Source organism: Chaetodon trifascialis, chromosome 16, assembly GCF_039877785.1.
Source record: "Chaetodon trifascialis isolate fChaTrf1 chromosome 16, fChaTrf1.hap1, whole genome shotgun sequence".
In the NCBI taxonomy this organism is placed as follows: Eukaryota; Metazoa; Chordata; class Actinopteri; order Chaetodontiformes; family Chaetodontidae; genus Chaetodon; species Chaetodon trifascialis.
In genome coordinates this window covers 3,667,207-3,811,385 of record NC_092071.1, presented here as the reverse complement: position 1 = coordinate 3,811,385, position 144,179 = coordinate 3,667,207, and the positions used below count along the sequence as shown (strand labels likewise).

Below are 144,179 nucleotides of genomic sequence, written 5' to 3'. Positions count from 1 at the left end.
AAAGCAATCAGAGACGGCATGAGAAATGAAGATTAACGTTTGCTTTCAGGTCTTGTGCTTTGGTATGATATTAAATAAACACTCTTTGCTTGAAATGCTCACAGAAATATGGATACTCTGACATGGACATGCAGGTTCACTCTCCTTTGTTTGAAGGGATCAAAAAGGCTGGAAGCTGCTCTACAGCATACAGAGAGGCTGACATCAACGTCATGATAAAGTCACCATTAGGCTCTTGGCTTGCTCTCTTGACAGCACCGTGACACCAGCTTTGAAGGACCAGCGTGACCAAAGATGGAGGGATGCGTCACCTCACAACATGTGAAAGTTGCATTTGAACGCACTCGTCATATTGTCATTATTCAGAAGATTTTGCTTCTCATAGAAACACAAACAATCTTGTGGACAAACAGACAAAGCTGTTGTCCATGTGGTGAGCGCAGTCTCCTGAAAACAGAGGGAATTTGGATCAGACAGACACAAACAAGTGGGACACACATTCAGTTATATCATTTGGGGAGGCCTTATAACAGCCAACCCCTTGAGGATAACAAAAATAAGGTGTTTGTGTGTATTTATTCACATCATTCAGCTGCTAATTGATCACAGCTAATTATTCATTTTTCGTCTCTTTGGTTGGACACCCGCTGGAGCCCAAACACTTCCAGTTCCTCTGGAAATGCTTTTTCTCAGCACATCTTTTGATGTGACAAATCACCACTTTGACAGGCAGGGTAATTTAATGATAAGCATTTCTCTCCAGCAAAATTAATTTTGATATGCATCTGGCAGGCGTAGCCATGCTATCGCAGGGAGGCAGCTGGCCTCGAGCCAAGGAAAGCGCTCATTATTTTCCAATTAAACTCAATGGTATCTAAATCCAATCCATATAGCACAAGTGGTAATGGCAGGCACATGGAACCAAGTTCTGTGCATTCATTGCAGTTTTATTTTGTTAGAATCATGATTTTTGGATTATATATTCCCAAGGTATCAGCCAGCTGCTTGGAGAATACGCCTGCCAGTCAGCAGCCTTGATTTGATTGGAGAAGAGTGAGGATGTGGCTTTCCTTCGTCCTTTCCTTTTGACTTCAGCCATAAACTTGTTGTGGTTATAAGCTGTAGCAGCTACAGTTGCTTCCAGAGCTTCCTCCTCTGCATCCTGTAATTGTGTTCTGGACTTTTATTTTTCCTCCAGGGAAAGGACGGCTCTTATGAATAAAATCAGTAGAGCTTCTGTTTCTGCAGATAACCAGTTTGCTGACAGTGTTAGCAGAAACGAAAGCGTCTTTCAGTGTCATTCTTAGTTATTTTAGAAGACATTGATCAATTTAAAAAGACTAAAATCTTTTTTCAAAATGCTCCATAATATCCTAAAACTGCCGGGCACTGTAGTTCTTAGCAAATGTCAATGTGCCCAAAGATAAAAAGAAATATTACTTAAAATAAGCAAAATTATCTGCCAACAGAGAGGTGAAAAATCCCTTACAAAGGATTTTAAGACAAGTGAACATATCTACAGTAGTGTTGGAGAACCCGGAGTTATCTCAAAAGAAGTGCAGCCAGACAGAAAACAAGTACATTTGTCTGGACACAAAGAAATTCTGACTTTGACAAAGCAGTTTTGTTCTTGCCGACGTCGATCAAACAGCTTCGTAAGCCTGGAAATTTCAGTTTCAAGCATCAAGTTACTCAGAAGCAGCGATAAAATCTCAGAAAGACGGTCTAATACCTCGAGATAATTAAGAACAAAACAACTTGAAACCAGTGAAAAGCTCCAACATGAAAACTGGTGAGGAGATATATTTTGTCAGACTTAAAAAAAACAAGTGTACAATGCCTTGATTTAAGAGATTTCATCTGAGATTTTGCTTCTTGTAGCGTAGAGCAGGACTGTAAGTGGGCGGCAAAATAAAGCACAGTGTGTGTGTGTGTGTGTGTGTGTGTGTGTGTGTGTGTGTGTGTGTGTGTGTGTGTGTGTGTGTGTGTGTGTGTGTGTGTGTCAATGCTAATGAAGGAACATTTCATACAGAGCAACCGTGTGGCTCACTGATGTGTTTTTAATAGCTTTTGCACAACAATGGAGCTCTGTTTCACAGAGCAGGGAAATTTATCAGGCTGTGGATGCGCAGACGGCACTTGTTGATTTTGGTATTTTCATTTGTTGATAATAAGAAAATATGAAATACCAAACCAAACTTATTCCTCGAGCGGTGAAAGCTTTGAGTTGAGTCACAAGAAGACGTGACTTCTCTTTATTTTATCTTTGTTTTCAGTGCAGTAATATTTCAGACTGACTTCACTAATTGAAATGTTTGTCACTTTAAATGAAAATGTCATCATCACCGGATGGAAAATACTGAAGAGTGCTCGGCACACGTGCGTGGATAGATGGTGTTTAGTGTCCTCGGAGGAAACGTGTTGTTCCCGGCCTACACGTGTACATGTCTGCTGTACATGCTGTACACATACTCATACACTCATGCATCTAATTGTATCCCAACACACAGATGTAGACCATACACTGCTTTATCTATGCATACGGTACTGATAGTGTGTCCTGAAGGATGCTTTAGGGCAATATGAAAAAGCAGATAGAGGAATTGTGGAGTGATACTTGAAACATTAAACTTTGGTCCATTTCTTTTTTCCAACGTATATGCAAGCTTCAAAACTCAAGCATTCTGGATCTGTGTAGTATATAGCATCATGACCTTTTCGAAAATATGATGGGAGAAGTGATTGAATTCCCTCGGCAGAATAAAACTGAAATATAGTGCATCTGCTATAAAGTGCTACTGTGAGTGGTTCATGTCGGGCACATAAATAAACCGAAGACAAACTGCACACAGTGATCAGTCGGCACGGCAGCTCGTCTGCTCAGTAACACCCATGTCTGTCAAGAGACTAAAACCTAATTATGACATTTATCTGTCAATCTGACTGTCATATCAGAGCTGCCACTTCTGTTCTGCTGTGAGACGTTTGGGAATTCGGGAAGAGGTTTTCCAGAGAGCCCTAACACACTGCTAAATTCAACGTTTTGTGCAAAGCTGAAGGATTACGTTGTGGTCGTTGGCGGTCAAGAAATGCATGTATACCTGTTGAATTAAAAACAAAACTCAAAGATCTGTTTCTAACATCTGGAGAGAACCGTACAATTTCTCTGGATACCCCGAAGCTCTGAAAACTGCAAGACCATAGAATTTGAATTTGTATGTATGAAAATATTTAAATTCAGCCCTTGAGCTGCTTTTGTCCCTTCTTTTAAATATCTTCAGATATTTTACGGTCCTCATCTGATGGTCTAGATGCTATTTTCTCTGAGTCTTTTTTATATATTCTCCTTTCCTAATAAAGTTTACGTGCTGGTTTGAGTATTCAGTCTGTGTACTGTGTGCTCTTAGCATCCGCTACTGACGCAGCTGCATGCTGTTATATTGTAATGTGACATTTTCATTTTCATGACAGTCAGATATCGACATCACTGACTCCACAGGTACCTTGTTGGAGCACTACCTGTAGGCGCTTTATACTGCTTTATCACAAATATTTTGTGCTTTAGTTAGCTTACCGCTAACCAGGAAGCCAGTGTTCTGAGAGTCTGTCGCTAACGTACTGTTCAATTAATGTTTGAGTAACTTGCTTTCACTCTTGTGGGCTTGCGTGCATGTTCCGCAGGCTAATTACCATGTGTACTTAATGATGAATGAAGCACATTTAGACACTACTTTTGTGAATCCAGTTTCCTTGCTAATTGATTTCTGCAGCACCTTTTGTGTAATTAATGTTTATGGAGTCGTTCCATCTTTCATAGTGTTGCGCTCAAGTGATTTTAAGATATACTGCAGCTGGATTTCCTACAAAGTCACACAAAGGCTCCGAATTCCCTCTGAAAGGAACAAACTGAGGGTGAATGCAGGAGAGCTGAAGATGGTGCAGCTTGAGCGAAAAGATGTGTGATTGGTCCCGAAGCTTGTGTATTCAATCTGAACACACCTGAATAGTTGCACTTGAACTCTCGGTCATCATTGCGGCTCTTCAAACCTTAAATATAATCTATGTTTTATCAGTTCAAACCATAATTTCGCTTTTATGTTGTACAGTCGTCCCCTTCATCCCGCTTTACTGATGCTTTCAGCTACAGAAAACAATTGTGGGCACCTATTGAGTATTATCTCATTAAAGCAATTTCAGCAGAGTGTTTGTGTGTGTGTGTGTGTGTGTGTGTGTGTGTGTGTGTGTGTGTGTGTGTGTGTGTGTGTGTGTGTGTCCCTCTGTCATTAGGGCCAAAGCAGATGAGCTGTCAGGAGCGGACTTATTAGAAAGGCATCTCCATCCTTTTATCATTGATCTCCAGCCTTTAACAAACAGGTCTGACTCAGAGCGCCTCAGAGGAGACAGATGAAACACAGAGCAGAGAACGACAGCGTTTCCTCACCTATCGTTCTCTCGTTCTCGCCGCTTTTTCAAACATGCTTCAGTTTAACGCTGCCGCTTGGTGGAAGACTCATTTATCCGTGTCTAATGTGGTGAAAGCCTTGCTGGTGTTGAGTATATGCTGTATACACCCAAATTCTATCATGTTACTTATGCAGGCATTTCATATTAGACCACCCTGGGCCGAGAGGCTTCAATATATCATTGTTCACCCCCTCTGACATGATGTTGCTTTGCACTCTGGCTGATACTGTAATGACTGCAGCGGTGGAGGTCTGGAGGTAATGAAGTAATTTATTTGAATTATGATGAGAGACAAGGTGAGGCGCTGCTTGCCGTCAGGTGACAGAGGCAGCCTGTCAAATGTACCTCATCTGTCAGTGTGCAGTTTGATTCAGGGGATGGTGAACGGAGAAGCTCAGCTCTGGATCTGCATTCGCCCTGACGTGAAAGAAAACAGCCACGGTTTACGACCGTTTGTCCAAGAGGTGGAACTTTGTTTGGTTCATTCGGAGAGGAGAAGGGTGGAGGTAAGTTAGGGGAGGATCTGGGTGCCTGTCACCACCCAGACTGAATTATTACTGTGCAGTTAGAGATACAAAGCCCGCGCTAACTGCCTCTTCTGTCACAGTCTGCAGATTAGACGTATTCATCAGAGCGAAAACAATTGGTCTTTCATTAATAACGCTGACGGTATAATTCATTAACCTGCGAGCTCTGTCGCACGGCTTTGAAATAACTGCTGATGGATTTGAGGATTCCTCTCTGAAGGTTTACAACAGCAGCATAATCAATTTCCTTCAAAGCACTGACATCCGTGACCATGATTATGGATTGAAAGTCTATAAAAGTTTGGTTTCAAGTCGTAGACCTTCAGCTAAAACCGTAACATATTAACTGCAGGATCTTTGATGCGCAGACTGTCCTCACCAGAAAATGCTTGAAACTACTTGTGTTTATGTTTTTCTGACAAGGATCATGTAATAATTACTGTACTTTCCCATCTAAATATATTTTTCTGCTTATTTTAAATTATTGCTTTAGAAAAGGTTGATGGAAACCACAAAATTAGAAAGAAACTCAATTTTGCTTCCAAGTCTTTACACTCAGTTGTTGGTTTGTCCAAATGGATCCAGCTGCAGTGAATATTCTTTCCATTTTTCTCTTGCAGATGGCGAGGCCTCAACTCCTCTTTCTTCTTCTTCTTCTTCTTCTTCTTCTTCTTCTTCTTCTTCTTCTTCTTCGAGGTTTATTGATAGTTGGCAAACATCTGGATTTGTTTCCGCTTCATGACCTCTACTTCTTCTACTCATGTGCAAAGCAGTCTTTACCATCAAGTCCTAACAAAACTGCGCTCACACCTCATTTATTCACTCCAAACCAGTTGATGGAAGTGCACCTAATTTGCATTTCTTTCTTTTTTTTCGTGACATTTTAAAAGTTCACTTCAAACACAATTTAAGGGGCAAAGATGGAAGTCGAATGGCATTTTCATGTTGCCACAAAACCTCTTGGCAGCAGGCGGGTGGATGGAAGGGCATACAGAGTGTTTGACATTGACACCAGAAGTTAAGATAAGTATTCATTTAAGGTTGGTTTGGGTTAAAACAATTTTGTCATTGTGGAACTTGTACCTACCAGCTATGATTTTTCCTCAATCCAACATCACAGCAAGAAGGTCGCAGGTTCGATTCCCGGGTCGGGCCTTTCTGTGTGAAGTTTGCATGTTCTTCCCGTGCATGCGTGGGTTCTCCGGGTACTCCGGCTTCCTCCCACAGACCAATTGCTCATTAGGTTGATTGGTGACTCTAAATTGCCCCTAGGTGTGAGTGTGAGTGTGAATGGTTGTGTGTTTGTGCCCTGCGATCGGCTGGCGACCGGTCCAGGGTGTACCCCGCCTCTTGCCCATTGACAGCCGAGATAGGCTCCGGCCCCCCCGCGACCCCGAAAGGGATAAGCGGCATAGAAGATGGATGGATGTCTAATGCATCTTTGTCTCAGCCATCTACTGGTCATTAGAGGAACTGCATCTTCAGGCACGTCCACCCTGCTCGAGTTCCAGTGAGCTGGAGTCAAAGTCTGCATGTTCAGAGACTTTGCAGTGATAATTATTAGAGTGATAAATCATAAAATTCATTCATAAAAATTCCAAGATCCATCCATCAAAGATCAGTGGATCACACTGGATCTCCTAAAATGAAATCCAAACAAAATCGCTAATTTCTTGGCCATCGCTGAGTTTCCAAAACTCTTATGCCTCTTGCCAGCAACTTAATTTAATAAGAAAATGGGCTTTTGGTCGGAAAACAAAATGGAAAAGGTCAAATGAAAGTACATTTTTTTAAATGAAGCCCCGGAGCAGCAGCGGCCATCTGGCCACCGAAACAGTCCACAGGCCATTGTCTGGATGAGAACCATGACTCAGCAGGAAGGAGTTGAGCAGAGGTCAGCCGAGCTCCAGGCAAGGTCACCTGCAGGACTGGACGAGCTGGCACGACTTTCAGACCACGCACACACACGCACATACAAACACACACAAATACACACACAAACAGATGGCTAAATGTTCCCCTGAAGCTCCTGTCGATCTATCCGTGGATTATTCTTATCATTTCCAAAAAGGTGATGATATTGATTTTCTGGGGTTTGGCTGAGAGTGTTTGTGTGTTTGAGTGATGCTTATCTCAGTATGCAGCACATCACCTGTCTGTCAGCGTCAGGCTGCAGAACCAGCCACTGCCGAGGAAAATCCTGCACCAGCTCATAAATAAAAGATTTCAGATTTATAATTTAACTCGGTGTACTTTTCTTAAGTGATCCTCGCTTTGTTTTTGCATGCAGACAACAGGCAAAATGAGAGAAAACTTGAATAGAAAATAACATTCACATTAAAAAACACTGCGTCAGTGTGAATGGCAGTTAGCAGCATTTTCCAGTTGTAAAAAAAAAAGCAGTTTGATATGTCAGTTTTCAAAACAGCTGCAGAGAGGTGCCTGTTCTGCAGGTGCACCGGTCAGGAAAATATTAATGTGAAGGCAAACAGCTTGGAAAATCATCACAACATATGCCAAATACAACTAAAAAGCACAGAGCTAAAAGGAGAGGGCCCGCAGCTACAGTTCGAAGCAGCCACCGGGATGAGTGATACCCTGCTGGCAAATACTATTAACCAGCATGAAACCACATATGGCCCACCTTTAAACGATTTCAGTGGGTCAGGTCACTTTCACACTACAGCTCACTGTAAATCTGGGAGTGGTTCACCTAAAAATTTGGCAATATGAACCTGCGTGCTTACCAAGAAACTGCCAACCGAGCGGTCTCACATCAGCTGCAGTTTAACTGTGACACCGTCCACATGCAGTCAGAACATCCTGTCCTCTGAGGTCACACCAGAGGTCATGAAACAGAAGGAAATTTGCACAATCCAGAGAAAACTTTGGTGACCTTTGACACTCTGGCTGAACCACCCACAACCAGTGGTAGCCAGTACGACCTGCCAGAGGTCACCTCCTCACCAGGCTTCCAGCAACACCTGTTTTCTTCTTCTACTGTCCCTTTTAATTGGTGTATTAACAGAAAAAAACAGGTAATAGGGTCATGATTGGGTCTGAATGGGGCATCCTGGAAAGGCTCAGTCGTTCACAATCAAGGATGGAGCGAGGTTCACCACTTTGTGAACACATGATTGGATAAAGGATGTCACTACAGGAATACTTCGATAAACTCTGGTTAGTGAACACTGTTTGCAAATGCTTGACTCTGTTTTTATGTCCCTGTGGCACACCATCCTCCATTTCGCCTGCCTCCTTCACAATGGGTGCAATTTTCATTTCCTGGCAACAGCAACAGTTTGTTTGAGCTCAAAGAAGAAAATCCAGGACGGAATTTATTTCAAGGTTGAAGTATAATTTTGTCTACCCTCCCATTTCCACCATTGTTGCTTGGCATGTTTTACAGACTTAATTACATCTCTGCTGCATGAAGACACATGAGCAGTCTGCACCACAAAGATTTGTTTAGCTTCATTTCCCACTCCTGGAAACTGGCGGCAGGCATCACATCACATCAGAGAGGAGTGTCTTTGAACCCAAACCTCTCCATGTTCCACCCCCAACTGCTGAATTTCTTTTTTAAATTCCAGTTTTTTCATTTTTCTCAGTGTTTCAGTTTTCCTGTACTGATCTGTGTTTTCTTCTTCTGCTGACATTTCCTTCTGCTTCAGGCTGTGTGCTCAGAGCTTCTCTGATCAAAAGATGCTTTATTTTTCCAAACCTTTGTGCATGGACGGAATTAAACTGGGAGTCTGGGGCTCCCATGAATCACCTGTAGTGTCCCACAGGGGTTAGGAGTTACATTCGTGTTATTGTTCGACAACCCACTGCAAAAAATATGAACAGGGTGAAATGTAGTGGAAAGACCTCGAGGGGGTTCGGCATGTTTAATTTTACAGACGTTTTATGAAATTTAAGGTGAATTTTGCCCCAAGACCTGCTCACCCAACAGCTGGTGAACAGTGGGGGACTCAAGCTAACTGGGGGCACCAACTGCACCAGAACACTGAAGCTAAATCTCTGTAATATAAAACACAGGAAACTTATTTCTTTCATCATTTAGAGGTACAAAGAGGCACTGCATCGCATTTTCTCCAGTGGAAGGGCAGCCTAGAACGCTGTGTCCTTGCACACTGGGCCACCATAGAGGGCACTTTATCATGTTTTATCCACCATATGAACATTGTGGGGGTGCTTTTTTGAACATGGGGACACAAGACACAATAAATATCTGGCAGATGTCCGTGAACTTTTCTGGGCCGCTCTCAAGGTTGCAGGTGTTTTATCTAGCACCACCTACAAGTCAAATCTGACTATGTACTTGGTTAAGCTGTAAGAACTGCTAAATTATCAGTATGGTGTTAACGTTCCCTGTTTGGGTTGGAGCACTTCATCATGTTACTTATGACAAATGAATTTAATGTCATTTAAAAGACAGCATGAGTTGTTTAATGTCGTGTTCTGGTGGACAACAAAGGACTTTGTGGTTTGAGTGGCATTGTGGCATCTGCAATGACAAAAATGTGCTTTCCCCTCACGACTGGCTTGACACAAGGCCTGTGAAATATGCAGTCTCATTGCACTTTTTAATGCATATACAGAAAATATGACAATATGATTCTAAAATTAACTTTATTGCTGTATGTTGTTGATGTTGTTGGTTTGTCAATATGTGAACACGTGGATTCGGGGTTTCACTTACACATTTGTCTGCTTAAGTGAATGAAAAACAATGATTTCCCAGTGTTCCTCGTGTCTAAGTAATAAGGCATTATTGCATTTTCAGTGTCAAACTTTCCTGACGGAGTGTAGTTCTACAGAACACCAGGCATCCGCCGAACAAGGCTGTCACACTAAAAGGAGGTATTTCACAGAGGAGGTGCAAGCCTGGAAAAGCGAGATAGCGAGTTACAACTCCCTTGTAATATTAAATATTCAGCATGTCACTTGTTCTGTCTCACATTTTCCTCTCTGTTCTCACGCGGCTTTGTTAATTATTTGCATTTAATTAGGCTCGCCAATTTTCAGTTTAATTTAACGTCAGATGTATTTATGAGCGTTCCAGACTCTTCCTCTGTATTTTGACTTAGGCTCTCGCCCTATAAACAGTCCTGCCAGACAGCCCGGGCTTAAAGCGGCTGTCTGGTTTAGTGGAGAGATGTATTCAGTGCAGCAGTAAAGTATTGAACTGTGTGAGGCTGGTGTCACAGTGAGAAGGGAGATGCTAGTTAACCTGCCATGATGAACTGCTTCAATGCCATTTGTCCAGCAGCAGCCTGTGAGGCTCTGCAGGAGTTCAGTTCGTGGAGGCAGAAAAAAAAAATCTCCTCGAGACAGCACTAAAGAGTGTAGAAGGTCAGATTTATTTCAAACATACATCACTATTACTAGCACCCAACGAGAAAGTGAAGCTCCAACAGCCCTCAGCCTTTCAGTGGTGAAGGATTTTCACAGATTACAGCACATAGTTCATTGTATACCCAGTAAATGAGTCATTTATGGCTAACAGAATTAACATAATGCATTTTGTGTGTGTGTGTGTGTGTGTGTGTGTGTGTGTGTGTGTGTGTGTGTGTGTGTGTGTGTGTGTGTGTGTGTGTGTGTGTGTGTGTGTCTGTGAGTGTGAGTGTTAATGCTGCACCAGACCTTCTTGTTCATTAAGTAACAAAGGAAGGAAACAAGAAGCATTAGAAAAAATCTGATGCAGAAAGCAGTTGGAGGGTAGGTGTGTATATGGAGATGAAGATCAGACAGTCAAAATAATACAAACAAGCTGCCATCTGAACGGTGAGAACATGACAGAACAAGCAATGATAGAATAAAAGATGATTAACACGGGAGTTTGTAAAGGACATTTCTCAAAGCCTCTGGACCTTTGAAGGTCTCATGTCTGACTGTTCAATCACTGATTATTCACAATCCAAGTGACAAGATGGTGTTGCTGCATGTAAAGAGACACTATTTGATTGATAATCCTTTCTTTTTTCTTTATCTCAATTAGTCTGATATGCATTATTTAATGTTCTAGCGTCCATACACAGAAGGCTGCACAATGATAAAATACATCAAATGACGGTGAGTATTACTCTCATTTGAAATGAATGTGCTCGTGTCTGTGGAGGGCACACAGGTTTAATGTGCATATTATGATCTAGGAGTCATCACCTCGTGCTGCTCCTGCACCATCACGTTTCTACCTATGCAGTGAATTCACAGAGATTTCTCTGATGGAGGGAAATGGATCCTGCCGTGCACTTGCTGCAGTTCAGAGACGCTGGCCTGAGGACAAGCCGGTGTGCAGCTTCAGCTAATAAACCATGTTGAAACCAATCTCTTCATTTGCACTACAACTACAGCACAGCTTGTTTCATTTGACCTCCTTCATCAGTGTGATTGATTTGCCCCAAAAAGCTTGTTACTTCGGACAGTGAGGATAACTACTCATCTTCTCCTTCGCTGCGCGCCGCATGCTTTGATCCTTGAAACAGCCCCAAAACGCCTTTATCTACTGACATTCTTGGTTTGGATCCCAGCTGCTTTGACCTGGTATCTTTTAACATACTGACTATCTTTCGTCACAGGTCATTCTCAAACTAAACTGTTTTCTGTTGAATAGCTTTTGTGGATATAGGAATTAATAAAATTAGAATTGGCATCAAAATGCCTTTTTTTGTCATGGTAGGTGTAGATCAATGCTATGCTAACAATTTTAGCTTTGGCAGCCAAATGCTACAGGACACACACTCAGCACGGTGTTGCTGCGACAGTGACTGAAAAATACATTTCAAACTTGCTATGAAAAGGCGTTTATTCTGCATATTTCATGCAGCTCAACCACACATTAGTGACGGATGTTGATGTGATTTAAGGGGATTTCTTTTGTGCCAGCGCTCAGATGAATCTCTGTGTAATTAACGCTTTATACATTATACGCTGCTTTCAAGGTGATGCTGAATCACACGTTTCTCTTGGAACTGGACGACATATTGAGGAAGTTGATTGGAAAATGATGACACAGCCATCCAGATTACAATCCATTACGGTAGCTATAGCGAGCAATCAGTGGTTGTTTCTGTTGATGCTTGTGTATCGTTAAGACATGGTTTCACTAACTTTAATTAAAAAAATATAACAAAACAGCCCTTTTAATTTCCATGTGATCCACATATGTTCAGACACTCATGAGAAGATTGCATTTTTTATCGATAAATGTCAAATATAAATGAGATCGGCCATGGGACCAGCTCCCTGGTTACAGAGGCAACAGCCTCTAATTGGTTTCTGATGCATCTCTTTGATGGCATTTAAATGCATGAGGTGAAATACATCAGCTATGACAAAGGAAAGAAAACAAATCCATGAGGACAAACCCCGGTGTGCACTTCCCCTCCGTGTCTGCATACATAACGCCCACAGACCACAACCCAACAGCAATTTAGAAAAAAAAAGTTTGGCAACTCCAGGGACAAATACACATTTCCTGGGTGACAATTTGTCATTTAATTAGCGAGCACACAATACCAGCAGGATAGTCACCCGCCTTGGCTGTGCCATCCATCATAAAAATATGCCACCGGTATTGTACATCCATAATCATTCTCTGCAGACAGAGAATAGGAAAACAATAAGCCACCTTGAGTCTCTCGCTCTCTCTCACTCTCTCTCTCTGCACATGGAAGACGAGGTAAAGGTTGGCCCGCTGTTTCCTGTTGCCATTTAGAGGACATCTATTATGGATGTGTCACAGCGCTGAGGCTTGGGCTCCCACCAAGAACCTCCAGCAGGCAGACAGAAGTGAACTTTGTTGCAGCGCTCCTTTCCCTCTCTGCTGTCACACTCTGCCTTCTTATCTAATAAAGTAGAACTGACGTGAAAAACAACCTTTAATAACCGGAGTGACCTTTTCGCCGGGAAGTGTGTGGATGTACGGTGGGAGACGGTGGCTGTAAGTTGTCGGGATCATGAGCTCAAGCGACTCTTCCATTTGCCTGCAAAATGCTCTATAGGCTCTGTAGGCAGACAGATATGCTGGAGGTGAAAGCATAAATCTGAAAATGCTGCTTTTTCTCGCCGTTTTGGCCTTTTCTCCACGCTAAGTTGGCATTTTCAACAACCACAGAAGGACTGTTTTGAAAATGTTCAAACTGAATAATGGTGTTAAGTTGTGGCGCGGGCAGTAAATGGACTAATGAGTTTTTCAATAACGCTATTTATCAACCTTTCACCAACATGGCTAATGTCTATCCATTTAGCAACAGCCCTGAGAAACACATTTCTATCTGCTTGCTCTGTGCTGTCTTTCTGTTTCTGCCATCAGACAACTGCATGTGTGTAAAACAGCCAAATCATCCATTAGCATGTTCTGCACAGCAGTAAATCTTTGTGTCTTGAATGCATCATGAATGCACGTCCAATATTCATTCTCCCTTTAGCTCTGTTTGGAGCCACTTCTGGGGAAAATATCTGGCTCATTAGCTGCTAGATGTTCCAGGTAGACTCTAACTTCATCTGTCTGGTGTTTGGGGCAGGGTAAGCAGTGTACAGTGGGCTTATTGGAGCTTGTTTGCTGAAAACAGCTGCCTGCTGCTGGAGGAAGTGAGGCTGATGAGAGCGCTGGGACTGAATCAGACAGTCAATGTGCTAATAAAAAAGAATAAAAAAGAGAGTTAATACAGGCTAAAAGCCTCCATCGAGCTGCAGAGATCATTGCTGCTTTTTCACAATACATTGCCATGTGATTCAGTGTATAGAAAATATTGATTGCTGTTATTGTGCAGGTATTACATTGTGGGCCAGCAGGCAGTACCAGGAAGGGAAAATCAATTCCTTTGTTCCACAACTTCAGTAGCATGCGCTTTCACCTTTTTTGTTTACAGAATAAATCTGATTTTATTATTGCCCTCGCTTCAGGAAGCTGTTACATGCATCTCTGGCTTTGATGGAGCGATTAGCAACATGCTGTTACCTCCAATAACCAGCTTCAAGGAGAGACGGAACAAACATTAGAGAGCGATCCTGCAGGATGGAGACGGAGGAGGATGTAGATGTCTGGAAAATGAAACTGTATAACTTTAATGTGGAAAGTAAATGTGGGAGTAATACTTTTACAGCCAGATCTATGAGTTAATTTTAAGATTTTTTGGTACACTTAATGAAATTGCTGCCTCGATATCTTAATGAGAGACTGTGCTATAGCTGTTAAAACATCCTGTTTTTCTGCCGGCTTTTCAGCACACCAATGAGATATTTTTGCTGCCCTCGCTTCAGGCAGCCATTTAATGCTATTAGGCTTTGATGGAGTGATTAGCAGCATGCTGACTGAAAGACAAAGAGAGTAAACAGGAGATGCAGACTGTGATAAAGAGAGAAGGTCAAACATTCAGGTTTTTCACATCAATATGTACCGCATGCTGTTTGTTTCATGACACTTGTATTCTTTAAATGAATTATTTGTTTGGACATGTTAAGTTTTGTGCTGCGGGACTGATTTTCTTCACTAATGATGACCTGAGGTTACGTAAGCAAAAGAAGGCGTGAAAGCACCAGTATCGATTGAGTCAGGAGTGCAGGATTAACAGTTTGAGCCAAAAATGTGTTGCCTGGCACTGTCCAGAATGAAGATCTGTTCAGGGACCGTGTGGTTTGGAGGCGCCCAAACACGGTTCACGCATTTTGTATGCTTGAGGCATAACAGACATGTTGGATGCATTTCACTCCTCGTAAAACACTTGCAAAGCTGTTTTTTTTTTTTTAATATTTTATCATCTGCATTGTTTTCTGCCATGCTTGGTATCTAATAGTCTCACCTGCTTTTTTGCGGATGCAATGCTATGCACTACCACCAATTTATGACCAATGAAACAGCTGAAACTAAAGGGGAAGTCACAGTGAGCATGCACACATTTGCATTGTTTCCTCATCAGGAAGGTGCATCTCTTGAGCCTGCTCATGAGCACAAAATAGGAACAAATCAGGGTGCCTGATAGATCACTGGCTGCATCCTCATAGCCTCAAACCCAGCGGCCTGGGATCTATCAAATAAAGCTTAAAAATCAGCATTCTCAGACTTTCACTTGAGAAGAATAGAAAAGCCACAGAATTAACCAGCATGCAAACAGCTAATGGAAGCTAATTAGCTGATGAGTTATCAGATTATCTTGCAAGTGTATTTCAGCAATTCAAGTGAAATTCTTTCTAGATTAGTCTAGATTAGCTACAGGAAGGCAGGCCACAATCAATAAGTGAACTTTAGCGATGTGGGCAGCTGTGACCTCGGTGCAGAAGAACTGAAAGTCAACAAGATCACGCTGAACCTTCGCTATCGATCCTTATATATTAGTCTCATTCCACAGTGATATCAGGTGGGATGGATGGCAAATATTCCCCGGAGCGTTCATGTCACCTGACAGCTCAAGTTGGGCTGTTTGTACAGTTGGTTGTATGACAGTCAAATGTACAGCAAATTGACAATATGACACTATATCCTTTAAAATTGGGTGTAATTACTTCACAGTACCATTTGCATCACATTATTAAACTTGTCTTGTCTATCTTTTTTTTACTTGACATGTTGAGTTTCAAGGACAGTTATCTTGAGTTTATGAAGTTTTGAGGCCAGAAGTGGGTTTGCAACGCATGTCTCTGATATTTATTCTAGCTTCAAGAAATGTTGGCAGGTTGTTTATCTATTTTTGTGACAGTGGCAAATCTCTCCAAATTACAGAATTATTTGCTTGTTTTTTCATTGCACACTTTATTACAGAAGCAGACACTCATAATCTTAATTTAAAGGCAGAAAACATGTTTCAGCTTTTCATTAAGACTGATGAAAGAAAGTCTGACAAATGAGAAAGTACATTGAGTTACAGAAGCTAATGGAACAGGCGCTAGCTAGGCGAGGGGGCGGGACCACAGGGGCCCATAAGTGAAGAGTGATGGGCGACTGGGTTAGCCTGTAAAAAAGTTGATTTGTTGAAGGCAGCGTGTGTGTCATCAGAGAGAGTTGGCCTGAGAAATACTTGTGGAGAGGGACTTTAAATCTACGGTAAATCTTCCTTCCTGGCAGCACCTGCCTCTGATGGAGTAAATATTAGACAGTACATGAATCACTGTGGAAGGAGAAACTGTGGGGAGAGTCTTGTTGAATCAGTGTCCTCAGAGAGCCTGTGCAGCCTGCAATCTTCCAGAACAATAGCAAGCGAATGTAAATCACATGAAGAGGTAAACATATGACAGGACAGATAACAGTGAAGGAGCGAGAGGAGGAAAGCTGGTTGGAAATGTCGACCCGGTGAAGGCGATGGTTCAGCTCCCCTGCCTGTTTAAGTGCCATAACTAGAAACGAAAGTGACAGCAGAGGCCTGCCTGCTGGAGGAAAGCAATTGCTCACTCTGCTAGAATCTGCAAACATAATGCTAACGTAATGGCTCGGCTGGTATGTGCTGTTCCCTGCAGCCTAATGGCTCAGCATAATGACTCTGATGTAAAGAAACTGCCTACCACCCACCAAAAGTAATGAGTCAAATGTGCGGCCCTCCCATCAAAGTTCATTCACTTCAAATGAGGGAATCCGTTACTGCTGCATCTTAGCATTGCTAAAGCACTGCATGGAAAATGTAACCGCGTGCAACTGTGCAAGGATTTGTTTAGCTGAATGTTGCTTTGCCTCAGGTTCGACGCTCGGTTTAAAACCTCTCCCGTTTTGACATGATAAAAAGAACAAACACATCTTTCTTTATTTTCCAAGATCAAGCGCTAATTAGTCAGCTTCTGCAGTTTCTCTGTTTCCATTAGCATCCAGGAGTGTGATCTGTTCAGCATCGCCAGTGAAGCTGGTGATTTCATTCTGCAGGGTCAAACATGTCAAAGATAAATTAAACTGGTTATCTTGACAAGATGATGTGTCCACTTAAACAGAAGTATTTTTAAAACTATGCAGATTAGTTTGTATATGTGTGACAGCTGCTGTGGAAACAACATGTCTCAACCACAAAGTAATGCCATTTTGGTAAATGAGCATTTCTGTAATACCCTACGTCTGTGCCAAACACAGATGTGGATGAATAATTTCGTTCTTCACGTTTCGTGGCCATGAACAAAATATCTAGCGGGGAACTAACTGAGAGATCGTGTGTATCATATCTTTTTTTAATGACACATCAACCTGGATTAAATTCTCTCCGAAATGATCTGCAAATGTTTGTGTTTGCAAACGTACCTGCTGGCGTGAAGGCAACGTAATACGATGGTTCAAATGCAAAATGCAAGTCATTCAACATCGGGTGTTGTACTGTATGAAGGGTAATGACGGGAGATGGCAGCCAACAGTCTCATCTGAATCATTCAAATGAGCCAAGCACAGGTTTGCTGTCTGTCTGATCCGTTCAGGAAATGTCATCCACATCTGTTTAATTGAGATAACCTGTCAATGAAAAGACACATGAGTGGAAACAGACTTTTGTTCCACTTGGCTGGAAGACGTAATGATAACAACAGTTGTAACCTCACATATTTTAGCATCAACAGTCCCAAGAACATGTGAGCCATGCAGACAGTCCTGAAGGAGCCAAAAGGCAGCTGTCAAACTGTGTCTCTGCACCGAGCTTTAAGTGCCACATTTCTGCAGCGAAGTCGCCTCAATCAGCTGAAGCATTGGCTGTGGGCCTTCAGAAGTTGGATATGCACCAAAAACATGAGCACTGGCCACCAAATGCAGATGTAGCTTGACATTCTTACACTATATGGCTGCAAAAGGTATCTGAGTGTCGGTTAGGGGGATAGCTGGGTGTGGAGTCTGACGTTTTGATTCATGTCCTGTTTCTTATCAAGAATCAAAAGATTTAAGCAGTCAGCGGTCTGTGTACACTGCCACTGTGTTTGTACCTGTACCGTATATTGTTGGAAAGGCAACCTTTTCAAAATACAATCACAGAAGTAGGTGCAATCAATGGCAACAACAAACAGGCAACTCGCCAAAGAAGTCTCAATAAAAATGCACAGATCAATAACACTCCAACAAAAACGGGCTTGTTGTCCTGACAAAGGTCCAGACGATCCAGTCCGTGACAATATTTAGTCGAAAAACACTACAATGATGCAAAGACGGCTGTTGTATCGCATCAGTTTAGCTGGCAGACATGTTCATTTGCCAAGTTTTCTCCATTATAACTCGAGTAAGCATGTAGACAAAGGTGTCATGTTGACCCTCTGACTGTAAGTTTACAGCCAAATCAAATGGAATGAAAATCATAAATATAGTAATTGGCTGCAATATAAGATATGTAGCCTAAATATGCATATAGATGTACTGCATGCCACCCTATCCAGGAAGTTTTAGTTGCTTAAAATTGACCAGACCTCAAACCTCAAACTTTGGAAGCGACTGACATATTTATTTAGTTGTTTAGGTATGAGGACTCCTGAATGAAGAACAATTACTGTAGGTATGTTTCTAATGTTTATGCATGAGATTTGTATGTGCAACTACTTTTTTAAGACTGAAGAAAAACCTTTTAGATAGACCATCATCCCCTGGGGAATTCATGGGACTGAGACCTCAACTTGAAACAAATGCGTGCAGAGTTTCTCAGCCTTCAGTGGCACATTCAATTCTTCAACTAAATTCAACATGAAAATTAGATCTGTTTTTGTCTTTTTTCGAATAATAATGCTGTGCATGAGTCACACAGTGTTTATCTGTTTGATATCAGCCACGCAAAGCGCAATCATCCCAGCAGTCAATTCACATTTCGACTTGAGAAGACAAAAAAAAAGAAAAGAGAAGGAAAAAGCCGGCAGGAGGGTGATCCGAAAGAGTATTAAGTGCTCGTGCATAACTGCCTGTGCCAACGGGCAGAGATTACCAGATAATGTTTTCATGTATCAGCGGGGAGATGCTCGCTTCCACTCAGTGCAGGGCTCTGCCTCGACAAAGGGCCTCCGCTGTAGCTTTCAGGCAAAGTTTCACGCAGCTCCGCCAAAAACTCCACTGAGCTCAGACAGGTAACCCTCCACTCTCAGTTGCTGAGAAACAGAAACAAACTAAGGAGAGAGGGAACAAAACAAGATGCATACTGACAGTGGAAAACATTCTCCAACAATAATAGTTTTCCGGCGTAACAAGCTCATGTGCAGCTTACCGAAGCGCAGGCCGAGAATATGCAGTTAGAGGCTGAGATCAGTGTGCGAAGCTGAGAAAGGGAAGAAAAAAACACTGCATTTAATTGAAAAAACGAGATGGAGAGACAAGGGAACAGGAGAAAAAGTGACAGGCCGGTCTTGTTGCAGCCTCGCTCTGTGATTTCCCAGTCGTATCGAGGTTTTCACTTACATTAGAAGCTGTTGCTCCCATGAAACCTGAATATTTTTCAAAACTGGCAGTTGGGCTCGGAGCAAGACACGTGAAATGTGAATAAAAAGCAGCCGAGCTGTGCTCCCATAGGCTCAGAGAGGAAGTTTACTCTTGACCAGATAAACAGCAATTGAAAAGATGTCTTTTGCGTCTGTTTTAATACAGTGCTCGCAGTCCCTATGTGGGGAGTGATCTTGCATGTCGGCCTTGAACCAAGATGTTTTTGCTCTGGTTCTTCGTCCACATTAGTTGAGATGGCATAATAACCTTTGCCCTGACATTTTTTTTAACATTGCATTATAAGCACCTCATAAAATAGTAGCGTTACATAAGTATGTCATTAGGAAAACCCATAAGTGACAGCAGTACATTGCGAATCCATTATAATGGTATTATGAGGCTTTTAGACGTAATGTGCGCTGCGGGGAAAATATCGAGAGCTCCATCCTGCTGCTGGGTTGCACTCTGTTGTGCAAAGGTCATGTCTTTACATCTTTATGGGCGAGTGGACTGAAAACCCTCTTTAGGATGTCACCTCTCTTTGAGCTTCACCACCCATTCATCACTGACATCTTCTTATCAGTATTAATTGTCAGCTTTCCTTGTCTGACGCCAAACCAAACGTCCTTTTGTACAAAAGTAAAAGTTACACGTTTTTGACCATAAAGAAACTGAAAATAGCAGCAAAGTGTTAATGTAACCTTAATAACTGACATTTAAATTAAAACCATCCATCCATCCATCCATTATCTATACCGCCTATCCCTTTCGGGGTTGTGGGGGGCTGGAGCCTATCCCAGCTACAATGGGCGAGAGGCGGGGTACACCCTGAGCCGGTCGCCAGCCGATTGCAGGGCCACATGCAAAGACAGACAAACATTCACACTCACACTCAAACCTACGGACAATTTAGAGTCATCAATTAACCTAATGAGCATGTTTTTGGTCTGTGGGAGGAAGCCGGAGTGCCCGGAGAGAACCCACGCATGCACGGGAAGAACATGCAAACTTCACACAGAAAGGCCCCGCCTGACCCGGGGATCGAACTACGAAAAACGAGACACAACGTCATTAATTAGATTAAAATGTATGCGTACTTGGATGAGCTGTTCTCCCATGTGGTCCTGCACATGATGAGCATTTCACAAACTCCTGGAAATGTAATGAAAAACGGGGCCACGAGTTTTCATACTTATAAAATATATTATTATTATGGGAAGTGTTTCTAATCTGACATTACATGCAGATTATAGTGCAGTTATTTCAAATAAACCGGACCAGATAGCAGTGATAAGAATTAACATGCTTCACCTGTTCGCCAGCCGTCACACTCACCATCAGGTCCATCAGCACTTTTTTGTCAGGAGACACCTCAGCTGCACTGTAACCAGGCAGCGAGGCTGCTGAGTGATCACACGTCAGATCTGCTCCCTCAGACTCTCTCCGGTCTCCAGGGATTAACGCTGACAGATCAAAAGGAAGTGGAGTAGATAAAGCAGCGTGATCCGGTCCATACGGTCGATGCAGTCACATACAGGAGCTGCGGGGTAATTAATCATAATCTGGGTTGGTCCATGATTTGTTTTTAGATTTGTCAATATGTTATGCACTAGGATACCTATTAAAGTCGGGTCATAGCAGCATTTAAACTGGCAAAACTTTGTGGCAAAAACAGATTCATTTCAATGGATTTGCATTGACCAAAAACAAGCCGTCTTGTCAGTACTGACCTTTGAGAGAACAGGGCTGGAAAGTTGAAATTCAAATTAAAATTGTAGTTTAGCAGCTCAGTTGCTCAGTCTACCTTTGATATTTTATTCCTTTATGACTCTAAACTGTAACTTTTGCTTATGTTGCTGTGATCCCAGTGACTGTGACAATCTAGATTATTACATCAAGTGTGAGGGCCTTTGTAATAACACTACATGCATTCTTGTTTCATCGATACTGTCAATGAATCATAAATTAGTAAAGGCAACAATTCAGTGTTTTTATGCACATCACATGGGATGGATTTGGAAACAAACATCCACAATATATAGATAAAAACACCACTTTCTTGAGTTTTGTAGGTGCAACAAATATACTTTTGTAACTGTGAACCAATCATTTAAATGACAGAAAGTGGATCAGCGCCCATGATTCAGAATAAATTCATCACTTCCTCTGGGAACGACGTTCGTCTGGGAAAAGTGGCACACGGCCCTGAAAAATCACCCTCAGAGAAAGAGGCCCGTCCTTGCAGAGGAAGGTGTTCGACTTAATTCAAGTTAAGTTGAGAAGTCCCTATTTCTGACAGACCTGCTTTGCGTAGGTAATAAATATGGTAGAGTGTGTGGAGCTTCAATTGGACGAACACTGCCCACCCAACATCACTCACTGTAACCTTGTGTACACTAATGTGTCAGTGTGGACACCCAAATGAGCAATTATGCTGACGATCCGGAGGTCATGAGGTCAAGGAAAACTGTCTTTAACCACCATCAACTGATGAACAAATTGGACAAATAACACTTTAGAAGTCAGCATTTAATGCACTCCCTTTCTTCTTCCACATCAATGGCTCTTTTATCAGTAATCACATCTTTTATCTTCAGCCGAGCCAAAAATACCCCAAAAACTCATCTCTTTTCAATATGGCGTCCCTTACTTTCTGTGTGTTTTCGCTGATAACGCCACTGTGCTGTGTTCACCATGACTTGTGCTTTTAATCAGATGTACCTTCCAGCAAATACAGCTCTCTCATTAGCATTCACTGCGTTCACCTCGGTGCACTGCTGGTCCCTCTCGTTCCCACTCGCTGCGCTGTCTTCTTCACTGTAGGATATGATACATAATGCATGTACTCCAATGACTCCCCTCTCACTCCCTCTTTTTCCTATTCTATCTCTCCATCCTGTGGTCCAGTGAGAATGATGAGGATAAAGGAGGCAATATTAACAGAAAAATAGAGATTCTTCGCTGCAAATCCAGCTTATTGAACCGACCTCAAGCCCTGCATGAGCAGCAGCGTACCAGCAAATGCATGAAAATGTTCTCGTCAACATAATTGTGATGAAGTGCAGAGGATGAGCCGATAAAGCATAACCATGTGCAAGACAGATAAAATCGCATGTTTACTGAGAAACAAACACTTTTGAGCCAAAAACAAAGAGATGGCAGGAAGTGTCATGAGGGGAATAAAAGGATGTTTTGTTGGAAAATCTCACTTTTGGGTATTTTGCTGAGGTTTCTTCATCACTTTTGAATAACTCTTGTCTTAGTTTCATCAGGCAAACTTATCTGGAAGACAAACAAACCAACTTCCTGGTTAAATCTGGAATATGGTATGAATATGGATATTTTCTGTACTCTCGGTTTTGATTTAATCTTCATTGTAGGGATGTTCCTGTGTATTCAGATGTCACCAATGAAGTTGGTGAGTACAACGTCATCATAACTGATAGCTACAATGGTCAAACTACTAAAATACAACCTAACTGGTAAATAACTAGAATTATTCTTGAATGGAAAAGAGTGAAAGTTGTAAAATGGTGGAATAACCTCAACCCTCAACTTGCTAGCTGGCAGAGAAAGTTAACAATTTGACTTCAGCAGTCAAGATATCCTACAGTAAGCAGTGTGCAGTGAACTAAACACAGCTGACTAAAAGTCATCTTCGTGGGCGTCCACTGGCACCGAAATGGCTTCAGTCGAGCTCGCAAAGTTAAATATGCGACATCCAGTTAGAAGCTAACTGAAACATATCTGATGATCGTCGCAGTTTGGTTAGTTTCAGGCACCAGAACAGGAATCAAACTCTGGGCTTGTTCTGATGCGTATGAAGCTTCTCAGTCTTCCAGGTAATCCAGAAAAACTAAATCAAAGGCAGCTGGATTCGCTTGCCATGTGAGTCTCAGCTCCTTTAGGTAACATCGTGTGAACACACCGACAGATTTTACAGCATTTGGGATTCCTCACAAGAGAGAACTGACGAAGCCTCCTGGACGAATGTCTCTGAAAACAAAACAGCAAATCCAGGTTTGCTGGTACGCCTGCATTCACCCTTTCATCACTAATTCAATGAGACTTATTAACTGTGTGCTGCACAGGTGCGTCGTGTTTATCTGTCCGACATTCCTCAGGGTTTTTGATAAACAGCACACAGTCTAAGCACAAAATGGGCACAGCAGCTTATTGATTTGTGGATTTTTGAATGGGCATTGGCCTCGTGTTGGTGAGGCTGGAGAAACCACTAAACATCTTTTTCAGTATCTATTTTCCCGCCCAACTCGTTTCACCAAATAAATAATAGAACATCAGGAAGAACCTGGCTTTGAGTTTTCCATCTGAAACAGTTGCTGACTGTTTGCTTTTAGCTTGTGATTGACAGCAGCTAATGTCATTAGATTAGTTGCTTAGCAACAGCAAAAGGACGCCAGTGCTTTTCAGACCTCAGCATAAAGGCAGAGCGATGCTTATCTGTCTGTCTCACATTCCTCCTTGGTCCTCCCATCCGTCCACACAGGACAGCTTGTATATAACAACAAATTCCCTTCAGATTGGAAAATCCATTAGCGCATTTCTTCTCCCTCGTTCTCGGTCTCAGTGTTTCTCTCTGTGTTTCCCAGCCTTCACAGTGCTTCTCTCTAAATAAACCTCATCAATCTGCTGCAACAACAAAGTCTCCAGCGTCTTCAGAGACCGTCCACATCATGCTCCGCTGAGCCTTGGCTCGGGCCTGGAGGTGAGATTCAGAGGCTGGTTGAGCCTAGCCGAACGTTTCTCTGACAGATGACGGAGAGCATGTTTCAGGCCAAGAAAGCTCAATTCAAAGTCGTAACCTGCACAGTATAAAAGCTAATCTTGTGCCAGAGGATGTTACACAGGATTACATTACAGCTGCTTTGAAACGAGACCAGAAAAATAACAGCATAGGTCCTTGGTATAAAGGCTTAAAGGTCATGACATCCTGTCTCCCAGTGACATACAAAGTGTTTACTTGAGGGAAACACTCATATGAATCGTTTTTGCAGCAGTCATATCAAGACAAAAAATCACCTATTTTGCCATTCAGACATGACTTGAAGCTCAAAGACGTAACTTGTGTGATTTCATATCGATGCAATCATGCGAGTGGATTCAAACAGCTGCAGATTCACCCTACGTGGAGCAAAGTGAGGCGAAGAAGAAACGATTCTACTTCAATTTGCATCATGACTCAACTTCATGAACTTAGAGAAAAAAAGACAAAGAAAATGGGGTGGAAAGTACAAACAATTGGAGTTCTTGAGTCACGGCTGTCAGAGACGGCTCTAAACTCATCCCCAAACGAGAAATTACACAATGAAATGTCAAAAACTTCTTCACCATGTTGACAGCACGTATGCAGCAAATAAAGACACAACCAAATACACATACTTCTACTTGACCTGCAAAAAGCATTCGATACTGTGAACCACGATATTTTGATTTCTAAATTACAGTGCATGGGTTTTAGCAACGCAGCACTCAAATGGTTCTCTTCTTTCCTAACAGGGACCCTCTCTGATCCACCGAGTATAGTATGCGGGGTGCCACAAGGCTCGATCCTGGGGCCACTGTTATTTTTATTGTACATAAATGACATGTCAGCTGTGGTACAGTGCAAATTGTTATTATATGCTGATGATTCTGCTTTATTTGTCCCAGGGTGTAATGTTAAAGACATTGAAAATACTCTTGGTATTGAGCTTGAGTCTGTCAACCAGTGGCTTGTGGACAATAAGCTCTCTATACATCTGGGCGAGACTGAATCAATCTTGTTTGGTACAAAAAGGAAGTTGGCAAAATCAAATACTTTAAAAGTGATGTGTAATGGGTCTGAAATTGTGTCTAAATCAAGTGTCACATATCTGGGTCTAACATTGGATCAATCACTTACTGGTGAATCTGTTGCAGCCAGAGTTTTAGCGAAATGTGCCTGTGAAGTTGAAGACAAAGCTTTTAGATTTTTCTGTAAAGAAATTATTGGTACTAACTAATTCAATGTCATGTGGATTTTGCTTGCTCTGCATGGTTTCCTGGGTTGACTGTTAAAATTAAAAAACAAATTCAAAGTGCTGCAAAACAATGTTATTCAGTACCTGTTAAAAAGGTGTCTGTTTGTTTCTAGTGTGTAACACCAAGGAAAATGCTGGAAATAAGTATCGTACTTTTGCATGTCATCCTTTGGATTGCTGTTTTTTTATTGTCTTGATCCAGAAATAAATCAAATCAAATCGAATCAAATACTGTAACTGAATCAGATAGGGGTGATGGAAAAACAGGGTAGAGCAGCGGACCCTGCATCTACACCCTCACACGGTGGTCTCTGCACTGATGTTCTTGTGCAGCTGAACTCGCAGGTGCTCATCAGCTGGAGGTGGTGCTTGCAGCCACACAGGAGAGATGCTCTGCAATCAGTTAGGATCTTATTCCTGAGCTATGACCCGACACATTACAGATGATCAAGGGTCGTGCTGGACGGCACGTAAAATAAATAACATTAAAAAGCTGTTTGGGGTTTAGCTATTGAGTGATTTAATGAGTCTGTGAACCATCATTTACAGTTGAAAGTACAGCGGGGTGCTCTGACATCCAAACATCTAATTCCTCGGATAACTGAGAAGCAATTATTCTGTAAAATAAAGCTGCCTTGTGTTATTTTTAATGCCACAGTGACTGCGTGGCATTCACTAATGGAAGCGGCACGGCCCACTCGTGGACCCTCACCATTTGAAAATGACTTCTGTAATTTTCATTGCCGTTCATTTCATGCAGGAAGGAAAGGGAGATAAAGAGAGCGAGGGAGAGGAGGAGTACATAAACAAAGGTCGAGCGAATTGGCAAACTGGAGGCAAAATAGTTTAGCAAATGAGCTGACAATGAGAGTTTCACCCATCAAATGAAGCAGGCCTCCCAGGGATCCTGCTGTCTGCGTGAAGCTGTGCCGAAGAAAAGTACACTGTCATAATATTAATGAGCACTGAAACAGAGAAAGAGGATGCTAAAACTATTAATGCGTCTTGTCTGTTGTTTTCTCACATCCCAAAATAGCTTTTATTGAGTCACAGATAACGACGTGCTGTCCACCGTGAATTCTGCTTACAGAGACGTGTTTTTATTTATTACGCATTGTGCTGTGAGACGTGTTTACTGAGGATCTGTGTTTCTTTTGAGCTGCTTCTATTTGTTTATGCAGCCAATGTAAAGGGAAGACACATTATGATGAGGCAGTTTGTATGTACGAGTCTACACTATGGGCCAGATGCTGCTGATAATTTAAAGCATTGTTGCCAGGAGCAAAAAAAAAAAAAAGATAATCACACAGACGCTCCAGATGTAGCATATTTCAGGGCAAAATATTGGACATTTAAGTCCAGACTTCAGCGCTGCCAGAACTCAGTGTGCAGTGTTTTTGAGTTTCTCAATGCTGACATTTTTGTACCATAAACCACAACAAATATAACAGATTGACTCTTAAACTCAGCAAACCTTCTGCAAGACAGTCACAAAAAGTTTGAGGCTGTGATTGGATCATTTATGGCAGATCCAGGATCAGGATGAATCTTTTTTATTGTTACAGACATAAAAAAGAAATATCAATGATGAATAATCAGGTTAGTTTCAAATCCGTTCTGTGACATGTTACTGATTGCACAATTATGATAATAACTGCACACCTGACTCACACACACACCAACAGCAGAGCCATCAGGAGGATTTGGGGTTCAGTATCTTTCCCAAGAACTTTGAACTTTAACCACACCTAACCATACCGTGGCAGCTACGTGCAGGTTTGAGAGGAATAGTTCATGGAGAAGTGGAACTAAACACTAAAAAATATGATCACTGAACATCAGTGGTTTTACAGACTGACACAAAAATGGGAACAGACTGCCCATCCAATTAATATCCTGCACAGGTGAAGCTTTACAGGCCTCTGTACCCTCTATGTACGTGGGCAGTATACCCAGACAGACACACACAGCCCACACAGTCACATCTGTCTTAGATAAGGCTCGAAGGTGGAGGACTGGTCATAATTTCTCTGCAGCCGGTGGAGCATCTTCTGAGGTTAAAATGTCGACTGCTCTGGGTGACTTCAATCTGCCCCGGTGCTGCTGGAGAGCAGGAAGCCTCGCCTCTGCCCAATCTAATCTTCAGTGTAATCCACGGCCCAACTGCTTTCCCAGCACCACCATCTGCACCCGCCGCCTGAGCCGTTTGGCAGCAGAAAAAAGCACAGGAGTGGTGAAAGAGGCTAGATTTTGTCATTTAGTGCCCAGTGGAGCAGTGCTTTTAAATTCAGGCTCCCTGGAACTCCGGTGGATTCTTTTTGCTTATTACCAAACCTCACCGGAGAGGGAAGGTACACACTGGTGCTTAAGGGTGGAGGAGGTTAGCAAACTCAATACTGTGACTGTGATGAAGATAAAGACACAGGTCGTCATCATTTGACTCAGGTTATAAAACACGCTGTGAACTTGCAAAATCTTGAAACGCAGTGAACAGTTTGTTGGTTTTGTTATGTTGCAGCTGTGAGCAGGAACCATTACCTAAAACCATTCTTGGTGGTGCATTTAAGGACACTCCAGCATTTAAAGGATTCTACAGTTTTACAAGGCTACCCTGCATGCAAACCATGCAAACATATTGTTATATGTTTTGAATCTCAGTTATCAGTACACTAAGTACTTCTGCATACTAGTGAAAAGTAATAATGGTGGGAATTGATGGTGGATGGGTGTCAGATTTTTATTATTTATCCTGGGGTTGCTGCAGATGTCCCGTGTTTCCACCCACCATGATTTGGTTGGAGGTCCGGCCAAGTTCCCTCCAAACCTGCTCTGACCTCATAAAATCCAACATGCTTTTCTCTTTTCAGCCACCCGCTGGTTAACTGCTGGTTAACAGGTAGTATTCATCACCAAATCACATGTAAATACATGTAGATGAGGTAAACTATACCACCTGTACAGGTGTCTGTGAAGATTCTCAGTCATCCAGCTTCTGGTTCACCACCTTCCCTGGAGATTGAACAACCGTTCACAGTGACTCTAACGACTGTCGTTAAACAGCCAGGAGCACTAACGACCAAGTGGTATCAAGGTGCCTCTTGGATGGAAGGCAAAACGTTTTCAGGTTTTCAGCTACCCTCCTTGGATCACCACTATCGGTGGTAACAAAGGACAGAAGGAATGTTTAACAGCCTGGATTTTATATCTATTTCAGCTTTCCCTTGTGACATTTTGTATTGATTCCAAATGAATGCTAATGTTCATTCTGTGGCTAACCATATCAAATCATGGTTGAAACACCTAAAGCTTGCAACCTGCTTGCCAGCTGCATTACCTGCTGACAAATATAATGTTGACAAGGTGTTCACGTGAATAGATTATCTACATTGTATATCCAGCAAGTCCCAATAGCATAGTGAACAGAAAGCAATGAATGCCTAGAATTGCATTGCAATGTACGCGTGAAATAACAATAATAAACACCTGTATGCTTCCTAACCTCTACGCTCTGCTGGACCTTCAGGTGGTATTACTTCTATAAACTCAGGCTCAAGTAGACACAGAATATGTATCTGAGGCTAAAACATCACACAGTGATACACAAGGCCGTCTATTATCAGCAAATTCAAACACATAAAGGTGCACATTTCAAAGAGCGCAGACATGAAATTAGATATTTGGTTTAGTGACGGTATCTCTTACTGTAGGCTGAAGAGGTCTGACCTTACACCAGTGGTTTATCAGTGTGTAGAGTGATGTTAAATTGATGAACCTTGAAACTTTAATGAATTAGTCTCACTCATTACGCTGTCTGCATGCGCCGCTCGCCAGGACACATGTTTATCTTTGAAAAACAGAGATGGTTATCGAGCTCAGGGTAAATTATTCTACCTGTTGCTTTATGGTGATACTCAAGGTGAGGGGAAATTGAATTTTTAATGAATTTGTTCTACATGCTGCACTATGGTGGTTTTGTGCACATATACAGGTCAAGCAGGGGTTATTAAGATGATGATGATAAATCACACGGTATGAAGACATTCAAGGTGAGGGCAGAACTGTTGTCCTCTCTGGGTTGAAGTAACAGAGCGAAACTTTGCTTTTAAAAGCTCACACCATCCAATCAGATGCACCAACGCTCAACTGTGAGCACGCTCCGGATGAAATGCGCAGCACCTGCATTCCCAGAGGGAGCCAGAGACACGAAGTGATTGAATAAATGGATGAAACAACGAAGGGGCAGAGACAGCCAGCTTTAGCTTAACTTGTGTGTTTGCTATTGTTTAGGTTGGAGCTCTTCCCTTGTAAACACAAAGCTCTACAAAGCGAGGACAGAGCAACAAATGTAATCTGAGAGAAGATGAGAATGCTTTTAAAAGCCTGACACGTCTCACAATGGAAGAAAACACGGCGCAGCGAGGCAGCTACAGCTCCTCGGGGAGTTATGGACAGGAAGTAAACAGCAGTGAGTTGTAGCTGTCAGGGAACTGAAGGTCAGCTGCAGTTTGCTTTTATGTGTCCATCACCTAAATGCACATTTTTATACATCAGTTAACGTCAGTCGGAAAATAGTGTGCACTCAATTCTCTGATCCACTGACTTAGAGGTTCATTCCATTATAAGGACAAGCGGAAGAGAAATCCTTTAAAACAATGTCTTCAGTGCTTTAGTTGCTGCTGCGGTGAACAGTTTTATGGACTAGATCTGCTAAATGTTGAATGATGAACTTGAAGCTGCTTCAATCAATTTTTGGCCACTTAAGTGCAAAACATAAAAACAGGATTCACGACCACCACAAATCGCTGCCTGAGTGTGCAGTTTAACATGTTAGGAGACGTTTTCTTACTTAAAGTCCTGCACACCGTGACCCTAACATTCATTTCGGGCCCTGTTCGTGTCCACCTTAAATCCAATATTCAGCCTCTTTAACTCTTGGGGAAATTATTTTGCTCTTCAGCTGCTGGATGGAGGTAGTGTACAGTGGCTTAATCAGGGCTTGTTTAAGGAGAGAGATGCCTGCTGCTGCTGGAAAAGGGCGGATGAGAGTGCTGAAGAATACGCTAAATGTCCCCAAAGACCAAAACTTTGACCTGAAGGGGGCTGAAAAGCATCCATAGAGCTGCAGAGTTTGTGATACTTTTAATACATTTTGAGAGAACCATCATGCAGACTGAGAACTGCATTTTTTATTAGCATCATAAGTTTCATTCATGGTATGCTAAGCATTTGTCAGTTACTCTTTGTCAGCACTGTGTTCGCCATTGCTGTTAGCTTCCTCTTGGATTCGTGCTGCTTACGATCCAGCACCTGGTCACCGGCTTTTTATGAAGTCCCGACCTCACCTGCGTGCTGTTATTGGCTGCAACCTTTACTGCCCAACGGTTGCAGTCGAGTGACGTCCCAACCACAGCAAAATAAGAAGGAAATAATAAAATTCCGGCAGAGGGGCAGGATCTCTCTGCAGAGAAATACACAACATCCACTCATCTACAGCATTACTCAGCTCTAGCACTTGGTTAATGTTGGTGGAAAGATTATTGTCTGTTTAAATACCAAAACAGACAGCAGGAACCACCATCTTTGCCTAAAATTAACCAAAGTGATAAACCCAACCACAGTCGGGACATGACCTCGGATCCTGGTGTCCTGCACTTCACATGTCCAGCATCCACTTCGACCGCCTCCCTGCGACCAAAGCAAACAAATTACAAACATGATTTCTAGGAGACAGAGTTGAATGATTCACTAATAAAGTTTCTCACATCTCTGCTCTTTTTATTTATCATTATCTTGTCCTCAGTTTGGAGTTATTGACAAGCTATTTGTTAATTCCCAGGTCATCCCTCACTTGTATATATGTACACTGCACTGTAAAGTGTTACATGCCACATTCAGATGAACTGAAATGAAGTACTTCACTTGGATTTCTACCAATAAATGGCAGCTGTCTGTGCTATAACTGCCTTCTGCAAACGCATAACAGCTGACACTCAGTTTGTCCATTTTCAAGGACACTTTGAAGATGAAACCTGTTCAGATTCTTTGTGATTTCAAGAAAAGGTGTCCTGAAAATAAATGCATGACTGGAGCGTCATCATCATTGCATGCGGTGCTTCTGCATGGAAGCTTGAAACTATGATAGCAACAACAGCTGCTGCTGCGGCATACACCTGAGATTATTGTACTTCAGGAAATTTAACATTAAAGGAAAAGTGAATCAGTCTGTTAAAGGATCTGCATCGGCACAAACCAAACTGACGAGGCTGTGCAGGGATAATATGGATGTGAATCAGGGAAGGTCATAAAAATGTAAAATTGACCAAAGGTAGATGAAGGTTACTGATTTACATCCTTGAATCTCCTCCAAAATACTCAAAGTTTCCTTTAACAGAGTATGTTAAGAGGTTAAAGCGTTGCTCTCGCTGTGCTGTGATCAGTGTGTTTCATCACCCGAACGCCATCGACAGCGAGTCTCTGAAAACATTTTTAATCAGAGGGTGCTCAGTCTTCTCTGGTTTTTTGTTTGGTTTCAATCTATCTTTTTCCCAAATCGTCCTGCTATTGATTTTTAGTTTTTTTTTTAAAGAAAGTGTTTTTCTTCCCCTCAGGTAGCAGAACAATCTTCTCCACAGCCACGCTTCGAGCAAGCTCATATAGGAAATACAGCAGCTAAATGAAGCCGTTTTCACCCAACAATTACAATTACATGGTTTTATATCAGCGCAGGGCTGGAGTGTGTTTTCAATACTCAAGCAAAAACAACTAAATTGCATTTCTTCTCAGTGCTCTGAGACCGTTAATCCCTGGAGATCGGTGCTGTCTCGCCCCTCTCTTTACTTTTTCTCCTTTTTCCTTCCCTTCCTTCTTTCCACTCTCCCCATCTCTGCAGTTACAGTCGGCTGTGATGTGTCTCTCTGCTGTCAAAGCCCCTCTGGCTCCCAGTTATCAGTCATTTATTCTCTAATCTCTCCGTCCAGGAGCAGCCTTGGTCTGGCTCCATGTGGCAGAGAGCTGAGGTGGCAGCTGGCCTTTATCACTGCACAGAAACCGGCCAGGTTACACACCGACACACACATCGTGAAAAATCAACATGCTGGAGGATGAACAAACAGTAAGACACAGTAAATGACACAAACACACACGTTAAGTATAAATTCTGCCAGTTCAGACTCTACCACGAAAGAATCAACAAGGCCTGTGGGGCTGATACACATCAAGTCAGCAGGCAATTTGTAAAATATTTACAGGCAGGAGGGTCGAGCCTGCTGAGGGCATGTGTGAGGTGAGGGAGGGCTGCTTGACTGGGGCTCTTAACGCCGTTCCACAGTCCAATCCACCACCTTGTAAATACAGTTTCAAACTAAAAATCTTTGCTTGTCTAACCCGTCTCTTCCCTGCTGTTTCTGGCTCATCCTGCTGACTCGGGAAATCCTCTCAGATATAACAACCTGAGGCACTCTGAGATGGCTACAGGCTGAAGGGGCAAAAACGCTCTGGCTACAAAACTATACAAAATCTTAAAAAGCTCTATAAAAGGCTTTGTGAAGAGCCAGATTACCCATCATGCTCCATTGTGTAGTCAAATCTCTTCTAGTCAAGAATCAGCGGCCATTGTGTTTGAGTCCGCGAGTGCATTAAATGAGTATTCCAGCAGCGCGAGGACCCTGAGGACCATAACTATTGTTGTTGTAAGGTGATAATGAGGGATGATGGACAGTCCGTCTCGTCTGGACTGCAGTTTTTAGGCCTGACCACAGCGGCTGTGAGGGACAAAGACAGAAAATTGGATCCTGAATAATGCTTGTTCTTCAAAAGGCTGAAAAAATTTGTGAAGAAATAGATGAACACGACAAGATTTTATTTTTTTAAACCGCTGTATGATGGGTCCAACGAATTCCTCTTATTAAACAAAACTTCAATGAATTTGATTTTGTTCTTGAGACATATTTTTCATTCATTCTTGGTCTCGCAAAATGAACTACAATAATTTTTGTTCAAGCGTCAGCACCTCAGCAGAATATTGACGTTGGCAGCGCCCGCATGACCACTGCGCTCCAATACGTCGTAAAGGGGGATTAATGCTATGCATAAAACACAAACAACAGGCAGCAATAACCAATATCAGAGTTCAGCCCAGAAGTTCCTGAGTCATGAAAGGGTCTTAGCAAAGGTGGAGGGAGGTTCAGGTGTAGTTCATGACCAAAGCTGAGTTTCCTTGCAGCTCGTTGTCAGAAAAGTTCCTTGAAAAGTTCCTGCGGTGGAAAAAGTCCAACACAGCGACATGAACACAAACAAACTGGTCATCATTGTTTTCTGTCTCCCTCTCGAACGAGCATCACACCATTCTACACCTGTAAAGATGATAAGAGCACGCAAATAACCACGGTTATGAATAAGTGAAGGGTTTCACCGCCAAACGCTTCACTTCAATTTAGGTGGAAACGCGCTGCTCAACCCTCAATAGTTCAGCACAGCAGAGGATTGCATCTTTGAAAACGTTACTACTTTGTGACTAAAGCGTCCCACTTTGCAAATCACTTCAATGCCCCTGCCACAGAGAGCTCCATTTTCATGCCAACAATCATTTTGTTGGAACAGGCGTCCCATTTTCAAACGGTGAATATCTCACTGTGAAATGAAGCTTTTCAGAGGATGAATTCGCTTTTTGCTGTGATTACACTTGAATGTCAAACAGTTGCAGCAGCTATCTGATTACCGCTTCACGACTCACAGGCTGGAGAGGAGCTTGTTCCCCCTCAGCTTTTTACACCTGGGTAACAAAATAAAAGCAAAAAGAAGACATGCACATGAAAAATGTCTTATTCATGAACTCGTGTTATTTATATCGCGCACTCCCTGATGTTTAATACATGTTTTCATGCAAATGAGCATCATAAGAGAAGACGTAAAGCAGTAAACAGAGAATGACATGATGAGAAATTTGATTAGACTGGAATTCAGGAAAGGTCTAAAATAAGATTTTTAGGCTTCGCTGCCTGCGTTTGAGAAACAGCAGGAAGAATTTGAAGACTTTAACCAGGATTCGTTTCCACTTCAACGCTCTGTCGGTGGAAATTAGGTTGTCCTTATACTTTTTACATGGCAGGGGGGTTTCTTTCCCCCTTTAAAGTTTCTCTTCTTTGAAGTTCAAGTTCATATATGCTTCATTTGCATGAATGGGTAAGTGGCAATTAAAAAACAGAAGCACGACCACATGTAAAACAAATGTTGATGAAAGTAATATAGATTTGAATTTACATATGCTCTCATATACACACTGTCAAAATGGCCACACACACACAGATGTTTGCAGAGGTGTGTGTGGACAGTGACTCTCTCTTTGATCTGATGGCAGTTAAGACCAGCGAATCCAGAAAAGTTGGACTGAATTCTGTTTTTGTTTACATTGTACACAGAGTCCCAGCTCTTACAGAGTGGAGGTTGCGTCTGTGCTGTTACTGTAGTTTCACGGCCTTCGCCTGAACAGTGTGATTCCTCTTTTTGTAATATGTTTACATTTTCAGCGCAGACTAAAAATGCCGCTTGCTTCCTTTGTTTTCCATCTCTTGCACACGTTTTTGCCTTTATCTTCACAGTAGTTTGTAGCTGGAAGCTACACCATGCCTTCAGTGCCTGCTGATCGAGGAAAAGGGGCCTTTCTGTGTGGAGTCTGAATCTTCTCCCCGTGTTCACCTCCATCAAAAAACACTAAAAACATGCAAGAAACTCACCACCTGACCACTGGTGACGAAAGGAACTGGTTCCCCGCGTTCTCTCGCGTGTTTTCTTACGTTGCAGTGCATCCAGACGTCAGGGCCACCGTATTTACACCCACGACTTGTCGGTTGGTTGACAGTTTTGTACCATGTTATCCATCAGTTGAGGATACTTGGTTTCATTTGGAAACTTTTCTGCAAAGACCAGGCAAACAAAAAAATATTGACCTTAGTGTATAAAAGCGAAATTAGCAGACATTTTTCTCATCTTCTTCATGGCACTTCTTTCCACAGTGGGTTCAGTATTCAGTCATGGTGGCTGCTACTTGATGTTGCAAGTAATGGCATCTATATTGTTGCATATGGTGCATGCACATAACATTATTATGGTTAATTCAGTATTGACATGCAGGTTGTTCAGTGGCTCTGCAGGACTCTTAATGTCTTTAGATTTATTATCCTAACTTGCTTGTATTACTTTTCTTTGATGGATAAAGGAGAGAGGCTCACTTTCAAACACTCACTATTTGACTTTGAAAAAATTTAGACTATTTCTCGCTTGTTAAAAAGACAAGCAGCTGCAGCTGTCAGGATAAAGATGTGTTCAAGTGCAACCTTCTCCTCACTCTTCGTCAACTGCTCTCAAGCACTTTTCAAATGATAATTTAGCTTTCTTTTTACCCCAGCGCACTCTTTCCCCCCATCTTTGCCCCCTCTCTCATCGCCTCCTCCACTCTGTGTTCCGGCACCAGGCATGATTAATCGCCCACAGACGGCTGTTTACACAGTCTGATGGTTTGAACAGAAGGAAGTGTCTCTGAGGCAAAACTCAAACTCCCTGCCTCAGCAGAAACAGAAAAGACTCGATAAGAAGAGATGAGAGGGAACAGTTTAACTCCTGGTTTGACTCCTGCAGGAGGAAGGTTTCGCTCCACATTTTGGATCTGTGGCAGATTTTTAACGTGTTTTTCATGAACTGAGTGAGGTTAATTGGTTTGTGTCCAAGTTTTTGAAAGAACTGATCATTAAATATCAAGAGTTAGGTTAATGGTGAAGGAGGGGGATGATGTGATAACAGCAGTAGTTTCCATTTTCTGCCATTACTAACTGTACTTTTTACTCCGCTTAAGTTAGCACTTACTGTGTTGATTGTGATTCTTTGGATAAAACATAAACAACAAATAAATTATGATGTATTGTTAATCATGAATAAGCTGACGCTCCAGATGGTTTGCTACACAGAACCATCTGGGAAGTCGTGCATGGAAGCTGTTTGGAAAAAGGGCAAGCGCTTTCAAAAGCTACTTGGCGGGTGATTGGATGAACCATCTGTCCATCAACATCCATCACGCTTCAAGCAATCAGATGAACGAACCACATGTTGTAGTAGGACTACAACAACGAAAACATCTTTTCTTTTTTTTTTTTTTTTTTTTTTTTTAGAGAATCCGATCTTTATCTGATTTGTAATCACTGTCATTGAGTTTCTTGTCCAATACTGTTTTCACACTTTCACACTTGAAACTTTCATGTTACAACAAACGCTGAGGATGAGGTCTGGTTCGGGAAAGGAAAAGATAATGTTCTGTTTCCACAAACATGGCGCTCAAATGTATGTGCTGCCGATTGTGCCGTCAGTGTTCAAAGGTCTTCTGTAAGGTTTATTTCCCACCATGAAGGTCTCACTGTGGTCTCACAGAGCCATGGAAAAAAAAAAACATTATCATGGCAAAAATGGATATTTCCATTTTCATTTTGCTAAAATTAAATAGAGAAATAAACGTGATTAATATTTTGTCCAAAGAATTCAAACCGGATTTTTAAAAAGAACTTGTGGACCTCAAATGAAAATGAAATTAATTCAAAAATACCAAGGGCATCACTCAGTGTCCTCAATGGGAGCTACAGACCACAGAAAACATGACAGCTTTTTATAAACTTTTCAATGAAGACCACACAGACGGCCTTCCCAATTATAAATGGAAAAAAAATGATTAGCAGTAAACATTCAACCTATCTGTCCTTTGAAATACACACAGAAATATAAAAACCTTGCAAACAGTTCTTGCAATGTTGTCACTTTTTGGAAGATTCAGTACATTTAAACAACAATTTAGACATTACCTTTAATCCCCGTTTGTGGCTGTGCAGCAATAATTAATGTATGACTTCTTTCATGTCGATCCCCTTGTGCTCAAACCCAACCGCTGCATTAATATGCTAAGTGTTTATATGTTTGTGCTCTCTCTCTCTGACTTGGTTTTGAAATCTCACAGCATGAGAAAGAATTATTAATCAGATACCAGTTTCTCTGACTGCTTCCTACTGTTATACATTAACTGTTGCATCACAAGCTGTTTGTGCAGCTTATGCAAGGAGGATCCCTCCTGTGTATCACTCCTACTAAACATCTTGCAGGGGGAGGAGAAATGAACACCCTTCAAACAGAAAACACTCCACATGCCTCAGCAGGATTGACCCCTTCTCCTCTTTTTAGTATTTGGTAAATAACTACACAGAAGTTAGAGTATCTTTGCCAAGGAATAAGCGATGAAAACAGCTTCAAGAAAGAAAGAAAATAGCTCCTGTATTTGTAGTCCGTCCAGAGATCACGGTGAAATGCTACGTGTATAATGAAGCTTGAATGCAGTATTTGTCTTTAGCTGGAAGCCTAAATCTTATGTGCATTCAAGCAAACAATTATGTCTTCATATTGAAAAAAAAAAATAAAGAAATAGGGGTTGATGAGTGTCCTCTCAGTCACCAAGTGGATGAACCTGACACATACAGTCCAACTTTACTGAATCTTCAGCTGCTGTATTTCTGACATCTGTCACTTTGTCTGTTATTCAAACACTTTATTTTGCTGTTTTGGCAGTCTGTCTGTGACTGACTGTAAAATACTAACATCACTGCTCCAGGTAGTCTTTCAAGCAGACAGACTCTTAAACCAAACTCTATTCAAAAAAGCAGGTGTTTTATGGTAGCAGCATATTTCCTCACAGTAAAAACTTTATTTAAACCACCACTAAGAAGCTTTTCTGATTCCATTCGATCTGCCGTGACAATCGGCACACATCATTTGCCCAATAACATCATTAACTAACCTACGATGAAGTGTTTGCCACAGATGTGCACCTGTTGATTGTCGCAATCAGCCTCTCTGTAGATGGCCTGAAGCTAAAGATCTGTTTCTTTTCTTTTTTTGCTGTCCCTTGCTCTTACTGTCTGATCATATAACCTGGTCTGAACAAAATAACCCTACCTGGACCATTTAACCCCAACTGAAATTCTTGCTTTTTTTAAATTAATAGTGTAAAGTCAAGAGACAGACAGGATACTGTAGGTGGGGGGATTGGTAGGTCAGGCCAGACTTTGACCTCTTTGCTCATTCTTGGCTCATTTGCATGTGAGTCAGTGTGAACGGAAAATAGACCAGGACTGAAAGGCAACAACATATGTTTTGTTTTTGTTGACGATCCCAGCTGTAGATTATCGTCTGAAATAATGAGTTAAATCTTGAAGTGTAAAGGTTGCAAAATTAGCTGCTTGTGAGGATGCTGAGGGGTTTAACGTTTTGATTATTGATATCCAGTCAGCTGTCAGTTTTCCTTCTGCCTCAGCAGCTTTGCGGCATCCGACAAAGCCCCGGCTTTAAACTCTTGAGTCAAGCATTGCTTCTATCGACATACAGTAAAAGTCATCCATTCCATATCGGACAGCATCGCTCTCATTGATCTGCTCAGTGTGCGTCCAGGTGGGTTGACATCACCGTCGTCATTGTAGCATTGACCTCCTGCGCTGGCTTTACTGGTGGAATCACTTTCTCCTCTCCTGCAGGAGTGCATGCTTTCATACCTGTAGGTGCCTTCATTTATTCAGTCCAGACAAGCCAAACAATGATACATTGTTGCCTTTTAGTTCCGGTCTGTTCTGTTCACACTGACTTCTTGCACCAAGATTAAACATGGAGTTACTGATTGGACAGTTTAGGCGTCATCATACAGGATTAAACTACTGTCATCCATCTGCATACAGTGCAGTGCAGCACAGTATGAAATGTTGTTCTTCTTTGTCCTCGGTGCAAACAGAAAGAATGATGCAACATTGAGAGGGAGTGAAGCAAACACTCAGACTGCACATAAGGTGCAACAACACGACACAAGAACACAAAGCAAGGCATGAAACAAGGTACAGACACGTAGTGCAATGTGCAGGACGACTATACAAGAGTATAAAGGTAGAAATAGAAGTGTAAAAAGAATAAGGCGAGTCCCTGAGGATCCTCGGGGATGCAAGATTTATACTTATAGCACTTTACAGGATAGCTGAGGCTGCAACTGGCCAAAATATTGATTAAATACACTGAGGTGATGCATGTAGCATTGACGATAAAGTTGACTTGACTTGACTAGGCTGTACATCACTCATATATGCTTTCATATTTGTATTTACAGTAAAATCTCATATGTACTACAACAGCTGTGGTTGGTCTGCTATGTTTTCGCACCACAAACAAAAGTCCACTTGGAAACGGACCCACCTTTTGAGGCCATCTTGGTTTTTGTTGTTTTGTCCACTTTGAATTACAACTCTCGACCAGCCCAAACAAACACACCAGGTTTGTCTTAACCAAACCAAGCATCTTAGCTGTGAAAGCACACAAGGGTGTAAAAGTAAAAGTACACAAATAGGACCAAAAATAGAATAAAGGAATCGCTGTTACAGTGTTTCAAAGGACTTATTGATAACACTGATGTTAAACTTAGAAATAATCAGCCTTGTTGTCGTTTTCTGTGCATTCATGCCTTCGCTGTGAACACACTCTGCACTTCCACTGGTCAGAAATCTAACACAGCTCTCCATGAAAAATCTATCTTTCACAAACTCTTGCTGCCCGTAGGCTAAAGTGTTTAAACTTTAAACTCACAGCGGTTCTAGCTTCACGGCAAAGAAACAAAGTCCGCAGAAACCTCTGTGATCCGCTTTTCCACAGTTTGCCGATGTGCCCACTATGTTCTAAACATGCGAGACCACCCTTCACAACAAAATACACACCAAAATACACACTGCCACCTTGCATTGTAGTGCTGCCTTGTCTGTATAAATGACCAGTGAGATGATGAATGTTGTTGTCATTTCTCCACAGCGCTGCAGTTCTGGCAGGTGGGGAATCAATGTGAAGTCCCCTGAGAGCCGTCCTCCTCTTTATATCCCTGCCACGGCACACACACAATGACCACAGCATGAGAATCCCAACGACACCTCATACATCATTCAGTCTTTCCCTGTAAAGACTCTGAAAGAGGCCGAGAGGAAGCGTACTTTTTTCACCTTGATTTACATGGAGGGACGAGTCCGGGCCGTGTGATCAGTCATGCTTCCTGCTCTGTGAGTTTGAAATGATCAAGTGCTGAATATCAGGCGGTGAAGTGAGGAAAGCTACACTGAGTCTTGTGTTTCTGAGGCATTCACATCTGAAGCCACATTACATGATATCTGAGGTTGGAATACTATCGTTCCTAATGGTTTAGCATCTCTTTAGCATCTCGTACATTCAAACAAAATCCAGGAGGATGCTGAGGAAGGATTATTAGATGGATATCTCTGCATGTTTGTCTTGTTTGTTCTCATGTGCTTTTTCTTTTCTTTTTCATGTCTTTTCGGCACCCGGTTGCTGTTTTGATGTTTGTTCTTATCTCCTCTTCCAGCTAATGATAATATTTGACATGCACGCCCTCCATGAGTTTTGTGTTGAGTAACTGTTGCATGTGCTAACTTACTCTGATTTTGTGTTTTGAGAACATATGCTCATTCACTTTCTTGCCTCGAGTTAAGATAAGATATTCCTTTATTAGCCCCCCAGTGGGGAAATTTCCAGTATTACAGCAGCAAAGTGGATAGCAAGAGTTAGATGAGGAGATCAATACCACTCTAATGTCTGTTCGCTCGATTTGAAGCTAAAGCTAGCGGGTGATTAGCTTAGGCTACCATAAAGACAGGAAACAGAGGGAAAGCGCTAACCTGGCTCTGTTCAAAGATGCATTTTATAATTTTTTTGTTGGTTTTTTGCATTACATTTGTTACATTACCTTGTTTGCTTTGGTACAAAAATCTAAATTTGAAAACCGCAATCTGTTGGCTAATCGCTATCTGGCTAGCTTCATATTTACTGTACAGATGTGAGCATGGTGTCGATCTTCTCATTTAATGGCAAATCAAATGAGCCTAGAAATGTCAAACTACAGGTGCAACAAGACAAACAGGACAGCCAGTCAGTCACTGTTGGTACACACCCACATACTCCTGAGCAGGGCTTTAATCGGGGATTATCAGTGAAAACACCTGTGCAGGTGAACTGTGGACACTGTGACGGCTCACAGGTAGGCAACTAAATGTATGATTTTGCTCTCTTTTATTCAAAACTGTCTTGTCTTTCACATCAGAGGATCTTCCTCTATGGCGTCTCCCCTTCTCCACATTTCCTGCCATTTAATAAAAGAACAAAAACACTGAGGGGTGCAAACTGCTGACGCCTCTGATGAATAAAAGAAAACAACTTCCCTCGTTCGCCGAGCTCATTGCAGCTGACAGAAATCAGCGTGATATCAGGGAGCACAACAGGTGATTTCTCTTTCATCTAAACAGGAACGTTCTGCAGTGTGTGAAACCTGCAGTTTAAGTCTCACCTCTGGTCTCATTAAAGATGATTCTCCTGTGATGGTGCTGTTTTAGTTTTGCACCCTGAGAGCGAGGTGTGGTCTGGAATATATTGACATCTGGCTGTGCAGCCTGTTTATTTTTCAGCGAGGGTTAGTGTGCTGTCTCCTCTGTCTCTGACTGCTTGTACCGTAGTTCACTGATCAGAAACTACGATAACAACACTCAGGAGTCAGAGGCGTCTCCTGCTGGCCAGGCTGCATGGACACACTCACACAGAAACTGGAGACAAACAGCAGAAGTACACAACATGCTCAGTTAGAGCTTAAAAGTCGCAGACATGCCAACAGCTCCAGAAATCCTGAAGCGTCTCATCAGTAAACTGCAGACAGGATGCTCATGTTTACTATCCCGGCTGCTTTATACGAGGGAGGGAACAGTTCTAATGTTGCTCAGTGCAGCTTTCTCTTTGCAGGAGGCTCACTTGTTTCTAATCGTTTTGTCAAGGAACAACTACATGGTCCTTCAGTTGTTAAACTCTTGAGCAGGGATGTCCTGAGCGAGCATGAAATATGAGGATCAGAGCCCAGATTTGCCTGATCTATAGGACTGTTTGTTTACTGCGATCCATTTGGTTCAGAAAATGATTCGTATAATTCACATTTATCTGGAAAAACATGCTTGTCAAATGTAGGTTTTTCTCAATTTTATAGCTTCAGCTTCAATCAGTGGAACATTTTTTGAAAACATCCTGGTTTCTGGGAGATTGTGATATTTTACAGACTAATTAATTAGTTGAAAAAATAAGAGACTAATCCAAAATGAAAGTAATCATTAGTTGCAGGCTCCCAGACAAAAAATATCATTGCGCTCTGTGAACCTTTTCTAATGCAGTCTGCTTCCAAAAGCCTAAAAGTCCAAAGCTCAGCTAGCAAGTTAATTACATTCCACGCCAAAATGCGAAGTGTTTGAACAAGGAAACAGTCATTTAGCTCTGAACACACTCGTGATGGTTAAAACTATCTGAGGGCCAAACGCTTTCGGACATTCTGGCAAATTCCTGCGAGCACGACTGGACAGACAGCTAATGCTCGTGAGGCAGCCTCCTTTCTGCAGGATGAATACAACACATACAGAGTGTGTGTGTGTGTGTGTGTGTGTGTGTGTGTGTGTGTGTGTGTGTGTGTGTGTGTGTGTGTGTGTGTGTGTGTGTGTGTGTGTGTGTGTGTGTGTGTGTGTGCAGGAGCTTGCCATTGACACTCAGCAGGTGCTAAAATAATATGCATGAAAAGTAACGTCTGTGGGTAATCTTGCTTGGTTGGCCAGCTCCACTTTCCTGGTGGAGTAACAGCATGATGGGTGCTCCCAAATGACGATTTCCTAGAGAGCCAACGCGATGTGGACATATTGAAATGAGAGGAAACTCCTTTTAACGTTTGTAGCATGCAGCAACAACAGCATGTCTCTTAAGAACGCTGTCCACCATCATCGTGAAGACGGCCACTCTTTTGATCGTGTTTCTCCTTTTATTTAGAATCTTTGTGCAAATATTCAATTATGTAACAAAATGTTAAATATTGCTGAATGAAATGTAAACCGGTAAGTTAGCTACAAACAAAATTAAATGGTATTTCAGCCTGTCTTGGGGACCGATCTGCAAGTATAGTTTTCTGGTCCTTTTCATGCTTTTCATACCTAAACCACGTCCACATGACAGAAGCAGCCCCTTCATGTCAGTCCATTAGTTTACAGTAATAATTGTCATGAACTAAAGTGTCATTTGGGGGAATTTCAACCTGCTGGTGGCATCAGAGAAAAAATCAGGGGCTCGCCAAAATGATTAGGAATCAACGTCTGGTGATAATAAAGATGTAATAGTTTCATGGCATGCTGACCAGGAGGTGTTCAGATGTCTTGTGGACCAAAGATTTGCACTGGCGGAGCAACATTGCCATCATCAGCACAAAAGTAAAGTTCTTATCAGGCCATAGACATTATATTTAACTTGCAAATAAGATATTCTAACAGCAGAGGAGATAAACGTGTCTTTGGTTCTCTCACTGTTGAGCTTAAAGGGAAGAAAAATCTAAATCCCTTTTGCATTTCAGAGCTTATATCCTCTAGGACACATGTCCAGGCTCCAAAATCATCTTGAATATAATGCGGTCCCTTAATATATCCACGGCCCTTCTCCTGCTCTCAGAGCTGGTGTGACAAGTTGAGCATTATATGACATCCCATGAGACTCAGGGAAATGGGCCACGCTGCAAAAGCAATATCACTCCAGCTATGAACACATCACTGATAGCTGTGGACTATCAGAGCTTGTAGGACGCCAAGGGAAATGATTATGGGATTAACATTTAGGGAAAGTGTGTTTTAGCGGCATCAGTGAGGGAGCCGATTAAAGTAATATAAAACCTACAACAAGCAGTGACAAGGGAAGGAAATTAGAAAGCTGTGGGCAGCAAACATTCCCACAGAACTTATTTAAAGACGACAGTCACGTCTGGAATGATGGAAGGAAAGGGAGGAGGAAAGAAAGAGGAGAAATAATTGCCTGTGACTCAGAGGCAACAAATGAAGAGTGTATGCTAAAGCAAAATAAGATACAACATTAGCTTGACAGATTACAGCTTCATGTATTTCATCACATTAGCCTCACTGTTATTCCAGATGTTTGCATTTTGATATGACGCAGTGTATTAATCTCATGGGAACTACATTTATTTGTGTTAAAATGCCATTTTTGTGCCATTATACAGACATTGCAAGCTTTAGAACTTTTTTTTATTATTTGAGCGAGTGAGGATAAATCAATGCAAAAAGCTACCAGGAAATAAAAACAATTTAAATACACATCTGAAGTTATTGTTTTGACTGAAATAATATAATCTAAGCCCCCAGAGAGAGCTCCAGATCTGGGGCCTGTTTCAACAAGGTTTCCATATTCAAGCAGCAGTTTGTAGCATTAGATAATTTCCTCTCACATTCATTTTGACGCTTTTCAGTATTCAAATCAAACGGCATGCGTGAGCATGTGAGGCGGCATCCTCGCCCCCTGCTGCTTTACTTATTGATGTAACGCTGCCACCATTTGTGATCTGCCTGTAAACAGTTCAGCACATTGTTAAGGACCTCTGTTGGACCTCTGGTAAAATGGAAGGGACAAATTCAAGTTAATACAGAGATTAAGACATTAAGAGGTGCAGTAGATGGAGTTTCTCTGCTATAGATTTTGCAAATACATCAGCAGGTCCAAAATCCATAATTGTGATGGAAACGATGCATAATGGAAGTGGATTTGATGCATATCAAACACGCAGTATTTCTTACAGCAGACCAAGGTTCTAAATATGGTAAAGCCTAATATACGACTGTGGAATATATAAACATAGGGTTTTCAATTCATCTTCCTGAAGAAATTGGCAAAATAATCCTTTTCCTTAACTTTAGTTTTTTCATCCAGTTAAGACGAGAGCCTTACGATAAGTTTGTGCAGGTAAGAGAGTGAATCTGACTTCCAACGCTCGTACAGGCAAAGCCAAAAGACACAAACTGAGCAGGACGAAAGACGAAAGCAGCCGTGAATCCTGCAGTTTGATCTTTGGTGAACAAATGGAGGCAGAGGGGAAAGAGAGCCGTGTTAATTGGCTCTCAGAGGTTGCGACCCTGGCGGGATTCTGTGGATCGCCATGACAACGGGAAGATAAGGATCCACAGTGGCAGCGTCTCAGCCTCACCTGTTTGTGCTGACGAGCCCGGCATCCTTGACATGTTTGGCATGTTTTGTAGTCAGCAGAGACGTTTCTTCAGACACACACAATCCAATCCACGACAAACGTACAAATACTAATGAAATAAAGGACTGCTGTTTGAATAAAGAGATATGATTTACTCAAAATGAAGTTAACCAAAGTGAAGGCTCATGGCGAATGTGGCCCCCTTGGTCATGGTTGCCTCAGCAGTCCAGATGTAACTTGAATCTGCCAGTCAGGTTTAACTGACCCGCTCACTTTGGCAAAAAAAGTCCAAAACTGTTGAACTGTTTCTTGAGATGTCAGAGTTCCTGTTTGAGCCTCTTGTCAATGAATCAATAGAACATAATTTGATGAAATTTGGATTCACTTTGGCTGCTACGTCGATAAATTCACCGGACTCTGTCCAGACTTCTCGGGCCCATAAACCCAAACACAGATTACACTGAATCAAGCCATCAAATAACAGGTAGCTGGCAGTGAATCTGAACTGCCACCTTCACTGCGACTGCTGCGTTACACTGTGACTGTGAAGGCTGAGGACAGTCTGTCTGCCAAACCGGCCATATGGAGCAGATGTTCCAATCTAATCAGGCACTTCTACTGTGGCCTTTTTATTGCATCAATATCGAGCAGATTAGATGGGCTTAATGGACAGGTGGCCACATGGAAGAGCATGTGGGAGGTTTAAAAAGCCCGACTGAAGGCCGCCGGCTCTATCTGCCACTGTACATGAACAAAGCGTACCGAGTGTGCGGTCATGGTCTGCCGTGGCTTCATGTTTTCACTTGAAAAGCGAAGGCCTTGTGCTAGTGTGTTTGTAATTCGCTGATGCTTTCTATTTCCTCATTCATCATCAAATTGTGCGGTTGTCATATTCACCTTACGCTCCCCACCAGTGCCAACCACGTTCCACCAGACTGTCTCCTTCCTGAGTGAATGGACATGACGCTTGCTTTAAATACACATTCCACCTTGGTAACCACTTATTTCTCACCAGTATGACTTGATTTTCTTAATGTGCTGCGGTTAAGAACAGAGTTCATGTTGATGCATTCAAGGATGCTCCGACATCTGTGGCGAGCCGCCACCTCAGAGAGCATGAAATGAGCAAATGTCAGATGATGTTTTCTGCAATATTCATATTTGCTTCTTATCTCATAGGTTTGATTTCCAATGAATACAGGCCACGATCGCAAAGCTGCTCATGAAAAGCACTTAAGCACAGTTCTGAGGTATTGATTGACTTGAATACATTCATTGTTAAATCTTACTACATTTCAGGGGAAATATTGAACTTTCTACTCTGTTACATTTATTTGACAGCTGTAGCTACAAGTTTCTTTTCAGATTAAGATTTAACATAAAAAAAAACTTGGAAAAAATAAAATGAAATGCATTGTTAAAGTTTGGATGAGTAGTTTATAACCTTTTGCGCTTGTGACCCCAATTTTTTGTTGGCAGTTTGTGATTTTCTCTCAAAACTTTGCAGGCAGTTTAATTTTAATAATCATTAAAAAGCCCAAAGTGGTTAAATTATTTATTATTACACAAAAAATGAATATAAATTCCGCATTAATTATCTCACGACCCGTCAGATTTATTTTGTGACCTCATGGAGAGGGCTGACCCCAGGGTTGGACTAAACTGTCTGCATATAAACTAGTTGCACCTCAAGCAACTCCAGTAGTAAATTACAGTTCATACATGGACTAATCAGTCACATCCTGATGGTGGAGAAACAAAGAAACACACCAAACCGACTTTGAACGTGTTTCCTGTGGAGCCAGCATTAGACGAACGTTTCCATACCAGTTTCGGCATTCAGCTGCAGGGTTACTGCGTCACATGCAGGAACATGCTTAACACGCTCTGCCGGCAGCACGCTTCACATTTTATTGCAGTGCAGCTGTCGATCACGGAGTTATCATTGATTGGTTTCATGGCCGGTGAAGGCAGAGTCCTTGCTCCTCAGCAGGGATGAAAATGAAACATGTAACACATGTTCAATCACCCGGACTGAGCAGAGCTTCTATTAGTAAGACAGACAGTTCAAGTGCATCACTGTTTATGGGATCATATGGACTTAATGGGCAGGTGAGGAGTAGGAGTCTTAGAATTTATTATGTGTAAGACTCAATATATATTTTGCATATCCTCCATTTTTTCTCTCCACCAAAAGACAACAACAGATCAATGAAAGAAACAAACAAACAAAAACAAACACCCCAAACATCTGGCAGCCTGTATGCATGGCAGCACTGGATTTCAGCTGTGAATGCAGTTTCTGTGCAGAGTTGGTGGATGTGTTTTATGAAATCCACAGCTCATGCAGGACGTCTGGTATTTGGAGTTTAAAGCATTTCAGAGATTCTGCTACGGGAAGAATTTAGTGTCTCCCATCCCAAAACTAGAGACCTCCAAGCAATATATTTTCTCACCTGGCCAATTAATATGAATGTTCTACCGCTGTCTTTATCTTCATTTGCTGAATTCATAATGTCGCTAAACTCAAATGGACTCCGACCTTACTCTCGGTATCATAAACCAGAGAGTCGAAGCTCTTTGACTACATTAATCGCATTTGACATGCAGACATGTTCTGGGTCATTGAGGGCAAAGATAAGCCACATTACCGGTGTGGACGAGAACTCAGGATGTGTTGGAGTTGCCCTTTCTGCTAATCCTGCTCTTTCTATTCCCACTCAGGACTCACACAGGGGGAGAGAGCAGCTCATTCCTCTCTCGCTCTCCTCATCTGTACCAGCCTGACTTGTGACAATTCAATCTGTTCGCCGTCTTCAAGCATGAATTATGGATGAACCCCGCAACCCCTGAATGCGGAGGGGATTTACGTTGATCGAGCAGCCCTGCGCTTTATAACTCCTCCTGCTCGTGTCACAGGCTCAGTATGGATTTGAAAGAGGTTGGAGGGGAAAAAATCAAGGTAATTTGCAGAGTATCAAAGCAAAGCATCCTGTTAGCATGCCTTTATTCCCCCGGTGACAGACCAGTGATTGACTGTTGTGTGCTGAAACCCATTAGCGGTGTTCATTCTGGCATCAGGTCATTTCTGATAACAATTAGTGAGCATCAGTCCATTTAAGCAGAGAATGCTCCGCGCGGGTCAAGTAAATAAAAGCCATTGATTTGTGTTTTTATGTATAATCCAGTCGAGTGCAATTACAAAACATTTCGGGAGTGGAGACGGGTGGTGGTGCCAATAAAAGACATGACAACAAATATTGTGAAGTTGTATTCTTTTAACCCTTCATGTTTTTCCCATTACCAGAGCTGAGCAGTTACTTACCTGTTTTTCTTTGTCTTTTCAACCTCGCTTGGTTCTAAAAACAGCACTGTCGATCTGTCGCTCTGATCCAGACTCAAATGTCTCAATAACTACTGGATGGATTAAGATGCGGTTTTGAACGGACATTTATGTACAGAGGATGAAGCTCACTAGCTTTCGTATGCGCTGACCGATCAAAGTTTTCAGTTAGCATTTCGCTCAAAGCACCGCCGTGCAGCCTCGCCACCTGACTGTAAGCTGTAATGTCTGTGTGACATCTGAGGAAAAGGACAACTTTGAACACTCAACGGCGTTTAATGAACGGCTCTGCACGTTATCAACACATACAAAAACACACCTGTTTTCTTCTGAGCCAGTCGCTGACATTTTCTCTGCAGATCAACAATAAAAAGGTGAAACTGTCTCATAAATGATACCCTAGACTCTCCACAATCCCTACTGCTATTTAAATGTGTGTAAATGGACACATAGCAGCTTACAGAACATGTCCCAACTGTTTTATGGCAGCGACTATTGTTTATCGCAGCAGCATAGAATCATCATCAGAAATCATATAAGAGATGATTGTTAGATTGTGTAGGCAACTGCAGAAAGGCAACAAAACACAATCAGTAAAGCAAATCACGACACTTACTGGACACAGCAGCAGCCGAGCAGAGCGGCCAAATAACCACACACCTGCAGAGGGAGCGACATCCACTCCTGTTAAACTCACTGAAACTGCAGCTTTCCACGTGCACCTATGTGCTGGATAAACTGTGACAGGCTCAGAGATGGTATACGGCTCACCTGTGATGATTGCATGTCACCACTGAAACGATTCCACTATGATTCACTTCTGTTTCAAGGAAAGTATGGAGAGATGAAGTCTGTCATCACTGGTGATCTGATGCCAGGTTTTATCAGACTGACAGTTGAGAAGTGTGGTACGGCCTCGCAGTCTGTCGTGAAGGACGACCCGAGCCTGTAGGACACATTTAATCTCTGGAAATATGTCACCGGAGCTTAACTTTATGTTCAGTGCTTCATGTGATTGAGACGCTGACACCGGTGAAACGTGGGGGCTGAGAGGTTGTTTAAATGCAAGGTTCACTTTTTTTTTTTTCAAGTGTGTCTTAAAATAACATTTCAACTTTTGTTCTGTAATTGCTCCTCCTGTCCATACTGGCCGTTAACTCATCCTTCTGAGTATGGGCTACACAAAAAGGCGTCCTGCATTTCAGCTGAAGCTTATGAGGCCTCACAGTCTGAGACAGACAAGTCGAGTGTGTCTTTTTTAGAGCAAAATTCTTGCTTTTTGTTTCCCCGCGCTGTGAGCTGCAGCAGAGAAGAAGTATCGTTGAGAATGTCAAACCTTTTCTCTTCCTCACAGCGTTGTTGTGTGACAAAGTCGAGAAAAGTGCTTTGTTTCGTAGTTATATAAACTAGGCTTACTAAAAGCAGCTGGCGAGATAAGCTGCCTCTGCTCTGCTCTGTGCAGTGACGGAGGAGGCGGACGGACAGACGAGCTGCTGACAGCCATTCAGACGCAGAAGTGGTTGGTATTTGGTGTGTTAGAAGCCCCCATGCGCCTGCATAAATGGTTTATAGGTCATATTGTTGACTCATGTGTTCAACATGCACCTGATTTACCTGTACTTCAGTACCAGCTTGCTGTGCCTGCCCAAAATTCTGTGCATGTTGGTTCATTTATTTAATCATTCTTAATATTTCCATAGGCAAACAGGAGGAAATAGTGTGTCCAAGTCAATCTGTACTCACAGGAGCAGGAACATGTCGGCATGTCAGCAGCGTGAATCTGTGTTTCAGATTTGGTGCTCGGCCTTTTCCGTCAGCACGGTTTCTGGTTTCTGGCTGTGTGATTTTCTTTTTCACGTGCGTTTGATGCTTTTCTTTTGTGAGTGTCAGCCACACTCCTCTGTCTCGATTGATTTTTGCCAAGCACTTTTTAAATCCATAACTCTGCAGGTTACGTGCGGAGACGTGCAAGCAGTGGTGGCGTGGCGCTAGCAGGCAGCAGGTATAATACTGACGCAACAAACACTGAAGGAAGGAAAGTCGGCGGGCATGGACCCGGGCGTCACGATAAAAAATGAAGAGGCCTTCTTTTCCCCTCTTCTCTTTCAATATTGTTTTTCTGCAGTGAAACAACATTAAGATTCTTCTTTGTTTCCTGGATGTCCACACAAAAGTGCAACTGATAACTGTGTACTTGCAGTTAAATCTAAATAGTCACCCTATATGTTTCCTGTTTTGTTGCCATTCAGTGTGTTTCTTCCTGTTTTTTTTCCCCTTTTGAGTTTAATAGAATTTCCAGTTTCCACTCCAAGAATGGGCAGCTGACACACTGGATCCAATCCAGGGCTGAGCTGACCTGACATGGGCTGACACCGCCTGTGGTTGATGAGCCATTGACTGGCTCGAGATTCCTCCCAGTCATTATTCCTTGTTTGCAGGATGGAGCAGACCCAGTGATCATGGCGCGATGCATACTTTCATTATCTGTGGAGCACAATATATTGATATATAACTGAAATTCCAAAAGCAAGCCAACAGAAGAGGGTGTAAATGTCACAGGCAACGCAGAACAATGTAGACAGCGTACGAGCCAGACAGCAGCACAGTTTCTTTTGTGCTGTTTGGCCATCTCATAGAATCAATGTCAATTAGCTGCAGCTGAATAAATCTGCCGGCTATAGCTGTCACTGCGGCTGACAAAATCAATGGTCACCAAACAATTTCTCCTTTCTTGTTAATACACCGTTGGTTATGTAAATTATAGCTGAAGCCTCAGCTTTGTTATTTGAAAATCACACCCTTTCAAAGCACGACTTTGATGGCTTCTTTCATCTACAGTATCCTCTCTCATCCTTTCAATCCAAACTTTTCCTCCTCCAACGAGGAACAGGTATGGAAATGTGCTCACGCGCGGCCACAGCCGGTTCACAGCAGACAGCAGGCTTTGTTCTGTGTGTACAAAATAGATGTGGTGGCTGCTTGGATTTCCATCTGACACATGATTAAGCCCCATTTCCTGCAAAGCCGGCTCTGGCTCCACCGTGTTGAAGGGGCTGCAGGAGAAAACCTGGTGGAGCAGATGGCTGATGTTTTGGATCCCACTGGATCAGTAAATACCTGTTTCAGTGTGCTGCTGTAAAACAGCTTCCTTTTGATGATGTTTCCAATATGCATTGAAATATTTCATTATGTGCTCTATCATTGTGAAAATCGGCCCATGCCCAGTGAAATGCTGCATGTTGAAACAAGTTAATATGGCAAAGTTACCATGTACTGTATATATGCACACACGTATATATATATATACACACACAGGGCTGAGAAATGAAATGAAAAATCAGCATTAAGTGTCTTAGTAAGGCGACTGAATGCATCCTTTCTTTTTCTTTTTTGCTTTGTATTTATCCCCAAATTGCTGCTCCTGTTTCTGGGTGGATTTACCGGTTATACTTTTGACGATAACAGGTGGCTAAACTTAAAAAAAAGTGTGTTGGACATTTTTCCGAGGTGCATGTGAAGGCAGCACAGGTCGTCAGTTGGTCATAGAACTTTCCATGATGACTTAGTCTGGCTTTGCTCCGGTTATTCGTCCATATTACCGTGTCATCAGGCTGTGATTACACAAGGGGAGCTCGCATTTTAAGACACTTCACATCTCAGAAGTCTTCTGCTGGCCGAGCCCCCACCTCCTCACCCCGTCTCCGGCGGAAGCACAGCGATTTGCTCCCCCTAGCGGAAGAGCTCGCAGCCGTGGAGCGTCACAGCGCCGGTGTCCGTCCCCCAGTCAGAGTGAAAGTTGTCTCCGCTTGGGAAAGCGGGGCTCCGGGACTCGCCAGTTGCCACCGCCGCTGCTTGACACGCTTACTCCGGGAGAGATGAGGCGGAAAGAGAAGCGGCTGCTGCAGTTCGCCGGGCTGCTCATAGTGGCTCTCCTTTTCCTCCCCAACGTGGGGCTGTGGTCTTTGTACCGGGACCGAGTGTTCGACAACTCGCCCGACACTGTGGACGGTCCGGGCGGCATCCCCCAGATACAGGTAAGGTTTCGGCCACGGGCGTCTCAGCGTACCCGGGGGGTGCTCACGGCTGTCGGCTGTTTTGTCGGTTGTCTGGCCGTGTAACAACGGCCAGGGTTTCCGCCAGAAAACCCTAAAATGTTTGTTTGGTCGCCGCAGTGGAGGCAGACTGACGCCTGAAACGCTGCGTGCTTCTCAGCGCTTCTGTTCTCGCCTCAACGGTTTACCCCCAAACGCATCAACCTTTACATTCCCATACTGTGCGTGTGAGTGTGTGTGTGTATGATGGGATTCACAAAATGGACCCTTTTAGCTCCGTGTTAGCACTGGTAGGTCATTAGTTCCAGCGAGCAGGGTAAATAGGGAGCCACGTAGCTAAAGCCGGGGCTGGGCGTCGCAGTAAAGTTAAAATAACACGGACTTCAGGAAGTTGTCAAAAATGTGAAGCGGGCGGTGCTGCGTTCACAGGTCGACGGGCGTCAGCGCCAGTTAAAGGTGCAACACGAGTTCCGCTTTCGCTGTGGTGAGTTCAGGTGGTCGTGGGCTCTGATTGCACAGCAGGTTGCTCCTTATTGTCAGTGATTTGTTGACCCACATTGTTTGATGTGTAATCATCTTTTTTTTTTTTTTTTTTTTCTCCACGTGTTTCAAGCCCCTGTGTAGAATTGGCTTGTGTTCACTGTCAGTCAATCCGTTGGTTCCTTTCATGGTTAATCATTGGCTTTCTAAGTTGACAGCAAAGAGGAATTCTCCATCTTAACTTCCCAGATCCCAAGGTGACTCCTCAAACTGCTTATTTTGTTCAACCAAAAGTACAAAATCCCAAAATATTCAAATGCAGTGATGCAGGCCTGAAACATCAAACAGCAAATGCTCACGTTTGAGATGCTGGAAGCGGCAGCAGGTCTGCTTTTCTTCTTTGTAAGTGACTGAAACCATCTGTTGATTGTTTAATCGACTAACTTATTCTGTCAAGTTATTATAACTTTGGTGGAAACTGGCGCAGGCCATATGACGCTAAAGTCAAAGAGGTTCAAATCTGACACAGAGGCTTCAGAAATCAGAAATCCAACACACGCAGTAAAGTAGATTTTTAATTGCGCCACAAGTTGTAATTTTAGTCCAACTAAAGTTCAAGTGTTCTATGTCTTGGCTCATCTTCTGGGACACATCTGATGCTTTTTTCCATAAAGGTGTCATTATTCAGATTTAATCATGTATTCTTGTGTTTGTCTTTACAACACTCACGCCACTTCCTGCTGCCATCTTTGTTTTGTTGAAATAGTGAAGTCGCACCTCATGAAAAGAGTTTAAATCAATTTGTCTGAAGAGGAGGCAGAATATTTTTGCATCAGTAGGACAGAAGAGCCTTAAAGGATTCTGGAATAACTCCATCAGGTTTGGGCTCTCAAGGTTCGACTCGAGCTCGTCTCTGCGCCTCGGATTGAATCATCAATGCGAAAGAATGAAAAACAAGAAGAAGAATAAATGAGAGGCGCAAGCTGGAGCTGGGGGACGCATTGAAAAACCTCACCGAAACAGGCCGTGTTTGGCAGACAATAGTAGCTCCTCTGATTCAAATGAGGCAAATCTGCTGAATGGAGGCTTTCACTGATGGTGTGTGTGTGTGTGTGTGTGTGTGTGTGTGTGTGTGTGTGTGTGTGTGTGTGTGTGTGTGTGTGTGTGTGTGTGTGTGTGTGTGTGTGTGTGTGTGTGTGTGTGTGTGTGTGTGTTTTGGGTGGTGGTGCAGTTTGTCCAAATCCAGCAAACTTGCTTGACTGGGCTGATTGTAGAAGGAGCAGAGTTCAGTTTTGATGCGTTAGCGAGAGCTCGTCCTCTGAAATGAACGTTTCCTGCAGAATAAAACTGCATTCATGTAGCAAATAGCTCCGCAAACAGCTATTTTCATTATCAGTTCATTTGTTCTGTAACTGTTGATAAATCCCCACCGAAGGTCCGCAGTGATGTTTTCTCCGCCTTGTTTTTATCGGCAGCTACGGCTAATTTGCAGGCTGAATTGTGGGGATGATAAAACCAGCTTATTCTGCACAGATCTCGTCCAAGGATTACGTTTCTCTGCTCAAGTTTGGATTTGATGCCTTTAATGACAAGACGGCCTTATGAGCGGGATTAAAGGACGTCCACCAGGCCGGGAAAAGCCTGTTACATATTAGCAAGCTATAGCGATAGCAGCTGTCAACCTCCAGAACGGTTTGATAACAGACAGATAGGCTGATTTGAAAAATGAGGCCGGCTTTCTCCAATAACCGAGACGCCTCTGCAGCGAGAGTTCAACCAAAAACAGGGAAATTAATGTTCTAGCTCTAATTCCTTTTCCCAACCGAACTGATCGAGTCTTTGCAAACGTACGCCGCGCCGTCATCATCACCTGAGCTGAGCCTGACGGATCCTGACACATCTCCTCTGGTGATTAATGGAGTTACTCGAAGGCGTAATTGCCTCGCTCGTTACACGTGTGGCCTCAGAGGTGTGATAGAGGGCTTCTAGGGCTCACCTGAACACTTTGACCTTCTGCTGTCGCCATGCTAATCGATGTCCAAACCGGTGTTCGAATGCTGCCGGGTTTTTAATGTTTTCATTTGTTTTGAAGGGGAAGGAGCTGAAAGACTGATGAAAGAGTGAGAAATGGAGCTCCTCCATGAATTTGTCCCAAAACCCATGCACATAAAAACAGGTGCGTGCTCTTGATAGACAGGTACAAAACAGTGTCCGCCAGTGTTGAAACGTCCTCACGAAGGAGTGTTTCTGGGCCGTGTGCACTATTGTTGTGATGGATGCCAGCTTCAGTTCCCAGAAAATGGGGTTCGGCACAGGCTTGATTTCCTCCGACGCTCTTTACTTTCTGTCTTGCTAACACTGCATGCATCTGCTGCTCGCGTGCTTTATTTTGGTGTTTACATTTTTGCTCATTGAACAACACATTTATCCACCTCTGCACCTCAGGTGTAGACATGCAGGTGCAGCCCTGTCCTCAGCGCGTGTCCGAGAGTCTTTCTCGGGGGGGTTGACCCTCTGAACCACGCTAACGTGACTCTATCTGGCAGCTACAAGTAGCGTGAGCTGCGATCATGTGCCCGTGCATGCGATGCCTGAATGACTTTTTCATACCACTTTAGCAAACATGAGCTGCCTCAGAGCACCGTGACGGCGACAGAGAGGCGATTTGCACATTTCCCGTCTTATTAAGGACGCCTGTTGAAGCAGAGGTGGCTCGGCCTCCACCCGCCTGCTCCAGCAGCTCAGGTTAAGTGGGGGAGGCCGGAGAAGACAAGAGCAGCGGGTAGAATTAAAAAGAGGCCGTGCAGCGTGACCCGCCGCCTGCTGCGCTGACTGTCTGAGTGACTGGACGGACGGTCGGCACCGGCTGGGACGCATGCATGTCCTGACAGCAGCCTGGCAGACTTGTGCAAATGCATTAAGCTATCTTCTCAACAGGTTCAGTTTCCCCATAGAGCGTTACTGAAACAGCCACGGGTGGCGTCACCACAAGGTCTGTTGAGCCGCAGATTGTCTCAGATATTCTGAACATGTTTCACCATGATGGATGGAGCTTCAACAGGCGACGCTGCCGCCCACGTTTCTACATAGATACTGAGTTTTAACCACATTATACAGTACTGTTATTAAAATGAATAAGCTGAACTAAGGTCGTTGGTGAAATGCATTTCTGCTGTTGTTTGGTGTTAGTTTACGTTTGAGGTTTTCAAGGACAAAAAACACACGACGCTGAGCATCCATCCTGTTTTCCATTTGCTTCTGTTCGTCGCTTTCTCTTGCTCTTTGGGTGTTTCTTGGAGGCGAGGTTCTGCGGTGTGCCTCTATTTTCTGAAAAACTAATTTTATAAATGTGATTTTCTCTCCAGTGAGGTGAAAAATGTCCACATGTTGGCTGTACTTCGACTAACTTCCAACCTTGGGCTTCAAATCTACCAAAGGTGGACTAAGCTGCCTCCAGCGTCTGTAACTCAATACTTCCTGTTGCTGCCTCACCGTCAAAGCCTCTTTCTGCTCTGAAGCAGTCGCAGTTGGAACCGGCATGAATTATTGATCGATCAATCGACTGAGGAAATGAATCAATAATGAATCTTTTAAGTTGCGGCATCTCAGATGTGAGGCTGCGCTGCTCTTCTGTGGCTTGGAGGTGTTCATCTCACCGTCGACAGGCATCATGTTGGCTCGGATAACGCGACTGTTTTCCGTCATTATTTTTCACACTTTCGCTGATGATTTGTCATCTGTATATATGAAAAATAATCAATAGGTTAATTGCTAAGGATGCCTGGGAATTAAGAAAAATAGTAGAGCCCAACCCAGCCTGAAAATATTGACTCATCTACATCTTTGCACATACATGTCCACCTGGAAGCGATGCATGCGTATTCCCAGGTCGGCTTCCATTCTTGGGGCAGCTCACCGGAGCGTTTTCCTCTCACTAACTGGATGGAATCAGCTCTGATAAATGTCGGGAAGATAAAATGTGATCTTGAAAGGAAAGTTGGCTGAGATTAACTCTCCGACAAGCGAACGTCATACAAGCTTCAGTTCGCTGGAGGCCACATTTATGAGCCACACGCTGTAGGCTGGATCACCGTTCATTCATCACTGCCAGACCTTGTGCGTTTCCCCTCTGACACATGTACAGTGCATCCCCTGACTCACACACACACACACACATGCAGTGCTTTTAAAGCCAGCAGAAGGTCAGCCAGCGACCGTCTGTTATATTAATGAGCAGAGCTCAGAGTAAACAAGGACATCTATGTAGAACGTCTCAGGACAAGGAGAAATCCTGGCCGAAAAGTACTGAAAGTCGTCGGGTCTCATTTCTGCCTCAGAAGTCGCAGATTAATCACAGCTTGCCCGCCAAATTATTACTCGCGAACAAACTGGTCCTCTGAATAAATACCCCAACTGCTCCAGTCTGATTCTGAATTCCCCGACCGTCTCCTCGTGATGTATTCCTACCCCACAGCCACAATGCAAATCAGATATTTGTTTGACCCCCCTGTCCTCCAGGGCTCCCACAGGCCTTAAAAACATTGCAAGTCTGACATTTGTCCTCTTAAGGAAAAATAAACAAACCCTTGATGCTTTATTCATTTATTTTTAACCCTTCAGCCCCTTCAAAAGAAGACCTGTTGTGTACAAGTGCGCTGAGAAATGATTGGACCCGGTGAAATACCCTGAAGTAGCCTCATCGTTAAATAAGAAATGCTAATATTTTCACATTGCTTCCTGTATATTTTGATATATAGTATATAATGTGCTGTAGCTCGGTGAATGACAGCTAAAGTCCCAGAACTGGGCCAAACTAGACGCATAAAGTCATGTAAATGTCCCACATTGTGATGCGTCGTGCAGTCGTCTGGAAGGCCCGGTCCCCGCTTGTCCTCGGCACTCCGGCGGTGTCGAACTGTTTGACCCGCAGCGCCCTGTCTGTTTCCTCTCTGCTGCTATTCTGATAAACATTAAAGTTGAATGAGAGTTTAGCCCGTGGTTCTGCGGAAAGTCTCTGCTCTATTGACATCATGTGGGAGAGAGGGGAATGATGTTTCATGCCAGTAACAGGCAGCGATTTCAGGGCGCTCGGGAACCTCGAGGCTGCACCTACGGGAAGCGAGACTCCAAAGTGCACAGAAACAAAATTGAAATTGAATGGATTTAGGGTGCCCTCGCAAAACAGCTCCTGCAGATTGCACCACGGGTTTGAGGAAAAAAACGAGCCTCCTCGAGGCACATTTTGGAATTGGGAGTAATTTCAGGCTGCAGTGAATTTCCTGCAAACAAGTGAGGGAAATGGAGACTCTCTGCAATTAAGGAAATCACATCAACTCTATGAATCCTGTGAGGTTAAGAGCAATTAGAGAGGCTGTGAAGTAGGATTAAGGCAATTTAACATGGTTTATGATAACAGTTGTGAGAGTTCATTAGAGTCGATTACGCCGCACATGCATGCTTTGTTTTTGTAAAAATGACCCTTTATTTCTGCAGGAGTGACCTCTTAATATTTGTTTGTCAGTGTGTGGAACATCAGAGGAGTCAATGACCTGAAAAGGAAATTCATGGTTTTGTCCTCGAAACCCCCAAATTATTTAGTAATCAAACAGTTATTCTGTCAACAAACTGCTGATTTTCCCATCGTCGTCCACAGCTGAGATCTCTTGTCGCGATGACGTTAAAAACGCTGGGTCTAAACAAACCCCTGAAATTAGCGAAACATTTTTGGAAAGTGAACGAAGGCGAGCATGAAATCTGTGGCAAACATGAATTCAGCAGGTTCCTCCTGGCTGGTAGCACCATGAAGCCTCTTCCCTCCTGTGTTTTACCATAATTAGAACTGAAGCTATTAGTCGATCGATCAATTAGTCAAACTACAGGAATGTAATTGGAAGCGTTTTAATAACTGATGCGTCATTTCTGAAGCAGAAAACGTTCACAGGCTCCTCAGATGTGAGGGTTTGTTGCCGTTCTTGGTGATATGTGATGGTTAACTAGTTTTTAGGTTGTTTGTCAGACAAAACAAGACATTTGAAGATGTTACCTTCTACTTTTTATGCGTTTTTGTAAATGATAAATGAGCATTTTTCACTATTTTCCAACACTTTCTTGACAAGACAAATGATTCATAACATAATGGTTATAATCATTAGTTGCAGACGTTGAAATATGATCAGGCAGGCCTGAATGTTGTGGAGGAGCTTAATGTGATAAATAGCATGTTTCTGATAGCACTATATTACAGTGCATGCAGTCCTTCTCAGATTCACAGCATAATGTGATGTGTGATGATGTGTTCATCCCATCCTAACGAGAACATTTGTCATTTCTTCACCGCAGAGTGAAATGTTCACAGACACGTTCGGGAATGTAAAGCAAAAATTAACTCGAGCTGATGTGAAATTTCGTCACAGCGAGATTATTGAGAGAGACAATAAGTCACATCGCTCCAGGATTTTGTGATGAGGAGACTGGCTGCTAAAGTCACTACCTGATGCTGTTTCACCGAGCTGTGGGCTAGCTGTGCTGCTACACTGGGAAATGAGATTTTACCTTTAATGTGCTAAGCCTCTGGAAACGAGGGAGGCTGAGGGATGAAAGTCATTTGCAAAGACAAGTGGAGTTCCTCGCTGCAGACTTAAGTCATTGCACTTTATCACTCAGCGCTGAGACAGAGGGGGAGGAAGGGAGGGGGTGAAGCACCTCGGGAGAGAAAGGCAGAGCGAGCGGGTAAAAGAGGTGTTTGTTCACAGGCTGACTTTGTTGGAGAGCGTTTCCTCCCCGGGTTCCTCGCACAAGGCAGACGTTGAGTCGCTGCTGGCTGCGGCACCGGTGGAGCGCTGTGCAGAAGCTGCTCTGTATGCCTGTCAGGGAGCCGCTGCCCCAGATCAGCGCAAGGAGCCAAACGGGGGGACAGGTGCAGCAGACAGCCTGTGGATACCGAGCGAAGAGTTGGGCTTTTAATTACAGCCACGTGGGGTATAGAGACTTTCTCTTTTTTTATGTTCTGATGATTACGATAATCCCTGGATGCCAATTTAAAGCCGGCTCTGTGCTTCACAGTGCCGAGCCTCGCACAGAATAAGATGCACTCTAACGTGTTATGTTGAGCATATTTAGTTTTTCAGAGCAGGCCTGTTTTCAGCACACATCTATTTCACAGTCACGCTAACCGGGGGTCAGATATGAACGTTTCTGGGCACCAGACCAAATCTGTGTGGATACACAGTCTGAATCATGCAGTCTTTGCACTAGCTTTATAAAGCCTTGCATATGTGTTGTGCAGCACTGGACACCAGTTAAAATGTGTGCATGAGCAGGAGCTTAATGTTTTTACCCCACCGTGAATCCGCCTTTCGAAGTTTGTTTTTAAAAATGATGTCCTTAATATTCCTCACCACAGAAAGAGTCTCCTGAATATTTTAACACTACTAGAGATTGTCACAATGAAAACTGCTCAAGCTGTGAAAACGGCTGTTCAGTGTCTTTTTTGTTGCAGTACCACAGCTGGCCACTAGGACACATCTGCAGTAACTCGAGGTTTCTACTGGGCGGGTTTCTGTGATGCCATGCGTTTGCTCTGTCCTCCAAGTGTCTCCAATCCCGACCAATCGCATTTCAGAAGCGTGTTTTTCCTGCCGAGCTTTGCTTACTTGCTCAGATCGTGTTTATTAGCTCGTTTTTCTCCTCTTCTGTATCTTCTGCTCTTAACGTTGTCGATCTTTGTCCTGAGACTCTGTGAGACACTTTCTGCTTGTTGAGTTTGCGGTCTGATGGCTGACTCTGACCCTTGCACTCCTTATTATCAGCTGCTGGCAGTCTTGATGAAGTAGGAAATAAAGGTCCCCGACTGCTAACTGCGCTCATTATTGCTGTTGCTCATCACATGAATTTCTGAACTGTAAAATATTCCTGATTAATTCGAACCATTGAGAACATGTCATTAACTGTGGCGCCCAGATGGACCTGAGCTCTGCTTCACCTCCAGTTGTCTTTGTAGTGTTTGAATGCGTTTCCTCTTCTCTAAGCGGGAAACACTGCGTGTGCTTCCACACAGCGCCTGACCTGTGATGGGTTCATCCTTCTGAAGGGAAACACAGTGTCGTTTTTCTGGACAGAATTCTTGGTTTTTCTTCTTCCAGCAGTGCACTTTGATGCGTGGAGTGTGTGTCTTTCTGCAGCTCGTACTCTTGGAGTTCACAGCGTTTAAAAGCAGTCTGGTGTTGGCTTTGTGAATATGAGATAAAAGCTGTGTGTGTGTGTGTCTCTGTGTGTGTGTGTGTGTGTGTGTGCAGAAGACAAAGCAGTATCTCCTCCACATCGCTGCCTGGCTGCACCGCAGTAAAGATCAGGTGATAAGGGAAATGGCAGTCACGACTGTTAAATCAGCCAAGCATCATGGGAAAGAAAGAACAGAGTCCATAGCAGATGACATGTTTAACCTCAGGCAGTTTTTGGTGCTGCATGTTCGACTTGCTCACGTGTGTATTAACAACACCGTGGTGCGTTCACATGCTCTTCAGTGATGTGGTTATTGTCGGCCTTGGGCAGTAACCTAAATCAGAAATGTCAGTATGAATGAAAAACATGGTTTCCTCTTTCAGGTTGAAGGATTTGGAATATCTCAATGAAAGCAGTTTGATTTGTGGTGGAGAAACATTACATGGCCCATTTTAACCAGGTCAAGGTTTATTCGCACCATTTTATTATTATTTTTCATCAAATCTGCACGTAAAAGGTGCAGGAAGGTCTCCGTATAATTCTGTTATCCTGCTGCTTTTGTTTTTTTTTTACCATTTAAAAAACTAAAATTAAACTGAAACAATGTTACTAGGGTACAAAGCAAAAAGAAATAAAATAAAATAAAGTTCATTGCAGTTTTAGCTTTTTAGCAATTACTTATCAAGGTTCATTTATTGTCATTTTGCAGCACAAAGTTGCAAATGAATGTCGTTTCCCCTTCATGCTGCATGTACATCGAACATATGTACAAATATTTAAATTAGAGGCCTTTCGTAGTACATTTTGTATATATTTCATCTGTGTATGCAGCTACATAATGCTGACACTTTGCACATGGCCCTAACAAAAACAAACCGAAACTATGTAAATCTAAATATATAAAACTCAATCTGAACTGAACATCTGAAACGAAACTAACTAAAACTAAACTTAAATCCCAAACTGTTAAAACCTTCATGCGAAGAGGAGATGAGAGCAGTTTTATATGCTTATTATATAAATATTAGAACTGTTGGTGGCGTTTTATTACTTTAAGGCTGCTTCCTTTCCCAGGCAGGAGTTGAGTCAACAACACTGGAGCAACAAGTCTTCAGACCACGTGACGCTGTCCTTATAGAAGTATTGTATTTACTGAAGGATGGTTTGAGGTTTTACGGTGCTGGACTGGTAGGAATAAAACTATTAATGACACTGTATCACAAACACGGATGTCTCCATCTGCTGTCAACAACAGCTGAGAGAATCCCGCTAATAAACGTGCTAATGTAAGGCTGGCTGCTGCAGCAGGTGTGGGGCTGTGAATGCTTTCAGTGTCGTCTGCCATATCCTGATTAGCCAGAATAATCTGCTCTGTGTGTGAACGTAAACGTGGCGGCGGAGGGTTCAGCTCTTCGCTCAGACACTGGCGTAGCGTAAGCTGTTGTTCGACCTTCGTCGGCCATGTTCCCACAGTTCCCAAGTTTCCAGAATGAAACCTTTCTTCCCTCACTATTAGGCCGCGGCCGCCCCCCCTCCTCTGCGAGGTGTGACGGCTTTGTTTCATACTGACAGATCGTGGCGCAATAGATGTTTCCCATAGTTCAGAGAGCTTCAGAGGAATGGTTTGAGCTGAGCCGGTCGGTGTCGTTTTCTGGTCTTAGAGCGCTTTTCAGCAATCAGACTGCAGCACACCAGCGCTTCAGAACAGCTGTTTGAAGATTGACGTGCTATCTCCGGGAGAAATGGCAGCATTTTTTGCTCTGCTAGACCGTGGCCTTCCTCACTGAGCCACTTGAAGGAGCAGCAGGTGATGTCACCGCTAGCGTTTACGAGGCCTTGAACATTTCAGACGCACGTATTCACACCCCCCACCACCCCCCCACCACCACCACCACCCGTCTTCATCTTGGATCATAATCAAGGCAAATTTCCTTTTTTCCCCTCATCCTGTAAAATATTTTCATTGGCTTTGATTAGGGTTGTAAAACGATGCGTGAAAAGACAAGCTGTGTGGGTGAGGAGAAGGTAAATGAAACGAGCTATAAATGCTGGGATTTTTTCCAAGCTGGGGGAACGGCTGAGGTGGTGGCTGATGCAATGTACTGGATAAACAGTCCTTTTTAATAGCAACATTAACACTGCTGTCACTCAAAGCAGGTTGGGTGGATTTTTACTATTTCTTTTTTTGCAGTTGCACTGGACAACACATTTAAAACCCTATGACTTTTGGTTTTATTGATATAGCAAATATTATAATTGAACATTTATGCCTCAGTTAATTGAACTGTCGGTTGCATTTTAAAACTACAGTGTGCAACTTCTGTTCATTTTATGTACAAGTCAGATTCCAAAAAACCACAAAACATAAAAGATTGTGATAATTTGCAAAATCTTTTTCACATGTACTCAGATGAAGAGAGTGTATTTGATGTAATTTCATGTTGTTCCTTTATTGAGCTGGTAAGGATGATGTTGTGGTTTGCTACCAAACACACTGACCATTAACATGCTAGCTAGCTTGCAAACCGAACCATCTTGGTCCCTTAATATAATATAAAATATCCATGGAGCGTAGTTGTAGCGTCCACTGGTCCCAACCATTCCAGATGTACTGTGTTTTCTAGAACTTCCATCGAATGGTGAGACAGAGCTAACGTGGTAGCTTTCTACCAGGTTCAGGTTGAAGCTGCGCTGATTTCATAAGAGAATCTGCTGAAATATTGGTGTGAAATTTCCAGCCGTTAATGCTGAAGTGACTTTTCTCTTTCCAGCAGAGTCGCTGTGGAGAAAACGGCCTTCATCACAGATTAATGCTTTTCATGTTGTGGCAAAGAACTTCTGTTATCTGAACTTCAGCTCAGTTCAGTTTGTCGCCGCTCTGATCGTTTGTTGCGTTCAGTTTGTCGTACGAGTTTGACATTTGATGTGAAGGACAGATACAGTTTCAGAGCAGGAATACAGCTGGACTTCCTCATGTCGGCTGTAGTATGTTGAATTTTCCTTTCCCCACGTCATTTACAGTGTTAGCAAAAGATGCTCGAGTGCTGCAGGAAGTGACGTGTCTGGCGTCTTTATACTGCTGTAAAATGTCATGTTTTACCTAAAGAACTCCTTTAGACAGAAATGGTGGAAGTCATCTTTCGAGGAAAGGCGACACACGCTGCTTATTGGTGACTCACTTGTGTAGCTACTTGTGGAAATGTGATTTGCAGTAGTTGCTTTCAACCACCGATGTGTGACTGACACGTGAATTAAGCTGGTGATGAACATGTCACGCTGAGGGAAAAATAACTCACATCCTTAGCTGCTGTACAGTTCTACCACGCTGCCACTGAAAAGAATCAGTATGTCACCAATGTCAACAAGTTTCTAATTGCACTGGCAGCAGTTCAAAGTACTGAAGTCGAAAAATCAAGAGAAGATTACATTTCAATGGAGTGAAAGGAGCCCATTGGTATCGAGTCTTTTCCCTTTGGGAAGAGGGTCAAAGAGGGTCATTCAGTATTTTCAGACCTTTGCACTGCATGGGGGTCTGGTGGATGTTTGAGAAGGCGAGGCAGAGCTCTCAGTGATTTTTCAGGATGTGCACACAGTTTTATCAGTTGTATTGCAGTTTTACTGAGAAGCTGAGCACCGTCTCTGTGAGACTGTATCATGACCTTCGTGGATTTGATGCCAAGGGATCCTGTGTAACCTCTCGAAAATGTTAATTGTTCTTCAAGGCTCTGGAGAACAAAGGCTGCCCTGCAGTTGTAATAAGCTCACTAACTGACTGCAATAAATGCCTCGTTTCTTAAAGCGGCAGTTCACTCAAATTAAGAAAAATACAAAACATTAGTTTTTCATTTGCCCTGAGTGGAACATAGCCATGCAGACAGTTCAGATTTCTGTACGCAGCCTGTCGACGCCTGTCTTTGTCTTTGCTAGTTCTGAAACCCATGGTTAAAAACCCAGAGGCTTTAATTCATTCGCTGAGTGGGGCCTGTGAGAGGGAGTAAACTGACCATTGAGCTCAGATTAGTCTGTTATAAAGGGATTCAGTTTCTAATGATAATGGGCAGAGAAAAGCAGCCAATTTCAGAGTTAGAGTAGCTGGAACCTACAAATGGTTTGGCCTTGATATTTATTTAAATTTCTGAGATCAGTTGACTAAACAACAACTGTCAGTGCTGTTGTTGAGGGTTATTTTAAGGTAGTCACCACTCACCTCCATTGAGTTGGGTATCAGCGGAAATCTCATGCTGAATCCTGGACAAATGAAAACAGTCTGCATGGCTCGAAGCTACTTAGAGGTAAGTGTGGGCCTTTGAATGGAGCTTTTAAAGGAGGTGGCTTCTTTTTGCCTTTTAATCTTGAATCGAATGAGTCATTGCTGCTTCTTTTTCTGGGTCCGTGCTGCCCAGGTGGACTGATGCTTGTCCATTATTCTCTGTACGCGGCATTGATGTGAGACAGCAGGCTGCAAGGAGCTGGTCGACCTTCAGGGTGTTTTTCCATTATGAACCAGCCTCTGAATAGGGGTCCGTCCAGCAGTTCTCAAAGCGTTGCCTTTGCCCACTTTGTTTCTCATTATGCTCTCATATTGGCCGGTTGTGTGTTGAACCCCAAGCTACCATCCTGTGGCCTGATTGTCCCCTCACTGACAAATGTTGATAATTACCTTCCAGTGGAGCTGTAAAAGCTCTCCCTGCTGATCTCATTGATTCGCTCCTCCTAACCAGTGCTGGGAAGGAGCAGCATGCCTCCAGCTCTCTGGCTTGCCATGGCACAGTAAAGCTTGGCCCAGCAGGACGGAGCAGCCGTAGGGAGAAGTATGGAGGGACGCTAGCAGGATTAGGACTGCTGAGACAACTGATTTGCTGATCATTATGTAAGCCACATCTGTCCCCCGTCCCCTCTGTGGTACCCGGCCGCCCTCGCTGAGTGCAGCCAAACCCAGCAGCAACACGAAGAGAGGAGGCTCCGAGTTCTTCTTACAGAGAGGACGCCAAGGGAAGGGGTGAGGAGGGGGGAGTAAGCATGCTCCTGGCTGCTACTTGCAGGAACACTGAGCAGATGATGGGGGTAACCGGGAAAATCTGTGTTCATATAATGACAGAATGGGTGATCAGCCAAGTGCTCTCGATTCCAGGACAAACGCAGATTCAGTAAAAGCTGCAGTGGAAAGCAGCAACCCTGAAATGTTTGGCAATTTAGCTTGGATTGAACGATTTTTCAAAGAGCTGTAACTCTTCATGATATTTTATGGCCGCTTTCCATCTGAATTTTTCCCTGCAGTGTTTTTTTTTCTTGCTGTCATTTTTGCTATTGGACCGTTTGGAGTGGTTTCCTGGTAATCTCACAACTTCATCATTTCAATTAGCCGTCATCAGATGGCTTCTCGCTTTCCCCCCTCAGCCAAACAAAACAAAACTGAACTAAAGCTTAAATATTTGAGTGTTTACATTTGTAAATAAGACATCTGTTGCATGTCTGTCCTGAGGAGGGATCCGTCTTTTGCTGCTCCTGATGCCGGGGACATGCAGGAGGTGGAAGCGCTGTGGTAGCTCAGTTCTGGCATGTGCAGAAGCAGATGTGCGTGTATCTGCGATTCTGCTCCTCTGCTCTGCTGTAATCACACGGCTGATGTTTTTAGTAACCTTATCAGTGTGTTTTCTTACCAGATTAGCTCGCGGTGGGTGGAGAAAAGGAAGCAGGCGACGCTTCTGTTTCCTGTGTGTCTCCCATGTCATTTTTCCTCTCTTGCTCCCTTCACTGGACTTGACATGGAAATTCAAAATACACACACATATGAATGGGTGGATGGAAGCTTTTTGCTTCTAAGCTCTCCGTGTAGGAATTTCTCTGTCTTGTCCTCCCCAAGGACAGTGATGTGCAGCATCCCTCGAAGAATTACTCACCATGCTGCTAACGCAGGGAAGATTATTTCCATCACTGTGCCTTGACCCTTCAAAGGCCTGAAGGACAGTCCCCTGGTCTGCATTAGATCCAAGGACCATGGGATGTTAGGAGAGGGTTGGCGGGACAGAAGCTGCTCTTTGAGCTGGCAGCGCCACAACTCAGCACTTAATGACCAGCGTACAGTATTTCTCTGCTTCCTCTCAGTCAGACATGATAATAAGGAGCTTATTTGAACAGCACTTTGCTCAGATGGGTTTGGACAGGAGCCAGTGCAAGCTGTGATCATGGCAGCGGCAACATAGCTGTAAATTAGCGCTGAAGCCCCTTCCAAATCCATCACACTATGTCTCCTGTTAAAATTCAGTTTTAACTTGAATGCCATTGTGGAATCTCCCTTGCACAATACTGCCTGAGCTGCCTTCAGCGGGTTAACATATGCTGCGTCAAACACATCTGTCCAAGCCCAGCGTCGTCCGTGTTGTTTACTTTTCAATACTTAGAATTTGTTTCCGTGTTGAGGGATTAGAATAAGATCAGTTTTGTGCTGCCAAACAAAATCTCATAAATCTTTCAAACATTTAATAGATTGTCCTCCTTTTGCAGCAGACTGGTGCAGGTGTGTTAAGGGCTTGTTGTCGTCATTGATGGCAGTTGAGATAAACAGTGACTCGCAGGTTTTCTTCAGAATAAACATCCTGCAAGGGGTGAAACTCTTCACACGACATGAAAGTCTCAAAATTGCCAGTTTTCATTTGCGTTTCCGTGTCATGCATCCAAGAATTAAGCACAGTTCTGTGCCTGCAGAAGGCAGACAAGCAGCCATCTGCCATGGCCTTTGTCCATTCCTCTGCCTGGTATTTCTGGTCGCAGCAGAGCTGTGGATAATGACTTCTGTTGGGAGATGAGACGCTGTGTGGCAGCCCTGCTGGGCTTCTCTTCCAGGGAGGTCTCAGTGCCTCAATCTCCACCCGGAGATCCTCAACTTCAGCAGCAAAGAGTAGTGCAGATGGAGCCCAGGGAATGGGCAGGATTTGCAATATATATACAGTCAGAACTCCCAACCAGCTTTTCTGTAACACAGTATTTCTCTGAGGGTTAAGAAAAATACAACTCCGAACCCCAGAAAGGGTTCAGCGATGCAGCCGCTGCCAGCTGCTGTTTTCTTTACAGTGTCAAAAGGTTTTTTTCAGGAAGACTTTTTCCTTTTTGTTTCCTTTGCCCTTTAAGATTTTGCTGCTTATTTAGTTTCTCTCTGTACTTCCACTAGTTCTTCACAGTCTGAGTCATCACACCTTCAGGATCTTGTTTATCTTAAAACAAATGATTTCCTTCGCTAGCCTTCAGTTGGACTTTTTGCCAGAGAGATGGAGGACGGCATAAGAGAAAAGTCAAAAGTGTGACGCCAACCAATTTGCAGGAGATGATATGATTCACATTTGTTTTGCTGTTGGATCAACAGCTTGCTGGATCTGTAGCTGGTGTGGTGGTGGAGGCACTGTGGTGGTGCAGGAAACTATTTTTAGAAGGTGAGGATTGGTAGCTTATGTTTCTGTGTGATGAGCCAGGACAGTCAGGGCAAATTGACTTGTCTGTGAAGTGGCTGAGGAGAGGAAGAGGAAGAGGTGGAGGAGGAGCAGAGAGTGAGGTGGAACAGGAAAGACAGGTAATTGTGTCTCTGGGGCTCGAGGTGGATCTGTCTGTGATCTCACAGAACAGGAAGTGGAGGTAAAAAGGAACAGAAAAGTGTCCTCTTCTGGCTCCAGGGTACCTTCACATCTCAGCGGGAAGAGAGGAAACAGAAAAGGGGAGTATTGACCCAAGGTGGTCTGATTTCTCCTCCTCAGAGAGTGAAAGGGCTGGCTGTTCTTATCAGCCCTTCCAGTACGCCGAAGGCTGTCAAAAGTTCCTGCAGGAAGAGGATTATGGTTTTATCTTCTGCATGTTTGCCATGTATGAAAATGCAGTGCTCCATCAGAATTCAAGCAGCCACAGCTCAGTGTCAAATGGACTTTTGCCACAACCCAAACTTTCCCATGAAACCCCAAGAAGCTATTTTCCTGCCTTTCGACTGCTGGAACGTAGGATTGAGTTTTGGGTTCAGGAATAGCTTACGGTTTACTTTGGTATTTTTGGTTATTACTGGTATCAGAAGTATCGCTTGGGATGGGAATTTTTCTGTTTGTTTCAGTGTGAAGCCTTTCTCGCGTTTTCAGTCGGGACTGTACGCTAACAGCTGTTACTTTTCAATCTATCATAAACCTAATTTGTTTAATCCATTTTACGTAACATTGAAACAGGTCTTCAAATTAAGTGCATATCTAGTAAAATTACTTGTGGTTTCAGAAAAGTATTCAAAGTGCAAGTACAAAATCCCCCGTTTGCATTACTATCAGCTAGCAAACTGGAATCTCAGAGGAAATTTCGCAAAGACTAGCTTTGGAAGATCCTCACATTAGCATCAAATTAACCTTGGAATATGTTTTCTGATGGAACGAAGAATGTGGATTTTGTCCCCCATCACGTCCGCTGGAAGCTTGATCTCTCAACGGCTGCTATGAACAGAAGGACTGTTTCAGTGTGCATGGAGGCGTGCAGCTTTACCAAAAACTTGAAAAAAATATTAACCTTCTCTTAAGCCACCATGAAAGGTTTGGTTGGTAACCTATTTCCAAAATATCAAGATCATACTTGCTCCCTTGTCTTTTCTTTTTCCTCTGGTATTGCATGAAAAAGGGGTGTTGCAAATTGGGCCTTCTAGTCAGTGCTACTCTTCATCTATAATATCAAATGCAGCAGAAATGGTATGCAGCCTGAGGGGATGTTCAGCCTGCTAGGCCCAACTCAGGGCATTAAAAACCCCCTGCGAAGCTGCAATCCTCAGCAGTTACAGGGATGGTGGAACAGGCAGTAGTTTACAAAGACTGATAAGAAATTTAAGAAAAGTAAAATGTGTGTTTTGTAGTTCCACAACAGAACAACTTGGTGACAAATATAGAACAGATGCAAGAAGGAAAGCACCGTTGCTTTCTGTGTAATGCAGGTGTATACTTCACGCCTCAGGCCTTCATTCAAGCCTAAGTGCTGAAGGTGTCAAGCAGCAGGCAAGAAAATGAATTTGTAAACAAGAGGAAGGGAAAAAAATCCGTCTATTACTCTGCAGAGCTCCTATTTATCTCCTTCCTTTCAGCAGCACCTTTGAAGTGATCATTCATGGATGACAGCGATATTACCTGAGCACTGTACCTCTAAAAATGAAAGAGGACTCTGAAAGCAGCGAGCATTTGCACCTGATACTTAGTAGGTGGGCCTGCATGCAACTGAAGCAGAACCAAGGACAGTGTATTGTTCATATTTCTATCCAGATTGGCCAAATAATGATGCTAATTGTGAAAAAATCTGAAATGTACAGGGGACAACTGCAGACAAGCTTTGCAGCTGCTGCTGGATGGTGAACTACAAAACCTAAACTTTCATTTTCATTTCATACAAAGTGCAACTCAGAGTTCATTGAACATATGCACGTATCGGCAATCATTAAATGAGTAAAATCAAATAAAATACTGCATTTTAAAAGGAACGCCACAGTGCAAAAGCTTCAGGCTAAATTCACAACCTTTAAGATGCTCTTTAGCTCAGAGTCAAAGAAAGCACGCTCATTGGAGAAAGCAGCTTGGTCCATGTCTCTCTGGCATGTCGGTGCTGTATTACTGCGTAACGTCCCGCAACAGCTGCTGAGAGCCTAAAGCCACAGCAGCATCGCCAATCCCACCCTATCTGACCGAATAGCAAACATAATCTGCTGTTGGGCAGATTAACAGAAGACCACAGCAGCATGGAAATGAGGTTAGGCAGCCAGCATTTCAGAGAGCCTCTTTATAATCTGCAAATCCCTCCATCGAGGTCACCAGGAGGAAACTGATGGACCAGGGACTGACAGTGATTTCAGGGCCTCTCATAACGTCCTAATTCAGGTGTTGTCTACATTTCAGGACTGAGTGTGTTGTAATGTCTCAGAAATACTCTCCCATTCCATCATCCACACAGTTATTGACTTCAGACTTTAGACTTTCAACAAACTTTATTGTCATTCAGTGAACAGCAATGTATACTGAACGAAATTTCAATTGCAGCAGGCTCAGCACAGGCTAGAAAATAGTATATATAAGTAAGTATATATAGATATATGTACAGTATAAATGAAGAGTATGTGGAGAAGATATTTACAATTATATCATTATTAATTTGTATATACAGTGTATAAATAACAGTGTGTGCAATAAACAGTAGAATAAAGGCTAAGTTGAAGAATAGCAGCAGGGATGTGCGGTAAGTGAAAAACAGTGAATACCAAGCAGCACAGATATACAGTGGAGTAAGTTTAAGGTGCATAAGAATGACCTCAGGTGACAACTGTGGTGTAAAAGATGCTCATTTAGAGTTCAGCGGTCTGAGAAGTGCTGCTTTCCTTTGCCTGAATTTAGAAAATGAAATCCGTGTATGTCTTGACCATAATCCTCCTCTGCACTGGTGACTTGTTGTTGCATTCAAATGGTTCTTTAAATGAACTCTTAAAATCCAGAAATACCATCACATTTTAGTTATGAGGTGTTGGCGTTTAGGTCGTCATTGGTCACCGGTTCAGGAAGTTAAGTCATACCATGGCCACGGAAAATACTGTACAGACTGTACCCTGGCTTTTATTACTTTGTTGGCGACTTCAGGGAAGCTGGCTGTTGTGTTTTACGAGAGGAAGAGGTCGACCTGAATGGACCATCAGTTATGGGCTCTGCAATGCTGAAGGTGCCAGAAGTGCTAATTGGCTGGTGGGATCGCCTCTCCCCTCCCCTAGACCCTCTGGATCTGTGGTGAATACCGTGTTGACCCGATGCAGGCTCACCTTAGCAGGACACGTCCTTTGAAGGAGGCCGCTCTTGAATTTTGACACAGCTAGTGTCTTACTTTAAGTCGATTAGGCCACGTGCGTGTGTCTGTCTCCATGTCTTATGCAAACACATCCACACCTTTGTTACCCGACACTCTCTGTCTGTTTTTTGTGAGTCTGTATGCAAACACTGACTGACATGTGGCCTTTTGTCATCAGTTAAATAGACCACTAAAAGGCTACATTAAATTTAATGAGGGATCACAGTGCCAGGTGATGTGAGTTACATCCCTGTCCTCTCAGCTCACGTCCTCACGTCTTCGCCTTGCTGCGTCTGTACCATTAGCAGGATATGAGCTTAAGAGATACATTTCTGTTGTGTCGCCTCACTTTTAAGGCAATTTGGGGCCCGTCAGATAATGAGAGCGTGTTGGATTGAGACAACAGCCTGTGTGGATCATGGTATCGCTCCTCCAGTGTCCTATCAGTGTGTTTGTGCTGTGCTTTGAATATTAATAGAGCGGAAAAGTGCCCAGAGTGGAATGAGTTTGTGGCAGCATGGAGCCTCGGCTTTCTGATGATGGTGATTAGCAGAGAAGAGGAGGGCAATACTCTGCTGTGTAGTACAGCAGAGAAACAGATGACTGTGTTTGCTGCTGCCTTATTTTGAGCTCCGTTTCAATGCCTCATCTGGGCCGGCGCGTGCCTGTGAATGTGCATTCCTATGAGCCGGCAGAGATGGAGGCGGGATCGTCTTGTGCATGCCTCGTGCATTACATTTACTTCACTGCACATTTTGTCATGTGGATTTCTACATTGTAAACAAATTATACTTTCAAGGACACATTGTGTGTGCAAATTAGTCCACCAAACAGAGCAAAGTCTTCTGAGAATCAAACACTCATATCCTGTGTTAGTTTGTCTTCACTCACACGTCAAACGACGTCTCTCAGCTGCTGCACATCTTTTGTAAACTCCTGTTTTGTTTTCGAGCCAGAGAGACTCGTCTGGCCAGTGTCTGGATTTCAAGGACACAATATTGTCACAAATCCTAAAGGCGCGCTCTGAGGGTGAGTTGGTGGCAGGAATACACAGGTGCTGCTTTGACAGGAGGCTCACTCTGGGGTTTGTTGTTGACTTGATTTTCCACCATGCCGGGGGGGTTGGTCTTGCTGTCTGCATCAGGAACTAGCTGGCAGCTGCTCAGTCTCAATAGTCTCTGGGTCTGTAAGACCAGAAGTAGCAACAGAGTAGGACTTCTCGAAAAAAGCTGCCCAGTGTCTTCTTCGCTGCAGCGTCTCCTCTGCCTCCCCCGATGCAGTAGATCTGAGTGTGAGAGTAGCTTGCAATGTGCTCTGACATTTATCCAGCATCTGAGCTACAGCTCGGGATTTCACGGCCTCAACCTTGTCATCTTTGATGTAGTGGGTCTTGAACCGAAGATCAACGAGGGATGCCTCGTTCAGGAGGTCATCAGCGGCAGCATCATCATATTTCTCATTCAGACAGCTGATGACAGCGGCTTTGATGGTCTTGGTGAGCTATGACTCATCAGCTTTTGGCTTCAAGGCGTCCTTCTTGAAGAGCTGCAGCGCAGGATTCAGGTGAGACACACCCACGTTTGCCTCACCAGGAGAGGGCATCAGTGAAGTCAGCAAGTGGATGTAGAGCCTTGTGGACAGACTCCAGGACATCGATGTCCTGTCCTGCATCCTTTGCCATAGCCTTCTGCTCCAGGACTTGTGCTCTCATTGCATGGTGGCACCCCACCACTTTTTGCTTGTAAATTAAGAAACTGCTTGTCATCCTTTTTGATCGCTTTCATATAAGACAGCTGCTGCAAAAGATGACACGACTGCTTGTTGTTTTGATGGACTAAGATGGGCTCAGATGATGGATACCACTGACTTTATGATCCCCTGACATCCTGTAGTGCCATGAACAAGTTGATATTTTTGGCTTTTACTGAAACATCTCAACAACTCTTCACAGGATTTCTTTTAATGTGGTGCATCCATACATGTCATCAGGATGAACTGTCACCACTTTGGCGATCCCTTGACATTTCATCTAACACCACCATGAGGCCAACAATAAGCAGACCAATGCTGCATTGTGTAACACTGCAGCATACAAGGCAGCATTAGTCATGTGTTTGCTGAGACAACTGCAGCGAGCAGTGGCCACTTCCATTGCTCTGAGTTTAAAACTGTTTAAACAGACGAGGGACTGAATATTCAGCTTGGCCTGCAGATCGTTTCGGCACCAAGGACCGTGATGGAAAAGACTCGCTTTGCCAGCCTCTCCTCTAATTAGCACGTCAACATGCTAACACACTAGATTATGATGGTGAACATCACACATATGGTGAACATTATACCTACTCAACATCAGCACGTTAGCATTGTCATAAACAGCATGTTGGCATGCTGATATTAGCACTTGGCTCAAAGCATCGCTGTGTCTGACGGAGCTGTTAACAGGGCTGCAGACTTACGGTTAGGCTACCCTGAACACGTAACGTGCAGAGCGTTTGCAGAGCGGCTGCTGCTACGCTAACACTCAGACTAACACTATAATCGATGAAAGTGGCTCTACCAGCAGCGAGGGCAGCGTGTAAGCGGTGCACATGCGCCACAGGGATCTGCTCTCCAAGCATGAAAACAGGCCAGTACCGGTTTGTTTTCTACACGAGGTGCGCATGGCCCTTTAGCCTTGTTGAGGAAAAGATGAACCTTTGGTATACTTGTTTCAGCCATGCTAGGAACACCACACTGAATATCTCGACAACTGTTGGCTGGATTGTGATGAAAATATTAATTCCGCCCACGTGAGGAATCGTAGTAGCTTTGATAATCCCTGAACTTTCTCCTATTGAAACAGCACCCCTCACTGGTCAGCTGAGTTTACATTGAGCATTTATTGCAGTCTTTCAGCCAGAGAACATCTCAAATTTGTGCAAGCCAAGTGGCTATCACTGGAGAGTGTGTTGTGAATTTAAGACCTTCCATCGCAGAGTCCTTTTACTTGTCTTAGCCCACTTTCATTACACACATGCGATCGCATCTCCCATCTGCTCCTCGAGATTATTCTGCCTTTTTCATACTCGTCCTCTTTTACTGTCTGTCTCAATTACTTTCACCCGCCTACATTCTGCTTCCACAAAACTAAACATGTGCACACATTAGCTGAAAAGTTTTCCTCTCTCCTTGTCTTGTTTTTCAAGGTCTTGTTGAGCAGCAAGAAAAGCCCCAGAGGAATATCATGGCGACGTGCACTGAAATTTTAATCAGGAGGAAATGGGGCGGCACAATCTTGCTTCTTTTTAGTATAAATTTGCACAGACGGACTCTTGCTGCTTGTCAGTTCCTTGTATGACACACTGAGGGTGTCTGCCTGTGACAGAAAGAGCCGAACAAGAGCTGTAGAGGGGGTGAGGGAGGGAGGCGAGGAAAAGGGGAGAGAAAGAATAAAACAAGAGAGGAAGAAGGAGCAGGGGGAGCTGAATGGATTTTTATATTCGGCTCCTATACAGCGTCTCTGTGCCTGAGCAGAGGCCAGTCAGGGGATGGAATAATAGGTTATACATTCATCACACAAGCGGCTGAAATGCATTCAAGGTTTTCCAGGTGTCGGGACGACCCAGACAGTCAGATACTGCAATGAGAAATGATGCTAAGGCAGTAAAGGATAGGTGCGTATGCATGTGAAGAGAATGAGAATTTAAAATAAACAGTGATTTTTGGAAATTTGATGCAAAAATCCACTGAAATATAGCTGCTGAGTGAATTCCATTTCGGGTTATGACGATATTAAGTCTAAGAATGCAGATTTGCCTGTAATCAAATTCAGATCAGATGGTGGTGGAGTGTGCTTTTTAGAAATTTATTAAGCAGCAACAATGGAAGATAAAATCAGCCACTTGTAATGTCAGCAGTGCCACTTCCTCACCAGATGGTTCGGTCACACTGTCTCTCAACATTACATTCATTTGGCACCTTTTCTTTCCCCAAAGCTACTTACTTCCCACAGTAAGTAACTTTGGTGGGAAAATGCACCCCCCTCCCCAAAAAAGCTCATCAGAAGCAATTTGGACTTCATTGTCTTTCTCAAAGACAAAGCTACACAGCGAACTGAGATCGTTTAGTCAAAAAAGTGAGCATGTTTCTTTCTTTTTAATCTACTGTGAATAGCTTTTTAGTATCAAAAGGAAGACAGAAGTTTGCCTGTAGTGGTGTGTCGCGTCAGGAACTAAAGACAAAGGACAGAGAACTGTGCTGTTGTGCTGTGTTCATGAGCAGGCAGCATGTCGTTCGTGGTACGATCCACACCAGCATCTATCAGGCGCGCTGAAATTTATAGGTACGCTTACATGCTGTTGTAATGTGCTGCAGCTGAGCAGGTAATTAGCTGTCTGGTGCACAAAACTGATGGCAGCAGTGCACTTTTCCCAAATGAACCTTTTTTTGCTCACTTGTTCAACAAGCTAGGGTGCAGGACAAGGTGTGTGTCCGTGTTGAGTTGCTGTAGAGGAGGAGGAGACTTCAGCAGGAAGCTAATGCGGGTTGTTGCTCAGAAGCCGCGGCTCTTGTTCTGTCGCAGGCTGCTGTCTGACTCGGTGTGGCCGTAAACACTGACGCTGTTGCTTTGTGCAACATTTGATTATCTGTGTCGAAATGCAGTGCATAGGCAGATACCTAAGCAGCCCACGTTGACCAATCACAGTCTTACCATGTTCAAAGTATCTCTGTAGCTAGCCACAGTCTGCGGCAGCTTTAATGATAAGCCTTTAAGCGACACCATGCCCCTTAAACGCAGAGCTAGAAATCCTCCTTTAATTACACTTAGCCAACTTCAGCTTTCGTATTCTGACTTAAAGCTGACTGAACCTGACTTTTACCTACACCTAACTCAAATCTGCCCGTCACGTTCTAAACCTTGGCCTTCACAAAGGTTGAAGTACGACAGCACAAAGAAACCCACAAACATACCAAGTCTCCTCAAACCAGATCTCTCTCTCTCTGCATATATACTGTACATTAGTTTGTTATTCAAGCCAGGAGTCTGATTAATAATTCACAGTATTTCATGCAGTCAGTGGTGCCATTTGTACCTAAAGTGTTTCACTAATTGCCTCCTCCCATCGAGCTAATTATTTCTCCATTGTGCTGTGATCCTGTAATTCATGATGCAGAGTCACTGAAAGTCACTCAGTGTGTAGAATGACTAAGTGGAAGAAGAAACGGCCCCTGCCTTTGTATGCTGAGCTGCGGTGTGTCTGTCTGCATGTGTGTGCTTGTGTATATAAGGCCTCCGCGGAGTCGTGCGTCATAGCATTGATATTCTCCTCACAGGGTCGTCAAGCATGAAATAGAAGAGCACACTTTCTGCGGATAAACTCTCAGCAGAACGCTGTTGGATAGTGAGAGTCTGATGCTCTGGAGAAATCTCTGCGCTGACACTGATACTGACAGAGTACCGGAAAAAATGCCTTATTGTGTGTGCTGCACTGTTGTGTAACTGCAGCGGTTCTTAAAGGTGCCGCTGGTTTTGCAAATTTTAGCTCATTAACAGCAAAAATGTGCACATTTGACATTACAACTGACCATTTCTCAGTGTTTCCTGCAAGCTAGGTGGTCACACCTTTGCAGCTTTGGGGTGGGAGGTTGTGGGCTTGTGGGATCAAACACATCTGGTGCTTTAAATTTGAAATTCTGATAATAGGAAACAGATGTCTTGGCCGTTTTTCGCAGCCGACTTTCAAACCTCAGACATCTGACGTTGCTGGAAAACGCCAGCAAAGATGCTTTGAAAATCAACCTCGCTTGCACTACTAAGTCTTGCCATCATAATGACAATCATAGACTACAAATGTAAAGATGAATGCAGCGAGTTGGTGAACACGATGGTGAAGTTTCAAGTATCTGCAAATGTATTTCACTAGTACACTGAGATCATTCAAATCCAACAGCTGCATGGAAATCAATCTAAAAACCTTTAGTGTGTTTGGACAATGATGGCAGAAATGTGATGCACTGTGTATGCAAAAAATGAAGGAGTGTGTCCTTGTTTCTGACAGCAATCATGACCGCGTGTCCGCATGCTTGTGTGTGTCCACAGGGGCTTAACCGAGTGGGGAAGGACGCTCAGGTGGGACGCGACGGCGTGCGGAGGAAAGACTGGCACGACTACGAAGCAATCAAAAGAGATTCATCTCGATCTGGTGGGTTCAAACCTCCTAATAGTCCCTCCTCATAGATATTCTGCATGATATATTCAACATGCACGTAATGTTCAGTTATGCACGAGAAAGATTCACACACACTCAGAGTAACGGCTCTTTCATACACTCCATCCTGGTCCTTCTCTGGGTCTCACTGCTCTCCATGTACATCTGCTGCTGTTATAGATAGTTACATCTGCTACAATAATCACCAATCACTTTTATTTTCCGGTCAGGGAATTCAGCTTCTATACGAACAAATAAATTCGTAAATTAGTCGAAACGGGTCTGTCCCTGAAATGAGCCATTAAAGGCGAAACACTTGTTCCCTTTAGGAGGGAAAGTGAATCGTTTCTGCTTAATGGAACACGTATGTCTGTGAATGATGAGGGTTGTTTTTGTTTTCCTGTAATAAATCTGCACGATGTGAAGCTGTAAAGATATGAAATGGTCTTAAGCAGTTCAGCCATTAGAGTTCATATCGATCTCATCGTGTTTCATCAGGTCCTTCGAGGTTTCTTGCTCTAGACCAGGCTTTCAAACGGATGTGTTTGTGCTTCCTTTTGTTTTGGTTGGTAACTTAATCCAAAGGTCCTTTAAACATGGATGCAGTAGTTGGCTATCATTGTTCCACGGGGAAAGATAATCTTCAAGTTCTGTCTTAATATGTCTGATGTGCTTTCTGTGTTTAAGAACTTAATTGTACTAAATTCTGTTCTGGTGAGGAATTCATGCCAACTATAAACAACATGATTGAAGATTAAAAGTTCTTTTCAAAAGTCTTAAATCTTCTCGCTGTGAGAAATCTGTGGTGGGTTGTTACTGCTGATGATCTGCTCTACATGCGATGGGATTTTTGCTCAGTGCGGCGTCTGTGTTCGCTCTGAAGAGCAAACATCCCCTTACTCCGTTTTATGTGAGGACTCTCCCAACCTTGAGGCACATTATTTGTATTGCTTTGCCAGAAATGGTTGTTTAAACTGTGATTCATCTCAATATCTAATGAAAGCGAGAAAGTTTTGCCTGCTGTGCTGTACGTGCGTCTGCAGAGGAGGTGCGGTGTGTCTCCTTAGTTAAATCTGTGTGTGTTTGTTGCAGGTAACGGCGAGCAGGGGAAGCCGTTCCCCCTGACGGACGCCGACCGGGTGGACCAGGCCTACAGGGAGAACGGCTTCAACATTTACGTCAGCGACCGGATCTCCCTCAACCGCTCCGTCCCTGACATCCGCCATCCAAAGTGAGTCCCGTGTGTGTGTGTGTGTTTGTGTGTGTGTGTGTGTTTGTCTAGGGAGGGAGGCAACGGAGGCAGAGCGAGATTAACTGTTAAGTGTGGTCTGTTTGAACTTCTATCAGGAACCAAAGTGCATGTATGCACGGCACCAAACTGCACAACCATTACTACACTGGACTGCTTGCTCAGGTGAAGATGCATTTCCATTTTTGGAGAATAGCTGACAGGATGATGATGAAATAGATGCTGTACGCCTCGACAGACGACAAAAACGTCCGTTTAGAGTTTCAGGTCTGCCTCATTTCCAGCCATAACTCTGTCACTGCAGGTGATTTGTCATGAGATTTTATATAATTCGACTTCATGACAGAAATTTAGACCATGTTGGTGAGTCTCATCCCACCTCGATCGGCCACATCAGTCATTTTTATGGACTGTGCGATGGTGACCCGACAGAAAACGCTTCCTTTTAACATTTCCAGTAAAGTGCCCAGTAACCTCGGGCAAAACTACCGTTTTTCTACAAAAAAATAAATCATCTGTGTTTGTGTGAGCGGTTCCGTCTGAATAGGGACAGGAACAGGCCACAGAGGGCCAAGAGTGTGCAGGTTTTCATTCCAGCCAAAGACTGCAGCGGGTTATTTCACAGATTGGCACTCCATCAACCGGAGAGGAAAAAAATGAATCACCTGGTGCACTCCTTGGATGGATTGAAAGGCGGCGGACTCCCAGGCCTTCGTGGCAGATGGTTGTTTTTCCCACAAAGCGAGGTTGACGATTGGATGAGAGGCCAGTGAGTGCAGGACTGATCAGGGAATCTGCATTTACGGACAGACAGAACAGAAACTGAATCCAATGGCTGATCATTTACGCTATCACACATCGTGAAACAACTTGCTTTTAGACACCTAAAAAATGCTTTTAAAGGTCCAGTGTGTTGGATTTATCAGGGACTTTTGACATAAATGGAATAAATGTTCATGCATGTGTCCATTAATCACCTGAAAATAGGAAGCATTGTGTTTTTTGGGGTGACCGTGGACAACACTGCCCAAACACCAAATCTGACTTAGAGCATTGTTCACACCTTTATTTTTCCGTGCTGGATCTGTCCCAACTCATTACAGCCGGCAATGTTCAGAACAATTGGTCCAATTATCAACCTGCCCAGTCTATTCACAGGAGACATGTGGCTTTACGCTGACAGAGGCTGATTGCACACCAGCACAACACCAACACATGTGCTTACAAACTGTGTTCTTGACAGCAATTATCAGTGTCATTGATGTTCCCGTCTGTGCACAAGGTGTGAAGGACTGAGATCTCGTGTGTGTGCGCCGCTGACATGCTGGCCTCAAGGTTCGCGTTTGCAGAAAGCTCATCCACTAAAATACAGGAGGCGCTCACCCTCTGGAGAGCATGAATGTTCTAAGTTAACGGCATCACACCTGAGCAGCTGTTGGGATATGGTGCTGTGTGCATTACGGCTTTAAGCGTGTTCCCCTGAGTGAGTTTGGTGACTTTTCATCCAGCGTGTGATGTGACAGTAAACTCATTTCAGTGGTGTTTCAGGCAGAGCAGAGTGAACCTCACATTCAAGCTCAGCTCTCTATTTACCAGTCCATTTTAGTTTGATTCCTCACCTATGGTCATGAGCTTTGGTTAGAAATAGAGAAATAAGATAACAAACAAAAGTGGCTAAGCTAAGCTTTTCGGACTCAGCCTTAGGGACTGCTCTCTCTTATTGAGGGAAGTCAGCTGAAGTGGTTCAGGCATCTTATCAGGATGCCTCCTGGATGTTTCCCTCTGAAAGGAATAACCAACTGGGAGGAGACCCCGGGGCAGACCCAGGGCACACTGTAGGGATTTGTATCTCATCTGGCCTGGAAACACTTTAGGGCCCCCCAGGAAAAGCTGGAAGATGTGACTGGGCTGCCCTGCTTAACCTGCTACCAAAGCAACCCAGATAAGCTGTCGACGGAGGAATAATGTCAGCATGTTAACTGCGTGCGTGCTAAACGTTAGCACGCCAATTGTACCACATCTTTATCTAGATTAATCTCCCAACCACGAAGGCAGAGCTGCCCTTTTAATAGTGGACTCGAGGCATTCAGGAGGTATACGTTGAGCTCAACATGTAGCAGATTAAAGTGTGAAGGAACAGACGCTGACGATGAGCCATATGGACCTGTGGCTTCAGTACAGGCTGCTGGGTTTCTTCCAGCCCTCCTCTGACTCATTAAAGAACAAAATACTGAAAATGAACACACCAGCAACACTATAAATATCGTCTGCTAAACAGCTTCAGACCTGCTGACCCAGTTCATCGCGGATCAGCCATCAGCGCTTTCCCTCTACCTGACAGGAGCCTTTTTTTTGACCCCGCCGTCTCTTTCATGTGGAGAGCAGTTTTTAAATGTTTTCTCTCTCAAGGGCTCCTCGTGCTCGCTCACATTAAGCCCCTCATGTCTATGTACCTCCTGCAATATGTGACCATATGAAGCATCATCCACCAAACAGTCATCCGACCGTCCTCCACCAATCTCTCAGCAAACACTGCAACACATTATTTCAAATGAATCTTTGAGGCAATAATTTGTACATTCTCAAAGTTAAAGAGTTAAATTTTGTGAGGTCTGAGGTGGAGCCGCTTCAGAGCCGGTGTAGAATAAAATATGACTCATGCCTTCTCTGAAGGATTTTGAAGATAAATGAGTTATTTGAACAGTCATCATCTCTTTTCTCCCAGCACAGCGCTAATGTGGAGAGAATCCAGAAGAGCACAGGAGTGAGAAACATCCAGCCATGAAGCTCAAAATGTACCCGAGCAGCTAATGATCGAGTCCTTTTAGAGGTTTAGCTGCTGTATGTAGAACATTTTTGGCTGATTTTGGATCACTTACACCACTATTTGCTGCCGTTTTGATCATGATTGCATCAACAAAGCATTTGGAATTGCTGAAAGTGCACCGCTGTTCCAACAGATAAAGCCTCTCCTCATCTAAAATGAGCAAATCAATAAACGCAATTTAACATTAACCCCAAAACAATTGTAATAAAGTAAACTCTTCATATTTGAATACCCCCAAAAGGTGCAGCTGATATTGCCACAATTAAAAGCAGTCAATAGATAACAGTTACTAGCTTTGCGATTGTTGTTGTGGAACACTGTGGGACGTGTTTTGTGGGATGCAACCATTGCTGTTCTCTTTAATAACAGTCTTAATGAGCAGACTCTGGGGTTTATGGGAAGCAAACATTCGCAACTTGTTCTTTTGCACGACTTGGCAGCGGATGAATGTGTCCAACACTGAAATGCTCTCACCAAACCACAGAAAGCACTTGTCAGGGATCTTGACCTCCAAGGAAGCAGCAACAAGCCACCGTGCTGAGACCCATGGGCTTTGCATGGGACGGACGGGGGGGGCTCATGGTGCTCTGAATGGTGGAGGCGAACAGGTGTGTCTGTTCAGTCGCTCAGAGTGACAGCAGAGTGACAGGCGTCCGACAGCCAGGTGCCACAGCCGTCCTCAGTGGGCCCAGACCTCCCGGCAGCATTCATTCATTCATTCATTCATTTCACTCCGACTCACCGGCTGAATGACAAGAGAGAGACAGACAGACAGAGAGAGAGGAAGTTTCAGGCAAGCAGACAGGCCTGAGAGACTCTGAGATAATTACTGTCTCTACAGATTCCTGTCCGACTTCTCCGAGAGAGAGATAGAAAGAGGAAGGGATGGAAGGGCAGGCCAGCAGGTGGTATGCTTCATTACACCTTATTAAAAGAGCAACACATTGTGCAGGTGAGGCTGACGAAAAGGCTTCTCTCACCGGCTCCACAAGACGTTATTCCCCATTAGCATCTGAAAATGTAAATGAAGCACAGTTAATGACAGTTATAGGAAATGTTTGAACTTATTTCCAGAGAAATGTTTGTTAGGTTGAAGGGAATGAAATGCTACACCAGCTATGAAAGAAGAGGGAGAAGAAGACCATACAGCCAAAACCAATGAAGGGGCTTCATATGAAATGTGTCTGAAGTGAACTTCATCATGAGTCTTCACTCCACACGCTGGTGAAGACTCAGGAATACAAACTTTAGCTTGCCAGTATGCTAACGTTAGCTAGCATAGAGTGTCCTCACCTCCTCCATTACTCTGTGGCATTAAACGTAGACTGGAGTGCATCATGCAAACAGCGAGGTGGCTCACAGGACGAGAGTAAGTGCCCGTCAGTGTTGAGCATGATGCCAGAGCTGGATGGCGGACCGGTGGGCCGGTGGCAGACCCATCGCACCGCGTCCTCAGAAAGCTTCCATCACTCTCATCAACAACCCATCCAGGCCCCCTCACTCATCCTCATCACCCACCTGACATGGTAGCCAGTGACCCCTCAGTATGTGCAGTATGTGCCAGGACTGCGCAACATGTGCAAATGTAGCATAATGCAGCATATTTTATTTCTCTATACTTGTACAATTGTTACACTTCTATACATTTTACATTTGGTGATTGCATTTCTGATTCTGATTAAGGACGTGCACTATGCTCACACACTTTGGGTCAGTTGAGGCTCGTGAACACACAGATGTGTCAGATAGTACAAAGCAGTGTTGCTATTTTCTGTGGAAAGCAGCTGAAGCCTGCTTGAAGGCTTGTTCGATGACATCACATGCTCGTTTGCACACCCACGCTTTATTTAGTGGTAGATATTCCAAAGTCAAAGTAAATGTCACTGACTTAAACTAGCTTTATTGTTTGCTATTTTCAAGCTGCTCTCATCACTTCAATGTGCTCCTAAATCTGCTTTTAACCTTTATCTGCTGGAGACTGCAGAACTGAAATGTCATGAATGAAGACGATCCAGACACTGAAACAAACTCGCTCTAGTAAACTGTGTATCTTGAGAAAAATAAAAGAAGTTCTCCAGACAAACAATGAGGATCAGTCAGTGGCCTTTAGTCATGCCTATTCACCCCTCCTTCATGCTTCTGTTTGGATGTTGATTGGTGGGGTGGAGTGAAGTCCAAGTCCTGTGTGTTAACTGAGCTTTAATTTACCTAGATGCTAGATTTCATTATGGACCAAATGTTGGACCAACCAGGACATCCCTCCCTGGAGCCACCGCCAGCGTGGCTAAAGATATGGTTGTTATTTAGCAGAGATAACACATTAGTCTGCTTCCTTCTCTCATTTCTTCCTTTGGTTTCGTGTGTGTGTAGCTGTAAGCAGAAGCTGTATGCAGACAAGCTGCCCAACACCAGCATCATCATCCCGTTCCATAACGAGGGCTGGTCGTCGCTGCTGAGGACTGTTCACAGCGTGCTCAACCGCTCTCCTCCACAGCTCATAGCAGAGGTCATCCTGGTCGACGACTTCAGCGACAAAGGTACCGAGGACGCGCACACACACACACACAGGCACACACGCACATCATTGATCAAAACACACACTCGCGCCACAGTTCACCCACACACATTCACGCAGATACATGAGCACAGCTGCAGTCAGTGCCGGATTGTTAGTAATAACTGAGACTTTTAGAGGAATGTGGCATTTTCTTCCTCTCTCTCTGTCACACACACACACACACACACACACACACACACACACACACACACACACACACACACACTGCTCTCACACACAAACCACTGAGTCATTTGTTTGCAAGTGTTTGTGACTGTTGCACAAATAATAAGCCGTTCAGAAACCAAAGCATCAGCCAGGTTCTGCAGAGGCCCGAATGTGATCACACACACACACACACACACACACACACACACACACACACACACACACACACACACACACACACACACACACACACACACACACAGAAACATAGGCACTAATGAGTTGGTGCGATCGTCTGATTTCATGGAAGGAATAATGGAATAAATGTTAAATAAATTTAACATGCTTGTATTCTGAGCATTACATGCAAATGCAAAATGCTTGTTTCTCCACTCGGCCTGGTCTGTGGTGCTGCTTCTTCTTGGTAGAGTTTGCTGGGTCTTGCATGCGCAGGAGGGTGTAGTCGAGGTGGAGTTACAGCGGGTGTCAAAAGCGATTGCACAAGAACAAATGCTGTAATAAACCCAGACGTGGTTGCAGATCTAGTGGATACAACACACATTAATTACACCTGTCTGATTACACAGTGTGTCCATAAGCACCGTCACTGACTCATAGCATCAAATGAAGCCTTCTCTTCAACTATAATAAGTAAAATTGAGCAGACACTCATAGAGATGAACAGAAAATAAAGGCTTGGCTCGGCCGGGTCTGACGACGAGACTCAGCCGTGATTCTTCACCACAATGCTTTTAGATGTCTTAACCTTAATTCAATTTTGTGTAGTGTCTCTTCCAACATTTTCCATCCAAAATATTATGAAAGAAAATATATTATCCTCAAATGTGGAAGTCTGCAGTCTGCCAACAAAAAAAAGCCATTGTCAGCTTCAGTTACTCTGCCCCACGAATGGTAAATATCTAGGAATAGCTAAGTTATCACCTTTTCCATCCCTTTGTTTTCTGGTGTGTAGTGAGCATCACATCCTCACACAGTTTCTAGAACTAGTGAACTTTTTTAAAACTATTTGACGATAAATTTTTCCTTTTAAACTTTAACGGGTTTGTTAAAAAAACTAAACAGTGTTAAACATTTTTGGTGATTTCATTCCAAAGCTGTGGAATATTTGCCAATGCGAAGCCTCAAGCTTCCAGGCAGGGGACATTTAAATCATATTATTGTTGTGTTTGGAGCTGAAGACTGCAGTGACCTCTGAGCAGACGCTGATGATGAGGGCACTGTGTGACCCTGCTAGTGTTGGCGAGGTCAGCGAAGAGGAAGATCCGCTTTCTGGACTGGATCGCTCTCCTCACACAGGCGACTTAATCAGCTTGAACTCTGGAGCTAATGCAGTTTTGAACCCTTACATAATAAATCGGGGGACAAGTGCAATATTATCTTCGGGGTCTGAGTGGAGGAAAGAACAAGATGTCCATCATTAAGGCTGGTTCACCGCCACGCCAGAAGTATAATTTCCTGTTCACTTTTCCATTTCCTTAGATGTTAATATGTAATATATGAAGAGATAGAGAGAAAGGACATTCAGAGGTGTGGCGTGGGCATGTGTGGCGTGTGCATGTGTGTGTCAGTGTTGCAGCTTCGGACGGACACACACAGCCCTGTTTCACATGAGGCTCACACACTGCTGCTTTGGCTCATGCATGTGCAGCAGGTCAAAGTGCAAAAGGGCCCAGTGAGAAGGAACATGGACCGGAGAGCGTGCTGATTGAATAAATCCACTCTCAGCCAATCACATCTCTGGTCTCATCACTCTGAAACAGCTGAGCCAATCACAGCGACGCAAGATGATGATAATAGTTGAGCGAAAGGAGAATCAGCCTCTCGTGTTTTCTGGATGGCGCACAGCAGAATGAGTACTTAACACGACGAGAGAAACAAATAAAGAATAGTTAGGCTGAAGCAGTTTGTGTGATGGCACTAATCTGACATGATTTCCAGCCACACTTCCACTGCCTTTCACATTACGAACAGTCACATCGTGTATGAAAATGTGACACAGCGGCATTTGCTTCGACATACATCACATGAAACAAAAAAACAGGCTGTGACACACGGGATTAATGAACCCCCGTTATCTGAAGTCTTTCTCATGAACAGGCAGAATATGGAGTCACAGCCAACCAGCCTAATGCGTGTAGAGGTCTGTGCGGTTATTTCGCAGCAGCCTGCGTCATTTGCATGATTTAATCAAAGACACAGGTCAGCCGTGTGTGATGCTGCTGTACTCAGAGGCCGCGGAACAATCAGCGTATCTGTCCTGCCTTCAGAGGGCTGCTGGGGTTTAATGAACTGCAGGACAGGCTTTCCATGAAGCAGCTGGAGGAAAACTCGTGATACTAATGAGTAACACAACAGATCCTGTAAGAGTCATTCATATTTATTGATTGATGAACGCAGGCGGAAGTTCAACCAGCCATCTGAAATCAGATCCCAGTTATTTAGTCTGCTCTTGTTTTAAAGAATCATGAAAGTGGAAGCTGAGTTTATTCTCAGCACAATCAGGAGAACACCAGATCAGTGTCCTGGTCCATGTTGTGAACGTGTGAGGTCCACCTTGAACCCTCTGAGCCACCGTCTGCGCTCCGTGCAGCACGCTAGCCCGCAGTGATGCCGATGCTCCGCTCCATTAATTGATGCTTCTTTGTTTTGGTACCTCACAGCCGACGTGAGAACGATAAACAATAGATGAAATGCTTTTTCGGAGGTGCTAATTAGCACCCTGTTTCTGTGTTGTGTAATTATAGCCTCGCTGTTCCAGGAACAGCCTCTCCTCTGCTTTTTAAAATGATAATTAATACAGCGATTCACATTTGACTCAAACGATACCTGATGATTTATATTCGTCTGTACGCTCGGTCTGCTCTGCTCGCAGCTGACTTTGTGTTTTACTTAAGCCCAAGCTTTTTCCTTTGGGTTCAGGAAAGCCTCTGGTGGATTGTGGACTGTTTTACCTCCTCATGATATCATCACCAGCGTGCTCAGAGCGGGAATCTATGCTAAATGTGTGCCGAGTTTTTCTGCCAAGAGTACGAAGCGCAGAGAACAGAGGAGCAGAGTGTGAGCCGAGAGGAGCTCTGACAGCGTCAGCTGGGGAGTCGAGGATCATCACATTCAAGGCGGGGGTCAGATGGCTTTTACTGGGAGTCTCTATATTTGTTTATTCCCCGCTGCGCCCTGCTTCTTCATTTCTTTTCACCCAGAACAGTCCGGTACACTGCTGCCTGTTACGACCTGACAAGAAGTTTTAAAGACCCAGTTTAAATGTAAAAATGGACTCAAGAAATTGGCTCCAAGTACTGACTGAATGTAGAGAGTCGCAAGTTCTCATATGTGGAGCAAATCGGTTCATTTCACCTTCAGAGTTGCAGTTACTGCGTTCCACACTGAGGCCTCCATCATCTAAGACACTCATTCACACCCGCGTCATGCCCCACACCGCTAAGACACTCGCTTCAATGTACAGATCCTCAGATCAAAATAGACTTTTTTCTTCCTGAAGTGGGTTTAATTCCTTCTAGGCTGATTTAATTAAAATATGACTCAGTTCTAATATTGTTAATGTGTCCGAGGTTTAGTTTGAGGATTTATTTCCTGGCTGCTGGCTGTTTTAATACTACACTCATAGACACTAAATGTGCTCACTTTTTAAATATTTAAATACTATAAATATCAATTTTTCAGTTGTTTAAAAGCCTCCCTGTGCCTCCATCATTGTTCAAGTCTAGAAATTCATTAAGCCTTCGTTCGTGATGCTGAACAAACGCTGAGGTTTGCTTTTTTCTATTAAACCAGTGACCACCACTGTCGCTTCAGATGCCTCGAGCAGTTTTAGCTCCTCTCCTCTCCTCTCCTCCCCTCCCCTCCCCTCCCCTCCCCTCCCCTCCTCTCCTCTCCTCTCCTCTCCTCTCCTCTCCTCTCCTCTCCTCTCCTCTCCTCTCCTCTCCTCCCCTCCCCTCCCCTCCCCTCCTCTCCTCTCCTCTCCTCTCCTCTCCTCTGCACCATGTTTAAGGCTTTAAGCTAAACTGGCCTCCTCTCCCTCACACCAGCTGAGACACTGGCCTCCAGCTCCAGCATCATGAAAAGAACAAAATGTGATAATAATGCGATTTAGTCTGCTAAAAACTGTGAAGGCAATGTGTTAGATTTAAATACAAGCTCATTTGAACTAATCAGTCTCTCTCCTCATGTTATCCTTGATGTTTGAGCTCTCTTTGCTTCATGCGTTTGTGATCTTGCATATTGTTCCATTAAGTAAAAGCATTTGTGCTGACCGTTCTCTAAATCACACTCTTATTTGTTTCGAGATTATGGCGCCAGGACTTTTGAGATTGAGAGTTTGAGAGTCAAAAGAGCTAAATTAAGCAGCCATGCTGGTCGAAAACAGGAGACGAATTCGAAGCAAACCTGGAAGTTGAGAAGAGTCCAGTGTGGAGTTAGTGTGAGCTCAGCATCACAGAGGTTGCTGTCTGGCAGACGACTCAAGTGTTGTTGAACAGAAGCCAGACACGAGCTAATTAAACTTCCAGTGTGATATCTCAAACAATCCTCTAGGTTGACTTTCATGGTGCTGAACAGAAATGGAAATAGAATGATGGTCGTGATGTGAAGCATGCTCTCCTTTCAGCTGACGGCTCTGGTCGTGGTTGAATAATAATAAATGAATAAGCAGCGATATTTGTAATTTCCAGATAATACAGTCTGTCCAGAGGAAGCAGTTTCCCGCTCAAGCTGCTCTCCTGCAGGAAGAGATGTTTGGAGAAAATCTCACCTGTTATTCAAAGTGATGATGATGGCTTCCCGTTCCGCCCACGCGCGTGTGAAGGAACTGAAATTACATCTGGCAGTATTTACATCCACACTCGACTGTTTTTCAATACGCGTCACCTTGTTACCGTCGAGCGATCCCGGTCCCTCCTGCCCTCCACCTTCGCGCCCTTCCTCGCTCTGCCTCTCTCGCTCTCGCTCGCCCACGCTCACCTCCGTGTTGTCGAGCGGTTCATTGAGGCTGAGCAGTGACTCACAGATAACATGCAAACACTGAAACCTGCCGTTTTTATCTGCTCTTCCTCTCATCGTCCTTAATGTCTCTTTTCTCTTCTCCTCTTGCTTTTCCCTTCACGTCTCTAATCTCACCTTTGTCTCTTCCTGTTTTCTTTTTCTCTTTTCTTGGCGTCTCTTATCTTTAACGCCTCTGTTTCTGAACATCCTGTTTCATCTCTTGACTTCTCTTCTTGTTCCTCACCTTCCAGCGTGTGTCCACTGTGCTGCGTGTTTTGTCTTCAGTGTCTGTTCACAGTTTGCATTGTGTGTTTTGGCTCTCTTTGACTTTCTTCTCTTTGCCTTCTGTCTCTTTTCTCTCATTGTCTTTTCTCGTTTCATCTCTTTAAACTCTCTTGGCTCACTCATCCCGACGTCTCTCGTGCAAAACTTTGTGTCTTGTTTCATTTATCTTTTCTTAGTGTCTTTTATCGTCTCGTCTTGAAACCAGTTGTCTTGTGATCATCTAACAAGGAAACATCTCCTTGTTCCAGCTTCTCAAAAATCTGATAAGTGTGTTGGTGAAACTAATGTTATTGATTAGGAACCCTTGAATTTGGTCCTTAAAGACTTGTGACACAGACAACGATCAAGTGTTTCACCTTTACGTGGCTCTGTCAAAGCTAACCTGCTAAAAACACACATCACCTCTGTGAATGCTAAAAAGTGAAGTCACATCAGCCGGCTCAGCGCAGACGGATGCAGCCTGTCGGTCCGTTATCGGCGCGGCGCTCTGAATGCAAACATGAGGATGTAATGGCGATGAATTAAAGCAAAATTGATTCCATGTAGCAGAGTAATGGCAGCTTGTTAGCTTCCTCCTGTGACCTGGATTTGTCTGTACCCAATCTACTTAATGGAGACGCTGTTTCTAACTCACCTACAGCACGTGCTTGGCATTTCTGCACAGCTGCTCCTCACTGCATGCGTGTCCCTGAGGCCGACTGCTTTAGGATGGCGGCGGATTCGGCTGAGGGGCGTAGGGTTAGCCTAATTAATCAATTCCCTCGTCGGGCTCAGGGAGGTAACTCCAGAGTTGTCTGAGGATCACTAAGCTTGTCTAGTAGATGCAAGAAGCATCACTTCATTCATCTTGAAATAGATTTCCTGTTGACCAGTAAACTGTCAGTGACGTTGAATTCACGGTGAAGCTGGAGATCACTCGCAGCGATGCTAACTGCTGGAGACAGTGTTGTGTGTTGCTGCCGAGTTCACACATTAACGTTACTCTGGAGGATCTGCTCTCGGCTTCTAAACAGCAGACAGTGTCTCCTCTAGTACACAATAACTCGTGTGAGTGTAAGAATCAGAGGAGTCAGAAATAAACTGACGTGACGTTAATTAATGAATTGAATACATTTCAGATGCATTAGTTACTTCTCATGAAACGCGCACGCCACTTTTAAAGCTGGCTCACCTGTCACTTCCATTATTTCCTTCTTCCAAAACAGTGGTGAAGAACACCAGGAGGTGAGTTTCATTACAGCAAAACTGTTCCCGGCATGTTCCCGGCTGCTGACGAGCGATGGAGCGTTTCAGAGGATATTTTAACAGATTTTTGAAGAGTCTGGCACAGCGCTCGCTCCACATTAACAGCTCCGGGGCTACATTACATCACTTCCAGCAAACTTCACGGAGAACAGTGAAGGCAAAACAACTGTTGTTTTAACTCTTTAGCTCAGCTACAAACACAGAATCCGTCAGCTCGTTAGCCAATATCGCCAACATTATTTTCCCTTCACCTGTTTCTCCTCTGTGAGTGTGTGGAGGGGCTAATCCCACCCCCACCGAACCATGAGAGCACAGAACATTAATGATTGTGGAAAAGGTTTGCAGTGGTGCTGCAGAATGAAAATGAGTATTAGTTACAGTCCAAGTTGTCCTCTTTCTCTGTCCTCTGTCCCTCTTGGTCCGCTGCGGGTTTGATATCCACCTTTCCCAGGGATCAGATCAACAAAGCTCCTAAATCTGACCCTAGATCTGTCAGCTTCAGCAACTGCTGGGATGGCAGGCTGTCATGTTGCTGACCTAACTGCTGCTGATCTGTGCTGCTGTTGACTTTACTCAGCGGAAGAGTGTCAACAACAGCAAATGTCAGCTTTCAGTGTCAGTCCCTCAATCAAACAGCAAATTGTTGTTGCTTTTTTGTTCTGTTCCCTCTGACGTTCGGCAATCATAAAAGTAGAAATCCGTCATAGAAAAGACGCAGGGGCCCATTTTTCATCCCACTGTGTCCTCAGTTGGAGATAATATGATGCAGCCACAGCACCTGCTGGGCTTTGAGTAAAGACAAGGGCTGATTATTGCTCAGTTATGTTGCTTCTGGCTGAAAATGAAACCTGGCTTCTGTGGATAAAAGGAAACGTCCTTGCTGTCATGGCACGCCTGACCAAGTGGAGCATGATGCACACCTGAGAGCCCGAAAGATAAGACAAAAATAATCAGTCTTTGCTGCCATATTGTAATTATGCTAAATGATGACATGCACCAGGACGTCCCTCGTGTCGCAGGTCAGTCTCATCATCGTTCTGCTGACGTTTTTCAGGAAGTGACAGTTTAAATGCACATTTCATAGCGTCTTTAAAAGCCACCTATTAACAAAACCTGAAGTTAGCATTCGCACACATCGTGTTGATTTGTATGATGATGAAGGATGAAGACCGGCTCTGGAAACACAGAGCTGTTGTTTTTTTTCCGGGACAGATCTTCACCAAACACGCCGAGGCGAGTCAAACTGGCTCGGTTAGCGACTCTGAGTGTCAATCTTTACTTTTTTGGTTTTAAGTCTGTTTGTTTGTCTTTCTCTTGTTGGTAAGCCTCCATTCTGTCAATTCTGTTAAGCCCCGCCAGCTGTATGTTCTACAGTCTCAGCTTTAAATTCTAACACACCGAGTTTTGATTGTCCATTTTGACATTTTGAATTATGCAGTGAGGACGCTGCGTCGATGTGACGGCTGCACTCAGCCAGCTGCTGTGTCAGCTCAGTTATCAGTTATCTCCGACTGGATTAGAAATGTATATCATTAATGCTCCTGCTGTGTCATGATTCCTAAAATACAGAGAAACCACTTGGTTGAAACAGAAAGGACAGCCTCATATTTTCCTTTCATATCTCATCCCTGGCATGTTATTGGGCTTAGACGTCTTCATAGCAGAGTTTCATTAAAGCAGGGACAGTGTGAGCCCAGATATATCCATCATGGTTAACTGTGGTCTGTGACAGAGACAATTCCTCTCAGCAGGACCACTGAGCCACACTGCAGCATCACCTCCTGCGACGGAAACCTGTCATGGACTCCAGATTGATGGTCCAATTATTCAGTCACTGTCCGCTGCCTGATGGGATCAATTAGACAGCTGTCTGGAAAAACTATGGAACGTTTCATTTGGGAATGTTGATTTGAGAGAAATGAGCGTTTGTGTTTATTGAGCTGATTTTTTTTTTTTTTCTTTTTCAACATGTAATTAATTCTGTAAACCGGTTTGCCAATTTGCAGCTAACAATTTGTGACGGTATGGCATGTTTTTTAATGGCGGTTATCATGTTCTGGCAGGCAAAATGAAAGCGCAGTTCGGTGTGGAGGCAGGTGATAAATGGGCACGAGCAATAAATGTAGTCATAGAGTGAGAAATGGAGCAATCAAGATGCATGAAACAACATTCAGGGAGGAGCGGAGGAGGGAGAGATAACGTGGGAAACAGGGAGGGGAGGCGGAGGCTTTGAATTGAGTTCATGACTTTGTTTTTTTCAGCGAGCGACGTCGACGGATCTGCGGAACATTCGATGACCTGAAATAGACAAAAATGGAAAAGGCACTTTCACAGTGGAGTGAATGAGACGGCTAATTAGAGCAGAGATCCAAAAGAAATGTCTAATGAGGAGATCATTTATCACGACGCATAACAAAAGTGGCTTTGTTTCCTTTGAGCTTCAGATGGAAAGTGTTGAAATCTCACTTCTCACAGTCTGGAGCCTGAAAGTGATCACAAGCGATAAACACCATAACCAGATTATCTTACTCGTGCTGCTCTCTGAGCAAACACAAGAGCCGCGTTGGCAATCAGAAGGACGGGTGAAAAATATAAATTAGGCAGTACGTTCGTCTGGAGACAGCTGATGGTACAAATACATCTTTTGGATAAACTGTGTGAATTTACTGTCTTGCCAGCAGCCAGCCAATCTAATGAGCTCGCTAAGTGACAGCTAGCCGTTAGCTCGTCAGGTAGAGCTTGACCTATGTTGTGTGGATGCATTCCATTCCAGTGTGACTTAAGCTGTTAGATGTAACGCAGAGCAATTGAACGCAGTTCATTGCATTGAAATGTCATGATTGATTTTGTATCAATATTGGAGAAGAGTCTTTTTGTTACTGTTTATTTCCCAACCCAAAAGAGAACATGTGCAGTATGAGGAAGTAAGACAGAGACAGACAGAGACAGCACCAGTGTCAATGAAACCAGTCACACCTGCTAACCTGCCCGGCTGCAGTCCATGATGAGCTTCAGCGGGGTGAGAGGAGCAAGGGGAGGAGGCAGAGAGGGAGGAGGAGGTGTGAGGGGAGGTCAGCTCACTCTTCATTAGGCTGTAATTGAATTTCCACAGTCCGTGCAGGAAGGATGCTCAGCCCTCGCTCTCTCTGCGGGGAAGTGTTGGCTCGCTACAGCCTCCCAACCTCCCTGATACCTTCAAGGTTAGCTCAGCTAATGGGCTCTTTCTCCACACATTTCCATGCTCGCCGTCTGTCATCTCCATGTCTGAACATGTACTCGCACAGGTACATGATCCACCAGTGACGCTGCTGAAATAGAGTAGAGCAGACACCCAGTTCAGTCTGGAGGTGGACCACCTCTGGCCCTGATAACAGCTGACACAAGTCATGGCAGTGACTCAACAAAGGACCTGCAGTGTCCCAGTGTTACAGCTGACCACACAGACGATGAAGGACATTCATCCTTGTCTCCCAAAAAAATATGGGTTGACTCATTTTACAAAGATAAACTTTCTGAGGGATTTCATGGTTCACAAAGTGTATGAAGAGATAAGAAATAACTTGGGTTTATATTAGAGTATCAATGACCTGGAAAGGCTTGATTTCCTGTTGACCTCTGACCTCACTGTAGTGGAGAGAGGAAAATTAGCGCAAAGCAGAGAACAACGCGGATGAGAGGGGGCGGTTCGCAGCGTGTGTGAGTAGTGATTGACAGATGTCAGACACTCCCTCAGACGCTCCTCTGGCTCTGATTGGTTGTTTTTGCAAATCGCAGTAGGTGGGACCAATGGAGCAGGGTTTTTTCCCCCCACAGATTACGTTTCATGTACCGCTGTCTGGGCATAGGGACAGTTTTAGCAAATATGACGAAAAATTACTTTTATATAAGTTACATACTGCAGCTTTAAGTTTGTGAGGTTGGCACTGTTAACTGTCGTCGAGGTGTGTTTCCTCCGACGTGAAGCGAGTTCAGCTGAGGATACTAGCTGAGGCCGGGCTAGCTTAAGTCAGGCTAGCTTAAACCGGGCTAGCCGCGCGGGGTCGTCATGGGGAGGAGACGCCGGTGGTCTTGTTTCACCTGCTGCTTCAGTGGTCGCCGCGGTGGTTTCTTCAGTTGAGGACGCTTTGCTGCTGAGAAGCTGCGGTCCTGTATTCTTCAGACACGGAGCTGCCGCCACTCCTTTCCCCACACTTGGAAGCGTCGCTATCCCGTCTTCTTCGGACGCTGCTGCTCTGCGTTCGCCATACGGAGGTAACGCGGTTCAGTTTCTCCATAAGCGCGCCAACGAAACTTAAACGCAAGCCTGCTTAAAGGAAAAAAGTCATAAAGAGGTCAACAACAGACACAAACTAATTAAAACATCCCGGGTTTTTCTTTCTCTTTATTACTTTTCCATCTTGCGGGTGAGACTGTTCAGTATACATCTTAAACTGTAACAACTGGTTAATATTACTGACTATTACTCCATACCTCCAAACCGTAGATGTTGAGCTCTTTTCTGTGACAGATACATTCAAGTTCATCTCAAAGAGGATCAGTACAGTATCAAGTGATGTGGTGGCCAGGTCAGTAAACGCCTCATGGAGGGCAGGTATACAGTCTTTGGCATCATTTCACCTTTAATGTGGAATTAAAGCAAAATGCAGAAACACCCTGTTCTAACACCTCAAATGGGAGTCTGTCAACTTTCTATTATTATAAGTGAACATCTTCAGGTGTGGTTTTGTGGGTGGAAATGTCAGGATTTGTCACCTCGCGTTCAGGAACATTTAAGAAAATAATGAACTGAAAGAGGCGCTGTCGTGCATGTGTTCAATGTGCTGTGTTTTAAAATGGTCTCTTTCTTTTTGCTCAAACTCTTTCTTTGCAAACACAATGATGCTCGGAGTCTATTAAATGGCATTTTAAGATTTATTTGTGAGGTTCAAGTGTTTGTGCTCCTGCTGCATTGATGCATGGACAGGTACTCTCGGAGAAGGTGGTCCACTCATTCTGACGGGTCAGGGTTTCTACTTTTCTGCTCGCTGAATGCCTTCAACACATTTCCAGCACTGTTAAAACTGCGTTTGGGAACACTTTTCCCTTTACTCCTCCTTCCTCTCCAGCCATGTTCTGGTTTAATTTTTCCCGACTAATTTTGTTTCCTCTAATAAAGCAGTGTTTTGAGGGCCAGGGGGTAAAAGGCGGTTCTTCTACACGAGAGGCAGCAATGAGCGGTGGAGCTCGTTATCATGTTTTAGCAAGTGTTTGTTTTTTTTTCCCCTCCTTTTTAATTGGAGTGTACTTTAGAGATGAGAGCTGTTCTCCATGGAGGCTGACTTCATTAGCACCTGGAAGTGTCCAGGCATGCTAGCACAGGTGGGGGAGATTGAGAGAGACGAGCATGTTGGAAGAATTTTCCTCAATGAATGCTTGTCACAAAATATTTGGGTATAATATCGCAAACAAAGTCAAACCTTATCTCATGTGTGACCAGTTCGGTTCTCCTCAAACAGTCATTTTCTCCCTGTTTTAAGTTGTTATTTTCCCGCTCTGTTATCACGAAGGACGGACACAGAACGAGACACGTTCTTTGCTTTGTCTTGTTTCCACAAAGCGTTATTGTTATTATTTTTATTTCATTGAAGTTTAAATTGAGAATGGGAGCTGCTCTCGAAGGAGCGCCTCATTAGCATCTGTAATAGTGGAAGAATCTGGCGTCCTGCCAGCTTAATGGGGGCAATCTTAGTACCAAAACAATGATAAACACGAGTTAACCATTAAACACAAAAGAGAAGGGGAGGAAAGGGGATAGAAAGGAAATGAGCTACGGTAAGAGAAATGGCCAATAAGAGGCGGGTGGTGTTTGAGCTAAAGACTTGTTATTGTGTTTTAATGGCCTTCCCTGGAGAGCTGGGCTGCAAGTTTTGGCTGCTCAGCTACTTCAAAAAAAAGGTACTGTAATGGATGGACAAAAGGTGGATCAGGAAACAAGAAAATACCTGCATGTACGGAAGTTGGTGTTTAATAATCAGGATGCACGTCAGTGTCACACTAGCTGCATGGACTGAGTACTGATCAGCAGAAATAAGTCTACTAAGACAAATGATGGCCATGAAAACGAGCCTCATCCTCTCACTGGCCTATTTTTCCTTCCTTTGCTTCTCCTCTCCGCTTGTTGTCATTTGCTTTCTTTTGTCCTTCTTACTGTTTTTCATCTCGTTCATTAGCTGATTTTAGTCGTTTTTGTCTCATTTGTTTTGTCTCATGCATTTTTATAATGAGTTCTAAAAGATAAATACATTTAAGCAACGAACAGGATTTGATCATCTGAGCAGGTTTTGGGTGCAGAATTGATTAGAACTCTGACATAAGCTTTCTAATGTCACCGATCTGCCTAAACACTCCCTGAACAGAGCAATAAATCAGAAATTAATCCTAGGCTGAACCTTTCAGATCCTGTCTGATTATGTCAAGATACTGTCAAGAAGAGTTTGGTTTGCAGTTTTCAAGTTTTATGTGCATAATTTTCTGTAAGTGATCCAAACATCCAGGATCACATAGCAGGAGTGATGCATTTCAGGCTTCTGTTGCTCTTTTGGGGACAGTGGAAGATCGAGGATTAGGTAGTTTGATTCCTGTCAGTTTTGAAACTCTACATCAGAGAACCTGGCATTGAAATGTAACCAATATAAAACAAATATATAATAATGAACAAGTGATTCATGGTCAGACTGCTACTTGTTTCATGTAATAGGTCAGAAATATGTCATCATTTCCATATAATTAACCTGCACCTCCTTCATGCTTAGACCAGCAGCTCTTCTTTTCTCGTGGTCGTGTGGATTTAAACCTAAAAATGGGATTAGGCCAGAAAACATGCTAAAAGCTCTTCCCCTTCGCCCTCGTCCTCTCATAACAGAAGCTAGACGACAGCGTCTGTGAGAAAACTTGAACTCGCAGGTCTGAGCCGGCAGGCTGCTGTTCAGACTCTGACAATGACTCTCTCAAGGACTAACAATCCTCACGGGGATATTTTTCCAGCGGTCGACAGCAGCAGTGCGAGAGCTGCTCGACGGGATGAGGTTTGGACAGTGAACACAACATCAGCGCTGCTGTGTTAGCAGTGACTAACAGTGACTCTGCTGCTGTTCCTGTTCTGTCTTCATGAAGTCAGCCGGCCTCTCCTCTCCTCTGTCATCACTGCTTCAGCTTCATTTTGTTCTTTTTTGTAATGATACCATTTTTTATGCTATTTGACGGCAGATCGTTTGATGTCCGTATGTCAGAATCACACAACATGGTATTTTTGTTTTCCTTGATGGCCTCTGCTTCAGATGAAGAGTCATACATTCTTGTATGACTTGGCCTAGAGACGTGGTAGACTTCTTGTTGCTGTCTTTCACAACTTGTGTGATAGGTAGCCAACGAGGTGCCTGACTTTACTGTTCCACCTGACAGCACCAACAGCACGCCATTACACATATTTTGGACCACTGCTCGAAGGGTTTAAATCAGAAATTTGACAGAAGCAACATCGTCCTTCAGGTTTCCTGAAAATAACATGAAACACTGAGCTGATGTTTCTTGAAAATTTACCATTGATAACCTCTCAACACGCCTAAAGACAATCGGCTTTTCGTACATGGCGATTGATCACCTCTGCCAAACTACAGGAAGATCTGTGTTGGATGAAGAAAGGAATAACAGCTCTACTATTCCAGTTCAGAAGCCTTAAAGTTGCTCCTTGCAGGGCGCCCTGGTCTCTGGTTCGAGTCTGGGCTGCATTTCATTCCCCATGTCTGTCTCCTCTCATGTCCCATCGTCTTTCCAATCAATTAAAGCAGTTGTGGTTAAAAAAAAAAAAAAAAACGTTTGCTTTTGTGATTACCACATGATCAGAACTGATAGTGAGTCTTAGCCTGAGCCCTAAAACAGGAGCTAACCTGACCTGATTAGACAATTTATAGATATATCTCAGTGACTTGAACAACCTGTTGTGCTATTGAAATCAAATGAGATTAAGCAGAGAAATTAAGACAAAACAAATGCAAAGATTCATATTTATCATTTTGGTGCAAACTCACACATGCAGCAGGAAGACGGCAGCCCCGATACAGACGTTAGCGTGTAGCGTAGCATGTGTGTCTGTGCTGTGAAGGCAGAGACACATTATTGTCCGTCCTCTCCTCATGCTTCTCAAAATGCTGCTTTCATCATGTCATGATGTGACGGAGTGTGCACATCTGTAAAACATCTCTTATCACCGCCTCAGTAGCTTGTTAAGATGTGTGTGTTTTATGTGCCGGGGGAGGAGGAGGGGGAACGTGCCCCCACCCCTCCACCCAGACTGGCTTATATCATCACAGAAACTCCCTCAGCAGCCTTTTCTTTCTTTTTTCTTTTTTTTTTAAATGACAGTTGCAGAAAAGCAGCTTCAGATGTTCCAAGCCTGGCACTCGACTAAAAGGGAGGATGTGTGATGGAGTTCACAGGAGCAGGCGAATTTTTTGGAGGAATAAATTAGCAGCTTGGCTCTTTGGTGCCGTGCCAAGACTTCTGGGAAGTAATCCAGCACCTTGGAAAGACAAAGATTTGGACGCCATATTGGATCCACTGTAATTTGAGGTTAATTGAATTGAAAATTCCCCCCTTCCTCACCCCTCCAAAAGATAATGAAAATAAACAGCTGTAGGGAAAGAGGAACTACATAGAAATGATAATATGCTGGATGTTTTCTCAACCAAAATAAACAAAATTGTCATCAAATGCATATGTTTCCCTCGATGGCGATGTGCAGAGCTCTGCTGGCCACGCTTGCACTCTCCTCTCCTTTGCTGAGTTTTAGTGTTTGTGATTGAATCCTACTTAATGGCTCGGAGGAAGATGCACTGCATTCCTGCGGCAGAAGCAGATGGAGGGCAGCGAGTGTTGGGCTGTTCGGTAAATGGGGTCCACGGAAATGATCCAGGCACCGATGATGTCTGAGCCCTCATCATGTCCTGGACTTCACATTCTAATAATGACTAATGTGTTTGCAGACATCAGCCGGCTCTCGTTAGGGTGATTTATTGCCCCACCAATTTTCGGTAAACCAGATGAGCAGTATTCCAATTTATTCGGGTCAAATTAACCATTCATAATTAGACGCGGTAACCTTTCCCGCTCCCCTCTGCCTTGCTGGATGTGCTGTACATGCAATGCAAATGTTCATTATTTAATCTCACTGGCTGTCATTAGGAAGGTTATGTAAGAACCATCCCATGTGGGCAAAAGCTTACCCTGAATCAATCTCCTAATGGCTAATAGCTAATGGGCTGATTTATTGCCGTGTTATGAAGGTGAAGGCTCGCAGCGACCCTACAGAGCGCTCTGCCTCCCATTCAGTGTCAGAACCCTGCAGCACCTATTAACTCTGTGATGAGTTCATTTAATATAGAATAATTACAGAGTGTGCATTTACAGGTGAATTAATTTTACTTTTATTATTATTTCATTTTACTTGACTCACTGAATTTATTTCATAAGGATGATGCATCATAAAGGATTCATCATGATGAAAATGTGCCAAACTGAAAAAATATAATACTAAAACACATAGAGAACATAAAAAACTAAATATAAACTTTCTAAGACTTTATAAAATCATATATGTAAAGCAATCATATTCTACTTCAATAAATGGGAATGAACATACAAGTGGAAATAGAATACACCAGTAACAGCAAATAAATGAGGCACGCCAAAGTATGTAAAGCAAGCACATGAAAAACGCTTAAAACAAACCAATGTAACACATCATATGTGGAGCAGTGAGCAGATTTCAAACAGACCTAATCATAGTGATTATTATATTAAAGCTGTGGGTCAGACATGCAAAGGATCTGACACCAAACTGTGGTCATGATGATGTAACATGAGACGACATGGATGTGTCAACCATCAGAGAACATACTGTACCACTAATATCGCTGTGACTCATCGACAGCAACTCTCGTGTGCATCCATAAGTGGAGGCTGCTGTACTAACAGATAATAAATGACAGTATAGTTAAACTCAGTGGGTGTAAAATGTGTCTTCATTGGTAGTTGAATAATTGATAAAGGCTGTCCCATTTGTCAGCATAGTTATCAGCAAACCAGTTATTGAATGTTTGTGCGGTGCATGAAAATATGCTGTATAAACACCCTCCAATCAAAGCTGAAAGTCAACTCTTCATCTTCATTGTCCCTGTTTTATTTCACCGTCTTTATTCTGTCTGACTGCACTGTAAGTCGATTTAATCATCACTTTGGTGAATAATCCACCACTTTGCTTTCCAGCGAAGCCTTTGGCAGTAACTTTAATATGTGTAACATAGGTTAATTTGAGCGAGACCACTCCAGGCAGGCTGCGTCCCAAACGGGGGCTTTCAGGATTAACCAGCAGAGGCCTGAGCGACGCTTTGACGGACAGCGCTCCTCATGCTGCTCTTGATTACTGCTCCCGTCTAATTTGCTTTGCTCTGCTTTAATAACGTGCGGGCAGATCTGGTCTTGCCAGAGCAAGGTTAGCTGGTTTTGATGCTGTTTGATTTGAGGAGACGGGCTGTCATTTACTCAGGCTCATTAAAAAACGACGTCACAGGAGAGAGGAGGGGATGAAGGATGGAGGGAGAGGGCAGAGACCGATCCCAGGACCTGCTCGCTTCAGGTTTCTTGGCTTTGGCTGGTCCTGCTATCTTCTGTGTCTCAGCTGTCCAACGGAATCAGGAGTGCGTCCCCGATAGGCAGCTTCTGCCAAACGGCATCAAACGGAGGGACGAGCTGAATGAGGGAGGGAAGATGAAGAGAAGGAACAAAGGAGGGACAGGAAGAAAAGCAAGAATGAAGGAAGGAAACAACGGAGTGCGCAGATAAAGACGTCCCGTCTGTCAGTTTAGCAGCTGTGGTCTGTCCTCTCCTCCTCTGATATTCACAATCCAATTACTGGTTGTGTTGAAGGGGGGTTCCTCAGTGACAGTGGCCCATTTGTAAGAACTGCTATCAATGAGGAACACCGACAGAGGTAATATTTTATTAATGTCCTCCTGTATTCTGCAAATAATGGCTCTTTTTGTCAGGTCTTACGCACTCTGCGGACGCAGAAAAGATGAAGAAAAAAAAAACGGCTAACAGGAACATCACTATTCAGTGGTCTTATTGTCAACGTCCATTGATGGACGGCCAATTGTAAAGTCAAAAAATAACTCATTTTGCATCAGAATTGATTTACAGGGTCCTGGTTTCTGTTGCGTTCAACAACTGAGTCGACGGTAGTCAGTCATTAATTTTGTTTATGTGCGAAAACCTCTTCCTCCTACAGTTTAGCATCGAGATGGCAGAGGGTATATAGCGAGTGGAAGTCTGAGGAGGGCACCACCAGATGCTGGTGGATGTTTGAAGCTTTTCAGCTGATACCACTCATGAATTTTGGCACTGCTACCGAGACCAGACATTTTTTGATTATCATAGAACATCTAGCAAAAGAAACCAACCTCCTCCAATAGTGTCTAAACATAAGCTGCAGCACATGAATGAGGTCAGTAGTATTTGATGTAATTGAAGAACGAGCGTGTGATGCCAGCCTGCGGCACTTCTTAGTTTTTAATACTCTGCTAAGCTATGGACACGTTTTGGTAAGGACCAGAAGTTCAGCACCCAGCATAAACATGTAACACAGGACGACATAGCACATGCATTCACTGACCTCCATTGATGATAACAATGAAGGAACATTAACACTAAATACTGCATGAACAGGTTTGGATTAACGCTGGCTGTTACTGTCTAACAGCGACATTTGGACCCTTTTATGAGGCAGTTTATGTGTGTGATGGAGCGTCACTGTCGACCAAGTTTGTGTTCCAGACAGCCTGAAAAACAGGCAAAAAAACAAAAAGATGACAGCATTGAAAGTAAATTTAAAACTGGCATTTAGCTGACCTTTTTCCAATCCGTAATGTTTTATATTTGCTCTTTATATCATGGCCTTAGCACAGCCATAATTCACTGCTACTAAAAAGTTTACCTCACGTCTACAAACAGCTGGAGCAGCTCGATGATGCGTGTGATGCTGCGTCTCTGGGATGGTCGACGGTGTTTCAGCTCTGCAGACGTGCTGACAGCAGACAGACAATGAAACACGACCTCGAGTCTGGGACCAATTTCTTTCTTTCTTTTTTTTTATTGACCTGTCAGAAGTGACTTGACGTTTGAGCAGAAAGATTTACAGGCTCCATTTAGGACAGGATTGATTTCTGTCACTGGCAGCTCTGAGGAGAAGAATGCGTATGTATGGCTCTCTCTTTGATTGATTAATGCTTTCTTTCATTTTTCGATTTGCCTTTTCTTTAGACTTCTTCACCTTCCACTCTGTGTTCCAGTATACTTGCGGGGTTAAATGGACAGCGTGCAGTTCCTGCTGCTGGGGGTCTCGATCAAAGCATTAACAAAAGGGCAGAGTTTGACGGAGTAACGTAGGATCGTGGGAGTTGCTGTCTTCATTGTTACACAGCCACCGACGACAGTGAATAACCGCGCTCCATCACAGATGAGCAGTGCAAACAATAGTAATCAATAGTGGCTAGCTAGCTAGTTCCCCCAATTTTTTCCTCTCTGTCTGATGGTCTGGTGTTTCCGTGTTTGCAGGGAAGTTTTAGCAGCAAGAGGATATGATGCCATCGACAGGCGACCAGATGAAGTGCATGCTTGCCTTGAATTTCTCTGGCTTTGAAATTTGTTGTAAACAGTTGGAATAATGTAAATGCACAAGTCGTTTTTAAACATTCGACATTATAAAAATCATTTTCCTGACATCTTCCTCTCTGTTGAAATTTGTTGAGTCACTGCAGCTTGAGACTCAGAATCGGCTTCAATCTGAACTCCGGCACGACTGTCATGTGTTGCACCAACAACTTTCTGCAAAAGTTTTAATTAAACGATTTCAAACTTGTGTGATTTACTCACTGACAATAAACTGAACAGATTACTCGGGGCAGCATTATCTGTAATTCCCTCATTCGGCGTAATGAATTTTGTCTGGTGAAGTGTTGAGCATCATTGCAGTTTGAGAAGAAATGCTGTTTTTTTGCCAGAAGTCTTTATGACTGCACATGTTAGGAGGGGCTGATTTAATTCCTTTTTCAGTCCTCACAGTTGGACTCTTTCTCTTTAGGGTAACATTCTGTCTAGAGTCTGCACTAAAGATATAAAAAAAGTCTGCGAGTGCAGAAAAGTAAGTGAAACTATAAAGTGGATCCCAGTATGGGTGAGAGTGTGTTATGATGTAGAGGCCTTGAGGGAAACATTTCAGTGTGCAGCATGTGGCACAGGCAGATGTCTTGTTTGATGGTGACTGCTAATGGTTTAGTTTCCTTTTGATCTTTTTGTAAGAGAGCACGTTAGTGATGTTCTGCCATTTGTGGACAATTTTGATGCAGTGCTCTTTCATGTCAGCACGGCCTAATTTACCTGATGTTTGCACACAGCGACGAGGGGTTTGAACCTGCTGTGCTTCTTTGACGGCAGTACCATTTTATATTCCACCGTTTTCATTACCGCTGCCTCCTCTACCTTCTCTGTAGAGCACCTAAGGGTGGCGCTGGAGGAGTACATGGTGCGGTTGCCGAAGGTTCGCATCCTGAGGACGAAGAAGAGGGAGGGGCTGATCAGAACGCGCCTGCTGGGAGCCGCCGCCGCCAAAGGAGAAGTCATCACCTTCCTGGACTCCCACTGCGAGGCCAACGTCAACTGGCTGCCACCGCTGCTTGGTGAGGAACAAACGCATCGGCATTACAATCCAACGTTCTGCCTTCCCTCCTTACTCTAACCTCAAAACGTCACCCGAGCCATAAACTCAGTGAGGCTCCTCAGCATGTGAAGAGCAACTGAAGTTACATCTTTTTGCTAAATAGAAGTCCAAAACACACAAAGATAGAAGTGCAAGAAAGCAAATGTCACGTGTGAAGCTGCATTTAGCCATCAGCTAGCTAGCTAATGAATAGATTTTTGTCATTTCTTTTGCCATGTATTCTTAAAGAAGTGTACAATATGACTTTTGAGTTCATCATCCCATCCAGAAAAGTGTACACTGAGATCTTTACTGAATCCCAACGGTGCAACTGGGATCTAAATACTTTGACTTGATTGGTTTAAACTGCTCAGCTGATATCCTTTGATCCAATCCAATTCAGTTTGATCTGAACAGTGCTAAATTGAGACTGAGACTAAGTTTTGAAGTTTTAAGAGCAGCTTTGCCTGTTAGAGGCCTTATTGTGCAGCTGAAACAGGGACCTGTTCATGTGAAACCTTTGCACAGATTAGATGCCAAGCTTCTGTTTCTGTGTCTTATATTCTTGTGTTTCTGTTGCTCAGAGGTATTTCTGTCTGCCCTTTCACTTGTCAGTCTGGTTGAACCACTGTGCAGCCTTTTGTTCTTCATGTACAAAACTATTTTTTAAGGAAAATAGATTTTTAAAGAGGACTTTCTACAAAGTGAAAGCATTAAAGAACATTCATTCAGAGTCGTCTTTTCAGCCGTTTGACTGCACTGAATCAAGCTTTGTGGCAGATGATGGAGTAGACCTGTATGTGGAACTTTAACCAAACCTTTAATATTCTGTTTTTGTGGAAAAACTAGAGACTTTCACCTCATAAGGACTCTAAACTCTGTTAGAATAAACAGAGAAGGACCTTCATGCTGCAGCTGAACTCCTCACAGAGTCCAGAAAAGCTCGAGATCAGTGTCTCTTCACCGTCTATTGTCATTAACCGCCTCCTCTGTGTCTCCCAGACCGAATCGCCCAGAACAGGAAGACCATCGTGTGCCCGATGATCGACGTGATCGACCACGACAACTTCGGCTACGAGACGCAAGCGGGGGACGCCATGCGAGGGGCGTTTGACTGGGAAATGTACTACAAACGGATCCCCATCCCTACAGAGCTGCAGAAGGACGACCCCAGCGAACCCTTTGAGTGAGTGCAGTTATTTCTGACAGGTTTGACATTTGCTAGTGGATTTTGTCCTGATTATCTCACTGCGCCGTGAGTGCATGCATCTGTGACATGAGTGGCCCCAGTGTGTGTCGAAACCCTTCAGCTGGGTTTGCAGGTGCCACGCTCTTTTCATCGAGCTACACAGGACCTTGCCACCTTGCTCTTTGTTCGCAGTCTTCATCTCTTGGTCAACAGTAGCTGTGAACATCAGATCTATGCATAATCAATATGTGGATAATGTGCACGGTAATGTGAAAATCCAGCCACGAAATACAAACGCAAAGGTCACGTGACTTTTACTATACAAACACACTGTTATTGTTTCAACAGGTCTGTTTTTTAATGATTTAAAGCTCATTTTAATTGGAAACAATAAGTGGATTTTTTTAAATAATGATTAGTTGCACTGCATTTGCTTGTTTCTGCTACATGCGTGGTTAGTCCTTTGAAAGGCAAACCACAGTTCACGTCGGGGTATATTACTGTGTAACATCAGATCCCCAGGTGATCTTACTGCAGTGCAAACAGGACTGATGGCTTTGGACCACAGTGTCCTTCCTCAACACACAGCAGCACAGATATGTAACCTTTAAGTAATGGAAGCCAGAGTAAATAACTTTACCCTGAGACACATCACATCACTCTACATGTGATGCCAGACACTCTGTTTGTGAGCCTCGAGGGATTAGTTAGACAACCTTTCGCTATGTTTGGATGCCAAAGACCGTCTGGGTGTCCTGGGAAATACAGTAGGTATCATCAGGCAGGGCTGCTGTGCTGTAGAAAGATAAGAGACTAAAGAAGACGAACTGAGCAGCAGAACAATCAGAATCAATCCTCATTTAGTGAATTAGTCTGCTCTTCTTGCCCAATGAAATGACCTTCATCAGTGCAAATCCAATTCCAGTCGCAAAGATTTTCATTTTCCTTCTGATTGACATTGCCGCAGCGGAGAATGAAGCACGGTGGGACAGCAAAATCCATCTTGGAGGTGTGTGTGTGTGTGTGTGTGTGTGTGTGTGTGTGTGTGTGTGTGTGTGTGTCTGTGTGTGTGTCTGTCTATGTGTGTGTCTTTGTCTGTGTGTATGTGCGTGTGCGTGTGTTTGTGTGTGAGCTCATGGGAGTATGATTTTATCCCTGTTCTCATGCCTCTGTCACTGTCTCTTTTGTCAATGCCATCACCTCCCTCTCCCCCCCCCCCTCCCTCCTTCCCTCCCTCCTTCTGTCTCTGTCTCTCTCTCCCCTTCCGTCTCCGTCTCATCCCTCCTTCAGGCGTCAGCGTTTCATTTATTTGAGCTCAGGCCTTGACTCTGTCTTTCCTCAAGGTCAATAGACTGAAATAGAGAATATCAACTTGAGCATTTCTAATTAAATCCACATTGTGAGTTGGAATATTCATGCACCATTGAGCTAAAACCTTTCTTTCCTCCAGTGGACTGACACTTGCCAAAGACTAAGGAAGACCTGCAGGGATTTTTGTCCATCTAGAGAAAGTGATACTTGCTCCAGGCAAATGTCTAATACAAGCTGATGGACAATAACTTCAAGTGAAATGTCTACTGTTGGCAAAGTAATGATTTAAGTGGTTTAAACAAGGTTTATTACGAGCTGTTATTCAAAGAATAACTGAAGAAGAGTATAAATCTAACCAGACATGAATCCCAGTTTACTAAAGCCAAACTATACAGTGTTTCAGTATTAATTAAAAAAAAACTTAAAATGACTTTAATTGAACTTCTAATGAAAGGATACACAAGACAAGACGAGCTCAGGAAGCATTGAGGGTTGATACACAGCACAGTGTTTGACTTTTAGGGTATTGAATTTTCTAGTTGTTTCCAGAACTGTTGGGGTCAGTTCAGTCGCTGCTGGTCAATATTAATTCAGTGGAGCTGCTCACTGGCTGAATGTAGAAGTCTGCTGTTGTACTGTGTAAATCCAATTTGCCACTGTTTCCAAAGTCTGTTCCTCCCTTGAAAAAATAGAAATGTTCCATCAAAACGGTTGAGAAGGTAATTACAGCCATTCAGAGCTGCACTGCTCTCTTGCTGCTTTTCTTTGAAAGGCTACAAGACTGAATGTTTGAGAGACTTGGCTGCACACATTTCTGAGCTGCCATCATTCAGGTCGATATTGTACCTCACCGCGTGTGTGAACAGGTAATCAAAAGGAGTCTGTATGGGGCCCCGCGAGACAGTCTGCCGTGCACAGTTTCCGTGGATGCATGTGTTTGTTTTTACTGTCAGATCTAACGGGAATGGCTGGCCATGCCGGCGGGGGCACGCTCACAGAGACAATGCTAACGCACTGATCTTTAGCAGGTGTCATGGCTGCCATGCTCACATCTTAGCTCTGCATGTTAGCATGCTCATGGTGGCTAATTGCAGATCACATGAGGGGAGCATGAATGTCTGTACCAGACGTCATGGCACCACAGCCACGAGCTGTTGAGACATGTTGCTCACCAAAGTCAGAACTGTGTCAGTGTCTCCACCATCCAGGTTATTATCGAGAGGTATTGTGGACCAAAGAGGTCGAACGACCAGCAGAGCGACGCCGTCACCCCCAGAGTGAAGAGAAAGTGTTGAAAATGTTTTGAAATGCCATCGATCTGAGCAGTAAAGCACACATTCCCACACTCCTCCTTGAATTGGTTTGTAAAAAGGAATACATCCAATTAAATGCCTTTCCTGAACATCAGCAAAACGAAGTAGTTGCTAAGCAACACAGCAGCAGCAGCAATGCGAGCGCTGACTTCAGGTCAGTGCATTTCCATTTTAAATCAAGTGTTGTGCAGCTACAGGTGATCAGTGGCTGGATGTTTGACACGTATGAGGAATGTATGAAAAACTCGAGTACTTCAAGTACTGCATGTCAACTACAAATGTACATACTGAAATCAGTACCATGATATTAATGAGAGTATTTATCCAGCATTGATGTTCACTGTGAAAGTGGTGTCTGCTGCAGTGACCTTTGTTTCATTGCTGTGCATTATATACCATTCTGAATGTTTTATTTTTCTATGGATCATTAATTTAGACAAACGTATATCAATACTGCGCAGTCCTAAATTCAACACTTGTAATTTGCTTGAAAAAATGTAGTTTTTACTGCAGCCACTTAAATTTCCCACAAAAGACCACAGATTTAATCAATTCCCCTATTTATGTACTAGACATTCCTGTATTACACGTCCTAAAGCTGCCAAAGTCATTCATCAACTGAACAAGATCAAATAAGGCTAACACCATTCATTTTTTTTATTATTGCGTATTGAGTTGAAAAATTTGATGATACAGTAATAGAGTGAGAATTATTGTTTTTAAAAACTAAATATAAAAGCATTTGACAAGGCGAAGTCTCTTTTCGACAATAACAATTCCTGGAACAAAACATCAAAATTTTCATCAATATCAGTTATAACTGAGATGGTTTTGTGTCTTTTATCAGCGGTGGCTAAGCTGTCGAGGCTGATTACAGCCCTTCAGCTGCTGTGTTTAGTGAAAACAGCTGCTTTCAGACTGAAATGCCACCCACACTTTCCTAAACTCTGCTGTTTTTCCAACCGCTTTCTTTCATCACCGTCGCAGTGATTCACGTTCACGCAGTCGTCCGCGTTGCTGCTCCACAGATTCTGAAATTCTTAAGGCAGAAAAATAGATTCGAAATTTTAAAGAACATGTATTAAAATGTGCAAAGTTAGTTATTTCCATTAAGACTGTTTGGTGAAAAGGTAAACGGTCTCCTTTGGTAAACATTTGTTTGTTGAACGTGCCTCTGGATGTTGTTCTGGAGTCTAAACTGGAACTTGCTGTGTGTAAACGATCCTCATGCTCACCGGCTTCGTCTGACTTATGAGATATCAGTGTTGTCTGTCCTGAAGCCGCGCGTTTCATTCCTCACAACTCCAGGGAGGTGAAGTGTGTTTGTGTTTTCTCCCTGCGGCTAACAGAGCTAACAATCTCCACCCCACAAATCAGTGCCCGCACACTGTCTGCGCTCGCTTTGCTAACACACACACTCCAGTGGCCACACAGCAGTTTGCAACCACTGCCTGTGCAGTCACACACACATGCCACTGCTTTGTCCCCCTGCAGCCACCGTTGTTTATCCTTTGTCTCCTGATGAAAGTGTGTCCGCTGCATTTCATTCAGCGTGACTCCAGGGAGACACTGTGTGTGTGTGTGTGTGTGTGTGTGTGTGTGTGTGTGTGTGTGTGTGTGTGTGTGTGTGTGTGTGTGTGTGTGTGTGTGTGTGTGTGTGTGTGTGTGTGTGTGTGTGTGTGTGTGTGTGTGTGTGTGTGTGTGTGTGTGTGTGTGTGTGTGTGTGTGAGAGCTTCGTGTTGTCTTCAGCTTTCTTCCTCCAGCATACAACAGTTACCAGTCATGGACAATGATCCTCTCAGACACACCGTCACCCAGTCAGGCAAATCAAATCAGTCAGTGTGACAAACATATTTAAAGAGTTGGAGGGCAGCGTTTGTGCCTCCTGTGTCTCCACTCTGTCGCGTACGTTTCGTCAAGCCTGGAACACAGTCTTCCACAGATTTAAAATATGCGCTTAATTAGAAATGAGAAGAATGTCCCAGAGGGCTGTCCAACATGTCCAAACAGGGGAGGCAGCGAAAAAAGAGGTTTTGTGGATTTTAAAGGTAAATAAATGTGATGAATGAGTGATTATTTGGGGGCTCGCTCGTGTTTACTCGCTTCTTGACTTAATGAACTTAGTTCTCAGTTTATTTGCTCCAAATTTCAATCTCCCTCTGCACTCCAAGCTGAGGACCATTATGCTGTCTGGCACAGCAGAGCTTGTCATAGCAATCAGAATTCACAATGGTTCAGATGAGTTAATTGGTTTTGCACTGTGCAGACTGTCTCACACACAGCGCAGCAGTAGCCGACCCAGACCCGTCTCACAGCCTGTAAACAGTAATAAAACATTAAAGACACGACTGCGTCTCTTTTGATTGAGTCCTCTGCGGTCAGAGATGGTATGTACACAGCTGGCCTCAATGCTCAAAAACAAGTTGAGTAAGAGTAAGCACCTTCTTCAGTCTCAGACACACGAAAAGACGAGTGTAGCCGCAGTCTGATGATCATTGCAATATAGGATTGAACTTAATTAACATCTGTGAATCAGCAGGGTGGATCAGGGCGCTGGCAGAGCACATCATCAAGCAACCAAAATGTGTTTACTGCTTACTAAGTTGGCTGTTGAAATGTTGAAATGTGGTGGATGGTGATGATGACACAGTGCTGTACACACATTCATGGTTCCCACATCCTGAGCCTCTCCAGGATGCCCCTCTCATCATGATACTGTTACCAATGAACCTGTTTACCAAACAGGCATTTTAGGAGTGTTTTACAACTTTCTCAGTCTTATGTTGCTCCTCCTTGATGCAGTATTATATCATGTCTTTTGTGTCTTCCAGGTCACCAGTGATGGCAGGTGGACTGTTTGCTGTGGACAGGAGGTGGTTCTGGGAGCTGGGAGGATATGACACGGGTCTGGAGATCTGGGGAGGAGAACAGTACGAGATCTCCTTCAAGGTGAAAAATGAAACTTGCTGCAGTGAATGGTTCATGGCAACCTGTTTTATCACGTCAGATCAGCTGCTCACATGTTAATCTTCCATGTTTTCTCTATTTTAACTTCAGTAAGCATGTACAGTACGTGGGCCAGTAGGCGATGTGTTGGTCTTACCTCACTTGAACAATTAACATCCTCTGTGCCGTGTCCACAGCTGACAGTAGCCAATGAGAGTCTGTGTTGAACAGAAGCGCCTCGTTCTCTGCTTTCGTGTAAAGGCCGAGCCAATTGCAACCGATTGTACAGATGACTGAAAATGAGGATTTGCTGCTCCAGCGGGTAATTTACAGCCAAACGAAATCATGAAATTCGGTGCAAATAGGGATATTACACAAGGTTTTAAATGATGAATACAGTAAATATAAAGACATGTAGCCTAAACAGACATGCTCATCTGCAGATGTATATTTGCAAATTAAAAAAAACAATAACCAGTTGAGCCCATGAGACGTTACTCGTCATGGTTTCAACTCTTGTTTTCGCCATTTCTAGTCAAACATGCTGTGTTGCATGGCTGACCCTCCTCATAATTATGCCATTTTAGATTATGCATGTGTCTGGTGCTGCAGCATGAATTATTTTATAGCGTAAGCCTACATAACGGCTCGTGACTTGGACAGCATGTTAAGAACCGGTCTCCCCCTCCTCTCCTCTGCCTCTGTTGGTGAGCTCTGAACAGACAGACCGGCCAGTCGCAATAATTGAATTCTGGTTTGAATGAATAAGGACTTTGGTTGTCTCACTCAATTAAGCACAGAGGCCACTGCTGAGTGGTTTGATTTGATTGGACATATGCTGCAGCGCGATACTAAATGTTGTTTCTCGGAGTGAAATTTCCAGTGGAGTGGATTTGCTCTTTATGAAAATTGAGCATTGAAATCAATTTGACCGTCAAAATAGTTTTACCTTCCACTCCTCCTTCCTGTTAATGCATGTTCTTTTAATCTCTCTATTTTGCTAATTGATACTGAGAAAACAGTGATTTAACATATACTGCATGCATGAAAGCGTTTGCATTTTACACTCACAGAAGCATTTTGCTTCCACAGGCGACAATGGGAGCTCAGCACATAGTGAAGAGAGTAACAGAAGGAGCAGCACTCATGACTTTTAAGGATAAGAATCTCCAAACGACATGCATTGCTGAACCTTTCATACAGTGGAAAGTAATAGAAAAAGATATGCTCCAACCTGAACTTTAGAGAGAGGACATTATGACTTGGCCTCTGAATGAATGACAGCTTTGTAAGAGCATTTAGCCGAGTGGTTATTCATCAGACAAGGAGCCTTCAAAAGATTCCTTCCAGATGACTTTTCATGTCCACTCTATCACAGTTATAAGCTGGGTAGACGCTGTGCTGCTTTAGTTTGAGTTTCAGTTTACAGGTGACCCAAAAACAAAGGTAGAAGAAGGATATTTGGTTCATTGCTGCGGTGGTGTGGTTTTAGTCTTCACGGTTTGAGGTGAGAATATTGTAGCAGTTGTGTGTTCGAGGTGACTGATAAGACTTTGAATTTAATCTGACGGGTGCTGAACTCGAGCTCTTGATCCCTCCTGCAGCGAGGTGCCCCTGTTATTAAGCTCAAGTGTTTGAGTCAGGGATGAAGACGATGGAAGGGATTGGCTGAGCAGGTCAGAGCTTCCCTACAGCGAGATGTGGAGAGGGTGGATTCAGTCTGTTATTTCCCCTGATTCTGTTTGTCCAAGCTGGAGTGGTGCAACAAACTTGACAAGGAGTAATTGAATTGAAATAGCAGCCAGCTGATGTCCACTCTGGAGGATCAGGAAGAGGAGTAATGCAGAATATCAACAAACTGAAATTATCATCTCCAGATGTCCATCAGTCAGGGAGGGAAAAGCATGTTTTTCTCTTTTTATTGACTTACTGAGCCTCCCCTTCTCCGGACCAGTCTATGTCTGTCATCTCTGAACTCCAAGCTGTTAAGACACCGCAGGTCAATCTGAATAAAAACCTTACAAGGACAAAATTAGCTTGAAAGATGTCAGTTAAAGCAAAGAAGTTTTCCAGGCAACAGCTGAGCGATTCCAGTCACGACAGCAGTCGGAGTAGATTGCAAGATCTGGGAGTTTGTGGAGGATGGTGTGCTGTGAGGTGGCAGGAGAGGTCACGGAAAGTATGAAAGACCCAGCGTGATTGTGTCATCGAGTCACAGCAAGTCAGTGGATGTTTTTGGAAAGCTTAACATGTTGCTCAGGATGGGATTTGATGTCTTACCCTACGTTTACACGTAGCAGGGTATTTTGGAAAATGGATATTTTGGCCCCTCCGTTTTTTAAAAATAACATCGTGCACGCAACATCGTTTTAAAAATGTTGTTATTTACATGAACCCAGATAAATCCTCTGTCAAGCGTATCATAACTATGCCAAACCTATGGGCGCGAGTGTAAACGTGGGTCGCTCACATGACGTTAAGTATTCAGTCGCATGTTGTGACGTTTCAGAACCTAAAACGCCGTTTAACCCAGTTTACACACCGACAGATAGCCGGCATTTTCAGAAATCTCCACTTTGGCCGGAGTTTTTAAAAATGATTGTTTTCCGTGAAAAAAACTCTGTTTGCGTGGCCAAACCGCATGAAAACATGCGTTTTCCCTAAGTGTAAACGGGGTCTTAGAGAATGCTCTGACATGCTGCACAATCAATTGAAATCTGCTCTGTGCAGATTGAGCCAGACAGGAAGTTAGACACCAAAAGAGTGTAGAGAATCCAATAAATTTTCAAAATAAAACACCCTGTGCAAACATCAATAATAAACGCAGTTAAAACAGACAAAAATAGAAACAATTTAACTACGAAGCCAACGTACCCACGGTAGACATGCAACAATCAGGGAAAATGACCAAATAAACGGGACCGGTGGGAACTGGAGATGCTGGAAACCTCGGATAAGTGCCACACATGCTTTTACCGTCTGTCTGACCTCACGCTTATTAAATTTAAAGCAATGCATCATCTTCGAAAATTCAAATGCTCACATCTTGGAGACTTGAGAGGTGGCTCTGCCTTCCAGAAGTAGCAGAACAAATCCAATTTCAGTCTTTGTCATCTAGCTAAGCATGATTGACTTGTTCTCTTTGATGTCATTTACTCTCTCTGCGGTCGAGAAACACATGAGCTTTGGAGTCACTTTGAGGAGTTTCTCTGAATGCTCTTCTCACTCCTGCGCTCTTCATTGAAGATGATTAATAGCTGCAGTTTTTTAAGCTTGTCTATTGTCAAGCTGAAAAGATGAGACTGGTTATACATCTCTGCTCTGACCTCTTCCTCTGTCTGCTCTTTTTCCCTGGCAGACCTTGTCCCATCTCTTAATCCTCTCTCCTAGGACTCCTGACCCGGTCAACAAACCTTACAGCCCTGTATAGACAGTATACATTAATGTCCCTCTGCTCGGGGCATCCTCCCACTCCTTCCATCCTTCGCTTTCTTTACATCCTAACCTTCTTTCCTCTCTGTCATGTCTTCCCACGCTTTATCACTGCTGAATCTCTCTGTGTGTCTCTACAGGTGTGGATGTGCGGCGGTCGGATGGAGGACATCCCTTGCTCCAGGGTAGGACACATCTACAGGAAGTACGTCCCCTACAAAGTTCCTGGAGGGGTCAGTCTGGCCAGGGTGAGTCTCAGTTGGTTTTGTCGTATGTTAATGTGGACACAAGGACTTTCTTTGTAGGACACTGGTCTAAAATGCTTGTGGGATCTCTGGTTTTCTGCCTGTGTTTAGGATTCTGCACAAACATGTCATTGTAAGATATTTTACATTGATTGTGTGGAAGTTTAGTGATTTTTGTACATTTTGCTGTGAAAAATTCAGCCAATGCCAAAAAGACATGGAGGACACTTCTATCAGAAATATCTTCAAGGACCAGTTTGACCAAATTAAATAAATAAATGAACACATTTTCTGGGTCTTAGTCATGCTGATGGCTTCAGATCAGGTAAAGGCTACATTAGCCACTGCTAACACACTCCGATCTCTCACCTAACCATTAGCCAACCATCTGAGTTGCATTGTGGGTAATGCAGGCACTAGGTTTCGACTAGGAAAAAGACTGCATGGCATAAAAAGCGGCTTTTCTGGTTTTGACTCCTGACACTTTTTGTGTAACCGTTCATCATGAATTCGGCACAGTTACAGACATGTAATGCTAAATCTGTCATCCGCGGTGGACTCTTTAAAATGACAAATTGGGTAAGATATCAAAAAATGAAGATTTTAGTCGTAAAAATGATGATTTCAAATGATGCACAGCCCTAAATAAAACTGAAACAAAGAAAATGGAAAACCCTTTTTTTGTAATTTGTGTGAACACTTAAATCATCATTTCAGGACATTTTTGCATCGGGCGCACAGTGACAGTGACTCATCGCTGAAGCACCTTTTACATCTTTTAACTTGCACTGCACGTTTCCAGCTTGTGTATCCACAATCTATAAATCACAGTTTTCCAATAATGAGCTCAAGTTTCTACCTTCCATGTGAGCTTTAACACTTCAGCACAGTATGAGAAATTCTTAAAAAATGTTCATCTGGCCTGTAGCTGAGCACTATTCATTATGCATGACTCAGCTTGACACCTGGCTCTGTTTGGCTGGGCTGAATATGTAATTAAACCTCTTGGCCTTTGTTTTTTCCTCGACGGTCTGACCATTAGCCCCTCACTGAGGCTGTATTGAATGCTGATATCAAAGAGGCAGCCGGTTTAACAATTCAGAGCTACTTACTGTACCTCAGGCTGTGATGAATTATGTTTTGTCCCTGGTGTCCTCCTCTGCATAGTAGTTTAAAAACAAACTTAAATGCGTAAGTGGTCCTTTCTGTTTGGATTCATTTGCTGTAGTTGACTGGATGACTGGTGTGTTTGTCTGTCAGGAGTGGATCATGCTGTAGTCTAGATAATTCTACTGTACATCTTACAAACCCCTATGATGTAGGTTTTTATTAGCGGCATCATTGCAGCTACAGACAATGAATAGAGAGCTCTTCTTCACTGCATGATGTGGGCTGAACTCGCTGTCATTCGGTTAAATACGCACTTTAGCTTAGCTGAGTTCTCTGCAGAAACAGACAAACAGAGCTGTGTCTTCACTCAAAGAGGCTGATCTGAGGTGGAGATGCTTCGTTTGAGTCTGTTTTCACAAAGGTGCAGCCGATGGAATATTTTGAATGAATGCAAAGAGCTTTATCCAAACAGTTTGGGTGCAAAATACAGAATCTGTGGAAGGAGGAAGAGGAGATTTAGCCTAACCCTTCGGTGGTGGTGTGTTCATCTCGATGAGACGAAGAACAAGCGATCCAGTGAGGCTGGTTTGAGTAATAGTTTATATAATGAGTTTATATAATATTTATTATCAGATGCCAGAACACTTCACAGTGCCTGATAACATGAGGCAGCTCTGGACGGTTATCACAGCAGCGGTCCTTCTCTCCTCTGCGTTGACTTCAGTGTCCTGCAGGATGACGTCACGGTGCGGGGCAGCAAGAGCTGAGCCTGTGGTGGCAAAGAGGTGCAGGGTACAGGTGTGTAGGAATCCAGAACACTGATTGGCTGACATTCACGAATGCTGTATGTGAGTTTAGAATTAATGGAGAAGATACTACATTTTTGAAATGGCACTTAGCTGTAAGCTAACGAGCAACGGCAGGACGGACTGTGTCCCAGCACTCAGCAGAGACACACACAAGTGCATTTCCCCTCCAGCCGGCAGTCAACACGGACTGAGGGACTAATTACAAACTCCGGACAGTGGAGGTCGACACCATCCTGCATCTCAACCCGTCAGCGAGCCGGGTTGAGATGCAGGATGGAAAGTAAATCCACTTTTTAATCCCAAAAGTGTAAAAGACAGACTCTGAGCTCTCCTCCCTTTGGTAAACGGCTCCAGATCACAGCAGAATCTGGTGTGACTGCAGGTGGATATTTCTCCAGATGCCCCGGCTTTGCCCTCGGCTCTCTCCTCCAGAGCTCCCCGCCGTCGCAGCATCTCTGTCTCGCCACACCGCCCGGTCCTCCACAAACGTCACTCTGAGAAGCCCCGCGATCCACGCACTTTTATGGCTCAAGTCGGATGCTCTGAGCTCAATCATTTAGCAGTTAAAGAGACAGAAATCTCCCTCTGGAGTTGGTAGAGACTGAAACATGACTTTCAGTGAATTATAATCAACCTGGAATGGAATGGAATGGAAAACAGGTGTTTTTGGAGCATTTCATAAGCAGATATTTACAAAAATTAAGTTCAAATATTAACTATATTTTCTTTGTACTGTTTTCAATTGAGTATAAAAAAGGATTAGCAAACAGTCACATTCTGCTTTCTGTCGGAGTGCTCTTTTAAGGGAAGGCAGCAAAGATTTTGTTTAGTGGAAGGTTTAGTCACAGTCTGAAAATCCTTCGCCTGAGGTGAGATTTAAACCCAGGTCTTCACTTTCCCCTGTGCTGTTTCGGTATCAGCTATTGTTGATCTTGTAGACGTATCTCACCAATGTAATCACTGCATGGAGAGGAAAACTGTTTTCTTTCATTTAATTAATACCACAAGAGCAGGTGAGTCCCTTCAGTTGGTGCAGATACCCTGAGTCCATTCAGTGTGGAGGGAGAAAGAACCACTGAACTCCACTTTACCTGGAGGGTGCGAGTTTTGCTGCAGGCAGTGAGCTATGCTACAGAGTGTGTGTGTGTGTGTGTGTGTGTGTGTGTGTGTGTGTGTGTGTGTGTGTGTGTGTGTGGGTGTGGGTGTGGGTGTGGGTGTGTGTGTGTGTGTGTGTGTGTGTGTGTGTGTGTGTGTGTGTGTGTGTGTGTGTGTGGCTGGAGGCTTTTTTCCTCTACATCTGTACCTCCAAAGGCCAGAAGATTTGTATTTATACTTCTCTGGAAGCCTCACTGAGCCTGTATTCTCATTCATTTCACCATCCTACCTCCAAGGCTGCTACCATCTGTATTCTCACACATGCACGCGTACCTCAGAGGCTGACAGACTCTGTGTTTTTTACTCTTTTACACCTCACAGGCTTCGGATGGATGGATTTCCCTTGGCTGGGGTGTAAATCTTTTATGTTGGCAATTGTCTGAGCTTAAAGAGGCTGCTGAAGAAGCTGTCTGCCCTGCAGTCATTGTTGCTTACAGTTTCCATCAGTCACCTGCTTGGCTTTTTTTTATCCACTCTCAAATTAGATGTTTTCATAATGACTGAAAGAGCCAATGAAGCAAATGTCTGACACTTTTTGGTCTCTTGCACACTTTTTGGCCAACATGAAACCTCCTGAAATTTCAGTTCTTGAGAGAAAGAGTTTTTGCTTTCAAGTGAAATCACTTCATGAGACGATGTATTCATGTGCAGTTGGAAAAAAGACATCTCAAGTTTAAAAAAAGAGCCAAAAAGTGTAGTTGAGTTCTCACCTAAAAACAGCAAAAAATGCAACCGTGCAAAATCAGCTCCCATTCCAGGGAAAGTTTCCAACTGCGATGGAAGACCACCACCTTCAGTTGGCTTGTATCATGTATGTCGGCCACACTAACAGGCAGATTGTACCACATAAAGAAGCCTATTTCATGATATTTCTGTCTGACACTCACTATTGTTATCTGTATCTTCAGGTTAAAATGATCCGTCCTTTACTCACACGTTTCACACACTTGACACACTTCCTTGGCACTTTACCTCGCAGACCTGCAGGTGTTTCAGTGCTGAAATGAAGTGAAACAGAGAGATGACCTCCTTCTTAATGCTTCCCTTTGTGCTCCAGGCTTCTATCATCATGACCAGCAGCACTGCACTGACATGACTGTGCTTCTGTTTCTCTCTCACAGCCAAGATTCAGTAGATATTTTCATCTGTCGTTATAAATATGCACAGTTAGAAAGTACATTGTTTGCATTTTAGCCGTTCATCTGATGCTAAATCCTCAAAATTCCCCTTTTAAAGTTACCCAAGTAGCTAAAGTCACTCAAACATCCAGTATCTGCTTCCTCCAACACTTGGATCTATATGATGTTTACACTGACTGCGCCTCTACATCTGCTCCAGGTTTGAACACTGCTTTCCTGTTTCTAAAGGGCTGATTTCTTGCCCCTGGGGATCATCTTTATGATATTCATTCAATGGAAAACCTGAAAAATCGAGTTCAGAATGCAGCTGCCTCCTGCTCAGCGTTTCATGAAATAGTGTAATAAGCCGCATCTGTTACAATTAACATGTCAGAGAGAAATAGAGGAAAGAGCAAGAGACAGAGAAATGTGATCTTTTCCGAAGCCACCCCGTAAATTAGCACATAATTGAGTTCAGTGTTGTATCTGCTTTCATGACTGGAGACAAGTTGCTTCTATTTTTTCATCTCTCGCCTTTTGGGAGAGGATGACAGGTCCTGTGTGATGACTGGCCGCCTTTCTGCCGAGCGGCTTTGATCATTCTGCCATGTTAGATCAATCAGAACATCAAGGATGGCACGATGTAGAGATGATGGCGTAGCTTGTGTTTCAATGAAGACTTGATGTCCAGAAGCACAGAGATCTGTTAACAAGCCGGTTGACTTGAGTTCTTTCTAGTTAAAGTGCCTTTTACTGTCTGGCACCGCGGGAGAGAATTCATTTAGCATCAGCAGTCGTCTGCAGGTGCCGGCCCACGTGTCCTGGAAGAGTCAAATCTGAGTTTATTTGGCTTAAAAGCAGCCTGTCATTGCACACGTTCGTCACGTTGGTGAATCCGTTCTTCCTCCATGATTCCTCACAGTGTGAGCCAAACAATTTGTCTGTCTAATGACTTTTATTGTCACTGTAAAAACTATTTGCTTACTTTCTCTTCATCCCGCCGTGGCTCTTATTCATGCTCTTCCTCCTCCTTCGTCCGCTCTTGGGTGAGACCCTGCATCTTAAAGATAGACCTTAATATCACCAGATGTCCATTTTCCTACAAGATATTAGTGTAATGAGAATCGCTTGAGTCTAAATCAGGAGCATCTTTCATCCCATTGTTTGAGTAGATGTTGGAGCTCCATTGACCAGGTGCTCAGAGACGTGGCTCCAAATGAATGTTGGCAGCTGGCAACACACTGATGTTTGATCATCGGAGAAAGTTTTCCTGTTGGAAACACTGCATTCACCTGTTTCCTCCTTTTAAGACAAACATCATCAGTGCTCTACATCCACCCATGATGCCTCTAACTCGAGCAGAGCCTGCTGAGCCTTTCCACACCACACTGAGCAAAACTGAAATTATTCCCCGATCTTTGTCTATAATCCTGCAAAATCTGATGTTTGCACTTTGCAGTTTTGTTGGTATGAAAAATGTAACTTTAAAAGTAATTCCAAATCGTTAGATGTCTGCTGGTTACCTGAAATGAAAAGTGTTTCTCTCTGCTTTCAGAATCTGAAGCGCGTGGCGGAGGTGTGGATGGACGAATACGCCGAGTACGTCTACCAGCGTCGGCCCGAGTACCGCCACCTGTCAGCGGGAGACATGACGGTCCAGAAAGACCTGAGGAACCGCCTCAACTGCAAGAACTTCAAGTGGTTCATGAGCGAGGTGGCCTGGGATCTGCCCAAACACTACCCGCCGGTGGAGCCCCCTGCTGCTGCGTGGGGAGAGGTGCAGGCAGCTCTCATACTTAAAACACGTCAGCTGTCTCATGGAAAGTTAGACTAAGATGACTTCATTTATGTGACCTTGATAAACAGAACACAGTGACCAATGACAAGGATGTGAAATATTTAACTTTAAAGTTTAGTTTTTTTCTTAAAATCAGTTTAAAGATCATTTTCCATTTGTTATTATCAGTCTGACATATTATTCTTATTACTTTTTATTTTAAGACTGATAACTCTGGTAACACGAACGATGATCGCGTTCGCTAACAAACAGCTGAACGCTCCTCGTGCCCTCGCTTGATATTGACTGTTATGTGTGCTTGTGTGGCAGATTCGTAACGTGGGCAGCGGCATGTGCATGGAGAGCAAACACTTTGTGTCAGGGAGTCCCATCCGCCTGGAGAGCTGCGTGAAGGGACGGGGCGAGGTGAGCTGGAGCCATGGACAGGTGAGCTGCAGAAGCCAAAATATGAATAAATAAGATTCAGAAATTTAAAGTCAGGCTTTACTAGAAGGAATCAAGTATTAACTAACGCAAAATACATAACTTTGACCTGATTGTCTTTACAGCAGAAGCTGAAAGAAAATTAGAAATTATGTAGTGCAACTGAAACAAAATGAAAGATATGATGCACCAGTGAAACGAAGGACACTAAAAACACCTTTAACAGATTCATAAATACATGCAGACTGAGACCAGAAATGCAGCGTTCATATTTTGAAGCTTTAATATGTCACTGGATCGAGCAGATCCACAGCGTGCTGTTAGCATTATGTGCACTGGTCAGGCGCTCTGGGTACAGGTCTTCAGGGGTCCACAGCGATCTGGTCTCACCTGATATGAAGGGACCTGCTCTGTCTCAGAGTCTTGTGTCCATGTGTCACTACATAATTAGGTCCAAATGGACTCTCCATTAGCTCTGATCACTTGATGTGTTATCATCATCACCACCGCAGGAGAAAAACACACTGCTTGCTGCAGACAAAGATTGCTGACTGTGGTGCAGGAAAACGACATGTTGCTATTCCTTTTGACGGCAGCTGCTTGTTAATTGGCTGAGCATCGAGCTGCCACCTGTGCTGCTGCTCCCCCTCTGTTTGGATACGCTCGGGTCGACCACATTTTAGATCTGGTCTAATTATCCTCAAGGGTTTTTTGTGTGTGTGTGTGAGTTTGTTTTGTCTCCAGAGGGTTTGATTGTATTCGGGTCCCTTCAGAATCGCGTCTCTTTGATTTGGAAATGAATGTGTGCACATCTGCACAGGTCAGTTTAGGATCAGCTCCAACGTCTTTGCTCTGCATGGATCTGCTTTTATCCACCTGGTGCATCTTGAATTTTTTGGAGAATGCTGAGTGATAAAAAGGGTTCATAACAGCAGACTCGACCAGCCCATCCTGAGAGGAGTCCTGTAATCCTCAGTAATTGTATTTGTTCTGCTAAACACACATTAATGTCACATAAACTTCCATAAACAGACACACAAACAGCGCAGCTTCATTATGTTTCCGAGGCTCTGAAGGAGTGTGTGTGTTCTCACACGTCACACTGAAGATCTTTAAGCCGAGCTATAATACAACCTAATGGATCGAACGTCCCCTTTTGTTTCCGCGGCTGAAACACTGCGCCTCGGAGCTGTGACGCTTTAATTGCTTTAATATTGAGATGCATTGTAGTTTAATCCCTGTCACAGTTGCAATCTGTAGTCAGCGAGAAACGGGTTCACCGTAAATCACAGGAGGCCCTCTGGCAGCTGTCCTCGTCGGGGCGTTTTGATTCTGTACGAGATGAGTGGAGGAAGTCACGCAGACATTACCGACGATCGCTTTTCTACCAGCTGCAACAATATGAGACAACGAAAATATCGGAAAGTACAATCTTTATTTGGCAAATGTAATAAAAGCAAAAGGATGTGGATGCATGAAACAGGAAGCAGGACGGTACGCTCATCAGTCCTGACCGCTGAGTTCATCACGGTCATCTTCAATGCAGCCTCGAGGTCGACGGACAGTGACAAACAATTAGATGAAAAGGGACGATCGTTAAGGACATCATCAATCAGAGTGTCATGTAAGACTCGTGAGTGTGATGACTCATCACGATCTCAGCGCGGGTTCTTTAGATAAATCGATGTTAATGATCAGTAAAGTCTGTGGAGCTGCTTCAGTCGTTAACGATCATCGCGGATGGTCAGCAGCCGGTGTCAGTCGTCCTGTGGAGTTTACATTCAGAGTTTCTCCCTCAGAAATTCTTCGTCATTTTCTAAAAACTCTTAAAACCTGCTTTGTTTACATCGTCTTTGCTGGCATTTCTTGGCACGAGTGTGAAACCATGAGCTTCCTGCCAAATATGTGTCGTTGTACACAAGAGCAGACAAAACAAGTACCCACTCATGAAAACATTGTTCTCTAATGTAAACAAATCAGACATTTACGTCAAATAACTTCGCTGGATGTGCTGAAAAATGGACGCACTTCTGCTTAAATCTCATCAGTTGTGTTTATACTTTGAAATTTCTCTTCAGCTTTAAAGTGACACCGAGAAACTTGATTAAACAACCCCAACATAAGATCCACCTGCTGTTTTAACCTCATCTTATGAGTTAGAAACGTGCGTGCAGTAAAACGAGACTTTGTGTTTGATGACGATCGGTTCAGTCTTGATTCGTCTCTACACTGTCTGAATATTCTGGCATCGCACATCCTCAAAACTCCAAATCTTTAACCTTGTTTGTCTTTATACAGCCGGCGAGAGCATAAATGATGCGCCTGCTGTGGTGTTTCAGCCACAGCTCAGATGCCACATACCATGCGAGATCTTTAACCTCGAAAATACTCTTGAACATGAATGTTTTAGCCACAGAGGACACACTGGCCTCTGATCCACAGGTGAAGGAGAAACCAACACTTACATTTAATGAATTAATAACAATAATATAACCAACACAACACCCAGCCAAAAGTGGTGAGTGCAAAGTCCACAGCAGCAGGGGAACCTTGACATCTTTGAAAGAGAGCTTTAGAAAAGTAAACTTTGATTATGTCCAGTCTGAAAAACTGAGTGCAAGGGTCAAAACCAGAGTCTAAAGAGAAGAAGCATGATAAAAGGCATGGAGAAGGACATAAAGTGGGAAAGTACAAGGTTGTTGAGATGGAACTTTTCCCCTGCTTCCAGCTTTTAACTGCATGTGGTTTATTTTGAGGCCAAATGGGAGCAGTTCTGAATAGGAACACATTTCGGTGCCTCGGGGCTTGATGGCTTGAGCTTTTCAACTCGAAGGGTTGATGCACGCACCGTTTCCCTGTGGCTCTATGATCTGAATGTTTTTTCCATGACGCTACATCTGCAGGTGTTCACGTTCGGCTGGAGAGAGGACATCCGCGTGGGCGACCCCATGCACACTAAGAAAGTCTGCTTCGACGCCATCTCCCACAACAGCCCCGTCACCCTGTACGACTGTCACGGCATGAAGGGCAACCAGCTGTGGCGCTACAGAAAGGTACGACAGGGCAGAGCAGAGCAGAGCGTGACTGGAAACACGCCGTCTGAGCATTTTGTTCTTCCTCCTCCTGTGCAAAACAACAAAGCTCCAGACATAATTGCTATAAAATAAATGACTTGAAGGCTGCTTCATCATTCTGCAGAGTTTTGCACATTATGACAGACTCCAGCCTGAAGCTGATGGATATTCATAGGACCTCATTATGCCACCGTTGTGCGTTTAAGCTCAGTTATTATGAAAACATGCCGTACAGGAGGACACATTTGTATTTTTGGAACATTTCGAGGATTTATTGCAGTGTCACAAACAAGCTTGTTTGCAACAGTAAGCACAGAAGGCAAAAGGCAGCACAGCAGTGATACAGCAAAATGTACAAGAAATAATAGATGCAAGCCGGAGGAGGCTCCTTTAACATGACCGTGCATTTCTGAATGCAGCATATTAGACATCCCCAGCTGCAGCCACAGTGCTTCAGTCAGCTAGAACCTGCCAACTCATGTAAGATGAGTATTTTATACGGTTTTTGCCTTTTTTTTTTTTAAATCTCAACATATTTTTTTACCTGAATCTTTGCTGAATGAAGAGTTAACAGATGTTAACACGGTATGAAACGGCTGTGATCGCATTTAATGACAAGTGTTTATTCACCAGAACAAATCGTTCCAGTGTCTTATGAGTCACTCACGTGCAGCTCGTTCACAGGTATGAAACAGTTCAGAAATGTGTTTCCTGAACGCACCATGGCCTTGAATTTAAGGAATGGTAGTTTGATTTAAAAGAAATGTTGAGCTGTCAGCTGGGTCAGGTGAAGAATCAGACAGTGAAGATTTGTAAATAATAAAATACTTCACTAATATATTCAATCAATATGTCCCAGACCAAACAACATGTATTATTAGTACATAGTTCATGTACTTCACTCAGGAAGTAGAGCATCCAATCGCTAATCAGGGTTTGCGGTTCAGTTCCCAGCACTTCCTGTCCATGTGTCAAGGAGTGCTGAGCCTGTATGTGTGTGTGTGTGTGTGTGTGTGTGTGTGTGTGTGTGTGTGTGTGTGTGTGTGTGTGTGTGTGTGTGTGTGTGTGAGTGTGAGAGAGAGAGAGAGAGAGAATAAGAGGCAGATTGTTAAGTGTTTTGGGCAAAAGTGCTACATAAATGCAGCCACTTACCCTTTCGTCAGGCCTTCATTATGTGTTATGGCTGCTTCACAGCTGGGAGGTAAACATGTTGACAAACAAATAAACATTTAAAAAGTCCTTATTTCTGCTATTAGGTTCATTTCAGCTCCTTATGCTCATTTGTTAATTGTTTACACTGCTTAGAAATGCTAATCGGGGAAGGTTAAAGTGAAGCGCTATCCTTAAATTTTGTGAATGTCATTGAATGCACCACCAGCACCGCTGAATGGTCCCTGCAGGCAGTTTTATCACCGCAGAGTGAAACTGTGATGGATTGAAAATCACCAGCAGAGTCGTTTTGAAATGAAAGTTCATCCTTCCTGACAAATCCTTCCTGTCTGTCCCTCCAGGACAAGAGTCTGTATCACCCCGTCAGTAACAGCTGCGTCGACTGCAGCCCGACCGAGCGCCGCATCTTCATGAACACGTGCGACCCCTCCTCCCCCAGCCAGCAGTGGCTGTTTGAGAGAACCAACTCCACCGTGCTGGAGCACTTCAACCAGGGCGCCAACTGAGGCCCTGCAGTGTCCCCGAAAGACTCCTGACGCACGCAGACGTGGATCTGCTGCTGCTGCTGCTGTGGGACGGGGTTTTACGTTGACTCCGATTCCCCGTTTACCTGCCGCTGAGGTGACAGCTGTTTCTGTTTGGGGTGCTCAGAGTGAGGCAGCATGGGATACCTGGGGGGGGGGTGGGGGTGGGGGAACACATCAGTTAAAGGAAGGACTGGGTTGAGCTGTGATGGATGGGTGTGTGTTTAAATGTGACTGTGTGTCTGAGATGTATTTATTCTGTCACAGCGTCGCTGTGGCGGTGGGTCTGTCTCACTTCCTGTTGATCGGTTATCTGACATTCCTCTCGCCTTTAATTTCTCTGCGTTTATTTATTGCCTTTCTTTCCCTCGCCGTTGCCTCGTTGTTCCCGCTCTCCGTCTCCTCGCCTCTGTCCTCTGTCTCTTCCCCCTCCTGTCTCTCCTCCTCTGCCTCTGCCTGCACGTCTGTCTCCATCTGCCTGCATGACTGCATCTTTGCCCACCTTCTCCATTCTCTCTCTCAAATCCCCTTATGTCTCTCCAGTACTGACAACCTCCCTGGGGGGAGGGGGGGCTCCTGCTGAGCCAAAGTCATCCTGACACCTGGGTGAAGCCAGGCAGAACCACTCTGAAAATCACCTGGTGAATTGATTCTCCTTTACAACCCTCATCCACCCTCATGCCCCCCCCATCCACCCACTGTTCCCTCCCTCATTCGATGTTGGCAGAGCTGCTTTCAATGTAGCAGCAGGAGGTTGACAGAGAGGAGACGGCGCCCTCTCTCATGCCCCTCGCTCCTCCTCGTCCACAGCTTTGTCGCTCCGCCACGTTCTTTTACTCCTCAGAGTCGAGCACGATCTAACGCCGGGGCCAGCTCGTGCTGGTCAAGGGCTTGTTTGTTGTTATGGTGGTGCTGGTGGGGGCAGGAGCTGCTGTCACACCTCTTGGCCTCCCCCTCCCCCCCCTTGCTTTTGCTGCACCCCGTCCGACAGCGCCAGTCGGTCACCGGAATGGCGTTGTCACACAAGGCCGAGCACGGGGTCGCGTCCCACCACGAAGCAGCGGGCAGGACCGCCGCTGGATGGACGCCTGACTGCCTTCCTGCCTGCGCGGCCGCCTGCCCGCCTGGCTGGATGACTGGCTATCTGACTGGCAGGCCAGCTGATTCACCGCAGGGCCGCCTGATTGGCCGGCTGCCGAGCTGACACATCACTTTAGCGTACAGTGTGAGCAGGAAGGGAGACGAACGGGGGAATGCTGCGGATCGGCCCGCTGAGGTAGCTCTGGGACTGAGACAAACGTGTTGGTGTGGGTTTCAAATGCATAAAGCACTTGTGTAACGATAAACTTGAATGAAATCTTAGTGCCTTGTTGGAAGAGGACTAGATGTTGGTGTGTGTGTGCGTGCGTGCGTGCGTGTGTAGTCCATATCAGCGTAGAGGACAATTCACTCATTCGGGAAGTGACTTTTCTTGAGACTCTCCTGAATCTCTCGTGGAGCTGACCTCCACTCTGGCGCGGGATATCGAAGGCTCCGCCGGTTTTGTCTCGTTCGGCTTTCAAAGTGAACTCTTGTGTAACTGCTGGCTGTGAATAGAGCTAAAGAGACTTTTTTTTTTCCCACCATATTTTCCTGCCTTGAAAAGTTCACTGCAGCCCGACGACGACCTCTGTCCCATTCGAGTCACGACGTGATGCTGTTGTTTTTCCCACCTGTTCAATCCAAAGCACTTCTATGGGAAAGGACGTTGTTGCTGTTTATCACATTTTGAATCCCCTTTGTTTGTTTGTTTGTTTTTTAATTCTTTAATTCCTGCTCGACGTGATGTTCTGGGATGTTCTGGTCTGTCGCCTGCGTTATGCTCTAATCCGATTATGTGAAGCAGAACAATGTACAGTTGTGCCAGTTTAATCATGGCTTCCAGGTTTGGGGCTCTGTTCGATTTCACGGTCAGATGTACATCAAACACAAAGTCAGATCCTGAGCGCACATGCCTCAGTCCAGGTACCTGCAAGTCACAGTTTATGTTTAATAATTAGTATGAAACACAAAGAAAGAAACTCCCAAATCAACCTGGACTGAAGTTCCAGTTTTTATTAGTCTTTCAGTCGAGACACTTTAGAAATACCTTTTGCATTTTAACATAAATCCTTTCTAATCATTGGAGTCCCCAGCTGGAGAGCAGAGTTGGAGAAGAGACCGATGAGCAGAAGAAGATCTCCAGGTTGACAACTTAAAGTACAGATCTTAAAAATCTGCTGCTCATCCAGGAGGAAAATCACCAGCTACTAAAACAAGTTTTGATGTTTGATCAGGACTCCTGTGATGAAATGGAATTGTTGGACGTGTTGTTGAATCATGTGACGTTTAATGACCGACTGATGTGAACCCTGGTCTGGTGGACAAAGTTATGCCGATACACAAAGCAGCCTCTCGTTCTTCAACAACTTGATAACGTCTGAGCTCGTCTCACAGTGTTTCAGAGAATAACAAGAAATCAAGAAGAAACCCGTCAGCTGAGCTTCTGATGAAGGAAGGTGGATTCTTACAGACTGATGGCTGTGTCAATGTTTGGCTTTATGGAGCTTTTATTTTTCCATTCCAGTGAACATGCAGAAAGATGCACTGATTGATTTCTTTTATATATATGACAAACATATTAAGTGTGAAGGAAAAGCCCCACTGAATTTTACCGGTTAGATTTCCACTGTCAAGACAAAATGTTTTATGTCACGTTTATTTTTCACCTTAATTTATAGATAAAACTGATTATATTTTAACAAAATCACAAAAAATCAGTGTAACAGTCATTCATTGTGTTAAATATGACATTTACATCAGATCAAAGCACGTTATCGAAACTGAGGAGTTTTGAATCCTGTGGTACCAAACAGTTTTTGAGGTCCAGACATTTAGTCGTTAGTCTTGTTATTTGTGATGGATTGTGACGTTGTCAAGAATTGTTATTGACAGTGTCGCTAACAATTTGCGTCGTCACAATTTGCGGAACGTGTGAAAAGTAATGGAAACGCGTGACTGTCCCACACGAAGTGGGACATCTGGTCACCCTAATCATAACATGAAGACGAAGTCATATTAATGCGCAGAGAGATGTTGAAGCCTCAGAGACGGAGAGAGTTTGTGGTAGCTGCTCGTGTTCTGATTTAAAATCCTCGTCTTTAAACCCGTTTTTCTCGAAATTCTGCTCCAAAGAATCCCACTGATCAGCTGACTTTGAACACCTGATACAAAAAACCAGATATAAAAAGAATGAAAACAGATTTGAAAAGAGCTTGAAATGAGCTTCTAGTTGATATTAAACTCTCCAAAAGGTAAAATTTCGACATGTTTTCCCAGATCCCATCACATTTGTCTCGCTAGTGGAAATACCGGTTTCCCATCATCCCTTGTGACTGAGTGTAACAGAAACTTGTGCTGTAGCCTTGCAGTTAGTTCAGGTTCTTGTAAAAGAAACTCTAAAATTCTGCTGCAGACATTAACAAGTTCTGAGGGGCTGGTGGAGAACCAAGCAGAGCTGAAAGGAGGGAAGATCTGAAGCAAACCAGATGATGTCAAAGTGTTACTGAGCGTTCAGAGGATTTTTAGAAAAGAGGATCAATCATTACGCAGGAGCTGAACGTCAAAGATCTTTGAGGAAATGTGTTGCCCACGATGTTGCTGACTGTGTCCATTCAGGCGAGTTTCTTATTGAAAAGCTTGTGGGAGTATTTTTTATCAGAGTACGTTGTACCTTTCCATTGCACATGTAAACGTTTTTATCACATCAGACTGTAACTTGGGTTGAGTTAAGTTTACATTTGCTTCACTCCATCTTTTATCCACTGTGGCGACGTGTTAAAAACCCTGTTTCCTCTCCTTGAAACCACTGAACAGCGTGTACTAAACAATCACCTTCGTCTTGTACTCGTGATACGTTTCCACAGTTTACGGGGTTTCCATCAGACGTGCTGGTTTTTCTCTCCACCCCACGTCGCTGTGGTCAGACTAAATCTGAAGACATCTCATTTTATAAGAGCAAAGGTTTTTAATGTCCTCGGCCGCGCCGGCCCGTCACACACCGACGTGTACGCGTGTGGATTTTGTCATGTAGGAAAGTGTAAATTTTGTATCTCATAAAAAATATCCAATATTTTTTTCTACTGACATTGCAACTGTAAAGGTGTATTTAGATATTTAACAAACTGTACAATTAAACTGGAATTGTATGATATTTTTGCTGAAATTGTAAAATAAAAAGGTTTCTATATTTGGATGAAAACCGTCTGCTGATGAATTTAATACAAACTTTGAGAGTTCAACATGTCACACATCTAAAAAAAAAAAAAGCAGCCCCTCCTCTTCTCTCATGCAGAACTATTTCACGTGCAATTGAGGAGCTGTTCATTTCCTGTTTTTCATCTAAAATTAGCCTTAAAATTACAGCTCTGGTGTCAGTCGTTCTTTCTCAGCGCTCGCCTCCGCTGAGTAAACGCCCTCTATTGATTCTTTCTTCCTCAGTCTGAAAGGTTGAAAAGTCTGAAGTGTCCAGGTGGGAGTAAAAGCTGTCAGAGGAAACTGTAGCTTCACACAGAAAATGTCAGGAGAGGCACGATCAGCAGCTACAGGGTTAAAAAAAAACAGCTGGCAAGAATGAAAATCGCCGTTTTTCTCCTTTGCTTACATCCTGGTTTTGAGCTGCACGCATCTGCTCGACGACAGCAATCAAAACATTTTCGGGCTGAAATTGCAGCCTGATCGATCGCAGTGTAAACACAGAAACCTGTTTGTTGATGCGTATTAACATTCACATGCATCCCGAGGCTTTTCAAAATTCCCTATTAAGTATTAATTTGGTTTTCTTTCACCATGAGGGAACACTGATGGGATGCAGTCTTTTAAGCTGGAGCCTCGATCATTCAGAAGCAGAATCACAAAACTTTTCTGCAAACTTTATCAGCGTTTGGACAGAAAACCTGCTGAATGCCTCCTGCAGACACGTGAGGGTTTTTAGGAAAACGTCTGCAGCTGATGGGTAAAGAACGGGCTTCCTGCTCTGTGCTGCTTTCCAAAGACGTGCAAAACAAAACTCAATTTACTCTTTAAAACACTTTTCACACCTGAAAACCTTGTTTTTGGTCTGGTTTCACTTCTCCCCTGCAGCACACACACGCGTTAGCATCGTCGCTGTGAGCATGTTAGCATTCATATCTGATGCACAGAGCTGTGTATGAAGACCACTTCTGCAGTGCATGATGGGACCTTCTACGCTGAATGCATTCAAAATGAATGCACTCAAACACACAATGCTTTCTGAAGCAGTTCAACACTCAAACATTCGATCAGACGGACGTTTAGTTCATAACTCGTCAAGAGCGTCCACAAGACACTTAAAGTCAGAACACATTTAAGGTCAACGGGCTGTATTATGGTCACATATACACACCTCAACAATCACCTGCAGCCATGACTCAGTATGCTTTAATAAAGAAGCCATGAAGACGGGGTTCCTTTTCCAGGATTATCTGACCTTCAGTTCATCAGGAGGAAACTGGAAAAGGTGCAAATTCATGCCTCTCTCAAAGAAAAGACTTCAGCTCCTTCAAAACTGTGCAGCTCAGCTATGAACCAGAACCAGGAGGAGAGAGCACATCAGTCCGGTTTTAGCTGCTCTGCACCGGCTTCCTGTAGCATTCACAACTGATTTTAAGGCGTATACAAAGCCCTTAATGGACCAGGACGAAGCTACACCGCTAGCTCCCCTGTGGACTATTTGCCTTTAAGAACACTGTGATCATCTGCTGCTGCTTTATTGGAGGCTGGAAGAAACTCTGCGATGCAGCCTTTGTTCATGGAACACACCACCTGCAGATGTGAGGAAGCAGCTGAATGTCTTCAAAGAAAGCTGAAATCTCACTTCATGACCGCTCTCTTACTTTTATCGCCATTATCAACTGGGCTTTAATCTCATTCATTTTTAATCCCTGTTAATCCCTGTTTTTATGTCCGTTTTGTCTATGTGAAGCACTAATCTGGTGCATGTTATTTCTTTCTTGTGAAGCTCCTTAAGCTGCAATTCCCGTATGAAAGGTGCTTTATTAATAAAGTTTCTCATTATTCTGATGTCCACGCAGCATCATATGTTATCATTGTATGTTTTAGGTAACAGAATGCGCTCTGGTTTGTAAGTGAGCATCATGCGGTTGCAGCGCTCTCAGGGCCGCCGTGCAGATGCACGACGGCTTTCTCACCTTCACTTTTCCCACACGCCCTCAGCTCTTCTAATCTGTGAGACAGGGACCGATCCGCAGCACAGATGACGGAGCACCAGCTGGACGGAGAGGCGGCTCATTCCAGACGCCGCCGTCTCCTCTAAATAACTTGGGCGTGGACGTCTGCTGGCCTGAGCTTTCTAATTTCCTCCCCTTGTCACTTCTTGTTGTAGGTTTTGTATTACTTTAATCGCTTCTGTGACTGATGGTGCAAAAACACACTTTCCCCGAACGTTAATCCTATAATCATTTCCCCCGACAACCGGCTAACTCTGATAGCTTTTAGGTTTCAGTGATTTATTCGTGGCTGGAGTGATATTGCTTTTGCAAGTTAGCCCATTTCTCTGAGTCTCCCGGGACGTCGCATAATGCTCAACTTGTCACAGCGGCTCCAAAACAGGGAGAATATTTTGGTTCGGTCGCTGCGAGAACCGTTCGTAGCATAGATGTTACTGGAGCTTTCACATAACTACACAATCACAGTAAAGTGAGAACAGTTTAGCAGTGAAATGCTAATTAAATCGCATTTTTGAGGTTTTTATTTATTGTATTATTATTGAAACCCTGGTTTTACATTTCTCAGTGGGTGAGAACTAAACTGTTGTTATCAGCAGAGGTTATTTTTCTGCATAATGGTTTTCCCATTTATATTTATTTCCAGTTAATTAGCAAATAATCAGCATTCCCTCAGCCTCATGAGCTGTAACTGGGACAGAGATCAGGCTATTACATTAGCACAGTGTTCCACTGAAGATATCCATTAAGTTTCTTTATTGGGCTCAGTACCATTATAAAAAGAAAAAGCCAATCCAATTGTCTCTCATAATTCACTAATACCCCTCCCTCCCTCTCTCCCTCCCTCCCTCCCTCCCTCTCTCGGCCTACAGCTCCCTCCAATTACACAGCAAAATGGAAAGATGTTTCAATGACAGTGTGTCACAGTTTTGGCTGCACACATTTTCCGAGGGCTGGTCGCGTCTGACAGATTCAACCTCGGGCCTGCGCTGGGAAACTTGCTTTTTTCAAGATTATTTTTGGCCTTCTTGCTACGGTGAGAGAGGGGAAAATTTAGGGTGGAGAAGAGGAAGATGTGCAGGAAAGGTCAGGGAAAATTAACATTTTCCTCTCAGATGAGATTTTACTGAAGATTGCCCTGAATCCTCCACACTGCTCCTTGAAACCATCAGTTCAAGCAATAATCTGGATGTGAAAACCAACACTACGTCCACACAGGCTGTGCACTGACAGCAGCATGTCACTGAGCACAGCGTTGAGTTTAGCTCAGGATGCTAACAGATGCATTGATTCAAATAGAAGCATGTCTGTTTCATCTGAAACGCCCCCCCGTGGAGACGAGCCGTGAGGGAAAGTTAGAACCCGAAAGTTCCCATCAGCCTCAGGTGTGCTTTGTGTTTGCTAAGCTAACATAGCGAGCATAACGGCTGCTTAGCATCAGCATGATAGCACTGACACTGTGAGAATGTCTGCATGCCGATGTTAGCATTTAGCTCAAAGCACCACAGTGCCAAAGAAACAGCGTCACAGAGCTGATAGCATGGCTGCATTAGCAACGCAGCTGGATATCATTCAATCATTCAGAGCAATCAGTGTCCTCAGGAGTGAGGGACGACTGGCCGTGGTGGCCCCTGTAGAGGTTAGCATAGATGCTAATCTATCAGTTCTATCAGAACTGAAGAGTTTCTTCATGAAGGCTTTTCCTTTCTCTCTTCTACGAACCGACTTCAGGAAGAGATTGTTTTACGTCACACAGCTCCTTGATCTGACTGGTTAAAGTTAGCCTGTGATAGATGGTGATAGGCAGATGGTTCATCCAATCACCTGCCAAGTATTTTTTTGAAAGTGCCTCCCTTTCCACATGGTTCTGTGGAACAAACCATCTGGTGCGTCAGCTTAGACAAACAGTGGCCTGTGTGTCGAGTCCAGCCCTCCAGCAAAAACACTTGGCCATGCGACAAAAGCTGAAGTTTTCCTCATTTAATATTTACATCAACAGTAGAAAGCCAAAAAACATGACATCTGCTCTTGTGCCCCAGATCCAAGGCCAGTTCCTTCCAACTGATTTCTGATTCTGACTGAAAAATCAAGTCAACCTGATTTACATCATGCAGTCATTTTAATCAGCATGAAGTCTCTTTAAAATGCTCCTGGAGTTTTTTTATGTGCTTCAGTAAAGCTAATAAAACGTTCAAGAGCAGATCTAATGCAGAGCCGCAGTTACACCTCAACCTGTAACACCTGTAAAATCAACCTGCGGAGCCACACAACGTTCAGGACGAGATCAGATAACAAGCATCCACGAAAAATCCACGTGTTCATCGTAAAGTTGGAAAACTCGTCTGCTCAGCAGACAACACTACAACAAATTCATCCTAACAGCTATTTTTATGCACTGAAGCGAAACATAAAGACAGCATCAGAGTGAGATTAAATAATGCAAGAGGCAACAAGAAAGGACAGCAAAGAGATAATAAACAGAGAAGCGTGGACTGAAATACGTCGTGTTTGTTCCCTCGTCTGTCCGCTATCGGCTCCAGTCTTGTTATCTCGGTCTTCGGTCTCGGGTCAGTGAAGGATAATACAAACCCCAGTCTGAGAGATAATACATCACCGACCAATCCCCTCTTCAAAACAAACTAACAAGCTGTCCACGGGTGGACAGACAGGTCGGTCCGTGAAATCCAAAACGACACCGAGCTCGAGCCGAGGCGGCACCGTCCTCATCGATCCAGTGTTGGAGAGGAACGACCACGTCACTGCTCAGGAGCGGGAGAGAAGGTCTGCTTTTTGCTCTTCCAAAAACAAGTGAGGTTATTGCTGAATGTGAGCTGCAGTTTGCCTTTTGGTTCATTGTTCTGTGCTCTGCTTTCATCTAAACAGCTGACATCTGCATCCATAAGCCCAGAAAGCATACTGGGTTTTCACATCACACAGTTTTCACTGCGTTCCTCGCCTGCAGAGGCACAAATGACGATGCATCACCACCCGGTCATGCGCTCTGCACGCTGCTCTGCACGTGAGCTTCCCTCCATCCAGGATCTTTACAACCAACGCTGTGTCACGAGACCCCAGCCGCCCCCAACACGGACTGCTTCAGCTGCCGCCTGTCCAGCCAGCGGCTCTGCAGCCTGAACGCCTGAACCAGCAGACTCCAGAACAGCTGGACACGAAAGGCCTGCTACCTGTCTGCCAAAATGACCTTATCGTTAGCTTTATTGTTATAGCTGCTGCAATGTCGAGGAGCAAAAGCCAAAGAATTTCACACTTGAGAAGTCACAATAAAGAAATCCTGAATGCTGAGTCATCAGCTCTGATAAGTCCACTATCTGCTCAGCATCAGACCGCACACAGGCAGAGTTAGCAATTAGCTGGTGAACATCGTGACGCATTTATCAGCTGCAGAGCCACAAACATCCCTCAGGAGAACTAAGAGAACGGCCAATACTGGACTTGCCAGGTAGCCGGGAGTACAGCCGGGAGTAAAGGATGCTAATGTGGCTCTGTGTTTTTAGCAAAGAGCCACATTAGCTCAACAGACAAGTTTAAAGTCACATTTTGCTCTAAGTTTGGCCGTCTGTCCTCGGTGTTTGTCTAACACAGATCTGGAGGAGGACAGAATCACATTTCATGGTGTGTCTGATGTTTAAACGCCATCTTTCCGACCTGATCCGTCAAAACGACGTGAGCGAACACTTCAGGGACTTAAAGCTACATGAACATCTGCACTCTGGCGGCAAGCATCATCTCTGAGTGCCTGAATCTTCCTCAAACTTTCCTCAAATGTGCGGCTCCAAGGTGAGAATGAGGGGCGAGTTTTATCTCCTCGCATTGATTAAATAGATGCCAGAACATTTATTTTTAGAGCCGTTGCGCTCTGATATCCTGACGCTGAATAGATTTTTCTTGTTCTGACTGATGAATGGGGCCCATTGTGAATCTCATGCTCAGGTCATTGTGTCTGCGCTGTGGCAGGGACACAAAGAGGCAGGATGAGTCTCCAGCGATTTTGCATCGATTCTTCTCCTGCGAGAGCCGCAGCTATGTAGAGAAATGACATCCATCACTGTCCCGGCTCTTAAAAGCGCCGAGTGGAGATAAAGTTCGGGAGGCGGCGCAAGAGCGTTATTGTGTCTGAGTCTGGTGAAATGTTGTGAAATGAGCATGATGTCTACATATGCTAATGACTTGAGAAGTGAGTAATCCTTTTCCCCGGCATGAAAGGATTACGAGCAGACACGAGTAGAAACAGGAAGCGGTTTGACATTTAAATAGTGCTGCAAAGTAAGAGGAAGCAGATTTACTCTCAGAGCAGCTTCAAGTCCAGCAGCACAGGTTCGGTCGTCTAATCGCTGAGCTTTCACTGAATCCTCTGCAGCTGAAATTTTACCTTCACTTCCTTAACCTCTCTGCTGCATTCATCTACGTTTAGGTCCCTGAATTCCAAAGATTTCAGCAATTACAGCCCTGTAATGTGAATTAAGTCATATTCTAAGAGCATAGAGGGAGATGCAAAATTAATTTCAAACAGCGCACCAAATAATCTCCGTGATTATTGAAATAAGCCCACTTCAGCGCGGCTCTGTGGATGCAAATGTCAGCTTCTCCATCAACAGATTTAGTCAAGATTCGGCGCCCGGAGACTGAATGCAACTGATGTTGAAAACATCCAATGAGAGAGACACTGTGTGTGGTCAGAGGTGAACTTTAACACTACCTTTCAACAAGGTGTTAAATTACTCTTTAAGCATAATTTACCGTCTGAAACGCCTTCATTAAGTCACTCTTCTCTGATCCTGATTTGAAAACTCAATAAATGTGCACACTCATGCGAACTGATCAATTATTGCTTCCTCCATCTCCACAAAGCGCGCTTCTTGTTCCAGTCTGTTTGTTTGTCACTGCAAAGACAGAATAAATAACCCTGAAAGTTAAACCCGTGTCAGAGCTTCACTGATTCGGGGTGTAACACCATAAACTTTCAAACTCACAGATCTATTTTCCAAACGGCGCTTCCTGCATGGTCTCGCTGCACTGAAGCATCCCCTCACATTGTTTAAAGATGAGCTGTTCTCAGTCATTTTAGCTTTCAAAAACCTGGTTCCCACGAGTTAAACCCTCAGAGTTGGGGTTCATACTTCTTCTTTCTGTTAGGATTTGTTAGAGTAGGGGTTAGGTTTAGGTCAAGGTTAAGGTTCAGGGTTGGGGTGAGGCATGCAGTGGAGTGGAGAGCTAAGGTCAGCCAGTTTGGCTCCTTCTGTGCACATGTTGAGGTGTCCTTGAACAGGTTTCTGCACATGGTCACTGTGAGTAGTGTTGCTTTCATCAACAAAAATTCTGACTAAATATCGCCGTCAACGAACCTTTATCACGTGACGCAACGTAAATGCTGGTCATGTGACGATAACTATGACCAAATATAAAATGCAATATTGCTGACTTATTCGTCAGCAATATTGCTGACGAATAAGTAAATAAAATAAGTATAATAAGTAATATAATAAGTAAATAAAACAAGACTAAATGTGGTTTTCAAAATAAAAGCTCTGCTAAAATGTCTCTTCATTTTCATTGACTAAAACGAAACAAGATGAAATGTTCTAACGTTATTTCATCTCGTTTAGTCGCGTTGTTCTTGCTATTTTGCCGTATTTCTGTTTCCTGTGTCTCACTTCAGGGGCTGCATTAGGCCGCACTGCACAGTCGCAGGTGACGTCACGGCATTAGTTCCCACTCGCGGCGTTATTTAGAAGTTGCAGCAGCGGTAGGTTAACGTTAACGACAGACAGCTGACACGGAGAACGGGACCGATGGCCGGCCAGCCGGCTTTGCTTGGTAAAATAAATATGTTGTAAACTCAAATCAGAGCGTCTTCGTGTCTGGAAAGGATGTGTTCTTGAGTCTATAAGGTAACAATAATATAATAATAAGACAACCTTGTTTGAATTGGAAAATGTCTTTGACTAAAAGAACATTTTGATTTCGTCTATACGACTAGATACTATATTGACTGGGTTAAATAGAATTACATCACTAAAAAGAGACTAAAATGCAAATTTCATTGACTAAAACTAGACTAAAACAGTCACGGATAATTCTGGCGGAGACTAAAATGCTCAGACTTCAAGTCGACTGAAACTTGACTCCACTAAAAAGTAAGTATGAGTATGAGTATAGAGTATGAACATGACTAAAACTAATAAAAACTAAAAGGACAGCACCCAAAGACTAGACTAAGACTAAAGTTAAAACAGGGCGCCAAAAGGGCGTGACTGAGGGGTGAACTGTAAAGTTTGGATATAAAAGCAAGAAGACTAATTGAGTCTTCAGGGAATGAATCCGAGTCAATGTGATGTCCTTCTGAATGACAAACGTGTTTCATTCAGGTATTAGTTCTCTGCTGGATTGAGGTAAAAAAGACAAAACATAAATTGAGCCTCATACTGAGAAGGCAGCGTTCTCATATACTGTGTTCAATAGTGAATGTGCTCTGAATGGAAAAATCAGCTGTTCAAATCTGTATTATGACACCGTCTGTTGGATGGTATCACATGCTGATGTGTGTGCTCAGGATTATTTTAGTTCCCCTTTCAAAATATACAGGTGATAATCTGAGAGATCCGTGAGAGGACAAAGGCGGACAGAAGCTATTAAAGTGCAGATCGGAGGACAGATAAGAGATTGAATTGGCGACAATAAAAACAGGAGGACGGTGAGGGGGACGAGCAGATGGGCGGAGGGCTGAGCCGAGGTGATGAGAGGGGAGATAATGAAAACGAGTGAGGGCCGAGGGAGATGAAGAGGTGCAGAGACGCTCTGTGACAATCCACGTGATCCGTCCACGCCGCTGTCCAGGTGTCCAGCTGAGGACGGAGCCTCTGCAGTGTTCAGGCTTCATTCACCAATTTGTGGCAAAGAAAAAAATGATGCAATCAGACGACGAATATGAGAGGAGGACGTCCTCTGAAAGGCTGTCCAACGGTATAAAGTTGTCAGATTGTTACTCAAAGGGCCCACAATGCACTGTTTTTGATGTTTTGCTGGGTAATTTATTTTCCTGGGGAGCATATCATTGCATGGTTTCTCTTTTACCATGCACAGTACTGCCACGTTGCCCCCTGCTGACGCCCTCGAGCCGGATGTGTGCCGCTGTCCTGAGCTGATTGTGTCAGTCGCTCTGTAACTGCAGACCACACTGAGAAACCTCCACCTCCCATCTGTGAGCCTGACACAGTTTCCCTTCAGCATTTCTTCCCCTCAGCGTGTTCTTTTCATACACGAGCTATGTTTGCTGTGTGTTACGTCTGTCATCATGTCTTTCTTTGAAAAATACATTAACAGTCAGAGGAAGATGGTGGAGGTCAGACGCAGAAACGGAGACATTCAGGTGGTACGATGTGAAACATAAAGGCGAGCAGAGGAGAAGAATGAAGACACATGCGGCTTCATCCCCCATGCAGGCCTTCGTGCTGAATTCAGAGCCACCGCTCATATCTAATTTCTCCGGATGACTCTTCACATCTACATCAGGACGCGGCCCGTTTCCAGGCCTGATGTGAGCTGACAGCGACACGTGTGGGCAGAGCGAGCAACAATAACAAAAGACGCCACATCCATTACACCTCCGCTTCGACCGGCTCACGCTCGCATGCATTTCAGCTGCGGCGTCTCCCCGCAGTTTGGGGCTGCTTCAGAGGCGTCTCCTCGAATACCGATCAAGTCAGCTCCCTGCCTCTCGACGGTGTCGGCTCTCACATCCATGCATGCTTTGCTAAGCTGCTAAATTCATGGCCCTTCACTAACAAGTGCGTGGTGGAAGGTTTAGTCATGTCAGTGCTTGAAAAGAGAAATCCAGTCAGAGAAGCACTTCAGAAGAGCTGTTGGTAGACTTCTGAATGAAATCTCTCAGCAGCTGTTTGATGGGCTGCAGGTCACTTTTGTGCAGATATTCACATCCCCTTCAGGATCAATTGTACTAACCGCTGACTTCCCACCGAGCGCCAAAATCAGCTCCAAATGTCAACCCTGAAGGCGAATTCCCATCATCCTCAGCTTTACTTTTAGTGCTACTTAGCAAATGCTAACACGCTGTCCCAAAATGATGAACGTGGACAGCGTTGTACCTGCTAAACGTTAGCATGTTAACACTGTCAACATGTTTGCATGCTGACTTTAGCATTTAGCACTTCTCTGAACGCTGAGGACGTGAGCACAGAGGAAGTAAAGTGACTGAATATCAAAACAAGAGAAGGCTTGAGAAGAAGGCTGGACGGCACTCAAACGGAGTGCTGTACATCATGACAGTGGTGCCATCAGCACTGCCCTTTAGAAAACAGCTGGCTCCACAAGCAAGCTGATGGTTTCTGGGTGAAGCTCGTCATTAAGTCGTGCTGGTTAGTCCACCAGAGGCCCACAGCTCAGCACTCTGCTGTACAGGGAATAAGCAGCGAGTCTATTTACGACGGCAGGAAGTCAGACAGGAAGTGCATGGAGATGTTCAAAATAAAACATCCGGTGGAGACTCACGATCATACATTAGTGTAAATGTAAAAGAGACAAAAAAAAAACAAAAACAAAAAAACAAATAATCAAATGTTGCTCTCGGGGGGGGGGGGGGGGGGTTGAAGCCTGCGGGGGCGGAACAAAGCCATGCTGCAGCTGGAACGTGACGCAGCCGTGCCCGCATTGACTTCAACAATGAGTTCTCGCTCAATTATCGCCTGATCACAGATGGAGAGGACGAGACGGGGGTCTGAGGGAGAACAGCGAGCCTTGCGTCTGATTGCCGCTGTGGAGAGATCCTGTCAGATGATTACAGGCGCAGCGTGGGGCCGCTCGCACTCTGATGGCAGTGACGTGCAAACTGTCACATGGCTGTCAACCTCACAGCCCTCGTTTATTGGACTGTCTGGCTGAAAGCTGCGCCGGCTCGACGTTTATGTAAAGATACACCCGTCTTATCTGCACTGAGGAGCGGCGCCCCATCATCACTAATTGGGGCAGAGAATAAAAATAAAATCCTGGTGCTGGCTGGGCACCGGCAGGGCTGTTTCCTGCCAAGAGGAAGCCACAGATCAGACTTTAGGAGCAAAATACAAACAGCAACAAGCATCTGCTGTGCTCAGAGAGAAGCAGGCTCTTCATTCTCTGCTGCCTTTTGTCACCAACGGTTGGATTTTATGTTTTAATCTGCTTTCTTTTTTTTAACATTCTACTTTAATTTACTTATTTTTTCCTTTTTCCAAGGCTGAGGTTTGCAGCATGGAGTTTGTGGTTAATTTGATTACTTGTTAATTCATTGCTCCATTAATTTAACACATAAATGGAGAGTTAATTGACCAGAGCCTGCATTTTTACTTGATCTTGATGCCTCGTTTTGTAGAAGGCCCAATTACAGCTGTGACAGCACATTATGCATATTCCTATATTCTCTGCAGGAAATGCATTCCGAGTTTGGGCGTCCTCATAAACTCGATCCTCTCTGGTCACAAAATCAGACCTGGGAACAGTAATTAGATCTGATGCTCCAAGTCGACGCTCAGGCCAACAGGATGTTATAAGATCTTTTATAAACTCCGGCCAGTCCAAGCTGTGCTTTAAAGGTGGGTTATAATGTGATGTAAAACGCTGAGGGGGGGCAGAGCAAAGATGCTGCAGCAGGTGTGATGCGCTCTCCTGGCAGCAGAACTCTGAACCAGCTGCCGCCGTGAAAGCTGCCTCTGACTCAGACAGAAAAGAGCTGCAGTGGTCTGGAAAAATAAAAGCGTATGCGACCTTCTCCAGATCACAAACAGCCCCCAAATCAGAGATATTCATTTTCCGATTATAAAATGCCAACAATACAGAGCAAAGCATCAAATCCTCAGCATCCAGAGGCTGAAAGCAGGTAAACTTTGACACGTCTGCTTGTTTTGCTGCATGATTCATTGAATCTGATGTCAGAACTTTCTGCACAGATTAAGTAAAACAACTTTTGGAGCAGTAATGAGTGATTCGTGCGTCCTGCTGTCGGTTATGTTGTCTGCTTTACGTGTCGCTGCTTTGGCTGCGGTGCGACTTTGTGGCCTACAGACTGAGAGTTTCATCTGTTAACGAAAAGAAACTCTTTCCTTCCTGCTGTCATCATCACAGCGACTCAGCAGCACTGAAAGAGGCTTGATTGCGTTTAGTTCTGAGTCCTGAAGTGTCTGTTTGTGTCTGTTCAGATCTTGGGGATGACATGAAAACACTTGAGTCTCATTTCCATCCCGGCTTATATCATTACACAACATAAGGTGATTATTTCAGACTACTTCTCGATGTGAGGTAATCAGATCACATGCCGCAGGCGTGGGGCAGCAGATCTAATGCGACGTCTGTGACGGGAAAGAAAATCAGCGTCGCCGGCTCGGCTGACGGCTGCAGACACGTGGAGGCCGTCACGCAGAAATCTGGCTGGAGAGGAAATGCAGTCAGGATGTTTGGGATTCTGCATTTAACTTGATTATCTGTGTGCTGGTATGAGGTAAATAAGAAAATGCCTCGGATCCGGGATGTTGACAATAAAGAC

At 43.8% G+C, this 144,179-nt stretch overlaps 1 protein-coding gene across 1 annotated transcript; it reads left to right on the top strand.

Annotated features, from left to right (window-relative positions):
* The first annotated feature begins 52,573 nt into the window (after window positions 1-52,573).
* LOC139344550 (polypeptide N-acetylgalactosaminyltransferase 10-like) lies at window positions 52,574-131,621 on the top strand. Its single transcript, XM_070982833.1, has 12 exons — window positions 52,574-52,860; window positions 78,482-78,584; window positions 79,683-79,821; window positions 85,037-85,203; window positions 105,524-105,709; window positions 106,732-106,915; window positions 112,374-112,491; window positions 116,061-116,168; window positions 121,913-122,134; window positions 122,465-122,581; window positions 125,482-125,631; window positions 127,164-131,621. Exons 1-12 carry the CDS (start codon window positions 52,702-52,704, stop codon window positions 127,326-127,328), a joined length of 1,818 nt encoding a protein of 605 aa, XP_070838934.1. The 5' UTR covers window positions 52,574-52,701; the 3' UTR covers window positions 127,329-131,621.
* The last annotated feature ends 12,558 nt before the right edge of the window (window positions 131,622-144,179 follow it).

Excerpts from the sequence above, each read along its gene's own strand:
- LOC139344550 (XM_070982833.1), top strand. The coding sequence starts at position 52,702 with ATGAGGCGGAAAGAGAAGCGGCTGCTGCAGTTCGCCGGGCTGCTCATA. Across the intron at positions 79,822-85,036 it reads CCTGACATCCGCCATCCAAA|CTGTAAGCAGAAGCTGTATG; the intron begins GTGAGTCCCGTG and ends GTGTGTGTGTAG. Across the intron at positions 125,632-127,163 it reads AGCTGTGGCGCTACAGAAAG|GACAAGAGTCTGTATCACCC; the intron begins GTACGACAGGGC and ends CTGTCCCTCCAG.